This window comes from Lissotriton helveticus, chromosome 7 (genome assembly GCF_964261635.1).
Source record: "Lissotriton helveticus chromosome 7, aLisHel1.1, whole genome shotgun sequence".
NCBI lineage: Eukaryota > Metazoa > Chordata > Amphibia > Caudata > Salamandridae > Lissotriton > Lissotriton helveticus.
This window is the reverse complement of record NC_136068.1, coordinates 1,866,121,217-1,866,265,395: the sequence shown is the minus strand read 5'-3', so window position 1 is coordinate 1,866,265,395 and position 144,179 is coordinate 1,866,121,217.

Here is a 144,179-nt window from a genome sequence, read left to right as displayed (position 1 = left end):
TTTACAGGACCTTTATGGTGCTATTCTATGAGCCTGCTGTTTGGGTCATAGCAGGGTCATTGAATAGTTGCAAACTCTGGAGGGGCCCATCAGGAAGCACTACCTTGAATGTTACTAATGTTAAGTTTGAACTTTTGCACCTGCTCATTGCTTTCATTTTAGCTAAAATCGTTTTTTTTGCAATTTCGCGCGTTTTTTGGGGCGCGAATCCGTGCGAGATCGATTTCGGAAGCCGCGAATACGTGCGAATACAAAATTGTTTTTGTTGCGACGTGTATGTTCGCGTGATCTTGCGCGTGTTCGCGAGGCGCTTCTAGCTATTCGTTTGCCAAGTTACCCTATCGGTCGTACACGGGCGCGGCCATCTTGTTGGCGTGACGTAATTCCGTTTCCGCCCGCTATGTGTAATCTCGCAAAGTGTGCTGCTCGCTAGTACAATTTCGCGCGTACTCGCAAGGAAAATCTCGCGCGAACTTACCCACACGGTCGTGAACGGGCGCGGCCATCTTGTTTCTCATTCATTGCTATGGTTCTGGGCATGCTTTCTGTATCCTCTCTCAATCTCTGCCATCCTTTGCTTGTTTGAAGTTTTTTTGATCTAATTTTACTTATTATCTAACCCTCTATTTTTCTAGCTCTATATTTTTGTGTTTTCTGCAGCTTTTATTTACTTTTAAACTACTTTTTTCAACTCTTTTCTTTTCTTCTTCACTATTCTATTTCTTCTTTATCATTTAAGTTTATTTCTGCCCAGACCATGGTAAAGGGAGCCGGGAAGCACCCTGAGAAGGGGAAGGGTCCCGCACCCCGTGCCCGGCTCCCGTGCGGGCGTTTAAGGGGGGAGCAAGTGGTCCCGAGGGAGATCTTCAGCGCGGAGGAAGTGGCGGCACTGATCTTCCACGTCCAGCGCCGCCTCCCCAAGACGATCCTGGGAGGCGGCAAGATCGCGACCGGCTATGGCATCCGGGAGCGCCGCCAGCGGTGGGAGAAGGTGTGCCGGGCCATATACAAGATCTCTGGGGTCCGGCGCACATATAACCAGGCCACCCACCGCTGGACCGATGTCATGGACCGGGAGCGGGACTTGCTGGACGCGCTCGGCGTAGAGGTCCCCGGGCTTGGTGAGTAGTAGTAGTAGTACATTTACTACTCTGTTTTATCCTGCTCTGTTATTTGCAAATCTTTGTTCTTTACCAAGAGCAATAATGCTGCCGATTACATTGAGGTAAATTATATTTCAAAATCTTCTATGCATTTCATTTTCAGGTGCACTGCTCTCCTTCTCAGTAGCCTTGCTTGCTACTATGCTTCTTTGTTTTGTATGTTGTGTTCAGAAGCATTTCATTGGCCTGAGAAATTATGTATGAGTGTACTGTAAAGAAAAGAACTGCGTAATGCTAGACAGTAAGGGTCATATTTTCAATTACCGGCGCATCCCTGCAAAGTAGCAGGGATGCGGCAGTAATTGTGTGCCATGCCACCACCACCCATTGGCCCAAAACGTCACAGAAGCCTTACGCATCTGTGCCGTAAAGGCAGCGCATTGCTGGAGTTGCGTGCCAACGATGGCGCAGCTCCAGCAATGCTCTGGGGTACCCTATCTCCCCAATGCTGCATCAAGCCGTACGTCGGCTTCAAGCGTGCAGGGTTTGAGTCATGCATCATTGTCCTAAAAATGACTGATTGACATCTTGTAGATTTCCCTCAGCCACTTTTAGGATTCGTTCCTGCGCAGGTACGCCCTCCCTTGCGCCGGAACGCCCCCTGATGGCGCAGGGCTTTACAACGTGATGCATCGCCCATATGCCCATATGTGTTTTTTTTTTTTATATATACGCCGCACCAACACCATGGCGAGTCTTTTGTTCTGCCGCTGCGTCAGAAAAGGCACGCAACAATGGAGGAAAATCAGCCGCAACTTCCGCAAGGGACTTATAAATCAGCCCCAACAGACTGAAGTCCAGTCCTTCCTTTAGACAGTCACATGGCTATCAGAAGAAATAGTGGCGGTGGTGGCGGGTGGATTGATAGTTTGAGTATTCACTGATCTGCAAGCAGGATGGACTTTGTCTGTCACGTGTTGCGCACTGCTGCCTGCAGTGCCAGGCCTAGGCAAACCTCTTTAGTAGTCTGTTTATTGAGTTACATAGGAACTTTCTAAGTCAACGTTCCGCAAATCAGGCAATACGAATAACGTAGTATACCACATGAGATAGATCCCGTGGAATAGTTGTCTATCTATTTGCTATTTTTCCAAAATATGTTGTTATTGTTCTTTTGAAATGTTTGATTTGGTTGAAAAATCTCATCCATGTTTTCTGGTTTTTCTTTCTTTCATGTTGTACATCAGCTCCCCCCAAGGGCAAGAGGACACAGGAGGAGGGTGCTGAGGATGCAGGCCAGGATCGGGCAGGCGAGGGCTCCTTTGCTGGCCCCAGTAAGTTTACATTTTAATAAACAGTACATATTTTTTCCTAGCGTTCCTCATTCGATTTTTTCTAAATCGTCTTTGATCTTCTTGTAGACTGGATATAAATTCTTATCCTGCCTCGAATATGACTCCCTGTGGTATTACTAGACTATTCTTATTAGTCTGTCTGTGTAGCTAACTAAGATTGGACATTTGGCAATTCCATTGGACTCCCATTATATTCAGCAATACCTCTATGCACTGTCTCCTTACTGACTAGATAGTGTGGCAGAGTCATTCAGCTCTCGAAGTCACCGATTATAGATCCCCAATGATCTCTAGATTATCGTACGCAGGACAAGAGAGTAGTACTACGGAGTCACAGCACAGTCAAGAAGTGTCAGAGGCACTCATGCTTGCAAAAATTCCAAAACCTTTAGCTCATCCACTCTAGTCTAGAGGAACAAAAACCACAGAGTCTATTTAAGTGTAAAAGCTTTATTAAAAGTAAACACATTTATTAAAATCTACTTTGTCATAAAACTATTTAACTGTAAACGGAAAAGTGGTTAGTGCTGACGATTAATTGGACACATTTCTTGTGGTCGAGCCGAACTCTCACCTAGTTTGAACTTGATCCTGGTCGTGTTCTTAGGACTCAGGAGTCAAGCTTCTGTCTGTTAGGAGAAAAAGTGGTGCGTGTTAAAAATCAAAAGCAAGCATTCATCAGTTGTGCATAAAAGTGCAGCAAGACAACAGCCTTCCCTGGAAAATGGGACATTTTTACTATGGAGTAGACAGTCACAAATTATTACATTGTATTCTGTTTTTTTAACATTTCTCCTAGACCAAATATTATATAGTAGTGAGTGGTGTATTCTAACATTCTTAAATGTACTTTGTAGGTGTAACATCTGGTGACGGGGCCAGCGCGGAGGTGGCTGTGTTGGACTTGGACTCGGAGGCCTCTGGGGAGGAGGCGGCGTTAGAAGAGCTGGTGGCCGTTCCTGTGGGGGATCAAACGGTGGTGGCGGAAACAGGTAAGCTATATATTCCTTACTTATTGAGATTGAAGACTGCATAGTGTGCTTTCTGCACGGGTGTATTACAATTACAAATCAACCAGGTAGTAGCCTCCTCGAAATGTACTTCGACTTAGCTGTGAAGTTTTTGGTGAGAAGAATCCCAATAAGTTCTTAGACGAACGTGATGGATGGGATGAACGAAAAGCGAAAGAAGGGTGTAAGTAAGTGGGACGCGAACTTGTATGATGGCTGGCAAAGAAGAACGATATGTGTTTGCTTGGACCCAGAGGTGGCTGGGAAGGAAAGAATATGGTATGGTGCATGGCTGGGTCAATGATGAAGCAAGGATGGGTGGAAGGACAGCAGCCTGGGTGGGTGAAACAGAAACTGTATGTGTGCGTATACTTTGACTGAATGGATGCCTGGAGCATGGTATTCTCTGACTCTTACATAGCACATGTGTATCTAGAGAGAGTAGATGGTCGCCAGGTGAAGTAAGTGTTACCTTGAAGAGCATGTACCACCGCACCCGCACGTCCGTCCCAGTGCAGGGAAGGCAAGGAAAAGAAATTGTAAATGTGTCCAATACTACCATGAATAGTAGCAGTACTTTGTATTGCGTTTGCATTCACAGCATATATCTGGTTATTACGGTGGACACTCCGTACCTCTCTTAATAACTTTAGTTTACTTGTAGTACGTCATTCATGTGTGGGTGTATCACTGTTCACTCAATATTAAGCAAAGCACCTAAAGTCATCTCATCTGTCATTAAATACGTCCCATGTGAAGTGATAGATAATCAAATTAGTTAGCTTCTTCAGTTTCCTTTTCTAGTACTCATTTGCACTGTAGGGTGAAAGGTAAATTAATTAAGCAGTAGCCCTTGTAACAGAGTATTCTCAGTGCCACCCGTAATAGAAAAGTAATAGCTTCACCACCTGCATGTACTGGACCGGTACAGTAACGCAAGTCTGTCTCCATCATCATGGTGTGCAACTTTTTTTCTCGGGTGCAACTTCACTGTGCTGTGTCCATGTCATTCTGCCGGCTTGCATAAGATAACGTACCCATTTCCCTAAACAAGAGAGAAGAAGAAGAATAAGACTGGTGTACTGTCATAGTCGACTGTAATGGAAGTCCATAGTGGTCGTAGAATTAGTTCATTAAACTACCACTACTGTTAGAGCAAGGATGCAGAAGTGGGAGGTTACATAGATACTGTCCTCAATAGTTATGTACTGTGCTTTCAATTTGCTACTTGTACTCTGTGACCCAACTTTCGGCTCAATCACTTTGTGTTATTAATAAGGAGCATTGGTTACAGACTATGTCTTTCTTTCTTCATATAGTTGCTCCTTCCAAATCAACAACAAGGAGGGAGCAGGCTAGATTGGCCCGGCAACGGAGGCTGGAGGCCACAGTCGCCGAGTATCGGCGGCTGGTGGCCCTGGAGGAGGAGGAGGACACGCAGTCGAGCGGGGCAACATCTTCGACTGTGACCACTGCATCCTCCTCCGTGACTAAGCCAGCGGGACCGAGCCGGGCTAAGAAAGCCGACCGCCACCGCCAAGCAACCGAAATACCAGCTGCCCCCCACAGGAGCTGCAAGGAACGCCAACGCCGCCTACGAGTCTGCATGTCCAACCTGGAGCAGGAGGTCCTGAGGTATAAGACCTTGGTTAAGGGCCTCCGCTCCGAGCTTGCCACCCTCCGCAAGGAGTATGATGCCCATGCCGCATCATGCACCAGCACCAGCACCCTCCAGTAGTGGAGTGTCCCTTGCCCTTTTTTTATAGACTTTTGGGGGGTGGTATTTGGGAGTTGGGATCGTTTTGGGACGTTTCAGAGACAATCGTTGGGGTTAGGGTGGGTGAGGGAGATTATTTTGTTAGGGATAAATAAATATATTTTTCAACTTTATCTGACCATACCTGTTTTTTACTGCTTTTCAGTCTGGTGGGTGGGGGGCGGGGGTGTAACAGTAACTTTGTTTTCCTGAACAGTCGTAGGACTTTAGTAGTACAACCGTCAATCTCTTGTCTACTCCGAAATAATACTCCATTATACTACCTCCCACCAAACGCTTATCTTACCTGTAATTTGTGTTAGAAATTAGGGCTAGGCCCAGGGCTGGCTCCAGGTGAAATGGGGATTAACGTTGTCATTCCTGGGCGGGTGACATTTCCTCATTGCGGTGGTACTAGTGGTGTGACACAGTGGCAGTTGCATGCCTATGGAAAAAAAGAAAACAAAACCTTGTTTGTACTCCTTACTGTAGCATTACAACGGTTACGGTACGATCGAGAAAATAGCAGGTGACAGTACACTAGAACAGTGCCATAATGTAGCCTAACAAATGGTAAAGTATTGCAAGTATAACTAGTACTTGCGTTGAATTTATTTGACATTGGCTACTACTACTAGAAGATATAGTACTGAAGCTGAGTAAGTCTAGAAGATATCCTCGTATTCCTTCACCAGCCTGTTGCTGCTATCACCTTATCCTCCCCAGCAAGTGTGTGGAATTATTGATGTCATTTTAGTCAGACATCAAGCAAAACAACACAGCCCGGGGGAAGAGGGTTAGGGTTTGTAAAATGGATGGGAATGGGGGTTTCTTTTTGGGTAGGTTTTGTTGAGAGAAGAAAAAAAAAGCAGAGCATGGACAAACAATAATTGAAGATACAGAGTTTACAGACAATCTTTGGTTACAAACTAAAGGTAAGCACATGCAGTCACACTCATAGAATAAAAGACAACAATGGATACTGTATCTGTATTGCGTATGTTGTTGGAGTTGTCCTGTTGAAATTGGTAAGTAAGTTGCATGCAGCAAACAATTCCTCTTATTGGCGGCACTCCTCCATTCCAGCTGACGCTTCGTCCATCAATGTGGTGGTGACCACTGACAGAAGAGACACCCTGTCCACTGCCTGCCTGGCGGATGTTGACTGAAACCCGGCCTGTAATTATTGAACGGAAAACAGGAAGTGCTATTACAATACCACTGATAAATAAATAAAAGGTATGTACGCTGTGTGGTTCAAAAAGTGACACTTTGATTTCCCTAATAGACAGTACAATATTTTTGAAATTGCGTGCTCTGTCTGAGTCACCTTTTTAAGGATCAATAAGTATGGCCAAAATATTATAGCGGATCTTTCCCCTCAAGGTGGGTGTACTACTGTGTTTTAGAACAAAATTTGACCTTCCCAGCAATGCTCCCACCAAGACCCTTACTAAAGCCAGTCGCAAAAATGTAGAAGAACCCAATCATATCTCCAAAAACGATGCCTAGCAGAAAAATGGTTACAAAACGTACTTTGAAAGTAACAGTAGACCCAAATACAGACCGTGGATTGTATTCAAACCACTTGCCTGCAAGCAAAAGTATCCATAGCCAGCATCGCTCCAACAGTGCTCTACAACAACAGAACCGCGTTGCAATAGAACCCCCCTAAACACATGCAATCCTGCTGCTAGGGCTAACCCTAACGAACCCTAACTTACAAAAAGTGCCAAAACTGGTGTTTCCTTATGGATTTTGTCCAACAAACTTCTAGCCGGTATTAGACCTTCCCAGGAATGCCCCAGGCAAGACCCGCCAACCCACCCGCAAAAAAACACCCGACACAACACCACCAAACAGCGAAAAAGCTAAATCTCATACTTACAATGTCTCTCGGCCTTCGGTCCAAACGCGGCGCTGTGCAGCTAGGTCGTCATCATCATCAATCATCATAACTCCTGTTTTCCACCACGGATTTCCTGAAAAGCAAATGCAATCAAGATTAGACTGTCGCAGCAGTGCTTCGACAGAGACCCCGGCCGCAACCCACCCACGAACAGCAGGAAGCCCCCCAAAACGCTACATTGAGCAAGATGTCTGAAGAAATGGCAAAAAAAAGGCTTTTCCTTAAGGATTTTGTCCAAAACACTTCTATCCGGCATTAGACCTTCCCAGGAATGCCCCAGCCAAGACCCGCCAACCCACCCGCAAAAAAACACGCGACAACACCCCCAAACAGCGAAAAAGCTAAATCTCATACTTACAATATCTCTCGGCCTTCGGTCCAAAGTAACGCGCTGTGCAGCTAGGTCATCATCAATCATCATAACTCCTGTTTTCCACCACGGATTTCCTGAAAAGCAAATGCAATCAAGATTAGACTGTCGCAGCAGTGCTTCGACAGAGACCCCGGCCGCAACCCACCCACGAACAGCAGGAAGCCCCCCAAAACGCTACATTGAGCAAGATGTCTGAAGAAATGGCAAAAAAAAGGCTGTTCCTTATGGATTTTGTCCAAAACACTTGTATCCGGTATTAGACCTTCCCAGGAATGCCCCAGGCAAGACCCGCCAACCCACCCGCAAAAAAACACCCGACACAACACCCCCAAACAGCGGAAAAGCTAAATCTCATACTTACAATGTCTCTCGGCCTTCGGTCCAAACGCGGCGCTGTGCAGCTAGGTCGTCATCATCATCAATCATCATAACTCCTGTTTTCCACCACGGATTTCCTGAAAAGCAAATGCAATCAAGATTAGACTGTCGCAGCAGTGCTTCGACAGACACCAAAAATTACACACAAACCCCCGGAACCCTGCCAAAGAGCACCTCAAAGGCAAGCAAGTCAGCAAAAACGGCAAGAAATTTCCACCTCATATTTGGTCCAAAACACTTTTGTCCATTATTAGAGCTTCACAGCAATGGGCCCAAAACCGTCAACTCACCCGCAAAGAAGTACAACACCCCCACAAGTGCTGAGTCTTTCTTCATTGTGCGTAATCCAGCACTCTGCTTGGAGGGAAATCGCAGTCTGGAGGAGGAGGATAGAGGAGCATGTTCTTCAGAACTTGTGAACCTGAGGAATGTAGACTGCGGCACCTTCAAATCAATAAGCAAACAAGTGAAGACAGTTCTGATGATGGTCTTGTTTTTGGGATTAGGTGATTAAAGTTTGAATTAAATTAACTGTGCAAAACAAAGAAAGAGAGACACAAAGCACACAGGAATAAAAGTGAATAAGGACGAAAAAGAAAGTTCTTGATTGATTGTCTCATTTTCAGGGCTCGGTGTCAGGGAATAAGAACAAGATTTCGTCATCATACTCTGCGAATTCAGGCTGGATGAGGTCAGTGGCACCGAACAGAGAAAAAATCCCCTCATCTACGTTGCTGTCCTCCTCGTCTTCATGCGGCGTGCTTTCTCGTACTTTGTAATCTGGTGGTATGAGGTGCTGATTCATCTTGATCATTGTCAGCCGCTCCACATTTTTGGGCGAGAGGCGGCTCCGTTTGGGAGTTACAATGCCACCAGCAGCACTGAAAACACGTTCAGAAGACACACTTGCGAGTGGGCAAGACAAATAGTTTATAGCCAGGTTGTAGAGCTGTGGCCACAATTGTTTTTTGCCATGCCAATACTGCAATGGCTCCTCATTAAGAAAGACCACTGTTGAGTCATTCAGATAGTCCTGCACCATCGACTCAAGGTCATCAACTGTTCCTCCACTTTGCTTACTTTTTGCTGTGCCTGTGACATTTTTTCGAGAACCATACCCCATCAAACTTAGCCAATCCTCCTCCCCAGCCACTGTTAGTGTTGTCATTGTGTGTGGTGCAGATGATCCAGTTGCCGGTGTCTTTAACGGCTGAGAGGTCACTTGTGCCCCAGCCACAGGTGCAGAAGTGGATTCTTGTGACTGCGGATGGCCTGCTGATGCTGATGCTGATGTACTGGCTTCTCCTTCAATAACCTGCCGTTCTTTTTCAAACCTCTTGGCTGACCAGGCTAACCAATGTTTGTACTTTTGAACATCTGCATCAGCGAAAGGAAAGAATGCGTTGTCTGCCAGCGCCTTTTTGTAGCGTGGATCCAGAATAGTAGCACAAATGTAATGCTGATCTGAGTTGATGTTTTGAAGACGTTCATCACCACGTAGGCGATGTAATAATTTCTCAGACAAAATGAAATGGTTTTTTTTTTTTCATCTTTTGCAAACTCAGAAGAAACCGCCATCAGTTGGTGCTCCAGTATGCACAACAATGGGATAGCTTTTCCCAAATTACAGTCCTCCTGGCTGACTGCACGCGTGAAGAACTCAAAAGGACGAAGCATGTCTGTCAGGCTTTTAACTATGTCCCATTGCGCCTTACTCATCCGCAGGTCCTCCTTCTGAGATGTAGCCTCTGTCAAGAAATAGTGATCGAGTACCGTATACTGCTCATGCAGACGCTCAAGCATGTAGAAGGTTGAGTTCCAACGTGTTGCCACCTCCTGGATGAGTGCTTTCACTGGCATTCCACGTTGAAGTAGCAGTCTCCGCAGATGCTTCCGGGCCTTAAAAGAATGGCTGAAATGGTTGCACATTTTGCGGCAGGTGGCCATTACCTCGAACGCTGGACTCTCTTTATCACTCAAGAATTTTTGAACTACCAGGTTGATACAGTGCGCCAAACACGGCACTCTAACATGGTCACCAAGGAACATGGCCTTAACTACATTGGCGCCATTATCCGTGGAAACATAACCAATCTTGCGTTTTAGGGGGGATAGCATTGTCAAGACCTTTTTGTCAAACTCTTCCAAAAGGTTTTCTGCTGTGGGACTTTTCTCCAAGCCAAACATGGCTAGTGTTGCATGTTTCCGAGCAGCTTTGAAAACTTGGTCCGGGTCAACACCTGCGTTTAGCTTTGCTATAACACCTGAAAAAGAGACCCAGTGTGCAGTGATGCACATGTAATCATCGCCTGGGCCACTGGTCCACATGTCTGTTGTCAGATGTATTGTGTGAACAGCACTCTTCTGCAAAGCTGCCCCAATCGCCTGCAGCACATCTTCATGTAGTGCTGGAACCGCAACTCTGGCAAAATAGAACCGGCTCGGAACCTTCCATTTAGGGCAGAGCGTTGCCACTAATTCAAGAAAACCTACCGCTTCTACAAAAGAAAAAGGTAGAAGGTCCACAGCTAGCATTTTAGCCAGCTTAGTGTTATACAGACGCGTCAGTGGGTGGTTGCGTTCATATGGCACGTCTGAAGTAAGCATTGTTCTAATGTTGCCCTGGACCAAGCATTTACGGGCTGATAATGACTTCGTTGACCCAATTTTGCTCGCTGGTGAACTTTTGTGCGTTGGTGTCTCACTCGCTCCAACACTCTTAGTGTGCCTCACATTGGGTGTGCTGCTGACAGGGGTACTGGGTGTAAGGGAAGTGTTTGACACGTCTTCTTCCTGCTCGTCATCATCAGATGAAACATCAACGTTTCCTTGAATTTGGCCTTTCTTGATCGCATCTAGGTGCGCAAACCATTTGACAGTGTGCTGTCTCCTAAGATGACCTCTCTGGCCTCCGGTACCATAGTTGGTACCTGGCTTACCACGACTAACTGCTTGCTTACAAATGGTACAAATGGCAAACTTTGGATTTTTTGGACAAACAGTAAAGAAGTCCCAAACTGGGGACTTGAAGTGTCTGTGGGACATGGAGGAGGCGGCGATACTGGTGGTGGTGGTCATGAAGCTAATGCCAGAAGAAGTGGAGGATGTGGATTGCCCAACTTTTGTACGTTTTGCACTTTCACCGCCACTAATTAAGGTCGAGATTGACGGAGGTCTCTTCTTGCCAGAAAGAAATATGGAAGCGGGACGAGTTGGTGTACTACTTAACTCCAATGATTGTGGTGTTTCCACTGCCTCCTCATCGACAACATCATCATCACGCTCAGCAGCTCTTCGGGCTAGGGTCAAAATGTCTGTTTGCTGCATGCCCGCTGGGGCTGCAGTGACCTTTATGATGACTGGGTCGTCGTTGGCAGAGTCTTCATCAGCAGCAGTATCCGCCACTTCTTGTTGAGACTCATCACACTCCATAACTCTGAGACTTTGGACGAGCTTCCTTTTACGCTTAACTACCTTTGTTTGTTCCCAAGTTTGATCCGTATCATCAGAAGAGGTGTGCTTGAAGAGGATGTAGACACCACCCTTGATCTCTTCCTTGCTAGGGGTGTGGAAGACAATGAAGGATCATCAGGAGGAGTGGCTTCCTCAAATGATACCTCGCCTTGATTGTCGATTTCCTGATGTGCCCCTACTTCGGGAGGAACAACTATTGTGGGCACTTGTTGTGACCCTCCATGCACCTCTGCTTGCGCATCTCCTTGCGCTGCCTCTCCTTCCACATGTACTTGGGCTTGTACTTGCACATGTGATTGTTGTTGCGGCTGTGGTTGTTCAACACTCGTCAGATGAGCTACAACAACCTGTGTTGATTGAGGGACATTGCTGCTGCTTTCTTGCGATGAGCCAACATCACTGGTCGATGGTGATTGAAGAAGTATACTGGCTGCCTCTGCAGCACTCAAGGGCTTGGACTTAAGTTGGCGTGGTGGTGGTGGTGGCACTGAGCCCAATGGAGCGGGGGTGCTGCTGCCAGCTTGGTCCCCAGCAGATCCCGCTGCAGCTGCTGCAGGCATACTTTTTTTTTTACTCCCAAAAAAAGGGGCGGGCGGCACACCAGTGTCCTTGGTAACTTGCTTCTTCTGCTCCTTACTGGCACCTTTCTTGCTAGAGGAGCTACGGGTTACTTTTTTTGGGGCCATCTTCTTCAGAGCAGGTCAGCAGGCAGCAGTTGCACGAGTTGCAGAGGGTTCTGTGTCCAGAGTGACGTGACGTCACGTGACGTTATGCTGCACACACCGCTGCAGGACTTCTTCCTGGCACTGGTGGTTCTATTGAGTCTTCTTGTGCACCTAAAAGCAATGGAAGACAGAGGAACATCAGTTCAGTTATACACCCCAAAAAATCGACAAAACACAGAAAAATGAGCACAATCCCATGCCATCCATGATGTTTACATTGAAGACACCCCACAGAAAGACTAGGGACATGCAAGTATGCAACACTCACTACCCCTGGGCATAAGGGATGAAAAGTAGGCAAAATAAGTGCAGGCCTCAGACACTGCCTCTCCTCAAAATGGCCCCCTTACACCCCAAGCACATGTTGCCTGTACCAGCCAGCACTCAAGATGGCCACCACCACCACCCACATGGCCAGTCCACATCAACAGTACACCCCCTAAAAACAGAAAAACAGCCAGAAATCACCACAATCCAATGCCATCCATGATGTTTACATCAAAGAGAGTGAGACCACACCACAGGCACACTCAGTCCATGCACCACCACCACCCCTGGGCAAGCAAAAGGCCACACCAGCAGCCCCCCAAAAACGACAAAAAACAATAAAATAAGCACAATCCCAGCCCATCCATGGCCTCAATTATGTTTAAATTCAAGAAGACACCCCACAGAAAGACTAGGCCCATGCAACACTCACCACCCCTGGGCAAAGGGCCACACCAGCAGGCCCAAAAAAACGACAAAAACCAATAAAATCTGCACAATCCCAGCCCATCCATGGCCTCAATGGTGTTTAAATTCAAGAAGACACCCCACAGAAAGACTAGGCCCATGCAACACTCACCACCCCTGGGCAAAGGGCCACACCAGCAGGCCCAAAAAAACGACAAAAAACAATAAAATCTGCACAATCCCAGCCCATCCATGGCCTCAATGGTGTTTAAATTCAAGAAGACACCCCTCAGAAACACTAGGCCCATGCAACACTCACTACCCCTGGGCATAAGGGATGAAAAGTAGGCAAAATAAGTGCAGGCCTCAGACACTGCCTCTCCTCAAAATGGCCCCCTTACACCCCAAGCACATGTTGCCTGTACCAGCCAGCACTCAAGATGGCCACCACCACCACCCACATGGCCAGTCCACATCAACAGTACACCCCCAAAAAACAGAAAAACAGCCAGAAATCACCACAATCCAATGCCATCCATGATGTTTACATCAAAGAGAGTGAGACCACACCACAGGCACACTCAGTCCATGCACCACCACCACCCCTGGGCAAGCAAAAGGCCACACCAGCAGCCCCCCAAAAACGACAAAAACAATAAAATAAGCACAATCCCAACCCATCCATGGCCTCAATTATGTTTAAATTCAAGAAGACACCCCACAGAAAGACTAGGCCCATGCAACACTCACCACCCCTGGGCAAAGGGCCACACCAGCAGGCCCAGAAAAACGACTAAAAACAATAAAATCTGCACAATCCCAGCCCATCCATGGCCTCAATGGTGTTTAAATTCAAGAAGACACCCCTCAGAAACACTAGGCCCATGCAACACTCACTACCCCTGGGCATAAGGGATGAAAAGTAGGCAAAATAAGTGCAGGCCTCAGACACTGCCTCTCCTCAAAATGGCCCACTTACACCCCAAGCACATGTTGCCTGTACCAGCCAGCACTCAAGATGGCCACCACCACCACCCACATGGCCAGTCCACATCAACAGTACACCCCCAAAAAACAGAAAAACAGCCAGAAATCACCACAATCCAATGCCATCCATGATGTTTACATCAAAGAGAGTGAGACCACACCACAGGCACACTCAGTCCATGCACCACCACCACCCCTGGGCAAGCAAAAGGCCACACCAGCAGCCCCCCAAAAACGACAAAAAACAATAAAATTAGCACAATCCCAGCCCATCCATGGCCTTAATTATGTTTAAATTCAAGAAGACACCCCACAGAAAGACTAGGCCCATGCAACACTCACCACCCCTGGGCAAAGGGCCACACCAGCAGGCCCAAAAAAACGACAAAAACCAATAAAATCTGCACAATCCCAGCCCATCCATGGCCTCAATGGTGTTTAAATTCAAGAAGACACCCCACAGAAAGACTAGGCCCATGCAACACTCACCACCCCTGGGCAAAGGGCCACACCAGCAGGCCCAAAAAAATGACAAAAAACAATAAAATCTGCACAATCCCAGCCCATCCATGGCCTCAATGGTGTTTAAATTCAAGAAGACACCCCTCAGAAACACTAGGCCCATGCAACACTCACTACCCCTGGGCATAAGGGATGAAAAGTAGGCAAAATAAGTGCAGGCCTCAGACACTGCCTCTCCTCAAAATGGCCCCCTTACACCCCAAGCACATGTTGCCTGTACCAGCCAGCACTCAAGATGGCCACCACCACCACCCACATGGCCAGACCACATCAACAGTACACCCCCAAAAAACAGAAAAACAGCCAGAAATCACCACAATCCAATGCCATCCATGATGTTTACATCAAAGAGAGTGAGACCACACCACAGGCACACTCAGTCCATGCACCACCACCACCCCTGGGCAAGCAAAAGGCCACACCAGCAGCCACCCAAAAACGACAAAAAACAATAAAATAAGCACAATCCCAGCCCATCCATGGCCTCAATTATGTTTAAATTCAAGAAGACACCCCACAGAAAGACTAGGCCCATGCAACACTCACCACCCCTGGGCAAAGGTCCACACCAGCAGGCCCAAAAAAACGACAAAAAACAATAAAATCTGCACAATCCCAGCCCATCCATGGCCTCAATGGTGTTTAAATTCAACAAAACAGTTGTATCATGCACCCATAACCAACCCTGGTCCTACTGGATACTGTGGCTACCCACAATATAATGTATTTAATTTTCTGAAAAAGTTCCAAAATTGTACTTGCAGCAACTGTAATGCCCCAAACAAACTTACTTGTGAAAGTTGATTTCTAATCCAAAAGTGATCCAAAGACAGTCAAAAAGGCCTCAAATCCAAATATCCAGCAGCACCCACAAAAAGTAATCCTTCCAGCTCCAGATCCAAATGAAAGTGACCAGGAGATGGACAAAGCACTGGGAGGAGCCTGCTGGACAGGAACAGGAAGTTGGAGACTGTGGGGCACTTCCTTCCTCCCCCCCCCCAAAATGGACTCCTTGCAAAAAAAAAGGCCATGCAAATGTCAACCTGAGGAGTGATTCTGATAAAAATCATAATTTTCTGAAGGTTTATCCTGTTTGCTGGTGATTTTCTTGTGCGAAATTGCAAAATCTCTATTTCGCAAGTGCGAGATTGTTCCTTTCCGCCGCAACTACGTGTTCGCAATTGCGAACTCTCGCGAGGTGTGCTGTGCAAGGTGGCAAGCCGCGAGTACGTATTCGCGGGCGACAAACTCCCGCGGGAACACGCAGCAAGATCTAAAATGGCGCGTCACTCGCAAAGAAAAACAACTCGGCAAACGCTAAAATGACGGAAAGTGAACGCCGTGCACCACGCCGCGCGCCGCAACCAAGCAAAAAATCCGCCGCGAGCGGATTCACGGATTTTCGACAAATTCGCGAGAGTTCGCGGATTGCGAATTTGCCGAAAATTCGAAAAATCCGCGATCGGAGCGGATTTTACGCCCATGCTTAGACTTAATGAATGGATAAATGCAAGAGCGGTGTCTCTGTGATTCCATGTGTGCATGAATAGTAGCTGTGTAAATGAATGTGTGCATGGATAGTGCCTGAGTGATTGGTATACTGCAAGAATAGTGCCTATGTGATTGCATGAGTGCATGGGTAGTGTCTGGGTGATTGCATGAGTGTAGGGGTAGTGCATGGGTGATTGGATGAGTGCATGTGTAGTGCGTGAGTGAAAGGATGAGTGCAAGGGTAGTACCTGGGTCATTGGATGAGTGCATGAGAAGTGCCTGAGAGAATGGATGAGTGCATGGGCAGTGCATGAGTGAAAGTGTCAGTGCAAGGGTCATTGGATGAATGGTTGAGTACAAGAATAGTGCCTGAGTGATTGCATGAGAGCATGGGTAGTACCTGGGTGATTGTAAGAGTACAGGTGTAGAGCCTAGGTGAAATGGATGAGTGCAAGGGTAGTGTCTGTGTGAAAGGATCAGTGCAAGGGTAAAGTCTGGCTAATTGGATGAGTGCATGGATAGGGTCTAAGAGAAAAGGTGAGTGTATGGGTAGTGCCTGAGTGAATGGTTGAGTGCAAGAGTAGTGTCTAGGTGATTGCGTGATTTCATGGGTAGTGCCTGAGTGATTGCATGAGCGCAGGAGTACTGCCTGGGTATTTGGATAACTGCATGTGTAGTACCTGAGTAAGTTCATGAGTACAACGGTAATGCTTGGGTGCTTAGATGAGTGCATGGGTAGTGCATGAGTGAAAGGGTCAGTACAAGGGTAGTGCCTGGGCCAATGGATGAGTATGTGGGTTGTGCCTAAGAGAAAAGATGAGTGCATGGGTAGTGCCCAGTGAATGGTTGAGTACAAGTGTAGTGCCTGAGTGATTGCATGAATGCATGGGTAGTGTATGGGTGATTGCATGAGTGCAGGAGTGCTGCATGGGTGATTGGATGACTGCATGTGTAGCACTTGAGTGACTTCATGAGTGCAAGGGTAATGCATGGGTAATGCATGAGTGAAAGGATCAGTGCAAGGGTAGGGCACTGGTCATTGGATGAGTGCATGGGTAGTGACTGCGAGAATTTATGAGTGCATGGGTAATATCTATGTGAATGACTGAGTACAAGAATACTGCCTGAATGATTGCTTGAGTGCAGACCTACTGCCTGGGTGATTGGAAGAGTGAATGAGTGCATGGGTAGTGCTTGACTGAAAGGATAGGTTCAAGAGTAATACATGGGTTATTCCTTTAGTGCATGATTTGTGCCTGAGCGAATGGATGAGTGCATGGGTTGTGTCTGGGTGATTGCATGAGTGCAGGGGTACTGCCTTGCTGATTGGATGAGAACATGGGCAGTGCATGAGTAAATGGATGAGTGCATGGCTAGTGGATAGATGAATACATGAGTTCAACAGCACTGTTTGACTGATTCTATGAGTGCATAGATAGTAAAGAATGAGTGTACAGGTAGTGAGTGTGTGATTGCATTAATGCATTCATAGTATCTTTTCATTCAATGAGTGGATGGGTAGTCCCTTGGGTCATTTTATGTAAGCTTTAGTGAAGTCCTTGGATAGGCAGTTCAATACACACCTGTCCTGCATAATGAAGAGTAAATCATTTGCAATTAAAGCACTTTTATTGGTCTATGCATTAAAACTAGCTAGAGCTCACAGCCAGGATTAAAAAGAGTACAAGAACAAGGAAATTGGCCAAATGGGTCCAGATATATGACCATTCAAATATTTTTATGTTTTAACCCATTTGCCGCTGCTGCGATTTCGTGCACACAGCCCTCATCCTATTAGACATCTCAGCTTCATTCGACACTGTCCCCCACCGCACCCTAATCACCAGACTCCAGGACACTGGCATCCACAACAAGGCCCTGGACTGGATGCACTCCTTCCTCACTGGCCGGATCCAGCAAGTCAGACTACCATTGTTTCTCTTAGAACCTATGGAGATTAGCTGTGGAATTCACCATGGTTCCTCCCTGAGCCCCACTCACTTCAACGTCTACATGGCACCCCTTGCTGCCATTGTCAGAAGTCACAGACTCAATATTGTCTCTTACACTGACGACACCCAGCTGATTCTCTCCCTCACCAATGAAACTAAAACCACCAGAACCAAGTTCCACAGTGTAATGAAGGCTAACTCTTCATAGATGAAAGACATCTGCCTCACACTCATCTAGAACAAGACCAAAGTACTCATCCTGGGACACACTCCTTCAGCCTGGGACGACTCCTGGTGGCAAGCCGCTCTGGGACACACCTGACCCCGATGGACCACGCACGTGAACTTGACAATATACTGGACTCTTCACTCATAATGAACACCCAACTCAACGCAGTGCCTTCAGCTTGCTACCACACTCTATGCCTGCTCCAAAAGACATTCAGATAGATCCTCACAGAATCCAGAAACATGTTCACCCATGCACTCATCAAAAGCAGACTCAACTACTGCAACATGCTCTATGCAGGGGCGTAACACAGGCCCCCGCAGCCCACGCGGTGCGGGGAGGCCCCCAGCTGCAAGGGGCCTCCGCGGCACTGAACTCTGGCAGGGAGAGCTCCTGATTGAGGCCGGTGGGGGCCCCCCTATTTACAGTGCAGGGAGGCCCCCTCACTTTTCGTTATGCCAGTGGCTCTATGCCGGCTTGACCCAGGCACATCTCAAGAAACTACAAAACATCCAAAATGCCGCTGCCAGACAAGTCCTTGACATTCCCTGCCACATCCACATCACGCATATATAGAAAAAGGAAAATTGGCAAAAGGAGGAATAGATATGGACACATTTTCACAATAGATGACAATAAATTCACCTATTGGTCCTGTGACTAACGTCCACTGCGGAATTATTCGAATGTTTTCTAATTTCATCACACCCATGGGAGGATAAGATTACACTTTTTATTTTTTGTAATCTGTTCAAATTATACTTTTTTCATTTATTTTATATATATCACAAAACACAAGCACAAAATCCTCTCAAAAATGTATACATTATACGCAACAAATAAGCCTACCTATGTACATACCTATATACAACAAATGTACACAATGGAACAACATGTACACTTTATACAGCAAAAACATATAACAAAAACAATATATGAAAGAAAAGGGGAGGGTCTAATTTGTATATATATCTCTATTAAGTACTTCCTATCTTACACCCTATAGAACAGTTCTACAAAAAGTGTCCTCCTATTGAATCTAGGTGGTACACTGGGAGGTAGTCGAACACACCGGTTCCAAACGAGAACTTTGTGGAACCCCACTCTTCACATGTGTCCAGTGAAGTATCTTTCACAAATAAATTGAGAATAACAGGACTCCTCCAAAGGGAAAGTGTCGACGCGGTCGCCTTCTAAAGAATTAGGCCTCCTCAGGACAGGGCGACAGAAATAGGGGGAAACAAACCTAGAAATACATATAATACAATACATTAACTTGCAGGCAGATGATGAACACTCCGTGTGCCACCACGCCCCGCTCCACAACCGTCACCGTCCTACTTCAACTATGGTCACGTGTCTCTACCAACCAGGGTACATCCAAGTAACAAGCTCAAAAACGGGGAGAAAAGCAGAGGAAAACACCATGGCTAACCTGTGAAACTGTAACATCCCCAAAAGGAAAAGGAGAATAAGGGTCGGGGAAACTGTGCTCTAGGTCCACATAATGCAAAAACCATTGTGGTGGTTAACTAAATTGGTCAGTGCTCAAAGTAAGAAAGGGTGCGTACAATCAGTGATCACCACATGCCTTAGATTATTAGCATGGACTACTGAAGCCGCAGAACTAAACCCGATAACTTACTTGAACTTCACGGTGGCAAGCCACCTACTATGTCGAGAAACGCCAAATATTTCCACAAAAAGAAAGCACACGTAAGTCGGGCACATCCCTTTTGACATAAACGGGCAAAGGTGACAAAACAACTTCAAAGTGCACATACACCCCATACCCTGGTATCCTACCTTACGTTGTCCTATCTTTTATTCAAGGGGGTCCATCGCAGTGTTCTAGAATCACCTGTGTGCACTGCAAAAAACGAAACGGAAATGGAATCACGTTTAATGTGGAGGCCAGCCAGTTCAAGTCCACACCCACGTTGTATCTGAGACCAATTTCCCTCGTCACACGCGCTACGAAACTCACCGGAAAATCCAATGTCGGCAGGCCAAAGTACTGCAGCAACACGTCGCCATGAAGGTCCGATCAAACACTGACTCAGCTATCACGGCATAAATCCACAGGTGCCGTCCTCGCCGTGGCCCCCCACGTGTCCGGGACATTCCGAATGCAAGCAATGGGGATAGAAAGGGGACTACGATGTGTCCCTACTCTGCTCCCTTCTCCCGCCTTACTCGAAGACAAAACTACCCAAGTCGACGTACTGGGGTACATTTAACCATATCAAAAAATATATACAAAGGTGTTACCAAATTAAAAATACCAGATTTTCTATTATAAATACAGAAGCTCCAGGAGAACCGAGATCAAACGCCTGTGGGCTGATTGATCAAAAGACTATTCCTCCTCATCCAAATGAATTAAGGGAGTAGCCTCTCTCCGTGAGGGTTGCAGGTCCTCGTAATTCAACTGCCTAAACACAGGTGCATAACTGTACTAAGGGCAGAAATACCGATGAATTCTAAGGGTGAGGGGAAAGCCTCCGATATTAAGTTCATGTGGTATCTAAATTATAAACTGGGCTCCCCTCATGACGTGACCACAAAAAATAACAACCATTAGTGGTGACCTGCAATGAAATGGGAGAGGCAGGGCGCCAGGTGGTCACGGAGTGAATGGTCATCTCCAAGCCATTACATTGAACTAAGCCTCCTGATATTAAGTACATGGGGCATCTACATTATAAACTAGGCTCCCCTCATGACTTGACCACAATAAGTACCAACTAATAGTGGTGACCTGTGATGAAATGGATGGGGCAGGACGCCAGGTGGTCACAGAGTGAACGGTCATCTCCAAGCAATTACATTAAAGTATATACATAGTGACAATATCACACAGCATTTCAAGCGTTAAAACAATGGAAAAAATGACATTATCATCAACAAAAAACAATACCAACATAATAATATTTTATATACACTATATACACATTAGCCTATAGCCTATATGCGGAACAGCAGGGGTGCTCTAGTTTTCAAAGACACCTCATCATGGACCTAAGATCTTATCAGTGCCCAAATTTCATCACGGTCATTAAGTCCTCCCCGGGCAGTTTCATACTTCTCAATCATCCTTGCCTCCAATTTATTGAGGGTCATTTGTACCTTCATTTTATTCTGCGCCTTCACTCCCACTAGTACAGACGAATTGATATCGTTCTCATCAGGCAACACCTTCGACAACTCTACTGGGTCCCAATCAAGAGAGTCTCTTTCAACTTCCTCAGTCACTCCTAAAAAGCTCTACAGGACCAAGAACCAGCATACTTGCTGCCGTGGAAGCTTTGGGCATAGAAAAATATCTAAACTTCCAGAGATAAGATCTGCATACTTTTGTCTCTGGGTACAGACATTTCGAAGCTGAACTTTGTTGAATTTGAGATAAATGATCATGCTTTACCATGAACATGGGTTTGTTTCAGAGGCGAAAGAGAATCGAGAAACTTCGCCGAATTCGCTGGGGAAAATCAGAACTTTGCACAAACCTACTGTTAAGGAACAGATCATTTGTATTTACTGGTGATGAAACCTTGCCATATCTACCTTCGAGACAGGTTGTTCAACTAATGAAACATTATGCCTTGGGGGAAACAATGGTTAAAACTATAATTAACAAATACATGTTGATGATTTTCTTCCGCCAAGTTTTGAATCCCAGAGTAGTTAAATACCGCTTGTTGTAGTGAACCAGAGCAGGAGGAAGAGGGGACTTAGAGAGAGGTTGCCCTGCTCGAATTTGTCCTACGGTGATGATTCTCGGATGACATATTTTTATTGCCTGCCTCTATGTACGAAGTAATATTTATTCCCTCTCCTCTTCTGGAGCTCACAGCAGTCACTTTCACTTAGACTAGACGTCTACTTTGCACCCGGGTTTACTGTATCTAAATCATGCTTTTCAATTATAGTTTTCAGCCACATATTTTTTGTGAGCAGGCGGTGGGATCTTGTACCTGCCCACAAACAACTTGTGCCATCTTCCCAAAGGTGAGTCGCTCCATCTTAAAATATTTCATATGTGCTTCTCTGGGGTGCTTTGCGTCCAGGTAAATACCAGACTTCCTACTCAAATGATTTCACTGTAATCTTAGCGGATGTATTTACCATTTTAGTGTCCTGACAGGAAATGGAATTATCTCTATTGTAAAGAATTCAACTACTCCACAAGTTAAAGCAGATTCAGTTTACATCATTTTTGCTAAATATATAGGAAGTGGCGCTGCAAAAAATGTGTCTTAGGAATGACACATAATGTGTTGCAGGGACACGATGCACCACAGTGATTTAGCACCGGCAGGGTCTTGTACCTAGAAAGGAATTAGGAACTCTGCTCGTGCTCCATTGTCGATGTGCAAGATGGGGCCAGGCTTGAAATATTGGGGCATATTCTCAAGCCCCTATTGCCACGGGAACGTCACTCTTTTTGGCGTTCCCGTTGCGATAGGGTCAGCGCCTTATTGTCAAGGCAGCGTTAACCCACTTAATGTTACCTTGAGAATAAGGCCCCTTTCATGCTAAATTTAGCATGAAAAGGGGCGTGCAGTGGGGGTTGTGGTGGGTGTTCCACCGCAATACTAATTGTGATCAACGGTGCCACCTAAAATCAAGGGCGGCGATAATAGGTGGCAGCGCCAAACTTAAGACCAGAAAAATCCTGGTCTTAAGGTGGCAAAATTAGGAGAAATGCTTTATTTTTCCTCGTTTTTGCTTTTTCACTGTGTGCTGCCTTGTGCAGCCTACATAGACACAGCAAAATGTCATGGTTTGTTCATGTACAGAAAGGTGTCCCTTCCAGTACATGAACAAACCTTTTCAAAAATGCCAATTTGTAAAATGGGTGTGTGCTGCTTCGTGCAACTCACATGAAAGTTACAACATGGTAGTTTAGGATTGTTTATGTGAAGGAAGGGGCACCTTCCTGTACATAACTACAACCCTCCCCTGCACACAGACACCCTTGCACTCTGGTGCAAGGATGTCTGCGTTGGCGCTAAGTCGTGAAACTTAGCGCCATCACAGGGGGAAATGCCAGGTTGCACCACGTTCTTGAGAATAGGGTGCGGCCTCGCGTTTCCTAAGTGGTGAGAGGTGGGAGGGGTTAAGCAAAGGAGGCTAACGCCTTTCACCGCCATTTCCTTTAGAATATCCCCCATTGTTTTCTCAAACCAGGGAGTCATTTCTACTTTCTACGGAAAGATCAACCAAGACTTTAGATGAAATGAACGAATAAAAATCCGGGGAGACATTTTACTTTTTTTACCCCACGAAAAGTTTTGGGTAGCAGCGTAGTATACAAATAGACTTATCATCATTTTGATCTGCATCATGGAATTTGTCATATCATTTCAAAGTTTAAGAAATTGAAATGCATTTTAGATTTTCAAAAGTCTCAGAAATTATTTCAAAAAGGTACTTATATTAATTAAATGTAGTGAATCTGGTGTCCAAAATATTCACACTTTACCCAGTTCTTGTTTGATTAGAATTAGATCCTTTATTTATTTTTATTTTTTAACAAACAGATACATAGCACATTCATCATTATCCTTTCATCAATACATCAGATCCTTAATATGACCACAAAGTGCAGATGTGCATAAAGGGGATAGCCCGGTATACTTTCAATAAAGTGCAACTGTGTTAGATTATAAGCCACCCGTTCAATACATTAAATCCTTAATATGTCCAGAGGGAATAGTTAATAAAGTGCAACAGTGCAAGATTTAGCAGAGAAACGTTCAAAGCCATTCAAGATACAATTCCTCGAGTTTCAGTCTTGGGCCATCCTGATGGAAAACGGGACCGACCGCCATATGTGCGGCGGCCCCGTGGGTGAGATTAGGATGTGCCCGCCACACTGGTGGGTGCATCACGCATTTTTAAAATTGCGGCTGCCGGTGCATTCAGCAGCACACGCTGCAATGGTAAAAATGCTTGTTGTGCATTTGCATGCGCAAAGTGGCAGGCACCGCCCGGTGCCTGCCACATTGTGCATGCAAATGCAGGGGGACCCCATGTCCACACCCCCCCAACTTTCTGGGGGTCCGCAACGGGCCCCAATTGTCAACTCCGCATGCCTTTCTGTGGCGGCAACACTGCCACGGAAAGGCTGCTCTCCACCAGCATACTAATATGGATGGCGGTGTCTAGCAGACACCGCCACCATTTTAAACCCTTTTCTACCCGGTCGACTCGTCGACCAGGTGGAAAAGCTGCAATGGTCTTTCAAACCACAGGGATCGCCAGCTATACTAATATGGCAGGGAGGAAATGGGTGGCAGGCGGGGTAGGATGTAGGGCGGATCACCACCACCATGCGAGCGGTGGAGATCCGCCTTACATGCTAATGGACCCCTTGGTCTTCTAGAAACTCTATATATAACCCTTCCGCCCCGTGTTTAACCAATGCTTTGAAGAACTCTAAAAAAAAGTGCAACTGTGCTTTCTTTAGCAGCAAGCCATTTCGATTCAAAAGTGCATCTCATCAGCTTTCATTCTTAATATCCTTAAGAGACCATCCTTTTAAAAGTAAACCTTTCAAATATTGATCTAATATGGAGATTTTAATATTTCTGTATACTGTGTTTCTTATTAGCTCATAAAGGATGTCAAATACTGCTGGCTGGAGTCTTACCCTGTTCTTTTTCCATCTCCTCCATGAATTGCCAAGCGGCATGGAAACTTTTGAAACCGCCAAACCTTTTTGCATATGCCTCCTCATACTTCTTATTACAACACATTTTGTGTATACCATTCCTGATAAGTTGGTGCTCCATTTGTCTTCCAATTCTGCAGAATCAACCATCGAGCAACTAAAGAGGCAATAGTAGTAAATACATCAGCTCCTTCAGTGAAGAGTGTGACACCGCCCTCAGGTTCAATCCCCATGTTTAACCCTCTGCTTAAGGCATCAAATATTTGTTCTCAGAGCCGGGCAATCATTGGACAGGTAAAAAGCGTATGTAACCATTCGCCTCCTTCTAGCTGCTTACAGGAAAAGCAGCGATCTTCCAACTCTAAATACACTTTTTGGAGGAATGTATTTATTTTATTTATTTATACGCTTATATAGCGCAGGACTCGTCCCCCGAAGGGGTATCTCTGCGCTTTATTCGCCATTAATACCAGAATCTGAGCCTTTGCGAGGTGCCAACAAAACTATGCTTCTAAAAACAATGTTTTCCTGAAAGAAAGAAGATTGGAGTTTTGCCTCATGCTAATAGGGAGTTTATTCCAGAGGGTGGGCCCTATGTCTAAAAGGGCTCGACCACCCTGCCTGGCCTTCCTAATTGGAGGAGTTTTTTAATAGAAGTTGGCTGCTGGAGCGCAGAAGGCGTTCCGGTTTATGAATCTGAAATTTTTGGGCTAGATAATGCGGACCTGTGACGAAGAGGCTTTTATGTATTATGCAGCAGATCTTGAATTTTATACGCTGGTGGATGGGCAGCCAGTGAAGCTCTTTCAAAAGGGGCCTGGATGGAGTTCTCGATGGGACATCAAGGACTAGTCTGGCCGCTGTATTTTGGGCCACTTGCAGTCGGTTAAGCACGTCTTCATTAGCGGAAATGAGAAGACCATTTCAATATTCTAACCCAGTGTTTCCCAAACTGTGTTATATATATATATATATATATTCCCTGAATAAACCATAGGTTATAGACCATATATAGTTAGGAATTAGCATTTACAAAACCTTGAAAATTCACTGAAAAAACCATAGGTTATAGACCATATATAGTTAGGAATTAGCATTTACAAAACCTTATTTTACTCACACAAAACCATTGAAATTCGCATATATAGTTCGTTGTACTAACTATATATTGCGCACCCGCAATCCACTGCTGATCATGTCACATATTACATCATTCATGACATGGTCAGTGACATCACTGATGACATCACTGATGACATCTCAAATGACATCACTGATGACATCACTGATGACATTACTGAGCACATCACTGATGACATTATTCATGTGATAATACGATGAACCTCTTCAGACTCTAATATAACCTTAGATAAACTCAGTGTAAACAGACACTCACAGACTGTCACTCATCCATGGAGTTACTCACACACCTACTTAGTCATGCAAAGAATCAATCACACCTCCATTTTCTCAACTATACAGTTATACACACCTTACTTATTCAAACATATACTAACACATATTTACTCTCTTATACAATCCCTGATACAAGTTCACAATGACCCATACAGCCACTCACACATTCACTAGCTCTTATGCACAGTTATTTATATATGTCAACTCTCACATGTACTGTGTTTTACATATCTACTTACTTTGACATGTAGCACTGAGATATCCATTCACTCACCAATACACTCATGCACACAGTCAACTGCTCATACAGCTGTTTCCACATGCACTTTTGAACCCATACATCTAGTGAATCAACTGCTCACACATCTATTCACAGAGTCATACACCTCCCAGCCACCCACACACACACTCAGTCTCCCATACAAATACTTGGGCAACCAATCAATAACCCATATAGTTACTCATATAGCTACTGATCAACACATGCAGCAGTTTACAGAACAACAGACATAATGATGCACAAATTAAGACACTTTAGTCACTAACCCATGCACTCAGTGAGACACATTTAATCACTCACTCATACAGTCAGTCATGCACCTACTAAATCCTTCATCCAGACACTTATACATCCACTCATTCTTCAATATGTAAGACATATTTTAACTTTACAGAAATTCACAGTCACTGGATGTTGTCATCAGTGATGTCATCAGTGATGTCATTTGAGATGTCATCGGTGATGTCATCAGTGATGTCACTGACCATGTCATGAATGATGTAATATGTGACAAGATCAGCAGTGGATTGCGGGTGCGCGATATATAGTTAGTACAACTAACTATATATGCAAATTTCAATGGTTTTGTGTGAGTAAAATAAGGTTTTGTAAACGCTAATTCCTAACTATATATGGTCTATAACCTATGGTTTTTTCAGTGAATTTTCAAGGTTTTGTAAATGCTAATTCCTAACTATATATGGTCTATAACCTATGGTTTTTTCAGTGAATTTCAATGGTTTTTTAATAGCAAATATCAAAAGCTTTAAAATGTATTCTTCTTTAATTCGAAAAATATATTTGATATGTTTGTAATACAATTTTTTTATGTATTTTTTTTTTAATTATTTTTTTTTGTTTCGCTCCCGGTCCGCGAGCCGGGTAGCTTCCCGTTAGCTCAATTTGGTGAAGCGACCCGGTCCGCGAACCGGTAAACGTTCCGTTTGCGCAACTGCAGCGTTAGAAAACAACATCGTGACGCGTCGCGTAAGCGCGACGTATGGCGTTCTCGCGTAACGCGTCTTATGACGCGCCGCGTTAGCACACCCGGAAGTGCTCCGGAGCACGAACCGAGGCGCGAAGCGCAGCTCCCCGGAAGCGATCCGGGGCGCGGCGCGCAGCGCGTAACGTAAGCGTAACAGGTCATGTGACTTGTTATTAAAACTTTTCATTGGTTCATTTCACTTTTGGTTTCCTAATGATGTAAGGCTAGGTCATGTGACCTAAAAATAACACTTTTCATTGGTTTAGAACTATTTTTTTTCCAAAATGATGAAAGCCCACACCTTTTTTCTCACTCTGACTTTCAACTTTGTGAGAGGAAGACCTATTTTGCCTACTAAGAAATGGCTTCAGTAGTAGCTGCAGCTGGTGCACCCCCACCACCACCACCACCTCCTAGGAAGAGAGGACCACCTCCTCAGGTTATCCTTCAGCAAGAGGAGGAAGTAGAGGAAGAAGAGGAAGAGGAGCAAGGGGAGAGGCAGTTTTTGCCTGAAGAACCAAGGAGGTCCCATGTAAAAGAAGATTACATCTGGCAATTTTATTCATTTCCCCGGGGCCAAAAGAAAGTAAATGCCCGCAATGTTACTTGTCTCATCTGCAAAAAAGATTTGTCCAGAGTGACTGATAAGAAATACAGCTATGGCAATTTCACCATGCATCGCCACATGGAGAGGTGGCACCCTATTAATTATAGTGCTGCGCAGGTACGTCACCTGCAGGATAACCCCCCTCCTGTGGCCAGAACATCAAATGAAGAGGCAGTGATGGGACCAGAGGCGAGGGAGACAGTCTCAAATATCCAGCTGAAGTTTGGGAGTGTGAAACAAGTGTGCGTTTATTGCGGCCATTTGATTTGCTACAGGGAGAGTAGCATAAATTTAATCAACGTTGCTATTGACAATCATAATTGTCCAAAACGCCCCAGAAAATAAATTATCTTTTTTTTTTTGCTCCTGTTGAGCCCTTTTTAATGAATCATTTTCGTTTCCCCCCCCAAAAAAAACAAAAAAAATATAAAACAGTTAAAAAAAAACTAAAAAAGTAAAAAAAAAATCAGAAAAATAATAAAAAAATATAAAACAACAAAAATAATTTAAAAAAAAGTTATTTTCAGAACTACCTCCCCTTTATAAAAAATTGCTAGAATGTTTAGCACTCTGGCAACCTCTATTTCTTTTGATTCGCTTCCCGGTTCGCGCGCCGGTACGCGAACCGGAAGCAAAACAAAAAATTTTTTTAAAAAAAAGGAAGAGTGAGTACAAGGGAAGGAAACAGAGAGTAATGTTAAAAGAAAGACAGCTACAGGGAGTAACACAGAGATACTGTTTAATACATCTATTTACCAAAGAAAAGATGTAAGAGGGTATAATTGAGAAACACAAAATAGATAAGGAAGTGAAAGAAAAAAAGGAGAGTAGAAGAATAATAAACAAGAGTTTCTTGGAGAATAGGAGTGAATGGTCAAATTAAGAAGAAAAACAGTAAAGGATGTGGAATGAGAGGTAGGGATAGAACCGGACTAAGAGAACAACCCTGAGGGAAAGTGTTAAGAAAAGAGTGAGTGAAAGTAAATAGGAATAAAACAAGATGTATGACAGTGACTAAGGTTAAAACATGTGGAATAACAGAGAGAAAAAACAGAAAGCAGAAAAGCAGAAGTGAGAGAAAAGGAATAATTGAAACAGCAAAGAAATGTAAATAACATAGTGTGCTTGAACTACAGGGAGAAAGCATAATGAACAAGTAGTGAAAGAGTGATCAGTCAGAGACAGTAAGAGTAATAGAGACGGAGTAAGTGAACAGGAGTGAGGAACTATGAGAACAGAGGGACTGAGAAAAGGAGTGGAAGGACTAGAGTAAGAAAGTAATAGAGAAAGGAATGAGGGAAGTAGCAAAGGCAGGAAACTGAGGGTTAAAGAAATGAAGCAGTGGAACTAATAGAAGTTAAATGTGATAGAAATGTAACGAAAAGAGTACAAAACACTTACCTTATAATTGTCGTTAACTTAGTCACTTGTTATTTTTATACTTTCAATCTGTGAAAGAAAGAACAAAAATTTTTAAAATATTAAAACATGTATTTAAAAATTAGAAAAGACAAGGGAAAAGATTGAAAATCATCCAATTTTACAAAGAAATAAAGTTAGAGATAAACATGCAGAAAAAAAGAGAAAGAAACCGTGATAGACAGTCAGAGACAAAAAGAAATTGTAATAGAGTAAATTAGTAAGAGAAAAAAAGGAAGATACTTTCAGTGACAGAAAAGAAGGATAAAAGAGAAAACTAAATTGAAGTTGTGTAAGCTACTAAAAGTGAGTAAGGTAAACTATATAAGGAAAAGGTGAATAAAGAAAAGAGAATGAGGGAGAGAGGAGACAGAGGAAGTGAAGGAAAGGGCGTCAGATACAGACTGAGTGAGGCAACAAAGAAAGATAAATGAGTGAGGGTGAGTTATACTAACTGATTGCACCAAAAAAGGAGAACCCACAAATATTTAATTTAGAAAACAAAGGGAGGAAAGATGGAAAAGACAAGCGAAGCACAATGTCTAAAAGCTGAAAAATGGTGCAAGGGAGAAAAGAAAAAAGCAGAGTTGGATTAGGGAAACAAAGGTTGAAAGATAAGTGGAGTTAGATAGCAAGGGTGAAAGAGAATAAAACAAAAGGCAATGTGAGTATGTAAGGAGGATTGATAGAAGGTAGTAAAAGATGAGTGAGCATGAGATAAGACGAGTACAAATTAAAATTCACTATACAAAGTACAGTATTAATTATACATGTTAAATGGTTTATTTTTGCTGTTCTCAGAATATATCAAATTTCACTAAAAACCATGAGTTGAAGGTATTCATCATATAACAGCGGGGAAAAAAAACACAATCAAAATGATTGTGTTTAAAAACCCATATAACATAACCAATCAGAAATCAGAACTCCTTAAAAGTAACTTACTTTCCATGACGTCGAAGGATGTCCTATGAACAGCTTATACTCTGTTGTGCTGTTAATATTTTCAGCCCGCCACTTTCTGAAAGAAAAGCTCCATCGTTTTGACAAATATGTTACATACAATAAATGACTTCTCGCTCTCTACCACACTTCTCCTCAAGGCCAAATCGTGTAAGAGCCATTTATAACTCTTGGAATTCTTCTAAGCAAATCCCGTCATTTTTTTCCCCGCAACTTTCAGAAAGAAAACGTTGAAGATCACTTTCACAATCCTGTACTAGTAATATCTCACCCTTCTTGCTCACTCATGTTCCACATTTCCTATGACACTGATACTGCTTACTATGAGGCACACTTACACTACCTCTATGACTACTACAATTATTTAATTCTCTACATCACTTTTAATCACAAAGCAACTTAAAACAGTACATACAATTATATCAACTCCTAGAATCATTATAGGCCAGTTACCTACCCAAAATTCTCTGTTCTGAAAACAGAAAGTAAGAATATTTTTAAGTCAAAAGGCAACATTGTTTCACAGTCAAATGTGAATCATTTCCGAAACATCAGCTTTTTTTTACATTTTAAATAAGCTGTGTAATAAGCGGATGTTGTCAAATGACCATTATGTCATATAATAGCTGCAGTTACAAATGTTCTTCCTAAAATCAACGACTGTGCAGCCACAATATTTGTAATTAAAGTTGAAAACTTACTTTCATCAGGTTTATATAGTTGGAATTTTAAAATGACATTATACCCAAAAGTTTGTACAAATAATGTGTACAGCATTGCAGACTTACATTACCTCTACTCCATGTTTTGATTGGCTGCTTGAATTAGCTTATTAAAAGAAACAGTTTTTCTGAACTCATTCAAAGTGCAGTTATTTTTCCATGACGTCAAGTGTTATGGTAAGAACACCGTTTGCTTTGGGAAATACTCTGTTGTCCTTTAACTAATCCGTGCCCACCACTTTCTTTAAGAAAACCTTCTTTTTTTTCAGGAACTACTTAAAACTCAAAAATAACTTTTTACTCTGTACTACACTTATCCTCAAGGCCAAATAGTGTAGGAGCCATTAGAACCTCTTGAAATTCCTCAGAGCAAATCCCGAGATTCTTTCCCTAAAATTTTGGTTGTAAAAACACCAGATAAGAATTTTTAAGGTCAAAAGGCAATTTTTTTTTTAAAGTTAAAACAGAATCATTGCAGAATGACCAGCCGTTTCTAGACTTCAAATAAGCTGTGTAATGTCCTGATGTTGTTGAAGGACCGTCATGATATATAATTGCTGTAGTTACAAAAGTACTTCCTGATATTGACAACTGCGAAGCCACAACATTTTTAATTAAAGTTGTCAATTTTGTTCCATCAGGCCTACATCGTTGGAACATTAAAATGACATACTGGCCATATGTTCGTATAAATAATGTGGACAGCATTGCAGACTTACATTGGCTACACTCCATGTTGTGATCGGCTGCTTTTACTAGCTTACTAAAGGACACTGATTTACTGTCTGGCAAAGTTAAATATATAAATCTTTCTGAGTCTACACTAGTAGTACTTGATACCCTACAGTTCTCACAGTCATGCTGCCATTGATAAGAAAGGCCAAACAGATGATCTACATCTACACCTTCATCTTGCAATACATCAAGAATATACATTAAAAACTCCTGACAATCTTGCTGAATATTTTGAGAGAATTGCGTTTCACCTGAACATTTGTCTAACAAATTTCGAATTTCAGACACACTTTCTATTTTTGTTCTATCAGTGCTACATTTCTCTAACACAGAGTTCAGTAAACAGCAAAAACTTTGATCCGAATTGATCACAATCTGTTCTTTTAAAGTTTCTAGAGAAAAGACAACATTAACCACTACATTAGCATAGCAGTTGACACCAGAACTATTTTCAAATTGAAAACCAACAACATCTTCAACAGAATCCATTTTATTTCTGCTTATAATTTCGGGTTCATCGACTTTTCGTCTTTTTGCTACAACCTCCCTACTATTGGTCACATTTCTTCGTTTCCGGCCTACCACACGTTTCTCAAACAAAGGATATTGAGGCAAATGTGGCGCATACTCTCTTCTTAACCTATTGTATTCCTTAACACAATCTAGATCCGCACAAATGTTTGTGACATCACAGTCAATCAAGTATAATCCTGATAAAGTTCTGACTCGTGACAATGCCACATATGCCATTCCCTCCTTGAACACAGAACTGCCAATATTCACCAATGCACTGTCTACACTTAAACCTTGCGATTTATGGATTGTCACCGCATATGCCAAGCAAACAGGAAACTGCTTACGGCGAACATATAAGTCTTTTACAAGCAAAAATCTAGCAGAGCAACGACCAATTAACTGTACTTCCTCAATGCCGTCAAATTTAATTTAAAAAAATTCAATTCCATCTCTATTTCTGTATTTCTCAAAATCAACAACATTACCCATTGATCCATTTACCAGACCTCTTTCAACATGTAAATTCCTTCTCAAAATGATACGGCAATTTAAGCACACATTCAGAGTCTTTTCAAAACCAGCAGTTTTAGATATAGTCACTCGTTTTCCTGACTGTGTTTCTGCTTCCCCTTTCCGAGGAGCTACCGCGACTGGAGTCGCTTTCACCGCGCTTTGAACGGCTGAGAGGCTGAGACCCTGAGAAGTGCTCGTGGCCGCAGAGGAGGGTGAGGCGCCGGCCCCGGGACTGCGAGGACCAGCATACACCAACTACAGCTGGTCCTCTTCCCGTGTGCAGCCGCGCCCCCTCCCAGTGCCACGCCCCCAGCTGAGCCTGTTAACTTCTCGCGGCACCCGCTGCGCGGGTGCCACTCGTTTTCCTGACTGTGTTTCTGCTTCCCCTTTCCGAGGAGCTACCGCGACTGGAGTCGCTTTCACCGCGCTTTGAACGGCTGAGAGGCTGAGACCCTGAGAAGTGCTCGTGGCCGCAGAGGAGGGTGAGGCGCCGGCCCCGGGACTGCGAGGACCAGCATACACCAACTACAGCTGGTCCTCTTCCCGTGTGCAGCCGCGCCCCCTCCCAGTGCCACGCCCCCAGCTGAGCCTGTTAACTTCTCGCGGCACCCGCTGCGCGGATGCCACTCGTTTTCCTGACTGCGTTTCTGCTTCCCCTTTCCGAGGAGCTACCGTGACTAGAGTCGCTTTCACCGCGCTTTGAACGGCTGAGAGGCTGAGACCCTGAGAAGTGCTCGTGGCCGCAGAGGAGGGTGAGGCGCCGGCCCCGGGACTGCGAGGACCAGCATACACCAACTACAGCTGGTCCTCTTCCCGTGTGCAGCCGCGCCCCCTCCCAGTGCCACGCCCCTCACTCCCAGCCCCACTTCTTAAATCGACCCAGGAACGCGCCTCGCGGAACGCGCCCGGGGCGAAGACCGGGCAAAGAGCGGGCCGTTTGAGGCCGTTCGAGGACTGAGAGACTGGGCTGGGCCACACCCCCTGTAAGTAGCTACCCACATCACCCAAACATTGCTACTCCTGTATTTTAGCATTATTTATTATTCCCGTGATTTTACAAGCGATAAAATGGTAGTTACGAGGGGGAAAAAGACTCTACCCCCAGGGAGTGTTGGAAGCCTAGTGGGCCCCATGGACGATTTTATTACAAAGGCCAATACGTTCATCGACCAAAGCATCTCCCTCATGGAAAATAGAGTCTCACTAGACCTGGAATTTGCCAAACGTTCCTCTCTGGGAAACTTAGCCCAAGCTAGAACCCCTGTGCCAAACATCAACACCAAGGCATCAGGGACTATATGTGAAGGCAGACGTAGCCTGCCAAACAATGTAGATCTCTCAGTATCGGAGCTGGCAGACTCTCCTTTGGGGTCAGAGCTAGAAAAGACACCAGAGCTACCTCCCCAATCACCCACTCAATTACCACCAACGGAGGATACTCACGCTAGAGGTAGGAGAGAAGGAGCAATCAGTAAAAACATTTCAACCAAAACAATTCCCATCATATTGCCAACAGTCCCTATCCCTTTTTCCCTCCCACCAGTTCAGAAACAACTCTGCACTGCAATAGTGCACCATGATCAACAAGAAAGTGTTATTCCCATCTCACTGCTTTCACAAACTCAACCTCCCATAGAGAAGAGCTTAGTTGAGCATGACAATTCTGTTCTTATAAATAAGCTAGTCGAACATTTTAAACAATTCATATTGCCCTTGGAACAAAAACTAGCAAAGATAGAGATCCACATCTCGAAGCTCACCTCTACGCCAGAAGTCAAACAGGGACCTCCCCAGCAAAAGAAAGGGGGTACAAATCCTTTTCATAATACCCTTCCGAACCCTCAGGGCACAAACCTAAAACCCCCCAATCCTCAAACAATTACGCCACAGCCAGTCACACCGACAGTCCCGACTCCTATCTCTTTACCGATAGCCACGCTGACTTCAACCAGTACAAACCCTAATAGCACAGCGTCAACCTCGTCAAAACAAGACAATAGTAATCCGGCCCCCGCAATCGCTGCACCACAATCGGTGACTAGAAAAAACGCCTCTTCTAAGACCCCGGCATCTAACCCCTTCTCGCAAGTGACCCAAAGAAACACGCTAAGAGGAGTTGGCGAAAACAAAACTTATTTTGATCTTCCCCCTGAGGCTGCCCCTTACGTAGCGGTAATGATTGGAGTCCCCGAATTAGCCCCTAACACGGTGGAACCTCCCTGGTCCCTAAAAAACAAAGTACACCACTGGCTACAAACAAATCGCCCTATGCCACCAAATTGCCACGGAAGGATCTCCTCCCTACGTAGGACCCCATGGGTGGGCAAAGGTAACAAACAGCTCTCAGGCGACTGCATTATCATTACCTTTGAAGATCCCTGGGTGGCAGACTACATTAGTTCCTGGGACCAACCCTATGAAATTGGTGGAATCAGAATTAAGCCACTCTCCTTTTTCTATCCTTCCATCCAGAATGTAAATAATAACTTTTTCGAGGACCCAGCCCCCCCTTGGATAGAAAGATCCCAGCGCCAACCCATAGCCTATGAGACCAGACAATACGCTCCCTCTCGTCCTCGAGAGCAGGAGAATTTCTGGCACGCAACAAACTCACGTCATTATGGGCCAAATTGGGGAGAATGGGGACACCAACAGCAGAGGATGCCCCGAAGAGAACCGCCCAGATGGGATTCCTGGTTCAACATCCCGGTAGCAAACAGATATAGCTCACTGGAAATGGTTGATTGACCACCAATAGTTATGGAATACATCGATCCTACCATCCCAGCTACCCCTCTGTCAAGAAACAACATCGCGAAAAGCCCACTAACTTTGGTCCCAAAAGCCAATCTTCCCACAATACCTCTCTTATTTTGGAACGTGGCAGGTCTACGATCTAAGATTGAAGATCCCGCGGCCATGAATTTTCTTGAACAAGGCAAAATCATCTGCCTTCAAGAGACTTGGATAACCTCAGAGGTTCATCTACTGGGGTATAAAACTTATTCCTCCCCAGCTATTAGTAGTACATTGGGTGGACCTAAAGGAGGATTAACAACTTACATTGCTAACACTCTATCCCGCCTAAAAGCGACCAATCTGTTTACCGATCCTAATTGTCAGATAATCTCTCTCTCCTTTGCAAAAGGAGACTCTACCATCATCCTTGTCAACTCATATAACAACCTATCGGAAAATGATTTCCTGATCTTCGTTGAAAACATGCAGGAGAGATTAGGATCCCTACTACAGCGGGAGACTACCTCCAAACCGATTCATCTTCTCTGGGGAGGCGATTTTAATCTACATCCGTGTACAAAGGGAGCCCTCCAACAGTGTGGGTTTGTGGACGAACAGGAAGTCCCATTAGCTCACTTCGCTCACAACAAACCTGGCAAAGCCATGAACAATACTCTGTCAGAGTTTGACTTAGTGATAGCTAATTCTCCAAAAGAGAAAGAACATCAGTTCGACCCAACCTACGTGGGCAGAGGCTACCAGACAACGGTGGACTATATTCTGCTCTCCCAAGGACTTACCACAATGATTACAGATCACAAAGTGTTGCCAAACACACTTAGTGACCATTATGCCTTAAGGATAGAACTTCACCTACCTGAGCACAAATCTAAGACCCCCCATATAGCTGAAGCTCTTGTACAAGAAAGTCTGCAATTGGGAAAACATAATGGCTATTCCATAAAATGGGAGAAGTGAACCAGACATACTCGAATATCATCAAGTGCCTGGACCCAGTGACAAATCATGCAGAGGTCCTCTCAAATTTTGGAGAAATTTTGGCAGCGGCCAAAGAGCTGCTCACGGGGAAACCAATAAATAAACACCACAAAAAAGGATGGTTTGATCACAATTGCACGAGGGCTCTAACTGACCTAAAAACCGCCCTTCACAAAAAGCCAAGAGATGTGGGCCTTATCCAACGTCTGAGAAGGCAATATAAAATCGATCGCAGGGCTAGATTCCTACAAATGAAAGAGAAACTCTGGAAAGACCTAGATAAGAGTGCCTTTTCAAAAAACAGCAAGGATTTCTGGAGAACAGTCAGATCCCCATACCTCCTAGACAACAACTCTCCCAAGATAGAGGTGGCTATTGACGAGGGAACTTGGATAGCCCACTTTGGAAACATATTTAAAACCTATGAAAACACAGACCTTCAACCAATTCATAGTAACGAGGTGCACTACCCAATCTCAATATCCTTCGACATATCGGAAATCTTGATCGCCTTGGAAAGAAGTAACACCGGAAAAGCCCCGGGCCCTGATGGTGTCCCAGTTGACCTTTTCAAGTGCAATCAAGATCTTTGGGCACCTATCTTGACAAGAGTCTGTACAGCCGCAGCCAGTGAAGGCATTCTAGATTCATGGACAAGATCAATCATGGTCCCCATTTTCAAAAAAGGGGATCGCCAGGATCCGAAATGCTACCGCCCCATCTCGCTCCTGGACTCTCTTGGCAAAGTGGTGGGGAGAGTCCTCTTGGAGAGACTCCAACAGTGGAGCGAGGAAAAAGCCATCATCTCGGATCTGCAATTTGGCTTCAGAGAAGGCCTTGGGACAGTCGAGCAGGCACTTAATCTGAGTCTTATCATGGCTAAATACACGCACGCCAAGAAATCCAAGGTCTACATGGTTTATGTAGACCTGTCCGCTGCCTTTGACTGTGTCTCACATTCCAAACTATGGGCGATCCTAAAAGAAATGGGCGTGGAATCCTCCTTGCTGGACCTCCTGAAAGAGCTGTATTCTGGGGCCTCGGCGAGAGTTCGCTTTGGAAAGTGCGGTGAGCTGACGGAGTCGTTTGGGGTAGAGCGGGGAGTTAGGCAGGGCTGCGTCCTGGCCCCCTTTCTCTTCTCACTCTACACAAAAGGCCTTGAGGAAGAGATGCTGAGGGGGGCTCAGGACATCCCAAAGTCGAATCAGAGACTGATCCCAGCGCTCCTCTACGCGGATGACGCGGTCATCCTGGCCCGTACTCCTCGTGAACTCCAGCACTCACTCAATAGATATACCTCATTTATGAGCTCACTGGACCTAAAGGTTAACGTAAACAAAACCTTTGTCATGATCGCGGGGGGGGCAAAGAAAGATATAAAAAACATTTTTCTTGACAACCAACCCCTCCAAATTACTACACAATATCCATATCTCGGGATCATGATAGACCACAAGTTAACATGGAAACCAGCTGTGGAGGCCAGATGCCATCTCTTTAACCGCTCAACAGCAGCCTTGCAGTCTTTTTCACGGAAACTGGGAAGGAGGCGCCCAGTAGAACTCCTGAGGATCTATAAAGCCAAGTGCCAAGCTATCGCGCTATACGGAGCAGGAATCTGGGGCCATACGGATGTTGGTGCCCTTCAGAAAATCGAAAATAAATTTATTAGATTTCTTCTTGCTACTCTGAAGGGCTCATCAACCTACGCCTCCCACATGGAACTTGGTATCCCCTATCTCCAAGACCTTATCAAAATTCAACCCTTGCTATTGTGGAGGCGTATTTGGGTTTCGGACACAAATACATTAACACAACTGATTGTGACCGACACAATGTCACTCGATCATTCCCTCACCCTGAAATGGCTACGCTACATCAGATCTTTTTTCATCGACCTCGGACTTGAAAAATACTACCTTCAACCAGAGGCGATGGCATCCCTCCCAAAAAAAGAGCTCAAGGAACTTGCCCTACGACATCTGGAGACATTAAGACTCTCTGCTGATGCTGCAAAACCATCAGTGATCCAAGCGAACATAGTCCAGCAAACTTTTGGCATTCAACATTATCTCACTCTTCAGACAAAATTATACGAGAGGATGTTACTGACCAGACTTAGACTGAACCTCTTTTTTAGACTGGTCACGTTTCCGACAAACAAGTCCTGGGAACAAACTTTGCCCCCATGTCCTTGCGACGGGACATCAACTCAATCAAATATCCACGTGATTATGTTCTGCAAATTTTATCACCCTCACAGAAAACGTTGGATCCTCCCGATTTGCAGGAAATGGGGCCTTAGACAGTGCCGACCGGCTTTTTATCGTCTGCAATCCTTAGAGTCTGAAGAACTTTGCTACCTAGTTTTAAATTTTTTAAAGTGTATCATGAATCATAGGAAAAACCTTTAGCTACATGTACAAGAATCAACATTTCTTTTGCGAAAAATATTTTTTAACGTCTTCTATATGAACATATGCCTATTTCAATTACAGTATTTCTCTTTTTTGTCTGTGAAATTGTTGTCTTTTATGGTTTTCCCTGTGATTAACCGAATAAAGAAATTTATTATTATTATTATTATTATATAGTCTTCTCTAATGAATCCAATTTTGATTTCAAATTCTCAGACAAAATAATTGTTGCTCCCATATGCCCTATTCTGTCAATAGCTTCCAGTTTCACAATCTCTTGGTTTTCTAAATTCAACATTTTGTTGTTGAAGATGGCACATTCTGCAAGAGTTGGCATCAAACATATTCCAGATTTCTTCTCAGTAATTTTCCGAAAAATATTTTCTGGCACAACGTCCTCTTCTGGATACAAATTTGACAGTAATCGTGCATGTAAAGCTTCTTTCCCATGCTCGGTCACTTTTCCGATTCTAACATCTTGTAGAATATTCTTATAATCTTCATCGTTCGCTTGACGCATATTTTCACGCAGTTCAGCATAATTTAAGTTTAACCATATATTAACGTTGCCAATGCACCCTAGGCACTTCCTGGTATCTTCATGTGTAAGTAGTTTAAACACTGGTTGTCCTTTCACTGGTGTCAGCTGCAGAAGATCACCGAAAACAATGATGTGTTTGCCACCAAATAACACATCATACTCTGTTTTAAGAACTTCTTGCATTCTCAAATGCACAAAGGCAAGCATGACATTGGAAACCATGCTTACTTCGTCAATGATAAGAAGTTTCGTTTTCCTCAAGACTCTTGAAACTTCACAACAAGCATCTCCAGATAACTTGTGGTATTGTAATTTGTTATCATGCTCCACTGGCAGCGTCAGTAGACGATGCAAAGTAATACCTTTAATGTTATGTGCTGCCAGTCCAGTCGGAGCGGTGACAACACAAGACAGCGATGACTCAGTCCTTTTCTGCAAATAACATGAAATTGCTTTAATGAGGAAACTTTTTCCAGTTCCTGCTTCTCCACTCACGTACAGTCGGACAGGCTTCAACGACATACATGAGCACTCTTTCTTCTCATGACTTAATCCATGATCAATTTGGTTGGTAACTTCGTCATATATTTTCCTCTGCTCAACGTTGAGTTGTCTTTCCAAATCTTCTAAGTTAACCGCATGCTCCTGAGCATGTGCCATGGCTCTTTCCACTTCAATCATGGCAGTGGCAGCTTCATTTTCGATAACTGGTCTTCCTAGTGGATCCTGACTCAATGAAACAGAACTCTGACTGTCCTGAGAACTGTCTCTAGCAATCTCGGCTGCAATTGTTGCTTCCTGCTCGATTTCCGCATTCAACATTTCTAGATATTTTGGAAAAACAGGACATTCTATGGTCTCCTTGGCGGCATTGAAAGAGTCTTTGTAACAGAGGAAATCTCCAAGCAGTTCCTCTTCTGCACACCAAGGCTTGAAAAGTTGCAAAAGAGCTAAATAGAAAAACTCTTTTCTTTCAGGAGATTCGCCACTCAATTTTCGATGATTTACCAATTGGCATTTTCTTTGCTTGACCAGACACTCCTTTATCAATATCTTCTTTGATGTTCCTCTTGAATATGTAATTTTGTAGAACCTCATACAGACAAACATTCTCGAGGTGACTGCTTCTATTTGGATAATATGTATCCAACATGTTGGTCTTCAAAATATCTGCACTGTTTGGCTCCTTTTCCGCCAAATACTCAATTTCCCGTACAGGTTTCAGAACTCGATTACGTGTTGCAGCAAGACCAAGACTCGCCCAAATGATACTCATAGATTTGGCATAGAGACTTGCTGAAGATAACCGGTCAGAACATTCTTAAGCTCCGATTTCTCGATGCGACAACATCTTCAGACTGAAACTGTACAACTTCTTACTGAGGCTCTTTTCATGGGAAATGTCCTCCCACATATCCTTCAATTCTGTCTTTTCTTTTTTTGTGATGTAAGATGTCACATACCGAGCCACAGCCATACAGTTATCAGCCACAAACTGTATATCCATGTTAGCATTCCACATGGACAAAATCACTGGGTTTTAGTCGTTGATGTACTTGGACTCTTCGTTTCTTTTCAAATTGTATGTATTTTTGGGTGATTTCCTCGTCACATTATGTCGCAGCGATAACATCAATCTGTTCACTCTTCCTTTAGAAATCACCGGTCGTGGAAAGCAGAAACGACATTTTGTGTAGAACTTTTTCTTGTTTCTGAATTTACGACGACAGTACTTTCCACAACGATGGCTTTGGAAGCGTAAAACTTGTTCTCTTAGGCTTTTGTCTTATTTTGTCTTTGGAACAGCACATGTAGAATACTGTTCTATGAAACTCATCACTAAGTCATCCGGATCTGTTCCAAATTTGGGTGCATCTTTGATCCATAGCAGCATATGTATATGAGGAGCACCTCTTGCTTGGTACTCCTTTCTCCAGAAGAAATCAAACACCTCTCCAAGAGGTGGATTTTTCTTGTTAATGATGAAAGACATCATAGCTTCAAATCTATGATTGAAGTACCTGCATACATTCACTGGATCCAAAGAGCACAGTTCTCCGGGTGTCTTGAATTCGATATTTTCAATGTTTCCATTTGCCTCTCGTAGAAATTCAAGTAAGTCTTCCCAGCCATACTCGGCACAGCTGAGAGTGAGGAACCATGTGGGAGTTCCTAAGTTCCTCAGCATACATTTTAAAGCTCCATGTCGATGGTACCAGTACTCATTAGTACCACGCTGACATGCCATGAGATTAATCAGGTGAGAATCCAAAATACTGTCTTGCACATTGACTTTATCCATAAAGTCCCTTGCTGAGATATTTTGCATCTGTATACCACTTTTCAAGATGTGGTTCACTGCATATGACAGTCCAGACAGATCGCTTTCAAACAGTAGATGAAACAAATAGGGAATGCATTAACGAAACCTAGGATCTTCTGCATACAATCGTAAAGTCCGGTATTCAGAAGCAGGAATTTGATCAGGTCGCTCATCATATCTTCCTCCTTGACCTGTTGGAAATAGTTGTGGGAAACACCGAGCTTCCAAACTTTCCTCCCAAATACTAATGGGACTCCCTTTGGCTTGTTTCATTTGAAACAACTCAATAGCATTCCCCATGACTTCCTTGGAATGCAAAGGATGAACACTATAATGTTCATATATTTCTTCATTTTTAGAGGCTTCTACTTTCTCAATTTGTCCAGCACACAAATCGCTGTCCTCTTCTTCACTTACTTCCTCTTCTGCAACATATACATTCTTGTAGTACTTATTGTTTTTCTTCAAATACAATGTTGCCTTTTTGACTTTCCTAACATCCACTAAATCTTGCCAGATTTTCTTACTCTTTGTTGGAACCCCATTAACTAAGATAACCAGAGGTTCCTCTTCCACTTTCTCTACTCCAATTGTATTAATGTTTTTCTTCAAATCTAGAGGCAAATAAACAACTCTTCCCTTTAATCCTCTCTGTAAATCTGATGGAGGCAATTTCCCTGTCTTTGGCTCCATTCGTACAATAGCCTGAAAGGGATGGACACTTTGAATCAAAATAGATTCATAAGTATTTAAATCCTTCAATTCAGAAGGAATCTCAACCAATTCCAGATTATTATGAACCGCTCTAGTAGGCATCTGGTTTTGATTTAATTTGTTACAACAATAAGTACACACACGCTGATCCGATCCCAAATCAAAACAATTTTCTACCATCAAGTATGTTGCGAAATCCTTCCATTCACTATTATTTTCCCTTTCACTTTTTGCATATAAATCCACTAACTTAGTCTGATTCTTATAATAAGTGCGTCGACAACACACACAAGTGAAATTTGGCCTCTCACTTGATTTCACCTGAAACGTGGCAATTTCCTTCTGAAAATTATCTGTACTTGAAACCTGTACACTCTCTTCCACATTACCTTCTTCTTCTGGGTCAATTTCAACATTCTTCTCTTTACTTGCAAAGTAACAAAACTCAATTTCTTCACAAATATTCTTCACATCTACTTCAGAACCATGCAAAAGAGCAGTGCATAATTGTTTAAGCATAATTGCTGGACTCTTAGCATAATACAACATTCTAACTAATTTCCTCACTTTATTATGATGCACTGCTAGCATCCTGAAATGATAAAAAACACTCTGGCATACTCTCCTGGAAAGACAAGCCAGTGAATGACCATGCAAACCTGTCACTTCTCTCACTCTGCAAGGATCTAATTCTTGCAACAACTTCATTTTCTGTTTTAAAGTTTTCTTATTAAATGTCCGTACAAAAACACAAAGCAAATTGATGGAATCCTGTCGCACACTGCAAATACTACTACACTTCCAGGTGTACACTGGTCCCTTAGGACGTCTTCCTAAAACCTCATTACCTAACACCTCTTCTGCCTCTGTTGACACAAGTTTTTCTTTTTCAACCGGACAACCATCTTTCACCTCATATGCTCGACCACTGGTGTCAACTGCATGCACCTAATCATTATCCTGGAAATAACTCTCCTCATTAAAAAATGCCTCACAACTTGAACTATGCATCCATTCTCCTGAAAAAACTTCACAAAAATTACTACGATTAACTGTTCTCTTTCATCTACTATTTGTTTTGAAATCATAAATTACCTTGTTTAGTTTCCTAATTCTATTGATTATCAAAATAAATAACGTTCGCTTAATTTCGAATGCCTGATCAATAATTTTCTCAATGTTTCTCTTTCTCTTATAAAAAGCCACTTTCTGTTGACGTTTCTTAACATTTTTTAACAAATTGCCAATTATCCTGTTGCGGAACATTCGTCTACGAATGTCCCTAAACTGATTTTTCCTTCTACTACCATCCACAGAGTTATCTCCTGCTCTAGCAGTAACATTTTTGAGTGGCCTTTCCTTTCTGTTTAAATTGGCTCTCTTTTTCTGGACTAAAACATGTTCTGTAGTGATACTTTTTTTTCTGGAAATGTTTCTTAGGAAAGATTTCGTTCTCTTACCCGGACCTTTTTTGGTGACTTGACAAGTTTTTATTGTAGAGGACTGCTGCAAGCATGTAGTAAGCTGCTGTGTTTGACGTTTTGTAGCCTTTCTCCTTCTTTGCTTCGAAGGCATTGTGTAATTTGAAATGATCTGCAGTTGAATCTGTGGTAAAATATAATAAAAAATGTTATTAACCACTATTACCAAACAGTAAATCAATAACAGCCGTCAAAAAATTAACACACTACTTGTCAATTCTACATACAATAATTGTTAGTGCATTGGCAAATTTAAAACTCACAAATAGTAGCAAAGAAATGGAATGCTTCTACATTTGACCTGTGCTCTTTTATATGTGAATCTGAACTAATTTTATTAGCATATTTCACTATTTTATTAAAGACACTTCACACAAGCTGTTTTTGAAGTTGTGTTTAATTTTAAATGAAACGGTTAACATGGTTACTTTTCATTTCCAGTAACTTTTAAAAATAAGTCTTTATAGTTCCATAGGCTCGAGCAGGTCAGCTTCCCACCCTATGTCATACAATTCTGACAAATCGGCATTCTCATCATATTCTTCATAATCCACAGGATTTAAATCATCCAAGGGATCTACTTCCACTGATGTTTCAATGACAAGTTCAATGATAAGATCGAGATCAACAGTTTGCTCATTATCACTCATGCTTGATGTTGTTGTTATGTTTAAAAAAAGAGAACAACAATGAGATGTTGCAGAGTGAGAGACAAATCTCAGAGACTATAATAGTAAAATTGTTTAACAAGAGTAACATTTTGCAGATATTATTTAACCATGTCCAGCGATGCTGAGGAGGTGAGGCCTATGTCCAAGTTTTCAGTGAACAGGACTCATCTCTTCTTAACCTTGGATAAGCCTCACCAACTCTGTGTCCCCTGCTCATACTTAAATGTAAAGGGGCAGATTTATGTTAACTGGCGCATCCCCAGGGATGCAACAGTTAACGTGCGCCGCTGCTCTGCCACCCATGATGTGCCGCATTTACAATGTGGAGCACCATTGAGCAAAAATAGCACAGATGCGTCGCGCATCTGTGCCGCAAAAGTGGCGCATTGCAGGAATCACGTCGTAAGCGCGACATGTCTACTGCAAAGCACAGGGGCAAGCCACACATTGCATGGTGCATCACTCCTTATGCCTGTTTCAAACAGGCATAAGGATTTAATTCAGCAATGCCATAAAGCTGACTCAGTGAAATCTTCTAAATTTCACTGTGTTAGTTTTATAGGGCTTTCATGCAAATGAATGCCCACCCTGCAACAAAACGCCCACATGAAACCTGACGCAGGTTTCATGTGGCACAGGACTTTACACCGTGACACATCTGCCTATATGCATCAAGTTGTAAATATGTCGCAACATAGCGCATCTTTTGCGCCACCGCTGCGTCACAAAAGTGATGCAACAGCGGCGCAAAAGAGGCGCACGGCCATCATAAATTTGCCCCTAACATTTTAAATGATTGGTTCAGGATGCCGATAAGGTGTGGCCTATCCAGGGGTTTGTTTGACGTGAGGCCTACTCAGGGTTGCAGATGAAGTTTAGGCTTGTTGAAGAGTACAGAGGAGATAATACATGTGCAGGCCTACCAATCAAGTGAGTCATGTCCACTGCACTCTTGAACAAAGGCCATACCTCCTCTGTCTCCCTGGACAGACCTAAACCTCATCTGCACAATGTGATTCGTAATGTTAGAAAACACAGGTGATGTAATTGAAAAAAGTGCAAATATTTATGCTCAATTCACAATCACATCACCTGTGTTTCCTCAGCTTAGGTATCTCATTGTGCAGATGTAGCCTAGCATATCCAAGAGTACGCAGAAGATGAGGACTGTATGCAACAGAGCAATGTACATTACTCACAATAAAGCATTTCTTTTTTTAAAAAAACGATTTTCTGGTCATAATTTGAAAACATAACACAGCTCCTATGTAGAAGCACACCCTGTCAGTACTTACATTTGCCAAGCACACATGGGTGCGTATTTACAAGGACCTTGCACCACGGGGAAATGACTTAAATTAAAATGGGGAAAATAACGTCAAAGTCACTCAAAGGCCTTGTAAATATGCCCCAAGCAGCCTATGAAACTCTAGCAGTACATATCAAGAAACCTAATACACTTCAAGAAACGTTTTTAAACACATCAAGTAAACCAATTATTCACCCACATTCATGGGGAAGTGACTTAAAATGCCCTAACACACATGAAAGCGTATTTTTAAGGGCCTTGCACCATTTTTGCGTCACTTTTAACATGGCCATGCAACTCAAAGAAACAAATTCTTAATTTGCCAAGCACACATGGGGGCGTATTTACAAGGACCTTGCACCACGGAGAAATGACTTAAATTAAAATGGGGAAAATAACGACAAAGTGTCTCAAAGGCCTTGTAAATATGCCCCAAGCAGCCTATGAAACTCTAGCAGTACATATCAAGAAACCTAATTTACTTCAAGAAACGTTTTTAAACACATCAAGTAAACCAATTATTCACCCACATTCATGGGGAAGTGACTTAAAATGCCCTAACACACATGAAAGCGTATTTTTAAGGGCCTTGCACCATTTTTGCGTCACTTTTAACATGGCCATGTAACTCAAAGAAACAAAGTCTTAATTTGCCAAGCACACATGGGGGCGTATTTACAAGGACCTTGCACCACGGAGAAATGACTTAAATTAAAATGGGGAAAATAACGTCAAAGTGACTCAAAGGCCTTGTAAATATGCCCCAAGCAGCCTATGAAACTCTAGCAGTACATATCAAGAAACCTAATTTACTTCAAGAAACGTTTTTAAACACATCAAGTAAACCAATGATTCACCCACATTCATGGGGAAGTGACTTAAAATGCCCTAACACACATAAAAGCGTATTTTTAATGGCCTTGCACCATTTTTGCGTCACTTTTAACATGGCCATGTAACTCAAAGAAACAAAATCTAAATTTGCCAAGCACACATGGGGGTGTATTTACAAGCACCTTGCACCACGGAGAAATGACTTAAATTAAAATGGGGAAAATAACATCAAAGTGACTCAAAGGCCTTGTAAATATGCCCCAAGCAGCCTATGAAACTCTAGCAGTACATATCAAGAAACCTAATTGACTTCAAGAAATGTTTTTAAACACATCAAGTAAACCAATTATTCACCCACATTCATGGGGAAGTGACTTAAAATGCCCTAACACACATGAAAGCGTATTTTTAAGGCCCTTGCTCCACTTTTGCGTCACTTTTAACATGGCTATGTAACTCAAAGAAACAAAATCTAAATTTGCCAAGCACACATGGGGGCGTATATACAAGGACCTTGCACCACGGGGAAACGACTTAAATTAAAATGGGGAAAATAACATCAAAATGACTCAAAGGCCTTGTAAATATGCCTCAAGCAGCCTATGAAACTCTAGCAGTACATATCAAGAAACCTAATTGACTTCAAGAAACGTTTTTAAACACATCAAGTAAATCACTTATTTACCCACATTCATTGGGAAGTGACTTAAAATGCCCTAACACACATGAAAGCGTATTTTTAAGGCCCTTCCACCACTTTTGCGTCACTTTTAACATGGCTATGAAACTCAAAGAAACTAAATCTATTTGTAAAACACTTGACACAAAGCAACATTTTAAATACACAACTTTCATCATAAATTTATCCCTAAAGCATACTATTCTCGATCTAAATTAAATGAATCTTTTCTCACCTTAGCAAATACTTTTTGAGTTTCAAAACAGTCTCAGACACACACCAATTTTTCTTTAGCAGAGCAAAGGGTATGCACTCCAGAGGCTGCAACCAACAATGGCACAGAAATGCTGTAATTCATCACACATATCTCTCATGTCACCCAATCAAAACTCTTCCCTCACTTTTTTCAAATCAACACCCTTCCCCCCTCTGCCCTTTCTGCCTTTTTTCCATAGCTACCACCTCCTGAAAGACCTGTCATGTTTACAAGTTCACACAACAATGTTTCAATTGAACTCTGTACTCTCAGTACACCTGCGTATCCAGTGCAATCTTTCATAAAATGATTTTTTTCTTGACCATTCAAATTACATCTTTCAAAGAACTCATCCATGCATGCTAACTTTCTGTTTTCAGCAATCAAAATCCACCAATCACTGCTACTGAATCATTAGCACAGAAACTCCACAGTTTTTTTCATTACATACTATACTGTTTCAACTGCCATTTCATTCCCACACTTCATCTGACTGCAGCAGAACCTCCTCTCACCATGTTTTCTGTCTGGATTGTTGGACATAGTTACATCCACTGGGCTCAAAGGTATGCTGATAACAGAAATTTACACAACCTCAATTTACAAAATGTGGAAATCAACTGGATTGGTCATAGAGGATTAAGATGTCACCAATTGATACCATTGGTGAAAACCTTTTTGCATTTGCCAAACCCTGACCTGTTAATTGTGCACTGTGGAGGAAATGACTTGGGTACTTTGACTGGGGTAGGTCTGGAAATGCTTTTAAAGGACACCTTTGAGCAATTGATGGCACTTTTTCCTCAAACTGCCTTGGTATATTCAAATATATGCCAAAGACAGAAATGGAGGTGGTCCAACCAATTTTGTCCACAAATTGAGAAATCGAGGAAGCATGTAAATAAGTCTGTTTCAGCTTACATGAGAGACCATGGAATGGGCTCCATCTACAACAATAACTTCCGTTACTACATGCAAGATACCTACAGAGGAGATGGAGTTCACTTCTCAGATGAGGGGAACAGAGTTTTCATCCTGAATTTAAGACTATGTATTGGTACCTACTTATAAGTACCTACATCTACCACATACCCAAAAGCTCTTCTCAGAGCTACCCTAACTATGATCACTCTAAACAAATTTTAAATGTAACTTTTTTTTTACTAATTTTCACGATTTACGCTTTCCGGAGCGCTACCCGGTACGCGCACCGGACGCTAACTGCGCGAAAATTTGAAAAAAAAATGTTTTTTTTTGCACATATGGGCCTCCTCAGCCACCCTCAGAAAACCTAGGGGGTCAGGATACGTCTACCGTGCCCCCTTCTACCCATTCTGAACATTATTTGCCCTCCATCTTGTATCTCAATTCTACCGAAACACAAAATGGAGGACTCCCGTAACGCTGCCGGTTCGCGTAACGGGGCGCGCACCGGGAAGCGCTCGCTTAAAAAAGGTGGGAAAGTAATTCACAGAAAAACCACTGGAGACACTTTCACCAAATATAGATTAGCTCATACTACATACCAATCCCTACCATTTTCACAAATTTGATTGGAATTCCATTAAGCCATTTAGCCTGTAGACCTCTCTAAATACCCTGAGGTAAATTACTTCACAAAACACATCTGAAGTGATGGAATTGACAACCAATTAAAATGTTACTTTCATTTTCTACTTTTTTTACCTGACATTTGATTGGTTATGTACCTGAATATAAGAAAGAGAGAGAAACACAGCCATTTTGACTACTACTTCCTGAAGTACATTGCAAGAGCATTTTCACTGACAACTTAAACTTGTTTTTAAAAGGTAAGATGTTATTTTGAAAACTGAAGTATATTGTGCACTTTAAGTTAATATGGAAAACTTTTTCTGATAGTTATATACTATCCCTCTGTAATAGTTATAGATTTAGATAGACTTCTCTGTTATAGTTATGGATGGATTTAGGCTTTTCTTGTATAATTATGAGTTTACTTAGGTTCCGTCACATACACTTTTTTATATTTCTACTTCCAGTCTGATACCATACACTGCCCAAAGATAAATTCACTGTTAAAAACTACCTATCTAAAATTAATCCCAACAGTGCCCTATCTCTACTGATATATATATTTTTTTATGCAAATTTCAGGCAAAATGGAAGGAGAACAAAAAGTGTCATTTGAAATTTTCCTTGCAGAGACCAATCAAGAAAACATTGAACCAAATGACATTGAATTCATGGATGAACCACGGGACCATGAACTACTACAATGTGTACAATCTGTAGATTTCCTCCTTCAAAATGAGGACATTTCAGACACTCAAATGTTGCAAGTTATGTTCACTCAAAATAAGGACATTTCGGACACTCAAATGTTGGAAGTAATATTCACTGAAAATGACGACATTTCGGACAGTCAAATGTTAGACATTCTATTAAATTTTGAAAAAAAATCTCAAAAATAAATTTATATTTAATAATCAAAAATTGTTCGAGACTTTAATCATTTTTATATGTAATTTATAAACTAGTACCAAATTGATTATAATGTAAAGTCAGACTTATAGTATACTGTGCAACTTTTTTATGTTACATAGTAATTTTGCTCATAGTTACTTCCTTTCTCCAACTATATTATCTCCAATGTGTATTTAACATCTCTTTATCATCTCCTGCCTCCTTATTGTTTCTGCTTTCCTGACACACTATGGTATGAATTCCATATTCCACAATACCTTCTGAAACAACATGCAAGATATCTACAAAGGAGACAGTGTATATTAATTTGTTAACTCTGCATTGGTACCTACATATTGCTACTTAAATAAAAAAAACTAAAAAAAAAAAACAATAAAACGAACAATCAATAAACATACAATATTTGAAAAGTCTATCATTCTTTTTTCCTCATAGTACGATCCCCGGACCGCTTCCCGGTGCGCGTACCGGGCGCTCCCCACGCAAAAAAAACAATTTTTTTTGTTTGCCCCGCGGGCCCTTTTAAAGCCTTCACATCAAACCTAAGGGGTCAGGGAGGATCTACTATGCCCCCTCATGGTCATTTCCCCCTTTGTTTTGGCCTCCTCTTGTCTCTCAATCCTACCGAGAGACAAGATGGTGGCCGCTCCGGACTGTTTAGAATGTTGACAGACACCGGAGAGCCAATCAGCTTCGCTTCGCGAAGTTCCGTTACGCGTCAGGTACGCGAACCGGGGCGCTAACCGGAGCGCTGTTACAAATATATATATTTTTTTTAACGTTAATTTATCGAAATACACTGGAGCACATATATTGAGACCTACCAAAGGCACATCCGGCAAACAATATCTACAATTTTGCCAAGTTTCGTGGAAATCCATTCAGCCGTTCGAGCTAAAAGTGAGTCCAACCGCCCTATGGAAAAATGAATGGGAAAAACGCGTTTTGGGACCCCCTTTTTTCTCGGCCCCCCCCTTGATGAAACCCCCCCAAATTTTCAGGGGCTGCTCAGAAATAAAATGTGCCATTTTCCTGAAAATTCCAGCCAATTCCGTCCCCAAACGCCAAAGTTATTCGACATAGAATTTTCAAAAATCCCATAGAGAAAAAATCCTAACTATATATACCTACTGGCGACCGCCAGTAGGTAATATATATCGTAGCAATTCCTGTTACCTCGGCGATTCCACACCAAACAGAAAGAAGGACCCCAAGCAGCAGGTAAGTTCTCAGTGGGAACATTTATTTGCTCTTAAAAAATGGTATTCCAGGCATGACGCGTTTCGGTTAACCAGTAACCTTGATCAAATAGCGACACTGCAGTTTGTTACATTCTTAAATACTCATTTTTTCAAACATTTCAGTCATGTGATGACAAACAGTGAAAAAATACTTCTGTTGACGCTAAGTCTTTATATATCAATAGCGACCAGCTTAAACATTAGATAGATTCTGGTTTATGATGTTGTATACATATTTCTGCATGAATGCATTATATAACTTTTTAATGTGCAACATTGCGCAATAAATAACTAAAAAATATATATATGTATACATAGAGATTTAATTCTCATTTTCATTATCTTTGCATCATAACATATATGCGCAGTATTCCTTTGGAAAAGTGATTGCGTTCACTTCTTGTCCTGATTATCATACCGCATTATTGGTGACCACTCTAAAATAATGCATTTTCAAGAGTTTTTTGAAAAAATGTATAACATTTTTATAAATTTTTATATATATAAATGATAATAACAGCATGAATGCCTAAAATTAGTATGTGCAATATGACGCATAGGTTATGTAAACATCTCATGTTAAAATATATATTCACTAAAAAAAAATAGGTTCACAATCGTTATAGTTAGGAATTAGCATTTAAAAAACCTTTCAAATTCACTGAAAAAACCATAGGTTTCACACCAGTTATAGTTAGCTGAACATTTTACCCATACAAAACCATTGAAATTCCCACGTTATAGTTAGTTGGACTCACTATAACTCGCGTGCCCGCAATCCACTGCTGATGATGTCACATATTACATCATTCATGACATGGTCAGTGACATCACTGATGACATCTCAAATGACATCACTGATGACATCACTGATGACATCATCCAGTGAATGTGTGTTTCTGAAAAGTAAAAATATGTTTTATATATTGAAGAATGAGTGTATGTATGAGTGTCTGGATGAAGGATTTAGTAGGTGCGTGACTGACTGTATGGGTGAGTGATTAAATGTGTCTTGCTGAATGCATTGGTTAATAACTAAACTGTCTGAATGTGTGCATCAGTATGTCTGTTGTTGCGTAAGCTGCTGAATGTGTTGATCAGTAACTCTATGAGTGGTTATATAAGGTATTGATTGGTTGCCCAAATATTTGTATGTGAGCGTGAGTGTGTGTGTGGGTGGCTGGGAGGTGTATGACTCTCTGCATAGATGTGTGAGCAGTTGATTCACTTGGTATATGGGTTCAAGAGTGCATGTGTAAAGAGCTGTATGAGTGGTTGACTGTGTGCATGTGTGTGTTGGTGAGTGAATGGCTATCTCAGTGCTCCATGTCCAAGTAAGTACATATGTAAAACACAGTGCATGTGAGAGTTGGCATATATAAATGACTATACATGAGAGCCTGTGATTGCGTAAGTGACTGTATCAATCAATCAATCAATCAATCATAACACTTGTATAGCGCACTACTCACCTGGAAGGCTCTTGGGGGAAGGGGTCCGCTACTGCTCGAACAGCCAGGTATTGAGTTGTCTCCTGAAGGCGAGGTGGTCCTGGGTCAGTCGAAGGTGGATGGGGAGGGAGTTCCATGTCTTGGCCGCCAGGTCAGAGAAGGATCTGCCTCCGGCAGTGGCTCTTTGGATGCGTGGTACGGCGGCGAGGGCGAGGCTAGTAGACCGTATCTGGCGGGTGGCCGTGTAGAAGGTCAGGCCTTGGGGCCCAGGTCGTAGAGAGACTTGTGTGCGTGGATGAGGAGCCTGAACGTGATCCTCTTGTTGACGGAGAGCCAGTGCAGGTCCTTCAGGTGGCCGGAGGTGTGGCTGCGTCGGGGAATGTCCAGGATGAGTCAGGCGGAGGCGTTCTGGATGCGTTGGAGTCTATTCTGTAGCTTGGCTGTGGTTCCGGCGTAGTGGGTGTTTCCGTAGTCCAGTCGGCTGGTGACGAGGGCCTGGGTGACCGTCTTCCTGGTTTCGGTCAGGATCCATCGGAAGATCTTGCGAAGCATGCGAAGGGTGTGGAAGCATGATGAGGAGACGGCATTGACTTGTCTGGTCATTGAGAGGGAGGGGTCCAGGATGAAGCCCAGGTTGCGTGCGTGGTCTGTTGGCTTGGGGGCTGTGCCCAGGGCTGGGGGCCACCAGGAGTCGTCCCAGGCGGAGGGCGATGGTCCCAGGATGAGGACTTCCGTCTTGTCTGAGTTCAGTTTCAGGCGGCTGTTCTTCATCCATTCGGCGATGTCTCTCATCCCTTCGTGTAGGCTGGTTCTGGCGGTGTCGGGGTCTCTGGTGAGGGAGAGGATCAGCTGGGTGTCGTCGGCGTAGGAGATGATGTTGAGGTTGTGTTGGCGTGCGATGGCAGCAAGAGGTCTCATGTAGACGTTGAAGAGTGTGGGGCTGAGTGATGATCCTTGAGGGACGCCGCAGATGACTTCGGTGGCCTCGGATCGAAACGGGGGGAGGCGGACTCTCTGTGTTCTTCCGGCGAGGAATGAGATGATCCACTCCAGTGCCTTCTCTTGGATGCCGATGTTGCTGAGGCGCTGGACTAGGGTGCGGTGGCAGACGGTGTCGAACGCTGCAGAGAGGTCCAGGAGGATGAGTGCCGCTGTTTCCCCGTTGTCGAGCAGGGCTCGGATGTCGTCAGTGGCTGCGATGAGGGCGGTCTCGGTGCTGTGGTTGGCTCTGAAACCGGACTGAGAGGGGTTGAGGGATCCGTTTGTCTCGAGGAAGGCGGCAAGCTGTCTGTTGACGATCTTCTCGATTTCTTTGGCAGGAAAAGGGAGGAGCGAGATGGGGCGGATGTTTTTGAGGTCGGTGGGGTCCGTTGTTGGTTTATTCAGTAGGGCGCTGAGCTTGGCATGCTTCCAGCTCTCCTGGAAGGTGGCGGTGTTGAAGGAGGTGTTGATGACGTCCCGGAGTTGGGGTGCGATGGTGGAGTCGGCCTTGTTGAAGACGTGGTGGGGGCAGTGGTCGGTTGGAGATCCGGAGTGGATGGTGTTCATTTTGCGGGCTGTGTCTTCGGTGGTCACCGTAGTCCAGGTGCGGAGGGTGGCGGTGGGGTGCGTAGGTTCGACGGTTGGGTGTGTGGATGGAGCGCCGAAACTGTTGTGGATGTCGGCAATCTTGCGGTGGAAGAACGAGGCAAGAGAGTCGCAGAGATCTTGTGAAGGAGTGATGTCGTTGCTGCCGGTGCTGGGGTTGGAGAACTCCTTGATGATGCTGAAGAGTTCCTTGCTGTCGTGGGCGTTGTTGTCCAGTCGCTCCTTCAGTGATTTCTTCTTGGTGGTGCGGATGAGCTGGTGGTGCTTGCGGGTGGCATGTTTGAGAGCGGTCATGTTGTCGGTGGTCTGGTCGAGGAGCCAGGCTTTCTCGAGGGTGCGGCAGGTCTTTTTGGAGTCCTTGAGTTTGTCAGTGAACCAGGGGGCCTTCTTGCTTCTGGGTCTGCAGGGAGGGTTCTTCAGTGGTGCGAGGTCGTCGGCGCAGGCGGTCAGCCACTGCGTGAAGTTGCGGGCTGCTTCGTTGGGGTCCGTTGTGCTGGCCGGTGGGTTCTGGCTGAGGGAGGTGGTTAGCTGGTCGGCGGTGATCTTGCTCCAGCTCCTGTGAGGAACCTGTTGCGGGTGGTGGTGGGTTGTGGTTTTTCTGAAGCTGAAGTGGACGCAGCTGTGGTCGGTCCAGTGGAGTCCGGTGGAGTGGCTGAAGGTGATGTGCTTGCTGGATGAGAAGACGGGATCAAGCGTGTGGCCAGTGTAGTGGGTAGGGGTGTTGACCAGTTGCTTGAGTCTGAGGTTGGTGAGGTTGTCCAGCAGGGCGGCGGTGTTGCGGTCCTTGTTGTTCTCCAGGTGGAAGTTGAGGTCCCCTAGGAGGATGTAGTCTGCGGAGGGGAGGGCATGTGGGCTGATGAAGTCCGTGATGTCTTCGCTGAATTGTGTGCGTGGTCCCGGGGGTCTGAGGGTCGTCTTTGGGTTGGTGTGAATCTGGAAGTGGAGGTGCTCGGCGGCGGCGAAGGTGTCGTTGGAGTCGGTCGTGATGCGGATGGTGTTCTTGTGGACGATGGCGATGCCTCCTCCGGTCTGGTTGACGCGGTCCCTCCTGATGATCTTGTACCCGTCCGGGATGGCGATGGCGATGGTTATGTCGGTGGCTGAGGAGACGTTCATCCAGGTTTCCGTGAGGAAGGCGATGTCTGGTGATTTTGTGTCGAGGAGGTTGCAGAGTTCCATGGCGTGTCTGTGGACGGAGCGGGTGTTGAGCAGGATGCACTTGAGTTTGCTGCTGGTGCTCGGCTTGGCGGGCGCGGTGCCGGTTCGGAGGCAGGTGAACTAGCAGGTTCTGCAGGTGAAGGGTCCGTGAATGTTTTTTGGGGCGGCCCGGCAGCAGGTGGGGTTCCGGCCGGCATTGAGTGCGTTGAGGGCAGCGGCATCGTAGGTCTGTCGGGTCGTCTTGCATCGGTGGGGGCCAGGGGTCCTGGCACGGTGCGTCGTCCAGGCGCGGACAGGCGCAGACGGGCGCAGACGGGCTTGCCTTTGGCGCGCATTCGGCGCACAATCGGCGCACCCGCTGCGCGTACGCGTGCACTCTGCCATAAATGGAGAGTGGCGAGGGGCGTGGCGAGGGAGGAGCAGCTGGGAGGTGGGAGCGGGGTGGCGGGAGGGGGTCAGCGGTGCGGTGCTGCTGGAGGGAGCGTGGGTGGGGGTGCGGGGGAGCCGGGTACAGGCGGAGACACGGGGCACAAAGCGACACACAATAGTACAATCCAAGGGGAATTCACAGAGGGTACAATATTACACAGCACAAGGACGGTGGAAATTTACAAGAGAACAGTATCACAAATCACAGGGACGGCGGAGTACAATACCAGGATCACAAGGACGGCGGTACAAGGCACACAAGGGCGGCGGTACAGGAACAGAGGGCTGGGTCAGAGGGCAGGTTCCACAGTCAGGGACAGAGCTCCGAGGCAGCAGGAGGAGGCCGGGCACACTCGGGGCGGGCCACACGTATGGATCAATGTGTACTTGTATCAGTGATTGTAAAAGAGAGTAAGTATGTGTTAGTATATGTTTGAATAAGTAAGGTTTAGTGTGTAAAACTGTGTAGTTGAGGAAATGGGAGTGTGATTGATTCTTTGCATAACTGACTAGCTGTGTGAGTAACTCTGTGGATCAGTGTCAGCGTGTGAGTGTTTGTATAGGTGTATGAGTGGATATAATAGTGTTCTATTGATTAGTGACTGTATGTATGAGTGATTGTATGGGTGAATGAGTGGATGTGTGTGTAGACCTAGGAATCAGTGAGTGCGTATGTAGTTACGGGTATTGGTGTGTCAATAATTTCAGGAATGGTAGTTCGTATTTTACGCTGGGTGTATCACAGGTTAGATTAGAGTGTGAGGAGGTGCATCGTATTACCACATGGATGATGTCATCAGTGATGTCATTTGAGATGTCATCAGTGATGTCATCAGTGATGTCATTTGAGATGTCATCAGTGATGTCATCAGTGATGTCACTGACCATGTCATGAATGATGTAATATGTGACATCATCAGCAGTGGATTGCGGGTGCGCGATATATAGTTAGTGCAACTAACTATATATGGAATTTCATTGGTTTTATGTCAATAAAATGTCCAGCTAACTATATATGGTCTCTAACCTATGGTTTTTTCAGTGAATTTTCAAGGTTTTGTAAATGCAAATTCCTAACTATATATGGTCTATAACCTATGGTTTTTTCAGTGAATTTCATTGTTTTTTTAAAAGCTAATATCTATATCTGTAAAATATATTCTTTATTACGTGACGTATCACGTAGCCACGTGAGACGCCTCATGACGCGTCGCATAACCGTGACGTATCGGCTCTGCAGCGCAAACAAAACCCGTAACATAAGCGCGCCGGAGCACGCTTACAGATATGTATATTTTTTTAACCTTAATTAGACAAAATCCACACGTGCACATATCTTGAGGCCTTGCAAAGGCACATCAAACAAACAGTCCCTACAATTTTTCAAAGTTTTCTTGATAATCTATTCCTTTATTTTTTTTTTTACTGTTTCTCTTGTTACGCTTACCGGGACGCTACCCGGTACGCGAACCGGACGCTCCAAAAACACAAGATGGCGGACTCCCGTTACGCTGCCAGTTAGCTGCCCGGTTCGCGTACCGGGACGCGCCTCTATGGCGAAAAATCGCAAATTTTTTGTATTTTTTTTTTTGCCCCGCGGGGCACTTTAATATCCCCCTCATCAATCCTAGGGGGTCAGGAGGGGTCTACCTTGCCCCCTTTCCATCATTTCCCCTTTCGTTTTTCACCACATCTTGTCTCTCGATCCTACCGAGAGACAAGATGGCGGCCGCTCCGGACTGTTTAGAATGTTGACAGACACCGGAGAGCCAATCAGCTTCGCTGCGCGAAGTTCCGTTACGCGTCAGGTACGCGAACCGGGGCGCTGCCCGGAGCGCGCTTACAGATATATATATTTTTTTGAACGTTAATTTCTCAAAATCCACTGGAACACATATATTGAGACGTAGCAAAGGCACATCGGGCTACCAGTCCCTACAATTTTGCCAAGTTTTGTGTAAATCCATTCAGCCGTTCGAGCTAAAAGTGAGGCCAACCGCCCTATGGAAAATTGCATGGGAAACACGCGTTTTGGGACCCCCTTTTTTCTCGGCCCCCCCTTGACGAAACCCCCCCAAATTTTCAGGGGCTGCTCAGAAACAAAATGTTCAATTTTCCTGAAAATTTCAGCCAATTCCGTCCTCAAACGCCAAAGTTATTTGTCATAGAATTTTCAAAAATCCCATAGAGAAAAAATCCTAACTATATATACCTACTGGCGACCGCCAGTAGGTAATATATATATATATATATATATATGTATATATATATATATATATATATTACCTACTGGCGGTCGCCAGTAGGTATATATAGTTAGGATTTTTTCTCTATGGGATTTTTGAAAATTCTATGTCTAATAACTTTGGCGTTTGTGGACGGAATTGGCTGAAATTTTCAGGAAAATGGCACATTTTGTTTCTGAGCAGCCCCTGAAAATTTTGGGGGGGTTCGTCAAGGGGGGGCCGAGAAAAAAGGGGGGTCCCAAAACGCGTTTTTCCCATGTTAATTTCCATAGGGCGGTTGGCCTCACTTTTAGCCCGAACGGCTGAATGGATTTGCACGGAACTTGGCAAAATTGTAGGGACTGGTAGCCCGATGTGCCTTTTGTAGGTCTCAATATATGTGCTCCAGTGGATTTTGAGAAATTAACGTTTAAAAAAAGATATATATCTGTAACAGCGGACCGGGCAGCGTCCCAGGACGCGTACTTTTCGCGCAACGGAGCTTTGTGAAGCGAAGCTGATTGGTTCTCCGGCGTCTGTCAACATTCCAAACAGTCCGTAGCGGCCGCCATCTTGTCTCTCGGTAGGATCGAGATACAAGAGGAGGCCAAAGCGAAGGGGCAAATGACCATAAGGGGGAATAGTAGATCCTCGCTGACCCCCTACGTTTGATGTGGAGGTTTTTAAAGGGCCCCGCGGGGCAAAAAAAAATAAAATAATAATAATCGAACGGCTGAATGGATTTGCACGAAACTTGGCAAAATTGTAGGGACTGGTAGCCCGATGTGCCTTTGCTAGGTCTCAATATATGTGCTCTAGTGGATTTTGAGAAATTAACGTTCAAAAAAAGATATATATCTGTAACAGAGCTCCGCTTCGCGTACTTTTCGCGTTACGGAGGTTTGCGAAGCTGATTGGTTTTTCGGCGTCTGTAAACATTCCAAACAGTCCGTAGCGGCCGCCATCTTGTCTCTCGGTAGGATCGAGAGACAAGAGGAGGCCAAAGCGAAGGGGCAAATGACCATAAGGGGACATAGTAGATCGTCCCTGACCCCCTAGGTTTGATGTGGAGGCTTTGAAAGGGTCTCGCAGGGCAAAAAAAAATATACCGTTTTTTTAGTTTTTTTGCGTGGAGTGCGCCCGGTTCGCGAACCGGGAAGCGTTCTGTTGAGCGTACTTTCTTGAAAATTAGTGAAAAAAGTTAGAGTAAAATAATAATTGTGAGTGATCAGATGTAGGGTAGCTCTGAGAAGAGCTTTTGGGTTTATGGTACATTTAGGTACTTATAAGTAGGTACCAATGCACAGTCTTAAATTCAGAGTGAAAACTCTGTTGCCCTCATCTGAGAAGTGAACTCCATCTCCTCTGTAGATATCTTGCATGTAGTAACGCAAGTTATTGTTGTACAGGGAGCCCATTCCATGGTCTCTCATGTAAGCTGAAACAGATTTGTTTACATGCTTCCTCGATTTCTCAATTTGTGGACAAAATTGGTTCGACCACCTCCATTTCTGTCTTTGGCATATATTTGAATATACCAAGGCAGTCTGAGGAAAAAGTGCCATCAATTGCTCAAAGGTGTCCTTTAAAAGCATTTCCAGACCTACCCCAGTCAAAGTGCCCAAATCATTACCTCCACAGTGCACAATTAGCAGGTCAGGTTTTGGCAAATGCATAAAGGTTTTCACCAATGGTATCAATTGGTGACATTTTAATCCTCTGTGGCCAAACCACTTAATTTCCACATCTTGTAAATTGAGGTTAGGTAAATTCCTGTTTTCAGCGTACCTCTGAGCCCAATATATGTAACTATGTCCAACAATCCAGACAGAAAACATGGTGAGAGAAGGTTCTGCTGCAGTCAGATGAAGTGTGGCAATGAAATGGCAGTTGAAAAAATGAGAGTGTAAAATGAAAAAAACTGAGGAGTTTCTGTGTTAATGAAGCAGTAAGAGTGATTGGTGGATTTTGATTGCTGAAAACAGAAAGTTAGTGTACATGGATGAGTTCGTTGAAAGATGTATTTTGAGTGGCAAAGAAAAAATCATTAAAGGAAAGAATGCTCTGGATATGCAGGTGCACTGAGAGTTCAGAGTTCAATTGCAACATTGTTGTGTGAGAGGTCTTGCAAGAGGTGGTTGCTATGCAGAAAAAGCAGAGAGGGGGCAGAGGGGGGAAGGGTTTTGCTTTGAAAAAAAGTGAGGGAAGAGTTTTGATTGGGTGACATGAGAGATATGTGTGAGGAATTACAGCATTTCTGTGCTTTTGATAGCTGCAGACTCTGGAGTGCATACCTTTTGCTCTGCTGAAGACAAATTGGTGTGTTTCTGAGACTGTTTTGAAACTCAAAGTATTTGCTAAGGTGAGAAAAGATTTCTTTAATTTAGATAGAAAATAGTGTGCTTTAAGGAGAAAATTATGAAGAAAGTTGTGTTTTTCAAATGTTGCTTTGTCTCAAGTGTTTCACAAATAGATTTTGTTTCTTTGAGAAATTGTAATTGGAGAAAATGTGAAGTATTAGTACTGACAGGGCTTTTATGTGCATAGGAGCTGTGGAGTGTTTTCAAATTATGACTTGTAAATCGTTTTTGAGAAAAAGCAATGGTTTTAATATTGATGAGAAGGACATAATGGTGTCTGCTTCTTTATAAGGTAATTGAGAGTCTCTGATGTTATTTTTCCCATTTCAATGTAAGAAGTTTGTCTGTGGAGCAAATTGCTTGTAAATATGCTCCCACCTGTGCATGGCAAATTTAGATTTTGAATGTTTCCGTTACATAGGCATGTTAAAGGTGACTGAAACATGCTGCTAAGGCAATCAAAAAATGCTTTTATGTGTCTTAAGGACATTTTAAGTCATTTCCCCATGTGCAGTGTTTTCAAATTATGAGTTGAAAATCGTTTTTGAGGTAAAGGAATGTTTTCAAAATTTATGTGCGCCATATGACCCCAAATTTCTTTTTCAGGGGTGCAGCAGGGTGTTCTTGAGACACCGCTGCACCGTCGGAAAAATTCGTAATTTGCGATGAGGTAATTGCTAATCGCAAATTGCACCTTCATTCCTATGGGCCTCCTGCTGCATGGAAATGAATGGGTAATTTGTAATTAGCAAATAGGTCATCGCAAACTAGGAATGGTAAAGAATCGCTATTTATTCCTTAAAGTTCGCTATTTAGGAAATGCAAAAAACTTTGATGATACATATGGCGGTTTATCTCTAACAAGATAAGAAGCATAGGGATAGATTTATGATGACTGGCGCATCACCAGGGATGTGTTAGTCATTCTGTGCCGCTGTTCCGTCACCTATGGTGTGCTGCATTTACAATGCGGCGCATCATGGGGCAAAAACAGCACAGATGCGTGACGTATTTGTGCCGTAAAGTTGGCGCATTGCTGGAGTTGTATCGCAAGTGTGATGAAGCTCCAGTAAGGTTGAGGGGTGCCCCTGTCGCAGGGTTTCTGTTCTGACACAGAACTGTGGACAGAGGATTGGAACCTCGGCGAATTAGGGTGTCCCAAAACTCACCTTAGTAATCAAAACCCCTTAGCAAGCTAGGTACAGTGTCACATTGGATATAACAAACTCTCAATGTTTAGACAATCCAGAATATGAACTTATAGTACCTCAGGATACGTGGAACTCATGAACAGTCGGTCGTTATATATTTCTTAGAAACGAGAACATGGAGTTAAGAAGAACACATGTGTATTTGAAATGTTTATTTACTAATGCCGTCTTCTCAGGTGTAGTATCTTAGATTATACAAGTACACATATTATCAGTAGCAAAATTACCAGCATAGTCAATAGTACATAAAAAGCGAATGGTGACAGTATGTTAACATGCTGTAAATGAATAAGAGTTAGCAACACTTATAAGCAGCCGCGGGCCGTGGAGGGAGTTACGGTGGGGCAGGGAGGCGGGGAGGGGGAGGGGCAGGGTGGAGAGGGCTCCACCCTGCCCCTCCCCCTCCCCGCATCCCTGCCCCACTGTAACTCCCTCCACGGCCCGCGGCTGCTTATATCTCACTCTCCCTAATACACATAATATATTATTTGCTAAGAAGGTCTCTTTGTGTTGGTTTAGGGCGTGCCGATACTTTAGTGTCTTAGATTTGAAGGAATCACATCAGCATAGAAAAGATAATCCATATGCCGTGCTTAATATCGCCAACGGCATTGTGCCATAATATTCTAGCATGCGATTGCGGAACAGTGTCAGCAGCTGCAGGGCGGGAGCTTGCACAGGAGGGACATCCATATTTAAAAATGTAAAAAAGCACAAGAGCGTCCGCTGGTAATGCAAGTAAAAATGGGAATCCACGAAGCAGAGTGGAAAAAATAGAATGTAAGAAAGCAGGGATGACTCCAAAGATTTTCTCAAATGAAGTCACGAGACCACTGGTAACAACTTTAAAAAAGTGCGCCAGGCCCTTTGTGGAGGACGCGTTAGAGATAGTCCGAACCATCTTGCTGAAATGGAAAGGCGAATCTGTATTTAAAAGGGTCTGCACCTCTGTACGGGTGTTCGCTGTGTGAAGCACGAAAGTTTCACGGGCCGAACTCAAGGCCACCTCTCTCTGAGACAAAATAGCTCTTATTCTTGCCATGCCGTTGAAATGTGCTCCCAAGGTTGGTATTTGTGGCCAGATTGAAAACTCCCTATGTTCATGTGTGGGAGGAAATAGAACATTTCTGCAGCAAATAACCCGTTCATTTACTGTTACGATAAAATGAATACTTTTAATTAACCCAGAACAATCTTCATTATTGAGCATCAAATAACTACCATTTTCCAAGAACTTGAACGTGGGGATGATAGCAGGAACTGGTGTGCCTTGCAACACGCAAGCCATATTTGGTCGGTGTTTGTTGCATGAACCGTGTAACTGTATGTGCCTACACATTAGTGAATGATCTGGCGTCTCAGTGCATTCCTCTCCATTCAGATAAAGTTCTTGATCATCTTTGAAAATCTGTATGTGTATGGAAGCGACCAGACTTCATGAAGAAAACCACTACCTAAAGGTTAATAACGACCTATTGGTATATATTTCATACAATTTGAAAACGTATATAAAGCAAAAGGCAACGTTATTAAACCGTGGATAAGGCACGTTGCCAAAGCAGTCAACCTTTTGGATTTATACTGGAAATGTTAAAGGAAGAATTACGGAGTAGGGCCTGTAAATCTTTAATAGACAACGAGTAAAAGTACTCCAACCATCATATTCCTCTAACTCCGGGATAGTAGGGGTGTTTAATTTTTTAGAAGTAGCCAATCCAAAGCATTTGGTCTGGGAAATTGTTTCATTCACAAACAACATATGTTTTGGGATGAGACATGCACGGTGGAAAGCCTCAGTGCCTTGTACCTGCCAGGTTCGTGAACCCCAAACTGATGTAGATCCTGGATATTTTTACTCTGTATTACGTTAGCATGGTCTCATTACTGGTTTAAACGCCATTTTTCCTTTTTTGTAACTTCTGCACACGACACTTAGTTGTTGCTTTAGCTTTCAGCCTACCTGCGTCAAGATCTATGCCTGCTTCAAGCAGGCGCAGGGTTTTGATGTAGCTTTGTCCTATCTGATTGTAAATGCGGCACACCGTGGGTGGCAGAGCAGCGGTGCACGTTAACAGGTGCATCCCTGGGGATGTGCTAGTTAATATAAATCTGCCCCTTTACATTTAATTATGTGCAGGGGACACAGAGTAGGTGAGGTTTATCCAAGGTTAAGAAGAGATGAGTCCTGTTCAGTGAAAAATTGGAGATAGGCTTCAGTATATTATATACTTAAGTAGTGTGTTAAGTTTTTGATGACTGTTATTAATTTACTGTTGGGTAATAGTGGTTAATAACATTTTTTATTATATTTTACCACAGATTCAACTGCAGATTATTTCAAGATTTTAGGATGCCTAGCAAAGAAAGAGTAAGAAAGGCTGCAAAACGTCAAAGACAGCAGGACCATGGAATAATGCAGCAGTCCTCTAACAAAAAGATTTGTCAAGTCACCAAGAAAGCACCGGGTAAGAGTCGAAAAACAGTCATAAGAAATGTTTCAGTCCAGAAAAGGATAAAGAATTCAAATGGTAAGGAAAGGCCAATGAGAAATGTTACTGCTAGAGTAAGAGATAACTCTATGCATGAAAGTAGAAGGAAACAACAGTTTAGGGATATTCGTAAACGAATGTTCCGCAACAGGATAATTGGGAATTTGTTAAAAAATATTTAGAAAGGTCAGCAGAAAGTGGTTTTTTATAAGAGAAAAAAAATAGTTGAGAAAGTTATTGATCAGGCATTTGAAATTAAACGTAAGTTATTTATTTTGACAATCAATAGAATTAGGAAGCTAAACAAGGTAATTTATGATTTCAAAAGAAATAGTAGATGGAAGAGAATAGTTAATCGTAGTAATTTTTGTGAAGTTTTTTCTGGAGAATGGATGCATAGTTCAAGCTCTGAGGCATTTTTTAATGAGGAGAGTTATTTCCAGGATAATGATTTGGTGCATGCAGTTGACACCAGTGGTCGAGCTTATGAAGTGAAAGATGGTTGTCCAGTTGAAAAAGAAAAACTTGTGAGAACAGAGATAGAAGAGGTGTTAGGTAATGAGGTTTTAGGGAGACGTCCTAAGGGTCCTGTGTACACCTGGAAGTGTAATAGTATTTGCAGTGTACGACAGGATTCGATCAATTTGCTTTGTGATTTTATAAGGTCATTTAGTAAGAAAAGTTTGAAGCAGAAAATGAAGTTGTTGCAAGAATTAGATCCTTGCAGAGTGAGAGAAGTGATAGGTTTGCATGGTCATTCACTGGCTTGTCTTTCCAGGAGAGTATGCCAGAGTGTTTTTCATCATTTCAGGATGCTAGCAGTGCATCATAATAAAGTGAGGAAATTAGTTAGAATGTTGTATTATGCTAAGAGTCCAGCAATTATGCTTAAACAATTATGCGCTGCTCTTTTGCATGGTTCTGAAATAGATGTGAAGAATATATGTGAAGAAATTGAGTTTTGTTACTTTGGAAGTAAAGAGGAGAATGTTGAAATTGACCAAGAAGAAGAGAGTAATGTGGAAGATAGTGTACAGGTTTCCAGTACAGATAATTTCCAGAGGGAAATTGCGACGTTTGAGGTGAAATCAAGTGAGAGGCCAAATTTCACTTTTGTGTGTTGTCGACGCACTTATTATAAGAATCAGACTAAGTTAGTGGATTTATATGGAAAAAGTGAAAGGGAAAATAATAGTAAATGGAAGGATTTTACAACATACTTGATGGTAGAAAATTGTTTTGATTTGGGATTGGATCAACGTGTGTGTACTTATTGTTGTAACAAATTAAATCAAAACCAGATGCCTGCTAGAGCAGTTCATAATAATCTGGAATTGGTTGAGATTCCTTCAGAATTGAAGGATTTAAATACTTATGAATCTATTTTGATTCAAAGTATCCATCCCTTTCAGGCTATTGTAAGAATGGAGCCAAAGACAGGGAAATTGCCTCCATCAGATTTACAGAGAGGATTAAAGGGAAGAGTTGTTTATTTGCCTCTAGATTTGAAGAAAAACATTAACACAATTGGAGTAGAAAAAGTGGAAGAGGAACCTCTTGTTATCTTAGTTAATGGGGTTCCGACAAAGAATAAGAAAATATGGCAAGATTTAGTAGATGTTAGGAAAGTCAAAAGGGCAACATTGTATTTGAAAAAAATATAATAAATGCTATAAAAATGTATATGTTGCAGAAGAGGAAGTAATTGAGGAAGAGGATAGCGATTTGTGTGCTGGTCAAATTGAGAAAGTAGAACCCTGTACTAGTGAAGAAATATATGAACATTATAGTGTTCATCCTTTGCATTCCAAGGAAGTCATGGGGAATGCTATTGAGTTGTTTCAAATGAAACAAGCGAAAGGGAGTCCCATTAGTGTTTGGGAGGAAAGTTTGGAAGCTCGGTGTTTCCCACAGCTTTTTCCAACAGGTCAGGGAGGAAGATATGATGAGCGACCTCATCAAATTCCTGCTTCTGAATACCGGACTTTGCGATTGTATGCAGGAGATCCTAGGTTTCGACAATGCATTCCTTATTTGTTTCATCTCCTGTTTGAAAGCGATCTGTCTGGACTGTCATATGCAGTGAACCACATCTTGAAAAGTGGTATACACATGCAAAACATCTCGGCAAGTGACTTTATGGATAAAGTCAATGTCCAAGACAGTATTTTGGATTCTCACCTGATTAATCTCATGGCGTGTCAGCGTGGTACTAATGAGTACTGGTACCGTCGTCATGGTGATTTAAAATGTATGCTGAGGATCTTAGGAACTCCCACATGGTTCCTCACTTTGAGCTGTGCTGAGTATGGCTGGGAAGACTTACTTGAATTTCTACGAGAGGCAAATGCTAACGTAGAAAACATCGAATTCAAGACACCCGGAGAACTGTGCTCTTTGGATCCAGTCAATGTATGTAGGTACTTCAATCATAGATTTGAAGGTATGATGTCTTTCATCATGAATAAGAAGAATCCACCTCTTGGAGAGGTGTTGGATTTCTTCTGGAGGAAGGAGTACCAAGCAAGAGGTGCTCCTCATATACATATGTTGCTGTGGATCAAGGATGCACCTAAATTTGGAACGGATGCAGAAGACTCAGTGATGAGTTTCATAGAACAGTATTCTACGTGTGCTGTTCCAAACACAAAGGAGAAAAAAAGCCTAAGAGAAAAAGTTCTACGTTTCCAAAGCCATCGATGTGGAAAGTACTGTCGTCGTAAATTCCGGAAGAAAGACAAGTTCTACACCAAATGTCGTTTCGGCTTTCCACGACCGGTGATTTCTAAAGGAAGAGTGAACAGTTTGATGTCTTCGCTGCGACATAATGTGATGAAGAAATCACCTAAAAACACATACAATTTGAAGAGGAACGAAGAGTCTAAGTACATCAACGACTACAACCCGGTGATTTTGTCCATGTGGAATGCTAACATGGATATACAGTTTGTGGCTGATAACTGTATGGCTGTGGCTCGGTATGTGACATCTTACATCACCAAAAAAGAGAAGACAGAATTGAAGGATATGTGGGAGGACATTTCCCATGAAAAGAGCCTCAGCAAGAAGTTGTACAGTTTCAGTCTGAAGATGTTGTCGCATCGAGAAATCGGAGCTTATGAATGTTCTGACCGGTTGTCTTCAGCAAGTCTCTATGCCAAGTCCAGGAGTATCGTTTGGGCGAGTGTTGGTCTTGCTGCAACGCGTAATCGAGTTCTGAAACCTGTGCGGGAAATTGAGTATTTGGCGGAAAAGGAGCCAAACAGTACCGACATTTTGAAGAGCAACATGTTGGATACATATTATCCAAATCGAAGCAGTCACCTCGAGAATGTTTGTCTGTATGAGGTTCTGCAAAATTACATATTCAAGAGGAACATCAAAGAAGATACTGAGAAAGGAGTGTATGCTGTAATAGGAAGTGAGGGATGTCTGGTCAAGCAAAGAAAATGCCACTTGATAAACCATCGAAAATTGAGTGGCGAATCTCCTGAAAAAAAGGAGTTTTTCTATTTAGCACTTTTGCAACTTTTTAAGCCTTGGCGTGCAGAAGAGGAACTGCTTGGAGATTTCCTTTGTTATGAAGACTCATTCAATGCTGCCAAGGAGACCATAGAATGTCCTCCTTTTCCTAAATATGTAGAAATGTTGAATGTGGAAATTGAGCAGGAAGCAACGATTGCAGCCGAGATTGCCAGAGACTGTTCTCAGGACAGTCAGAGTTCTGCTTCATTGAGTCAGGATCCACTAGGAGGACCTCTTATCGAAAATGAAGCTGCCACTGCTATGAATGAAGTGGAAAGAGCCATGGCACATGCTCAGGAGGATGCGGTTAACTTAGAAGAGTTGGAAAGACAACTCAACGTTGAGCAGAGGAAAATATATGACGAACTTACCATGCAAATTGATCATGGATTACGTCATGACAAGAAAGAGTGCTCATGTACGTCGTTGAAGCCTGTCCGATTGTACGTGAGTGGAGAAGCGGGAACTTGAAAAAGTTTCCTTATTAAAGCAATTTCGTGTTATTTGCAGGAAAGGACAGAGTCATCGCCGTCTTGTGTTGTCACCGCTCCAACTGGACTGGCAGCACATAACATTAAAGGGATTACTTTACATCGTTTACTGATGCTGCCAGTGGAGCATGACAACAAATTAGAATATCACAAGCTATCTGGAGATGCTTGTTTTGAAGTTTCAAGAGTCTTGAGGAAAATGAAACTTCTTATCATTGATGAAGTAAGCATGGTTTCCAATGTCATGCTTGCCTTTGTGCATTTGAGAATGCAAGAAGTTCTCAAAACAGAGTATGATGTGTTATTTGGTGGCAAACACATCATTGTTTTCGGAGATCTTCTGCAGCTGACACCAGTGAAAGGCAACCTGTGTTCAAAATGCTCACGCATGAAGATACCAGGAAGTGCTTAGGGAGCATTGGCAACGTCAATATATGGTTAAACTTCAATTATGCTGAACTGCATGAAAATATGCGTCAGGCAAAGGATGAAGTTTACAAGACTATTCTACAAGATGTTAGAATTGGAAAAGTGACCGAGCATGGGAAAGAAGCTTTACATGCACGATTACTGACAAATTTATATCCAGACGAAGATGTTGTGCCTGAGAATATTTTTCAGAAACTTACTGAGAAAAAATCTGGAATATGTTTGATGCCAACTCTTGCAGAATGTGCCAAATTCAACAACAAAATGTTGCATTTAGAAAAGCAAGAGATTGTGAAACTGGAAGCTATTGACAGAGTAGAGCATATGGGATCAACAATTATTTTGTCTGAGAATCTGAAAACAAAATTGGATTCATTAGAGAAGAGTATATCTAAAACTGCGGGTTTTGAAAAGACTCTGAATGTGTGCTTGAACTGCCGTATAATTTTAAGAAGGAATTTACATGTTGAAAGAGGTCTGGTAAATGGATCAATGGGTAATGTTGTTGATTTTGTGAAATACAGAAATAGAGATGGAATTGAATTTTTAAAAATTAAATTTGATGGCATTGAGGAAGTACAGCTAATTGCTCGTTGTTCTGCTAGATTTTTGCTTGTAAAAGACTTATATGTTCGTCGTAAGCAGTTTCCTGTTTGCTTGGCATATGCGGTGACAATCCATAAATCGCAAGGTTTAAGTGTAGACTGTGCATTGGTGAATATTGGCAGTTCTGTGTTCAAGGAGGGTATGGCATATGTGGCATTGTCACGAGTTAGGACTTTATCGGGATTGTACTTGATTGAGTGTGATGTCACAAACATTTGTGCGGATCTAGATTGTGTTAAGGAATACAATAGGTTGAGAAGAGAGTATGCGCCACATTTGCCTCAGTATCCTTTGTTTGAGAAACGTGTGGTAGGCCGGAAACGAAGAAATGTGACCAATACTGGGGAGGTTGTAGCAAAAAGACGAAAAGTCGATGAACCTGAAATTATAAGCAGAAACAAAAAGGATTCTGTTGAAGATGTTGTTGGTTTTCAATTTGAAAACAGTTCTGGTGTCAACTGCTATGCTAATGTAGTGGTTAATGTTTTGTTTTCTCTAGAAAATGTAAAAGAAGAGATTGTGGTCAATTCTGATCAAAGATTTTGCAGTTTGTTAAATTCTGTGTTAGAGAAATGTAGCACTGATAGAACAAACATAGAAAGTGTGTCTGAAATTCGAAATCTGTTAGACAGATGTTCAGGCCAAACACAATTCTCTCAAAATAGTCAGCAAGATTGTCAGGAGTTTTTAATGTATATGCTTGATGTATTGCATGATGAAGGTGTAGATGTAGATCACCTGTTTGGGCTTTCTTATCAATGGCAGCATGACTGCGAGAACTGTAGGGTATCAAGTACTACTAGTGTAGACTCAGAAAGATTTATATATTTAACTTTGCCAGACAGTAAATCAGTCTCTTTTAATAAGCTAGTAAAAGCAGCTGATCACAACATGGAGTGTAGCCAATGTAAATCTGAAATGATGTCCACATTATTTATACGAACATATGGCCAGTATGTCATTTTAATGTTCCAACGATGTAGGCCTGATGGAACAAAATTGACAACTTTAATTAAAAATGTTGTGGCTTCACAGTTGTCAATATCAGGAAGGACTTTTGTAACTGTAGCAATTATATATCATGATGGTCCTTCAATAACATCAGGACATTATACAGCTTATTTAAAGTGTAGAAATGGCTGGTCATTCTGCAAGGATTCTGTTTTAATTTTCAAAAAAAAATTGCCGTATGACCTTAAAAACTCTTACCTGGTGTTTTTAAAACCAAAATTTTAGGGAAAGAATCTCGGGATGTGCTCTGAGGAATTTCAAGAAGTTCTCATGGCTCCGACACGATTTGGCCTTGAGGATAAGTGTAGTACAGAGACATAACTTCTTACCATAACACTGGACGTTATGGAGAAATACGTGCACTTTGAATGAGTTCAGAAAAACTGTTTCTTATTATAAGCTAATTGAAGCAGCCAATCAAAACATGGAGTAGAGGGAATGTAAGTCTGCAATGCTGTCTACTGTTTTACATTGCTTTGTGATTAAAAGTGATGTAGAGAATTAAATAATTGTACTAGTCATAAAGGTAGTGTAAGTCTGCTTCATAGTAAGCAGTATCAGTGTGATAGGAAATGTAGAACATGATTGAGCAAGAAGGGGAAGATATTACTAGTCCAGGATTGTGTAAATGATCTTCAACATTTTAATTCTGAAAGTTGCGGAAATGCGAAAAGACGGGATTGGCTAACAAGAAATCCAAGAGTTATACATGGCTCTGACAAGATTTGGCCTTGGGGAAACTTGTGGTAGAGAGCAAGAAGTCATTTATTGTATGTAACATGTTTTTGAAAACGATGGAGGTTTTCTTTCAGAAAGTGGCGGGTTGAAAGTAATACCAGCACAACAGAGTGTAAGCTGTTCATAGGACATCCTTGGCCGTCATGGAAAGTAAGATAACTTTAAGGAGTTCTGAATTCTGATTTGTAATGTTGTATGGGTTTTTTAAACACAATCATTTTGATTGTGTTTTTTTTTCCCCGCTGTTATATGATGAATACCTTCAAGTCACTGTTTTAGTGAAATTTGATACATTCTGAGAACAGCAAAAATAAACCATTTAACATGTATAATTAATTCTGTTCTGTTTGCATTTATGATGTACATGTAGAACTGTGTAGGAGGCATGGAGAAGGTGAGGCTTCTGTAAGTGTCAAAGTTGTTGCATACAGTGCTCATATTCTACGTAGTCTTTTATATTTCATTACTTTCACTGTTTCTGACTGATCTAAAAAAATTTTTTTTAAAAGAACAGTAAGTATAAGGGAAGGAAACAGACAGTTATGTTAAAAGAAACACAGCTATAGGGAATAAACTAGGGATACTGTTACCCGCAATCCTCTGCTGATGATGTCACTGAGCATGTCATGAATGATGTAATATGTGACATCATCAGCAGTGGATTACGGGTAATAGTATCTCTAGTTTACTCCCCTATAGCTGTCTTTCTTTTAACATAACTGTCTGTTTCCTTCCCTTATACTTACTGTTCTTTTTAAAAAAAAAAAATTTTTGGTTCGCTTCCGGTTCGCGTACCGGGGAGCGAACTGGGAAGCGAACTAAGAGAAATAGAGGTTGGCACAGTTGCAAATATTGTACCAATTTTTTAATAACGGGGAGGTAGTTCTGAAAAGAACTTTTTTTTAAATTGTTTTTGTTGTTTTATATTTTTCTTATTATTTTTCTGAACATTTTTTTACTTATATTTTATTTGTTTTTTTTTCGGAGGGGGCAACGAAAACGATTCATTGTAAAGGGCTCAACAGGAGCAAGAAAACAAAAAAAAAGAATTTATTGTTTGGGGAGTTTCGGACAAACATGAGCATGATTGTCAATAGCTCTGTTGATCAGAGTGATGCTACTTTCTCCGTAGCAAATGAATCCACTGCAATGTACGCAGACTTGTTTTACTTCACAAAATCTCGTTTGTATATTTGGCACCATCTCCCTGCCCTCTGGTCCCGTTACTTCCGGTACAACAGATCTTCTGGCCATAATAGGGAGATTATCTAGGTCGTCCTGTTCCTCTTCTTCCTCTTCTTGCTGAATTATAACTTTAGCAGGTGGTCCACTCTTCCTTGGATGTGGTGGAGGTGGTGGGGAAGCACCAGCTGAAGCTAGTAAAGAAGCCATTGCTCATTGGTAACAAAGGGTCTTTCTCTCACAATGATGAAAGTCAGAGTGAGGAAAGAAGGAGGGATTTTCACCATTTGGGAAAAAAAATAGTTCTCAACCAATGAAAAGTGTTCATTTTAGATCATATGACCTAGTCTTACATCATTAGGAAACCGAAAGTGAAATGAACCAATGAAAAGTGTTATTACCAAGTCACATGACCTGCTGTGTTTACGTTACGCGCTTTGCAGGGCCTCCCGGTTTGCTTCCAGAAACCTGTGCTTTGGGACTCGGTAAGCGTACGAGTTCGCTAACGTAGCACGTCATATGACGTATCACGCAACAACGCGAAACGTCATGCGGACGGGAGGCGTCACAATGTTGTTTTCTAACGCGGCAGTTGCGGTAAAGAAACGTTTACCGGCTCGCGGTCTATTTCGCGGCATCAAGGTCAGCTAACGGGAAGCTTCCCGATTCGCGAAGCGGGAACGAAGAAAAAAAAATATAAAAAAAAAAAGTTATTAATGAACATATAAAATATATTTTTGGATTTAAAGAAGAATACATTTTACAGCTACAGATATTAGCTGTTAAAAAACCAATGAAATTCACTGAAAAAACCATAGGTTATAGACCATATATAGTTAGGAATTAGCATTTATGATGTAAGACTAGGTCATATAATCTAAAATGAACACTTTTCATTGGTTAAGAACTCTTGTTTTTCCCAAATGATGAAAATCCCTCCTTCTTTCCTCACTCTGACTTTCATCATTGTGAGAGAAAGACCCTTTGTGATAACTGAGCAATGGCTTCTTTAGTAGCTTCAGCTGGTGCTTCCCCACCACCTCCACCACCTCCAAGGAAGAGAGGACCACCTGCTGAAGTTATAATTCAACAAGAAGAAGAAGAACAAGACCAGGAGGAAGAGCACGAAGAGAGGCAGTTTTTGCCTGAGCAGCCCAGGACGTCTCGCCGGAAAGAAAACTTCATTTGGCAATTCTTTAAAATTCCCAAAGGTCAGAAAAAGGTAAATGCAAGATACGTATTTTGCCTTATATGTCAAGATAGACTGTCCAGAGGAACCGACAAAAAATACAGCTTCGGAAACTACACAATGCATCGCCATATGACTAGGTGGCATCCTAACAACTACAGTGCTGCACAGTTTCGGAACGACCTAGATAATCTCCCTATTATGGCCAGAAGATCTGTTGTACCGGAAGTAACGGGACCAGAGGGCAGGGAGATGGTGCCAAATATACAAATGAGATTTGGTGATGTAAAACACATCTGCGCATTTTGCGATGGATTCATTTCCTACGGAGAAAAAAGCATCACTCTGATCAACAGAGCTATTGACTATCATATGCAAGTTTGTCCGAAACGCCCAAAATAATAAATACTTCTTTTTTTTGTTTTGTTGCTCCTGTTGAGCCCTTTACAATGAATCGTTTTCATTGCCCCCTCCAAGAAAAACCCAAAAAAATATAAAACTGTTCCGAAAAATTCAAAAACAGTAAAAAAATGTTCAGAAAAATAAAAAAAAAAGTTCTTTTCAGAACTACCTCCCCGTTATTAAAAAATTGGTACAATATTTGGAACTGTGCCAACCTCTATTTCTCTTAGTTCGCTTCCCAGTTCGCTCGCCGGTACGCGAACCGGAAGCGAACCAACAACAGTAAGTATAAGGGAAGGAAACAGACACTTATGTTAAAAGAAAGACAGCTATAAGGGAGTAAACTAGAGATACCATTACCCGTAATCCACTGCTGATGATGTCACATATTACATCATTCATGACATGCTCAGTGACATCATCAGCAGAGGATTGCGGGTTTTTTGGCAACATGCCTTATCCACGGTTTAATAACGCTGCCTTTTGCTTTATATAAGTTTTCAAATTGTATGAAATATATACCAATAGGTCGTTATGAACCTTTAGGTAGTGCTTTTCTTCATGAGGTCTGGTCGCTTCCATACACATACAGATGTTTCAAAGATGATCAAGAAGTTTATCTGAATGGAGAGGAATGCACTGAGACGCCAGATCATTCACTAATGTGTAGGCACATACAGTTACACGGTTCATGCAACAAACACCGACCAAATATGGCTTGCGTGTTGCAAGGCACGCCAGTTCCTGCTATCATCCCCACGTTCAAGTTGTTGGAAAATGGTAGTTATTTGATGCTCAATAATGAAGATTGTTCTGAGTTAATTAAAAGTATTCCTTTTATCGTAACAGTAAGTGAACGGGTTATTTGCTGCAGAAATGTTCTATTTCCTCCCACACATGAACATAGGGAGTTTTCAATCTGGCCACAAATACCAACCTTGAGACACGTTTCAACGGCATGGCAAGAATAAGAGCTCTTTTGTCTCAGAGAGAGGTGGCCTTGAGGTCGGCCCGTGAAACTTTCGTACTTCACATAGCGAACACCCATACAGAGGTGCAAAACCTTTTTCAATTAACATTTGCCTTTCAATTTCAGCAACATGTTTCCGACTATCTTTAACGCATCCTCCACAAAGTCCCTGGCGCACTTTTTTAAAGTTGTTACCAGTGGTCTCGTGACTTCATTTGAGAAAATCTTTGGAGTCATCCCTGCTTCCTTTCATTCTATTTTCTGCACTCTGGTTCGTGGATTGGCATTTTTACTTGCATTACCAGCGGACGCTCTTGTGCTTTTTTACATTTTTAAATATGGATGTCCCTCCTATGCAACCTCCCACCCTGCAGCTGCTGACACTGTTCCGCAATCGCATGCTAGAATATTATGGCACAATGCCGTTGGCGATATTAAGCACGGCATATGGATTATCTTTTCGATTCTCCTACTTCACCTGTGTCCAGCCTGTATTTCACTGCCTGACCTGTGATTTCGATTGGGCCATTGATTTGTGTCTCTGCGGACCGGTTTCTCCTGACGTCGACTTTAATCAGCTGATGACTCCTATCATTACTCACGAGTTGGTTTGTCCTGGCGAAAGGATTATGGCTGTGGCATTGATGCATGGACTACTTGGTCCCTGGAATTTACTGGCGGCAGCACAGTCTTTCTTGGAACAGAGCTTTCTTGAAAACCCACCGAGCTGTCCTCTGATGGTGATAGAGGATCCGGTGCTGGGAGAGCACGTATGTTCTTTTCCGCTTTTAAATTGGATGGCTGAACTGTTTTCGGATGAAGACGGTGACTTCCTATTGGAGGCTGTTGCAGCTTATTTTGCATACACAGTTATGTCATAGACCTTTTTCATGTTTGATATGCTGAGTACTAGCATTTCATTGACAATTCATTGACTTATTTGTCAAGTTTTTATTATTTACCTTGCCTATTGGCTTAAGACTCGATAAAGTACTTGGCTGTTTTATTTTTCTTTAGCATTACATTTTCCTAGTTTTTAATGCTTTACCTTGCGGACCGTCCACATATAAACTTGCAATCTGCTCTCATGAGATGGCACTTCTATTATCTTATTCAGTTCGTTTCCGGATCATGAGGAGGTGTCATCTAGGTCCTGGATATCTTTACACCGTGTTAAGTTAGCATGGGCTCATTACCGGTTTAAACGCCATTTTTTACTTTTTTGCAACTTCTGCACACGACACTTAGTTGTTGCTTTAGCTTTCCACCTAGTAGTTCATCGTGGTTTACATGAGAATAATATGTTATTGGTCTACTATCTGCTTTACTTGTTAAACTATATCTGTACAGCGAGTGCTAAAGTTTCAAGAACAACACGATACAGAATTGTTATGAGGTCTGATCTCCACGACTTCATACTCATAACATAAGTGCAACTTCTGCCAATTCTGGGCATGAGGCGGGTTTTATATTGCTTTGCTGAACACACATACACAACAGTTGATGCGGTTCACATGAAGAGAGAGCTGGTGTATGCTGATGTGATTCCTTCAAATCTAAGACACTAAAGTATGGGCACGCCCTAAACCAACACAAAGAGACCTTCTTAGCAAATAATATAATATGTGTATTAGGGAGGGTGAGATATAAGCAGCCGCGGGCCGTGGAGGGAGTTACGATGGGGCAGGGAGGCGGGGAGGGGGAGAAGCAGGGTGGAGCCCTCTCTACCTTGCCCCTCCCCCTCCCCGCCTCCCTGCCCCACCGTAACTCCCTCCACGGCCCGCGGCTGCTTATAAGTGTTGCTAACTCTTATTCATTTACAGCATGTTAACATACTGTCACCATTCGCTTTTTATGTACTAGTAACTATGCTGGTAATTTTGCTACTGATAATATGTGTACTTTTATTATCTAAGGTACTACGCCTGAGAAGACGGCATTAGTAAATAAACATTTCAAATACACATCTGTTCTTCTTAACTCCATGTTCTGGTTTCTAAGAAATCTATAACGACAGACTGTTCATGAGTTCCACGTATCCTGAGGTACTATAAGTTCATATTCTGGATTGTCTAAACATTGAGAGTTTGTTATATCCAATGTGACACTGTACCTAGCTTGCTAAGGAGTTTTTGATTACTAACGTGAGTTTTGGGACACCCTAATTCGCCGAGGTTCCAATCCTCTGTCCACAGTTCTGTGTGAGAACAGAAACCCTGCGACAGGGGCACCCCCGACCCTTGCTGGAGCTTCATCACACTTGCGATACAACTCCAGCAATGCATTCGCCGAGGTTCCAATCCTCTGTCCACAGTTCTGTGTGAGAACAGAAACCCTGCGACAGGGGCACACCCGACCCTTGCTGGAGCTTCATCACACTTGCGATACAACTCCAGCAATGCGCCACCTTTACGGCACAGATACATCACGCATCTGTGCTGTTTTTGCCCCATGATGCGCCGCATTGTAAATGCAGCACACCATAGGTGACGGAACAGCGGCACAGAATGACTAACACATCCCTGGTGATGCGCCAGTCATCATAAATGTATCCCTATGCTTCTTATCTTGTTAGAGATGAACCGCCATATGTATCATCAAAGTTTTTTGCATTTCCTAAATAGCGAACTTTAAGGAATAAATAGCGATTCTTTACCATTCCTAGTTTGCGATGAGCTATTTGCTAATTAGCCGAATGTAGCCCAATGAAGCCCAATGTAGCCCAATGTAGCCCAAAGATGGCCGCCAGACACACAAAAAAACAAATGTAGCCCAAATATCAGCCAGATGTAGCCCAACTATAGCCCAGTGACAGAATGACCAATCAGCTTCGCAAACCTCCGTTACGCGAAGCGGAGCGCTGTTACAGATATATATCTTTTTTTGAACGTTAATTTCTCAAAATCCACTGGAGCACATATATTGAGACCTAGCAAAGGCACATCGGGCTACCAGTCCCTAATATTTTGCCAAGTTTCGTGCAAATCCATTCAGCCGTTCGATTATTATTATTATTTTATTTTTTTGCCCCGCGGGGCCCTTTTAAAACCTCCACATCAACCCTAGGGGGTCAGCGAGGATCTACTATGCCCCCTTATAGTTATTTCCCCCTTTGTTTTGACCTCCTCTTGTCTCTCGATCCTACCGAGAGACAAGATGGCGGCCGCTACGGACTGTTTGGAATGTTGACAGACGCCGGAGAACCAATCAGCTTCGCTTCACAAAGCTCCGTTGCGCGAAAAGTCCGCGAACCAGAGCGCTGCCCGGTCCGCTGTTACAGATATATATCTTTTTTTAAACGTTAATTTCTCAAAATCCACTGGAGCACATATATTGAGACCTACAAAAGGCACATCGGGCTACCAGTCCCTACAATTTTGCCAAGTTTCGTGCAAATCCATTCAGCCGTTCGGGCTAAAAGTGAGGCCAACCGCCCTATGGAAATTAACATGGGAAAAACGCGTTTTGGGACCCCCCTTTTTTCTCGGCCCCCCCTTGACGAACCCCCCCAAAATTTTCAAGGGCTGCTCAGAAACAAAATGTGCCATTTTCCTGAAAATTTCAGCCAATTCCGTCCACAAACGCCAAAGTTATTAGACATAGAATTTTCAAAAAACCCATAGAGAAAAAATCCTAACTATATATACCTACTGGCCTAGTGCCTAGTGCCTTTTGTAGGTCTCAATATATGCGCTCCGGTTCGCGGACTTTACGCGGTACGGAGCTTTGTGAAGCGAAGCCGATTGGTTCTCCGGCGTCTGTAAACATTCCAAACAGTCCGTAGCGGCCGCCATCTTGTCTCTCGGTAGGATCGAGAGACAAGCGGAGGCCAAACCGAAGGGGCAAATGACCATAAGGGGGCATAGTAGATCCTCCCTGACCCTCTAGGTTTGATGTGGAGGTTTTAAAAGGGCCCCGCGGGGCAAAAAAAAAAATAATAATAATAATGGAACGGCTGAATGGATTTGCACGAAATTGGCAAAATTGTAGGGACTGGTAGCCCGATGTGCCTTTGCTAGGTCTCAATATATGTGCTCCAGTGGATTTTGAGAAATTAATGTTCAAAAAAAGATATATATCTGTAACAGCGCTCCGCTTCGCGTACTTTTCGCGTTACGGAGCTTTGCGAAGCTGATTGGTTCTTCGGCGTCTGTAAACATTCCAAACAGTCCGTAGCGGCCGCCATCTTGTCTCTCGGTAGGATCGAGAGACAAGAAGAGGCCAAAGCGAAGGGGAAAATGACCATAAGGGGGCATAGTAGATCCTCCCTGACCCCCTAGGTTTGATGTGGAGGCTTTAAAAGGGTCTCGCAGGGCAAAAAAAAAAAATATCGTTTTTTTAGTTTTTTTGCGTGGAGTGCGCCCGGTTCGCGAACCGGGAAGCGTTCTGGGGAGCGTACTTTCTTGAAAATTAGTGAAAAAAGTTAGAGTAAAATAATAATTGTGAGTGATCAGATGTAGGGTAGCTCTGAGAAGAGCTTTTGGGTTTATGGTACATTTAGGTACTTATAAGTAGGTACCAATGCACAGTCTTAAATTCAGAGTGAAAATTCTGTTGCCCTCATCTGAGAAGTGAACTCCATCTCCTCTGTAGATATCTTGCATGTAGTAACGCAAGTTATTGTTGTACAGGGAGCCCATTCCATGGTCTCTCATGTAAGCTGAAACAGATTTGTTTACATGCTTCCTCGATTTCTCAATTTGTGGACAAAATTGGTTCGACCACCTCCATTTTTGTCTTTGGCATATATTTGAATATACCAAGGCAGTCTGAGGAAAAAGTGCCATCAATTGCTCAAAGGTGTCCTTTAAAAGCATTTCCAGACCTACCCCAGTCAAAGTGCCCAAATCATTACCTCCACAGTGCACAATTAACAGGTCAGGTTTTGGCAAATGCATAAAGGTTTTCACCAATGGTATCAATTGGTGACATTTTAATCCTCTGTGGCCAAACCACTTAATTTCCACATCTTGTAAATTGAGGTTAGGTAAATTCCTGTTTTCAGCGTACCTCTGAGCCCAATAGATGTAACTATGTCCAACAATCCAGACAGAAAACATGGCGAGAGAAGGTTCTCCTGCAGTCAGATGAAGTGTGGCAATGAAATGGCAGTTGAAAAAATGAGAGTGTAAAATGAAAAAAACTGAGGAGTTTCTGTGTTAATGAAGCAGTAAGAGTGATTGGTGGATTTTGATTGCTGAAAACAGAAAGTTAGGGTGCATGGATGAGTTCGTTGAAAGATGTATTTTGAGTGGCGAAGAAAAAATCATTAAATGAAAGTATGCACTGGATATGCAGGTGCACTGAGAGTTCAGAGTTCAATTGCAACATTGTTGTGTGAACTTGGAAACACCAGAGGTCTTGCAAGAGGTGGTTGCTATGCAGAAAAAGCAGAGAGGCGGCAGAGGGGGGAAGGGTTTTGATTTGAAAAAAAGTGAGGGAAGAGTTTTGATTGGGTGACATGAGAGATATGTGTGAAGAATTACAGCATTTCTGTGCTTTTGATAGCTGCAGACTCTGAAGTGCATACCTTTTGCTCTGCTGAAGACAAATTGGTGTGTTTCTGAGACTGTTTTGAAACTCAAAGTATTTGCTAAGGTGAGAAAAGATTTCTTTAATTTAGATAGAAAATAGTGTGCTTTAAGGAGAAAATCATGAAGAAAGTTGTGTTTTTCAAATGTTGGTTTGTCTCAAGTGTTTTACAAATAGATTTTGTTTCTTTGAGAAATTATAATTGGAGAAAATGTGAAGTATTAGTACTGACAGGGTTTTTATGTGCATAGGAGCTGTGGAGTGTTTTCAAATTATGACTTGTAAATCGTTTTTGAGGAAAAGCAATGGTTTTAATATTTATGACAAGGACATAATGGTGTATGCTTCTTTATAAGGTAATTGAGAGTCTCTGATGTTATTTTTCCCATTTCAATGTAAGAAGTTTCTCTGTGGAGCAAATTGCTTGTAAATATGCTCCCACCTGTGCATGGCAAATTTAGATTTTGAATGTTTGCGTTACATAGGCATGTTAAAGGTGACCGAAACATGCTGCAAAGGCAATCAAAAAACGCATTCATGTGTCTTAAGGACATTTTAAGTCATTTCCCCATGTGGAGTGTTTTTAAATTATGACTTGAAAATCGTTTTTGGGAAAATGAAGGCTTTTAAAATTTATGACAAGGACATAATGGTGTATGGTTCTTTATAAGGCATTTCAGTGTCTCTGATGTTATTTTTCCAATATTAAATTAAAAGACCTTTCCCCGTGGAGCAAATTCCTTGTAAATATGCTCCCACCTGTGCATGGTAAATTTAGATTTTGACTGTTTGAGTTACATAGTCATGTTAAAAGTGACCCAAAAAAGTTGCAAAGGCTTTAAAAAAACACTTTCATGTGTCTTGAGGACATTTTAAGTCATTTCCCCGTGGGCAGTGTTTTCAAATTATGAGTTGAAAATCGTTTTTGAGGTAAAGGAATGTTTTCAAAATTTATGTGCGCCATATGCCCCCAAATTTCTTTTTCAGGGGTGCAGCAGGGTGTTCTTGAGACACCCCTGCACCCTCGGAAAAATTCGTAATTTGCGATGAGGTAATTGCTAATCGCAAATTGCACCTTCATTCCTATGGGCCTCCTGCTCCATGGAAATGAATGGGTAATTTGTAATTAGCAAATAGCTCATCGCAAACTAGGAATGGTAAAGAATCGCTATTTATTCCTTAAAGTTCGCTATTTAGGAAATGCAAAAAACTTTGATGATACATATGGCGGTTCATCTTTAACAAGATAAGAAGCATAGGGATAGATTTATGATGACTGGCGCATCACCAGGGATGTGTTAGTCATCCTGTGCCGCTGTTCCGCCACCTATGGTGTGCTGCATTTACAATGCGGCGCATCATGGGGCAAAAACAGCACAGATGCGTGACGTATCTGTGCCGTAAAGGTGGCGCATTGCTGGAGTTGTATCGCAAGTGTGATGAAGCTCCAGCAAGGCTCAGGGGTGCCCCTGTCGCAGGGTTTCTGTTCTCACACAGAACTGTGGACAGAGGATTGGAACCTCGGCGAATTAGGGTGCCCCAAAACTCACCTTAGTAATCAAAAACCCCTTAGCAAGCTAGGTACAGTGTCACATTGGATATAACAAACTCTCAATGTTTAGACAATCCAGAATATGAACTTATAGTACCTCAGGATACGTGGAACTCATGAACACTCGGTCATTATATATTTATTAGAAACCAGAACATGGAGTTAAGAAGAACACATGTGTATTTGAAATGTTTATTTACTAATGCCGTCTTCTCAGGCGTAGTATCTTAGATAAGTACACATATTATCAGTAGCAAAATTACCAGCATAGTTACTAGTACATAAAAAGCGAATGGTGACAGTATGTTAACATGCTGTAAATGAATAAGAGTTAGCAACACTGATAAGCAGCCGCGGGCCGTGGAGGGAGTTACGGTGGGGCAGGGAGGCGGGGAGGGGGAGGGGCAGGGTGGAGAGGGCTCCACCCTGCCCCTCCCCCTCCCCGCCTCCCTGCCCCACCGTAACTCCCTCCACGGCCCGCGGCTGCTTATATCCCACCCTCCCTAATACACATATTATATTATTTGCTAAGAAGGTCTCTTTGTGTTGGTTTAGGGCGTGCCCATACTTTAGTGTCTTAGATTTGAAGGAATCACATCAGCATACACCAGCTCTCTCTTCATGTGAACCGCATCAAGTGTTGTGTATGTGTGTTCGGCAAAGCAATATAAAACCCGCCTCATGCCCAGAATTGGCAGAAGCTGCACTTATGTTATGAGTATGAAGTCGTGGAGATCAGACCTCATAACAATTCTGTATCGTGTTGTTCTTGAAACTTCAGCACTCGCTGTACAGATATAGTTTAACAAGCAAAGCAGATAGTAGAGCAATAACATATTATTCTCATGTAAACCACGATGAACTACTAGGTTGAAAGCTAAAGCAACAACTAAGTGTCGTGTGCAGAAGTTGCAAAAAAGGAAAAATGGCGTTTAACCCCTTCGACGCTCATGACGAGCTGGGCTCGTCATGAGGTAGCCTCCTCGCACGCTCATGACGAGCCCAGCTCGTCATGAATAAAGGGGTTTACAAATTCTCAGCGTGCCAGCGGAATTCCGCCCGCACGCATGCGGTTAAACCGGTAATGAGCCCATGCTAACTTAACACGGTGTAAAGATATCCAGGATCTAGATGACACCTCCCCATGATCCGGAAACGAACTGAATAAGATAATAGAAGTGCCATCTCATGAGAGCAGATTGCAACTTTATATGTGGACGGTCCGCAAGGTAAAAGATTAAAAACTAGGAAAATTTAATGCTAAAGAAAAATAAAACAGCCAACTACTTTATCGAGGCTTAAGCCAATAGGCAAGCTAAATAATAAAAACTTGACAAATAAGTCAATGAATTGTCAATGAAATGCTAGTACTCAGCATATCAAACATGAAAAAGGTCTATGACATAACTGTGCATGCAAAATAAGCTGCAACAGCCTCCAATAGGAAGTCACCGTCTTCATCCGAAAAGAGTTCAGCCATCCAATTTAAAAGCGGAAAAGAACATACGTGCTCTCCCAGCACCGGATCCTCTATCACCATCAGAGGACAGCTCGGTGGGTTTTCAAGAAAGCTCTGTTCCAAGAAAGACTGTGTTGCCGCCAGTAAATTCCAGGGACCAATTAGTCCATGCATCAATGCCACAGCCATAATCCTTTCGCCAGGACAAACCAACTCGTGAGTAATGATAGGACTCATCAGCTGATTAAAGTCGACGTCAGGAGAAACCGGTACGCAGAGACACAAATCAATGGCCCAATCGAAATCACAGGTCAGGCAGTGAAATACAGGCTGGACACAGGTGAAGTAGGAGAATCGAAAAGATAATCCATATGCCGTGCTTAATATCGCCAACGGCATTGTGCCATAATATTCAAGCATGCGATTGCGGAACAGCGTCAGTAGCTGCAGGGTGGGAGCTTGCACAGGAGGGACATCCATATTTAAAAATGTAAAAAAGCACAAGAGCGTCCGCTGGTAATGCAAGTAAAAATGGGAATCCACCAAGCACAGTGGAAAAAATAGAATGAAAGAAAGCAGGGATGACTCCAAAGATTTTCTCAAATGAAGTCACGAGACCACTGGTAACAACTTTAAAAAAGTGCGCCAGGCCCTTTGTGGAGGACGCGTTAAAGATAGTCCGAACCATCTTGCTGAAATGGAAAGGCGAATCAGTATTTAAAAGGGTCTGCACCTCTGTACGGGTGTTCGCTATGTGAAGCACGAAAGTTTCACGGGCCGAACTCAAGGCCACCTCGCTCTGAGACAAAAGAGCTCTTATTCTTGCCATGCCGTTGAAATCTGCTCCCAAGGTTGGTATTTGTGGCCAGATTGAAAACTCCCTATGTTCATGTGTGGGAGGAAATAGAACATTTTTGCAGCAAATAACCCGTTCACTTACTGTTACGATAAAAGGAATACTTTTAATTAACCCAGAACAATCTTCATTATTGAGCATCAAATAACTACCATTTTCCAACAACTTGAACGTGAGGATGATAGCAGGAACTGGCGTGCCTTGCAACACGCAAGCCATATTTGGTCGGTGTTTGTTGCATGAACCGTGTAACTGTATGTGCCTACACATTAGTGAATGATCTGGCGTCTCAGTGCATTCCTCTCCATTCAGATAAACTTCTTGATCATCTTTGAAAATCTGTATGTGTATGGAAGCGACCAGACCTCATGAAGAAAACCACTACCTAAAGGTTCATAACGACCTATTGGTATATATTTCATACAATTTGAAAACTTATATAAAGCAAAAGGCAGCGTTATTAAACCGTGGATAAGGCACGTTGCCAAAGCAGCCAAACTTTTGGATTTATACTGGAAATGTTAAAGGAAGAATTACGGAGTAGGGCCTGTAAATCATTAATGGACAACCGAGTAAAATTACTCCAACCATCATATTCCTCTAACTCCGGGATAGTAGGGGTGTTTAATTTTTTAGAAGTAGCCAATCCAAAGCATTTGGTCTGGGAAATTGTTTCATTCACAAACAACATATGATTTGGGATGAGACATGCACGGTGCAAAGCCTCAGTGCCTTGTACCTGCCAGGTTCGTGAACCCCAAACTGATGTAGATCCTGGATATCTTTACACTGTGTTAAGTTAGCATGGGCTCATTACTGGTTTAAACGCCATTTTTCCTTTTTTGCAACTTCTGCACACGACACTTAGTTGTTGCTTTAGCTTTCAGCCTACCTGCGTCAAGATCTATGCCTGCTTCAAGCAGGCGCAGGGTTTTGATGCAGCTTTGTCTTATCTGATTGTAAATGCGGCACACCGTGGGTGGCAGAGCAGCGGTGCACGTTAACTGGTGCATCCCTGGGGATGTGCTAGTTAATATAAATCTGCCCCTTTACATTTAATTATGTGAAGGGGACACAGAGTCGGTGAGGTTTATCCAAGGTTAAGAAGAGATGAGTCCTGTTCAGTGAAAAATTGGAGATAGGCTTCACCTCCTCACAGCCGCGGGCCGTGGAGGGAGTTACGGTGGGGCAGGGAGGCGGGGAGGGGGAGGGGCAGGGTGAAGGGACCTAAAAACTGGCATATGGATAATTGCAGGTAAGTACACAATTTAATTATTTAAACGAAATTCGTAGCGCGCACAGCATCGCATTTTGCGATGCTGTGCGCGCTACGAAATTCGTTTGAATAATTAAATTGTGTACTTACCTGCAATTATTCATATGCCAGTTTTTAGGTCCCTCCACCCTGCCCCTCCCCCTACCCGCCTCCCTGCTCCACCGTAACTCCCTCCACGGCCCGCGGCTGCCTCCTCAGCATCGTTGGACATGGTTAAATAATAGCTGCAAAATGTTACTCTTGTTAAACAATTTTACTATTATAATCTCTGAGATTTGTCTCTTACTCTGCAACATCTCATTGTTGTTATCTTTCTTTAAAGATAAAGACAACATCAACATGAGCGACAATCAGCAATCAGTTGATTTCGACCTCATCATTGAACTCGTAATTGAAACATCAGTGGATGTTGATCCCTTGGATGCTTTCAATCCTGAGGATGAAGAAGAACGTGATGAGGATGCAGATTTGTCAGAATTGTATGACATAGGATGGGAAGCTGACGTGCTTGAGCCTATGGAACTATAAACATTTATTTTTATAAATTTATAATAAATAAAAAGTAAATATTTAAACCGTTTAATTTAAAAATAAAGACACCTTCAAAAACAGGTTATGTGTAGTGTCTTCATTAAAATATTAAAATATGGTCATACAATTAGATCAGATTCATATATAAAACAGCACAGGTAAAATGAATATAAATTCCATTTCTTTTCTGCTAATTCTGTATTCTAAATTTGCCATGTACAAAAAAATGTTCTATGTAAAAATGTTAAGTAATGTGTTAAGTTTTTGATGACTGTTATTAATTTACTGTTGGGTAATAGTGGATAATAACATTTTTTATTATATTTTACCACAGATTCAACTGCAGATCATTTCAAGATTTCAGCATGCCAACCAAAGAAAGAGTGAGAAAGGCTGCAAAACGTCAAAGACAGCAGGTGAATGAAAAAAAGAAGCAGTCCTCTAACAAAAAGATGAGTCAAGTCACCAAGAAAGCACCGGGTAAGAGTAGAAAAACATTCATAAGAAATATCTGTAGTAAAAAAAATATTACTACAGAAAATGTTTCAGTCCAGAAAAGGAGAAGCAATTCAAACGGTAAGGAAAGGCCAATGAAAAATGTTACTGCTAGAGTAAGAGATAACTCTATGCATGAAAGTAGAAGGAAACAACAGTTTAGGGACATTCGTAAACGAATGTTCCGCAACAGGATAATTGGCAATTTGTTAAAAAATATTAAGAAAGGTCAACAGAAAGTGGTTTTTTATAAGAGAAAAAAAATAGTTGAGAAAGTTATTGATCAGGCATTTGAAATTAAACGTAAGTTATTTATTTTGACAATCAATAGAATTAGGAAGCTAAACAAGGCAATTTATGATTTCAAAAGAAATAGTAGATGGAAGAGAATAGTTAATCGTAGTAATTTTTGTGAAGTTTTTTCTGGAGAATGGATGCATAGTTCAAGCTCTGAGGCATTTTTTAATGAGGAGAGTTATTTCCAGGATAATGATTTGGTGCATGCAGTTGACACCAGTGGTCGAGCTTATGAAGTGAAAGATGGTTGTCCAGTTGAAAAAGAAAAACTTGTGACAACAGAGATAGAAGAGGTGTTAGGTAATGAGGTTTTAGGGAGACGTCCTAAGGGTCCTGTGTACACCTGGAAGTGTAGTAGTATTTGCAGTGTACGACAGGATTCCATCAATTTGCTTTGTGATTTTATACGGTCATTTAATAAGAAAAGTTTGAAGCAGAAAATGAAGTTGTTGCAAGAATTAGATACTTGCAGAGTGAGAGAAGTGATAGGTTTGCATGGTCATTCACTGGCTTGTCTTTCCAGGAGAGTATGCCAGGGTGTTTTTCATCATTTCAGGATGCTAGCAGTGCATCATAATAAAGTGAGGAAATTAGTTAGAATGTTGTATTATGCTTAGAGTCCAGCAATTATGCTTAAATAATTATGCGCTGCTCTTTTGCATGGTTCTGAAATAGATGTGAAGAATATATGTGAAGAAATTGAGTTTTGTTACTTTGGAAGTAAAGAGGAGAATGTTGAAATTGACCAAGAAGAAGAGAGTAATGTGGAAGATAGTGTACAGGTTTCCAGTACAGATAATTTCCAGAGGGAAATTGCGACGTTTGAGGTGAAATCAAGTGAGAGGCCAAATTTCACTTGTGTGTGTTGTCGACGAACTTATTATAAGAATCAGACTAAGTTAGTGGATTTATATGGAAAAAGTGAAAGGGAAAATAATAGTGAATGGAAGGATTTTACAACATACTTGATGGTAGAAAATTGTTTTGATTTGGGATTGGATCAACGTGTGTGTACTTATTGTTGTAACAAAATAAATCAAAACCAGATGCCTGCTAGAGCAGTTCATAATAATCTGGAATTGGTTGAGATTCCTTCTGAATTGAAGGATTTAAATACTTATGAATCTATTTTGATTCAAAGTATCCATCCCTTTCAGGCTATTGTAAGAATGGAGCCAAAGACAGGGAAATTGCCTCCATCAGATTTACAGAGAGGATTAAAGGGAAGAGTTGTTTATTTGCCTCTAGATTTGAAGAAAAAACATTAACACAATTGGAGTAGAAAAAGTGGAAGAGGAACCTCTTGTTATCTTAGTTAATGGGGTTCCGACAAAGAATAAGAAAATATGGCAAGATTTAGTAGATGTTAGGAAAGTCAAAAGGGCAACATTGTATTTGAAAAAATATAATAAATACTATAAAAATGTATATGTTGCAGAAGAGGAAGTAAGAGAGGAAGAGGATAGCGATTTGTGTGCTGGTCAAATTGAGAAAGTAGAACCCTGTACTAGTGAAGAAATATATGAACATTATAGTGTTCATCCTTTGCATTCCAAGGAAGTCATGGGGAATGCTATTGAGTTGTTTCAAATGAAAAAAGCGAAAGGGAGTCCCATTAGTGTTTGGGAGGAAAGTTTGGAAGCTCGGTGTTTCCCACAGCTTTTTCCAACAGGTCAGGGAGGAAGATATGATGAGCGACCTCATCAAATTCCTGCTTCTGAATACCGGACTTTGCGATTGTATGCAGGAGATCCTAGGTTTCGACAATGCATTCCTTATTTGTTTCATCTCCTGTTTGAAAGCGATCTGTCTGGACTGTCATATGCAGTGAACCACATCTTGAAAAGTGGTATACACATGCAAAACATCTCGGCAAGTGACTTTATGGATAAAGTCAATGTCCAAGACAGTATTTTGGATTCTCACCTGATTAATCTCATGGCGTGTCAGCGTGGTACTAATGAGTACTGGTACCGTCGTCATGGTGATTTAAAATGTATGCTGAGGAACTTAGGAACTCCCACATGGTTCCTCACTTTGAGCTGTGCTGAGTATGGCTGGGAAGGCTTACTTGAATTTCTACGAGAGGCAAATGCTAACGTAGAAAACATCGAATTCAAGACACCCGGAGAACTGTGCTCTTTGGATCCAGTCAATGTATGTAGGTACTTCAATCATAGATTTGAAGGTATGATGTCTTTCATCATGAATAAGAAGAATCCACCTCTTGGAGAGGTGTTGGATTTCTTCTGGAGGAAGGAGTACCAAGCAAGAGGTGCTCCTCATATACATATGTTGCTGTGGATCAAGGATGCACCTAAATTTGGAACGGATGCAGAAGACTCAGTGATGAGTTTCATAGAACAGTATTCTACGTGTGCTGTTCCAAACGCAAAGGAGAAAAAAAGCCTAAGAGAAAAAGTTCTACGTTTCCAAAGCCATCGATGTGGAAAGTACTGTCGTCGTAAATTCCGGAACAAAGACAAGTTCTACACCAAATGTCGTTTCGGCTTTCCACGACCGGTGATTTCTAAAGGAAGAGTGAACAGTTTGATGTCTTCGCTGCGACATAATGTGATGAAGCAATCACCTAAAAACACATACAATTTGAAGAGGAACGAAGAGTCTAAGTACATCAACGACTACAACCCGGTGATTTTGTCCATGTGGAATGCTAACATGGATATACAGTTTGTGGCTGATAACTGTATGGCTGTGGCTCGGTATGTGACATCTTACATCACCGAAAAAGAGAACACAGAATTGAAGGATATGTGGGAGGACATTTCCCATGAAAAGAGCCTCAGCAAGAAGTTGTACAGTTTCAGTCTGATGATGTTGTCGCATCGAGAAATCGGAGCTTACGAATGTTCTGACCGGTTGTCTTCAGCAAGTCTCTATGCCAAGTCCAGGAGTATCGTTTGGGCCAGTGTTGGTCTTGCTGCAACGCGTAATCGAGTTCTCAAACCTGTGCGGGAAATTGAGTATTTGGCGGAAAAGGAGCCAAACAGTACCGACATTTTGAAGACCAACATGTTGGATACATATTATCCAAATCGAAGCAGTCACCTCGAGAATGTTTGTCTGTATGAGGTTCTGCAAAATTACATATTCAAGAGGAACATCAAAGAAGATACTGAGAAAGGAGTGTATGCTGTAATAGGAAGTGAGGGATGTCTGGTCAAGCAAAGAAAATGCCACTTGATAAACCATCGAAAATTGAGTGGCGAATCTCCTGAAAAAAAGGAGTTTTTCTATTTAGCACTTTTGCAACTTTTTAAGCCTTGGCGTGCAGAAGAGGAACTGCTTGGAGATTTCCTTTGTTACGAAGACTCATTCAATGCTGCCAAGGAGACCATAGAATGTCTTGCTTTTCCCAAATATGTAGAAATGTTGAATGTGGAAATTGAGCAGGAAGCAACGATTGCAGCCGAGATTGCCAGAGACAGTACTCAGGACAGTCAGAGTTCTGCTTCATTGAGTCAGGATCCACTAGGAGGACCTCTTATCGAAAATGAAGCTGCCACTGCTATGAATGAAGTGGAAAGAGCCATGGCACATGCTCAGGAGGATGCGGTTAACTTAGAAGAGTTGGAAAGACAACTCAACGTTGAGCAGAGGAAAATATATGACGAACTTACCATGCAAATTGATCATGGATTAAGTCATGACAAGAAAGAGTGCTCATGTACGTCGTTGAAGCCTGTCCGACTGTACGTGAGTGGAGAAGCGGGAACTGGAAAAAGTTTCCTTATTAAAGCAATTTCATGTTATTTGCAGGAAAGGACAGAGTCATCGCTGTCTTGTGTTGTCACCGCTCCAACTGGACTGGCAGCACATAACATTAAAGGGATTACTTTACATCGTTTACTGATGCTGCCAGTGGAGCATGACAACAAATTAGAATATCACAAGCTATCTGGAGATGCTTGTTTTGAAGTTTCAAGAGTCTTGAGGAAAATGAAACTTCTTATCATTGACGAAGTAAGCATGGTTTCCAATGTCATGCTTGCCTTTGTGCATTTGAGAATGCAAGAAGTTCTCAAAACAGAGTATGATGTGTTATTTGGTGGCAAACACATCATTGTTTTCGGAGATCTTCTGCAGCTGACACCAGTGAAAGGGCAACCTGTGTTCAAAATGCTCACGCATGAAGATACCAGGAAGTGCTTAGGGAGCATTGGCAACGTCAATATATGGTTAAACTTCAATTATGCTGAACTGCATGAAAATATGCGTCAGGCAAAGGATGAAGTTTACAAGACTATTCTACAAGATGTTAGAATTGGAAAAGTGACCTAGCATGGGAAAGAAGCTTTACATGCACGATTACTGACAAATTTATATCCAGACGAAGATGTTGTGCCTGAGAATATTTTTCAGAAAATTACTGAGAAAAAATCTGGAATATGTTTGATGCCAACTCTTGCAGAATGTGCCAAATTCAACAACAAAATGTTGCATTTAGAAAAGCAAGAGATTGTGAAACTGGAAGCTATTGACAGAGTAGAGCATATGGGATCAACAATTATTTTGTCTGAGAATCTGAAAACAAAATTGGATTCATTAGAGAAGAGTATATCTAAAACTGCAGGTTTTGAAAAGACTCTGAATGTGTGCTTGAACTGCCGTATAATTTTAAGAAGGAATTTACATGTTGAAAGAGGTCTGGTAAATGGATCAATGGGTAATGTTGTTGATTTTGTGAAATACAGAAATAGAGATGGAATTGAATTTTAAAAAATTTAATTTGATGACATTGAGGAAGTACAGCTAATTGGTCGTTGTTCTGCTAGATTTTTGCTTGTAAAAGACTTATATGTTTGTCGTAAGCAGTTTCCTGTTTGCTTGGCATATGCGGTGACAATCCATAAATCGCAAGGTTTAAGAGTAGACTGTGCATTGGTGAATATTGGCAGTTCTGTGTTCAAGGAGGGTATGGCATATGTGGCATTGTCACGAGTTAGAACTTTATCGGGATTGTACTTGATTGAGTGTGATGTCACAAACATTTGTGCGGATCTAGATTGTGTTAAGGAATACAATAGGTTAAGAAGAGAGTATGCGCCACATTTGCCTCAGTATCCTTTGTTTGAGAAACGTGTGGTAGGCCGGAAACGAAGAAATGTGACCAATACTGGGGAGGTTGTAGCAAAAAGACGAAAAGTCGATGAACCTGAAATTATAAGCAGAAACAAAAAGGATTCTGTTGAAGATGTTGTTGGTTTTCAATTTGAAAACAGTTCTGGTGTCAACTGCTATGCTAATGTAGTGGTTAATGTTTTGTTTTCTCTAGAAAATGTAAAAGAAGAGATTGTGGTCAATTCTGATCAAAGATTTTGCAGTTTGTTAAATTCTGTGTTAGAGAAATGTAGCACTGATAGAACAAACATAGAAAGTGTGTCTGAAATTCGAAATCTGTTAGACAGATGTTCAGGCCAAACACAATTCTCTCAAAATAGTCAGCAAGATTGTCAGGAGTTTTTAATGTATATGCTTGATGTATTGCATGATGAAGGTGTAGATGTAGATCACCTGTTTGGGCTTTCTTATCAATGGCAGCATGACTGCGAGAACTGTAGGGTATCAAGTACTACTAGTGTAGACTCAGAAAGATTTATATATTTAACTTTGCCAGACAGTAAATCAGTCTCTTTTAATAAGCTAGTAAAAGCAGCTGATCACAACATGGAGTGTAGCCAATGTAAATCTGAAATGATGTCCACATTATTTATACGAACATATGGCCAGTATGTCATTTTAATGTTCCAACGATGTAGGCCTGATGGAACAAAATCGACAACTTTAATTAACAATTTTGTGGCTTCACAGTTGTCAATATCAGGAAGGACTTTTGTAACTGTAGCAATTATATATCATGATGGTCCTTCAATAACATCAGGACATTACACAGCTTATTTAAAGTGTAGAAATGGCTGGTCATTCTGCAATGATTCTGTTTTAATTTTCACAAAAAAATTGCCGTATGACCTTAAAAACTCTTACCTGGTGTTTTTAAAACCAAAATTTTAGGGAAAGAATCTCGGGATGTGCTCTGAGGAATTTCAAGAAGTTCTAATGGCTCCTACACGATTTGGCCTTGAGGATAAGTGTAGTACAGAGACATAACTTCTTACCATAACACTGGACGTCATGGAGAAATACGTGCACTTTGAATGAGTTCAGAAAAACTGTTTCTTTTTATAAGCTAATTGAAGCAGCCAATCAAAACATGGAGTAGAGGGAATGTAAGTCTGCAATGCTGTCTACTGTTTTACATTGCTTTGTGATTAAAAGTGATGTAGAGAATTAAATAATTGTACTAGTCATAAAGGTAATGTAAGTCTGCTTCATAGTAAGCAGTATCAGTGTGATAGGAAATGTAGAACATGATTGAGCAAGAAGGGGAAGATATTACTAGTCCAGGATTGTGAAAATGATCTTCAACATTTTAATTGTGAAAGTTGCGGAAATACAACATGACGGGATTGGCTTAAAAGAATTCTAAGAGTTATAAATGGCTCAGACACGATTTGGCCTTGTGGAAACGTGTGGTGGAGAGCGAGAAGTCATTTATTGTATGTAACATGTTTTTGAAAACGATGGAGGTTTTCTTTCAGAAAGTGGCGGGTTGAAAGTAATAACAGCACAACAGAGTGTAAGCTGTTCATAGGACATCCTTGGCCGTCATGGAAAGTAAGTTAACTTTAAGGAGTTCTGAATTCTGATTTGTTATGTTGTATGGGTTTTTTAAACACAATCATTTTGATTGTGTTTTTTTTTCCCCGCTGTTATATGATGAATACCTTCAAGTCACTGTTTTAGTGAAATTTGATACATTCTGAGAACAGCAAAAATAAACCATTTAACATGTATAATTAATTCTGTTCTGTTTGCATTCATGATGTACATGTAGAACTGTGTAGGAGGCATGGAGAAGGTGAGGCTTCTGTAAGTGTCAAAGTTGTTGCATACAGTGCTCATATTCTACGTAGTCTTTTATATTTCATTACTTTCACTGTTTCTGACTGATCTACATTTTTTTTTTTTAAAAGAACAGTAAGTATAAGGGAAGGAAACAGACAGTTATGTTAAAAGAAAGACAGCTATAGGGAATAAACTAGGGATACTGTTACCCGCAATCCTCTGCTGATGATGTCACTGAGCATGTCATGAATGATGTAATATGTGACATCATCAGCAGTGGATTACGGGTAATAGTATCTCTAGTTTACTCCCCTATAGCTGTCTTTCTTTTAACATAACTGTCTGTTTCCTTCCCCTATACTTACTGTTCTTTTTAAAAAAAAAAAATTTTGGGTTCGCTTCCGGTTCGCGTACCGGCGAGCGAACTGGGAAGCGAACTAAGAGAAATAGAGGTTGGCACAGTTCCAAATATTGTACCAATTTTTTAATAACGGGGAGGTAGTTCTGAAAAGAACTTTTTTTTTATTGTTTTTGTTGTTTTATATTTTTTTTATTATTTTTCTGAATTTTTTTTACTTTTTTTGAATTTTTCTGAACAGTTTTATATTTTTTTTGTTTTTTTTCGGAGGGGGCAACGAAAACGATTCATTGTAATGGGCTCAACAGGAGCAACAAAAAAAAAAAAAGAATGTATTATTTGGGGCGTTTCGTACAAACTTGCATATGATAGTCAATAGCTCTGTTGATCAGAGTGATGCTACTTTCTCTGTAGCGAATGAATCCACTGCAATGTACGCAGACTTGTTTTACTTCACCAAATCTCATTTGTATATTTGGCACCATCTCCCTGCCCTCTGGTCCCGTTACTTCCGGTACAACAGATCTTCTGGCCATAATAGGGAGATTATCTAGGTCGTTACGAAACTGTGCAGCACTGTAGTTGTTAGGATGCCACCTAGTCATATGGCGATGCATTGTGTAGTTTCCGAAACTGTATTTTTTGTCGGTCCCTCTGGACAGTCTATCTTGACATATAAGGCAAGTTACGTATCTTGCATTTACTTTTTTCTGACCTTTGTGAATTTTAAAAAATTGCCAAATAAAGTTTTCTTTCCGGTGAGACGTCCTGGGCTCCTCAGGCAAAAACTGCCTCTCTTCGTGCTCTTCCTCCTGTTCCTCTTCTTCCTCTTCTTGCTGAATTATAACTTCATTTACAACAAGGGGTGGTGATGGACAGAGTCTCTGAATTAAGCAGAGTACTCTCACCCAGTCAAGAGATCAGGGCTAGATCCAACACCGTTTTTTAGCTCATTGCACCATCCCAGTTTCAGAACCTGGCTGTGTGCAAATTAGTCTGTCCCTGGCCCAGTGCATCATGGGAACAGGGCAGACCAGACTACAAAAGCCAATTCTTACACTGGGAAGGAAACAAGCTTCCGGGGACCGGTTTCTGCCATTTCAGGCGCCTTCGGCCCGGCTTGCTTGAATCCTGATGGTGCAATGAGCAAGGGACTCACATCTGAGTATACCCTTCCACGCTTAGGGTGGACAAAATTATTTACAACAAGGGGTGGTGATGGACAGAGTCTCTGAATTAAGCAGAGTACTCTCACCCAGTCAAGAGATCAGGGCTAGATCCAACACCGTTTTTTAGCTCATTGCACCATCCCAGTTTCAGAACCTGGCTGTGTGCAAATTAGTCTGTCCCTGGCCCAGTGCATCATGGGAACAGGGCAGACCAGACTACAAAAGCCAATTCTTACACTGGGAAGGAAACAAGCTTCCGGGGACCGGTTTCTGCCATTTCAGGCGTCTTCGGCCCGGCTTGCTTGAATCCTGATGGTGCAATGAGCAAGGGACTCACATCTGAGTATACCCTTCCACGCTTATGGTGGACAAAATGATTCAGAAAAGGGGAAACTCAGATCAGCAGAATTAGGATCACTAAATAACCTATGTTGGCTAGAAATCAAAAAACAATATGATCAACAAGAACCCAATTCTTGGGGTGGCGATTTGCGCACATCCTTAGAAACCCTCAAAATAGAGGAGATCTGGAACAGCCAACTGGAAGAAGCATCTTTTAAAAAGATTTGCAAACTAAATGCAAAATCTCTATCGCTGATAGAAGATAAAAAGACTCTGGCCAAACATCGACACGCATGGACTGTATTAAATTCGTATAAACAATTAAAACCGCAACCTTACCTCGTGGCACACTTTCGGCTATCTTTAAAAATGAAATTTATGGCTTTCAGACTGGGCGACCATTTTTCCAAAGACTTGATTCCGTCATGGAAAGATACACACCAGGGACCAAGACGTAGACTATGCGGGTACCATATGGAAACATTGTGTCACCTACTGTGTGAGCTAAAAAACGGTGTTGGATCTAGCCCTGATCTCTTGACAGGGTGAGAGTATTCTGCTTAATTCAGAGACTCTGTCCCTCACCACCCCTTGTTGTAAATATTTTTGTCCACCCTAAGCGTGGAAGGGTATACTCAGACATGAGTCCCTTGCTCATTGCACCATCAGGATTCAAGCAAGCCGGGCCGAAGACGGCTGTAATGCCAGAAACCGGTCCCCGGAAGCTTGTTTCCTTCCCAGTGTAAGAATTGGCTTTTGTAGTTTGGTTTGCCCTGTTCCCATCATGCACTGGGACAGGAACAGACTAATTTGCATACAGCCAGGTTCTGAAACTGGGATGGTGCAGTGAGCTAAAAAACGGTGTTGGATCTAGCCCTGATCTCTTGACAGGGTGAGAGTATTCTGCTTAATTCAGAGACTCTGTCCCTCACCACCCCTTGTTGTAAATATTTTTGTCCACCCTAAGCGTGGAAGGGTATACTCAGACATGAGTCCCTTGCTCATTGCACCATCAGGATTCAAGCAAGCCGGGCCGAAGACGGCTGTAATGCCAGAAACCGGTCCCCGGAAGCTTGTTTCCTTCCCAGTGTAAGAATTGGCTTTTGTAGTTTGGTTTGCCCTGTTCCCCTCATGCACTGGGACAGGAACAGACTAATTTGCATACAGCCAGGTTCTGAAACTGGGATGGTGCAGTGAGCTAAAAAACGGTGTTGGATCTAGCCCTGAACTCTTGACAGGGTGAGAGTATTCTGCTTAATTCAGAGACTCTGTCCCTCACCACCCCTTGTTGTAAATATTTTTGTCCACCCTAAGCGTGGAAGGGTATACTCAGACATGAGTCCCTTGCTCATTGCACCATCAGGATTCAAGCAAGCCGGGCCGAAGACGGCTGTAATGCCAGAAACCGGTCCCCGGAAGCTTGTTTCCTTCCCAGTGTAAGAATTGGCTTTTGTAGTTTGGTTTGCCCTGTTCCCATCATGCACTGGGACAGGAACAGACTAATTTGCATACAGCCAGGTTCTGAAACTGGGATGGTGCAGTGAGCTAAAAAACGGTGTTGGATCTAGCCCTGATCTCTTGACAGGGTGAGAGTATTCTGCTTAATTCAGAGACTCTGTCCCTCACCACCCCTTGTTGTAAATATTTTTGTCCACCCTAAGCGTGGAAGGGTATACTCAGACATGAGTCCCTTGCTCATTGCACCATCAGGATTCAAGCAAGCCGGGCCGAAGACAGCTGTAATGCCAGAAACCGGTCCCCGGAAGCTTGTTTCCTTCCCAGTGTAAGAATTGGCTTTTGTAGTTTGGTTTGCCCTGTTCCCATCATGCACTGGGACAGGAACAGACTAATTTGCATACAGCCAGGTTCTGAAACTGGGATGGTGCAGTGAGCTAAAAAACGGTGTTGGATCTAGCCCTGATCTCTTGACAGGGTGAGAGTATTCTGCTTAATTCAGAGACTCTGTCCCTCACCACCCCTTGTTGTAAATATTTTTGTCCACCCTAAGCGTGGAAGGGTATACTCAGACATGAGTCCCTTGCTCATTGCACCATCAGGATTCAAGCAAGCCGGGCTGAAGACGGCTGTAATGCCAGAAACCGGTCCCCGGAAGCTTGTTTCCTTCCCAGTGTAAGAATTGGCTTTTGTAGTTTGGTTTGCCCTGTTCCCATCATGCACTGGGACAGGAACAGACTAATTTGCATACAGCCAGGTTCTGAAACTGGGATGGTGCAGTGAGCTAAAAAACGGTGTTGGATCTAGCCCTGATCTCTTGACAGGGTGAGAGTATTCTGCTTAATTCAGAGACTCTGTCCCTCACCACCCCTTGTTGTAAATATTTTTGTCCACCCTAAGCGTGGAAGGGTATACTCAGACATGAGTCCCTTGCTCATTGCACCATCAGGATTCAAGCAAGCCGGGCCGAAGACGGCTGTAATGCCAGAAACCGGTCCCCGGAAGCTTGTTTCCTTCCCAGTGTAAGAATTGGCTTTTGTAGTTTGGTTTGCCCTGTTCCCATCATGCACTGGGACAGGAACAGACTAATTTGCATACAGCCAGGTTCTGAAACTGGGATGGTGCAGTGAGCTAAAAAACGGTGTTGGATCTAGCCCTGATCTCTTGACAGGGTGAGAGTATTCTGCTTAATTCAGAGACTCTGTCCCTCACCACCCCTTGTTGTAAATATTTTTGTCCACCCTAAGCGTGGAAGGGTATACTCAGACATGAGTCCCTTGCTCATTGCACCATCAGGATTCAAGCAAGCCGGGCCGAAGACGGCTGTAATGCCAGAAACCGGTCCCCGGAAGCTTGTTTCCTTCCCAGTGTAAGAATTGGCTTTTGTAGTTTTGTTTGCCCTGTTCCCATCATGCACTGGGACAGGAACAGACTAATTTGCATACAGCCAGGTTCTGAAACTGGGATGGTGCAGTGAGCTAAAAAACGGTGTTGGATCTAGCCCTGATCTCTTGACAGGGTGAGAGTATTCTGCTTAATTCAGAGACTCTGTCCCTCACCACCCCTTGTTGTAAATAGAATTATAACTTCAGCAGGTGGTCCACTCTTCCTTGGATGTGGTGGAGGTGGTGGGGAAGCACCAGCTGAAGCTACTAAAGAAGCCATTGCTCACTGGTAACAAAGGCTCTTTCTCTCACAATGATGAAAGTCAGAGTGAGGAAAGAAGGAGGGATTTTCATCATTTGGGAAAAACAATAGTTCTCAACCAATGAAAAGTGTTCATTTTAGATTATATGACCTAGTCTTACATCATTAGGAAACCAAAAGTGAAATGAACCAATGAAAAGTGTTATTACCAAGTCACATGACCTGCTGTGTTTACGTTACGCGCTTTGCACCGCCTCCCGGTTTGCTTCCAGAAACCTGCGCTTTGCACCTCGGTAAGCGTACCAGTTCGCTAACGTAGCACGTCATATGACGTATCACGCGACAACGCGAAACTTCATGCGGACGGGAGGCGTCACGATGTTGTTTTCTAACGCGGCAGTTGCGGTAAAGGAACGTTTACCGGCTCGCGGTCTATTTCGGGGCATGAAGGTCAGCTAACGGGAAGCTTCCCGATTCGCGAAGCGGGAACAAAGAAAAAAAAATATTTAAAAAAATTATTAATAAACATATAAAATATATTTTTGGATTTAAAGAAGAATACATTTTACAGCTACAGATATTAGCTGTTAAAAAACCAATGAAATTCACTGAAAAAACCATAGGTTATAGACCATATATAGTTAGGAATTAGCATTTATAAAACCTTGAAAATTCACTGAAAAAAACATAGGTTATAGACCATATATAGTTAGAAATTAGCATTTAGAAAACCTTATTTTACTCACACAAAACCATTGAAATTCCATATATAGTTAGTTGCACTAACTATATATCGCGCACCCGCAATCCACTGCTGATGATGTCACATATTACATCATTCATGACATGGTCAGTGACATCACTGATGACATCACTGATGACATCTCAAATGACATCACTGATGACATCACTGATGACATCTCAAATGACATCACTGATGACATCATGACACACCAATACCAGTTACTACATACGCACTCACTGATTCCTACGTCTACACACACATTCACTCATTCACCCATACAATCACTCATACATACAGTCACTCATTATTACAACACTATCATATGCACTCATACACCTATGCAGACAGTCACACACTGCCACTCATCCATGGAGTTACTCACACACCAAGTCAGTCCTGTAAAGAATCAATCACACTTCCATTTCCTCATCTATACAGTTAAACACAGAACACCATACTTCAGTGACATCACTGATGACATCACTAATGACATCTCAAATGACATCACTGATGACATCTCAAATGACATCACTGATGACATCATGACACACCAATACCAGTTACTACATACGCACTCACTGATTCCTACGTCTACACACACATTCACTCATTCACCCATACAATCACTCATACATACAGTCACTCATTATTACAACACTATCATATGCACTCATACACCTAGTCAGTCCTGTGAAGAATCAATCACACTTCGATTACCTCATCTATAGTTAAACACAGAACACCATACTTTTCACACATATACTAACACATACTTACTCTCTTATACAATCACTGATACAAGTACACATTGATATGCACAGTCACACACCTCCCAGCCAGCCACACACACACTCAGTCTTCCATACATCCACTCATTCTTCAATATGTAAAACGTATTTAAACTTTACAAAAACACACAGACACTAGATGATGTCATCAGTGATGTCATTTGAGATGTCATCAGTGATGTCATCAGTGATGTCACTGACCATGTCATGAATGATGTAATATGTGACATCATCAGCAGTGGATTGCGGGTGCGCGATATATAGTTAGTGCAACTAACTATATATGGAATTTCAATGGTTTTGTGTGAGTAAAATAAGGTTTTCTAAATGCTAATTCCTAACTATATATGGTCTATAACCTATGGTTTTTTCAGTGAATTTTCAAGGTTTTGTAAATGCTAATTCCTAACTATATATGGTCTATAACCTATGGTTTTTTCAGTGAATATATATATATATATATAACTGAACTGTCCAGACTTCTATAGACACTGTGATTCAGAAAAGGGGGTGGTGATGAACAGAGTGCCTGAATTAAGCAGACCACTCTTACCCAGTCCAAAGATCAGGGCTTGATCCATCACCGTTTTTTAGCTCACTGCACCATCCCAGCTCAGAACTTGGCTATATGCAAATTAGTCTGTTCCTGTCCCAGTGCATGATGGGAACAGGGCAAACCAAACTACCAAGCCAATTCTTGTACTGGGAAGGAAACAAGCTTCCGGGGACCGGTTTCTGCCATTTCAGGCGTCGTCGGACCGGCTTGCTTGAATCCTGATGGTGCAATGAGCAAGGGACTGCCGAAGAGGCTGAAATGCCAGAAACCGGTCCCCGGTAGCTTGTCTCCTTTCTGGTGAAGAATTGGCTTGGTAGTTTGGTCTGCCCTGTTCCCATGATGCACTGGGCCAGGGACAGACTAATTTGCATATAGCCAGGTTCTGAGCTGGGATGGGGCAGTGAGATAAATAACGGTGATGGATCAAGCCCTGATCTTTGGACTGGGTAAGAGTGGTCTGCTTAATTCAGACACTCTGTTCATCACCACCCCCTTTTCTGTATCGTTCTATAGACACTGTGACATTGGTGCGGTGAGGAAAGCCCAAACTGACTTTTATTCCTTGTTGATGGGATGGCGGTCATTTGGACTCCCCATCATGCCAGTTCTATACCTGATCCCAAAAGTTCATAAAAACCTGGCTAAGCCCCCAGGAAGACCCATCATTGCAGCATGTGGGGGGTTACTGGAGAACACAACTATCTATGTCGATTCATTTTTGCAAGAACATGTGCAAAATTTACAAACCTTTGTTCAGGATTCGAATGATTTCCTTTGAAAAATCAATGACATAGATTGGGATCCAAGTTGGTGGCCAATCACACTTGATGTTACATCTTTATACACCAGCATCATTCACTTAGATGGTATCAGAGCTGTTGATTTTTATTTGGGTCAGAGACCATTGATGATGGTTGAGCATAATCGTATGATTTTGTCTATGATCACCTTCTGCCTGAATCACAACTTATTTATGTTTAACAACAGGTATTACCAGCAGGTCAGGGGTGTTGCCATGGGGGCCTGTTTTTCTCCCAGTTATGCCTGTTTGCATATGGGCTACTGGGAGAGACAGGTCCTCTATGGTGAACACTTTGACATTGCGGCAAGGTCGATTGTTCGTTGGTATCGTTATATTGACGATGTGTTTTTAATTTGGGGTGGCACTCGTTCAGAGGCTGAGCAATTTATCGACACGCTCAATTGCAATAATTTCAATCTGGCGTTCACATCAGATATCAGCCAAGACCAGGTACATTTTCTAGACATTACTATTGAGTCTTGTCAGGGGAAATTACAGACTAAACTTTTCAGGAAGCCTACGGCAGGAAACACCCACCCTGCCCATCTCATTCGCAGCATACCTTATGGGGAGATGCTGCGGATGAGGAGGTTATGTAGCACTGATGTCCAATGCAACCTAGCACAGGAGGCCAGTAAGATCAGGTTCCTAGCTAGGGGCTACAAGAGAACTGAGGTTGACAGGGCGATGTGTAAGGCCAATGCTTTCCCCCGCAATCAGATATTGGAACGGAAGCAAAAATCCACCTCTACAGAAATTAAAGGACAACCAGTGAGACGTATCTGGGCTTACAACAGGCAACATGGCGTACTTAGGAAAATTGTCACTAAGTACTGGGATCTCATTAAATGCGACCCCATTATTGGAGGCAAAATGCCGGCAAAGCCCTCAATCACCTTCAGAAAAGCATATTCTATGCAGGACGCTTTGATTAAGGCAAGTCCTGAGGTGGTTACTCGAAAAAACTGGCTGGACAAAAGCAAGGGCTTCAGAAAATGCTCCAGCTGCAAGGCCTGCCTCCATGGTGTCAACAAAACGGAATACCCTGTCCCCTTTTCTACTACCACACGCAAGATCAATAAACAACTGACTTGCAAAACTGACTACGTGGTTTATGTGCTGGAGTGTCCTTGTGGACTGCGGTATGTTGGTAGTACCAAGCTGCAGGTACACAAGAGGATACTCCAGCACATACGTGCTATCAACACCAATGATTCTGCGTATCCAGTAGCACGTCCTTTCAAAGAGTGTCATAATAACAACAGTGCACTTCTGAAATATTACGCCATCGACTCGGTTGGTCCTTTGAGAAGAGGAGGAGATAGAGAGGGGTTATTAAGAAAGTTGGAAACCAGGTATATCTTGGAAATGGATAGTAAAGCCCCAGGAGGTCTTAATTCCACGGAGGATTTTTATACATGCCTCTGAAATCTACTCTCCCTCCTAACTGTCTGGGTACTAAGTATTATTTGCTCCTTACCCATGTTCTGTATTCCCAGTGTTTCTACTCTCAATATAAATTGTACCGGTAGAACTTTCAAACTGGTTAAATATCGATGGTTCTACATCTGATTAGCAAAGCTGATGATACAGTCAAATATCATAGTCTAGGATTAGGCTATGGTGTGTAAAGACAAAAAGAGGAAAAGAAAAGTAATAAAAAAACAATGATATGTTATTAATCACTATCTCACTGTCACTTTTGGTTGCACTATCACATGTTTGGTGTGTAGGCTTGTTAGGTGACTCACTTATTATCCCTTATCTAATCTTGGAGGCTGCGATAATGTATTTGGCTAGCTATTATCTCCTCCAAGACCAAAATCAAAATTAGAATCTCATGTACAATTTATACTCTTATTCAGGTATATCAAGGTGTTTCTCTTATCATTGGTTCAATCGCATTTATGCATTTTAATTTTTGTATGGCCATTTTATCTAGCTTGTATATATTTGAGAAATTCATTAAGTATATATTTATTGCGGATTTATTGTGATGTACTTGTCAGAATGCACTTTATTCACAGAACAAAATCTATTCTGTGTAAACTGTTACTAGTGACTGACTGTACATTCATACATAGAAAACACAATGTAGAGATACCATTATTTGCACATGTACAGGTTGGTTTTAATACGGAGGTTTCTGGTGATAGGGATTATCCCGTTATGCACTTTTCAGCCTAACGATATGTCATCTATGTCTATCATTATATAATAAAAACATGTGATATTGGTAACCAATCACGGCTTTAAGTTACTTGCACTTGCACTTTAAATTCTGCCTTCCCTCCCCCCTGCATCATGTGATCAAGGCCTCTGTGCAGGCCGAAACGTTATGTCGAGGTGGGCCTTCCACGCCATTGAATCAAAACCAATGCTCACCTGCACTCTGGGTCTTCCTCTCTTCTTCTGCGCCGTTGGTATCCAGAGATTGGGCTCCTGGCAAGAGATTCTGAGATTGTGTTTATATATATATATATATATATATATTACCTACTGGCGGTCGCCAGTAGGTATATATAGTTAGGATTTTTTCCCTATGGGATTTTTGAAAATTCTATGTCTAATAACTTTGGCGTTTGTGGACGGAATTGGCTGAAATTTTCTGGAAAATGGAACATTTTGTTTCTGAGCAGCCACTGGAAATTTGGGGGGAGTTGGTCCAGGGGGGGGCCGAGAAAAAAGGGGGGTCCCAAAACGTGTTTTTAACATTGAGTTTTCCATAGGGCGGTTAGCCTCACTTTTAGCCCGAACGGCTGAATGGATTTGCACGAAACTTGGCAAAATTGTAGGGACTGGTAGCCCGATGTGCCTTTTGTAGGTCTTAATATATGTGCTGCAGTGGATTTTGAGAAAATAACGTTCAAAAAAAGATATATATCTGTAAGCGCGGACCAGGCAGCGCCCCGGTACGCGTACTTGACGCGTAACGGAACTTCGCGTAGCGAAGTTGATTGGCTCTCCGGTGTCTGTCAACATTCTAAACAGTCCGGAGCGGCCGCCATCTTGTCTCTCGGTAGGATCGAGAGACAAGAGGAGGTCAAAAGCGAAGGGGCAAATGACCTTAAGGGGGCATAGTAGATACTCCCTGACCCCCTAGGTTTGATGTGGAGGCTTTAAAGGGGCCCCGCTAAGCAAAAAAAAAAAAAAAAATGTTTTGTTTTTTTTCGTGGTTAGCGCCCGGTACGCGAACCGGGAAGCGTACTGGGGAGCGTATCACAATAAAAAATTAATGATAGACTTTTCAAATGCTGTATGTTAATTGATTGTTGGTTTTGTTGATTATTATTTTTTTTTTAAAACTTTTTTTATTGTGTTTCATAATTTATTAAACTTTCTAACATTTCATTGTCAGAAATTTCATAATCATGGAATATAGATTGTAGTCTCTGAGGTTGTAAAATGTCCTCATTTGCAAGGAGGTTATCTACTGCTTGCACACATTGCAGTAGTTCTTGGTCCCATGTTTCATCCATAAATTCAATCTCATTTGGATCAATGATTTCTGTGTTGGACTCTGGAAGGACAATTTCAAATGAAATGTTTTGTTCACTTTCCATTTTTCCTGAAATTTGCATAAAAAAAATATATATTAGTAGAGGTAGGGCACTGTTGGGATTAATTTTAGATAGGCAGTTTTTATCAGAGAATTTATCTTTGGGCAGTGTATAGTATCAGAGTGGAAGTAGGAATATAAAAAAGTGTATCTAAATTTATAAGTACTACAGAGGGATAGTATATAACTAACAGAAAAAGTTTGCCATATTAACTTAAAGTGCACAATATACTTCAGTTTTAAAAATAACAACTTACCTTTAAAAAGAAGTTGAAGTTATTAATGAAAATCCAAATGAAATGTACACCAGGAAGTAGTAGTCAAAATGGCTGTGTTTCCTTCTCTTCCTTTATATATATTCGGGTACATAACCAATCAAATATCATGTAAAAAAAGTAGAAAATGAAAGTAACATTTTAATTGGTTGTCAATTCCAACACTTCAGATGTGTTTTGTGAAGTAATTTACCTCACGGTATTTAGAGAGGACTACAGGCTAAATGGCTAAATGGAATTCCAATCAAATTTGTGAAAATGGTAGGGATTGGTATGTAGTATGAGCTATTCTATATTTGGTGAAATTGTCTCCAGTGGCTTTTCTGTTAACTACTTTCCCACCTTTTTTGATGGTGCGCTTCCCAGGAAGCGACCCGGTACGCGGACCGGTGAGCGCCCTGGTACGCGAACCTTAAGCGTAACGGGAGTCCACCATTTTGTGTTTCGGTCGAATTATGATACAAGATGGAGGGCAAATAATGTTCAGAATAGGTAGAAGGGGGCATGGTAGACTTATCTTGACCCCCTAGGTTTTGTGAGGGTGGCTGAGGAGGCCCATATGTGCGAAAAAAAAACATTTTTTTTTTAAATTTCGCGAGGTTAGCTCCCGGTACGCGTACCGGGTAGCGCCCCAGGGAGCGTACTTTGTTGAAAATTAGTAAAAAAAGTTAGAGTAAAATAATAATTGTGAGTGATTAGATGTAGGGTAGCTCTGAGAAGAGCTTTTGGGTTTATGGTACATTTTGGTACTTATAAGTAGGTACCAATGCACATTTTTAAATTCAGAGTGAAAACTCTGTTGCCCTCATCTGAGAAGTGAACTCCATCTCCTCTGTAGATATCTTGCATGTAGTAACGCAAGTTATTGTTGTACAGGGAGCCCATTCCATGGTCTCTCATGTAAGCTGAAACAGATTTGTTTACATGCTTCCTCGACTTCTCAATTTGTGGACAAAATTGGTTTGACCACCTCCATTTCTGTCTTTGGCATATATTTGAATATACCAAGGCAGTCTGAGGAAAAAGTGCCATTAATTGCTCAAAGGTGTCCTTTAAAAGCATTTCCAGACCTACACCAGTCAAAGTGCCCAAGTCATTACCTCCACAGTGCACAATTAACAGGTCAGGTTTGGGCAAATGCATAAAGGTTTTCACCAATGGTATCAATTGGTGACATTTTAATCCTCTGTGGCCAAACCACTTAATTTCCACATCTTGTAAATTGAGGTTAGGTAAATTCCTGCTTTCAACGTACCTTTGAGCCCAGTGAATATAACTATGACCAACAATCCAGACAGAAAACATGGTGAGAGAAGGTTCTCCTGCAGTCAGATGAAGTGTGGCAATGAAATGGCAGTTGAAAAAATGTGAGTTTGAAATGAAAAAAACTGTGGAGTTTCTGTGTTCATGAAGTAGTAGCAGTGATTGGTGGATTTTGATTGATGAAAACAGAAAGTTAGGGTGTAGAGATGTGTTCTTTGAAAGATGTATTTTGAGTGGTCAATAAAAAATCATTAAATGAAAGAAAGCACTGGATATGCAGGTGCACTGAGAGTTCAGAGTTCAATTGCAACATTGTTGTGTGAATTTGCAAACACCAGAGTTTCTCCAAGAGGTGGTTGCTATGGAAAATAGGCAGAAAGGGCAGAGGGGGAAGGGTTTTCATTTGAAAAAAAGTGAGGGAAGAGTTTTGATTGGGTGACATGAGAAATATGTGTGAAGAATTACACCATTTCTGTGCTTTTCATAGCTGCAGACTCTGGAGTGCATACCTTTTGCTCTGCTGAAGACAAATTGGTGTGTTTCTGAGACTGTTTTCAAACTCAAAGTATTTGCTAAGGTGAGAAAATATTTCTTTACTTTAGATAGAGAATAGTGTGCTTTAAGGAGAAAATTATGATTTATGTGGCGCAAATTGCTTGTAAATATGCTCTCACATGTGCATGGAAAATTTAGATTTTGAATGTTTGTGTTAAATAGCTATGTTAAAAGTGACCAAACCATGCTGGGAAGGCAATCAAAAAACGCTTTCATGTGTTTTAATGACATTTTAAGTCATTTTCTGATGTGCAGTGTTTAGAAATTATGATTTTAAAATCGTTTTTGGGGAAAAGGAATTGTTTATAAAATCATGACAAGGACATAATGGTGTATGGTTCTTTATAAGGCAATTGACTGTTCCTGATGTTATTTTTCTCATTTTAGTGTAAGACCTTTCTCTGTGGCGCAAATTGCTTGTAAATATGCTCTTACATGTGCATGAAAATTTTAATTATCAATGTTTGTGTTACATAGCCATGATAAAAATGAATCAACAATGCAGGAAAACCAATCAAAAAATGCTTTAATGTGTTTCAATGACATTTTAAGTCATTTTCTCATGTGCAGTTTTTTGAAATTATGTTTTGAAAATCGTTTTTGGGAAAAAGGAATTGTTTTTAAATGCATGAGAAGGACATAATGGTGTATGGTTTTTTATAAGGCAATTGACTGTCCCTGATGTTATTTTTGCCATTTTAATGTCAGACCTTTCTTTGTGGCGCAAATTGCTTGTAAATATGCTCCCACCTGTACATGGAAAATTTTGATTTTGAATGTTTATGTTACATAGCCATGTTAAAAGTGACCCTACCATGCAGGAAAGCCAATCAAAAAACGCTTTTATGTGTCTTAAGGACAATTTAAGTAAGGTTATGGATACATTTATGATGACTGGTGCAATGAAGTAGAAATCACTTACTTCATTGGTAGGCATTTACAATAAAATGTTCTCCTCTGTTTTGTTCATCAAGCGTAACTTTAATCTGCAATCCTGAGTAGGCCTCACCTTAAACAAACCTCTGGATAGGCCACATATTATTGTCATCCTGATTTAATCATTTATAATGCTAGGGATAGATTTATGATAGGTGTATACCTCTTTTGTGCCACTTAGAAAACATTCTCCATGGGGAAATGACTTAAAATGTCATTAAGACACATGAATGTTTTTTTTTTTAAACGTTTGCAAATTTTTTGGGTCACTTTCAACATGGCTATGTGTCTGCAACAGTCAAAATCTAAATTTGCAATGTACAGGTGGGAGCATATTTACAAGGAATGTGCTTCATGGGGAAACGTTTGCAATTTTTTTGGGTCACTTTCAACATGGCTATGTGTCTGAAACAGTGAAAATCTAAATTTGCAATGCACAGGTGGGAGCATATTTACAAGGAATGTGCTTCATGGGGAAAGGTCTTATAATGTAATATGGGAAAAATGACATTAGAGATACTGAAATGCTTTATAGAGAAGCATACACCATTATGTAATTGTCATAATTTTGCAAACCATTACTTTTCCCCAAAAACGATTTTCAAATTATATTTTGAAAACACTGCACATGTGGAAATTACTTAAAATGTCATGTACATATGGTGGTTCATCTGTAACAAGATAAGAAGCTTAGGGATACATTTATGATGACTGGTGCAATAAAGTGGACATTACTTACTTCATTGGTAGGCCTTTACATGTATTATCTCCTCTGTATTCTTCATCAAGCGTAACTTTGATCTGCAACCCTGAGTAGGCCTCACCTTAAACAAAGCTCTGCATAGGCCACACCTTATCGTCATCCTGAATTAATCATTTAAAATGCTAGGGACAGATTTATGATAGGTGTATGCATCTTTTGCGCCACTGTGCGTCACTTTTGTGACGCAGTGGCGGTGCAAAAGATTTGCTATGAGGCGAGAAAATTACAAATTGATGCATTTAGGCAGATGTGTCATGGTGTAAAAAAAACGTGCCACATGAAACCGATGCAGCAGTGGATGTGCCAGTCATTTTGCGCCGCTGTTCCGCCACCCATGGTGTGCTGTATTTACAATGCGGCGCAGCATGGGGCAAAAATGGCACAGATGCGTGACGTATCTGTGCTGTAAAGGTGGCGCATTGCTGGAGTTGTATCGTAAGTGCGATGCAGCTCCAGCAAGGCTCAGGGGTGCCCCATCTATACAATGCTGCGTCAAGACCTATGCAAGCTTCAAGCAGGCGCAGGGTTTTGAAGCAGCTTTCTCCTATCTGATTGTAAATGCGGCACACCATGGGTGGTAAAACAGTGGTGCACATTAACTGGTGCATGCCTGGGGATCTGCCATTTAATATAAATCTGCACTTTAACATTTGAGTATGTGCAGGGGACACAGAGTCGTTGAGGCTTATCCAAGGTTAAGAACAGATGAGTCCTGTTCAGTGAAAAATTAGACATAGGCTTCACCTGCTCAGCATCGCTGGACATGGTTAAATAATAGCTGCAAAATGTTACTCTTGTTAAATAATTTTACTATTATAATCTGTGAGATTTGTCTCTTACTCTGCAACATCTCATTGTTGTTATCTTTCTTTAAAGATAAAGACAACCTCAACATGAGCGACAATCTGCAATCAGTTGATTTTGACCTCATCATTGAACTTGTAATTGAAACATCAGTGGATGTTGATCCATTGGATGATTTAAATCCTGAGGATGAAGAAGAGCGTGATGAGGATGCAGATTTGTCTGAATTATATGATATCGGATGGGAAGCTGACTTGCTTCAGCCTTTGGAATTATAAACATTTATTTTTAAAATTTATAATCAATAAAAAGTAAAAAGGTAAACCGTTTAATTTAAAAATAAAAACACCTTCAAAAACAGGTTATGTGTAGTGTTTTCAATAAAATATTAAAATATGCTCATAAAATTAGATCAGATTCACATATAAAATAGCATAGGTAACATAAATATAAATGTCATTTCTTTTCTGGTATTTCTGTATTGTAAAAATGGCAATGACTAAAAAATCTTCAAAATAAAATGTCAAGTAGTGTGTTATATTTTTGATCACTATTAATGATTTACTGTTTGATAATAATGTTTAATGACATTTTTTATTATCTTTTTCCTCAGATTCAACTGCAGATCATTTCAAGATGCCTACAAAAATAAGAGAGATGAAGGCTGCAAAACGTCAAAGACAGCAGGAGAAAAAAAAAATGCAGCAGTCCTCTAACAAAAAGATTTCTCAAGCCATGAAGAAAGCACCGGGTAAGAGCTCTAAATATTTCATAAGAAATATTTGTAATAAAAAAAATATTAGTACAGAAAATGTTTCAATCCATAAAATGACAAGTAAATCAAATGGAAAGAAAAGGACAAATGAAAATGTTACTGCTAGAGCAAGAGATAAATCTGTGCATGATAGTAGAAGGAAACAACAGTTTACGGAGATTCGTAAACGAATGTTCCGTAACAGGATAATTGGCAATTTGTTAAAAAATATTAAGAAAGGTCAACAGAAATTAGTTTTTTATAGGAGAAAAAAAAAAGTTGAGAAAGTTATTGATCAGGCTTTTGAAATTAAACGTAAGTTATTTATTTTGATAATCAATAGAATTAGGAAGCTAAACAAGGCAATTTTTGATTTCAAAAGAAATAGTAGATGGAAGAGAATAGTTAATCGTAGTAATTTTTGTGAAGTTTTTTCTGGAGAATGGATACATAGTTCAAGCTGTGAGGCATTTTTTAATGAAGAGAGTTATTTCCAGGATAATGATTTGGTGCATGCAGTTGACATCAGTGGTCGTGCTTATGAAGTGAAAGATGGTTGTCCAGTTGAAAAAGAAAAACTTGTGACAACAGAGGCAGAAGAGTTGTTAGGTAATGAGGTTTTAGGAAGACGTGCTAAGGGTCCTGTGTACACCTGGAAGTGTAGTAGTATTTGCAGTGTGCGACAGGATTCCATCAATTTGCTTTGTGATTTTGTACGGACATTTAACAAGAAAAGTTTGAAGCAGAAAATAAGGTTGTTGCAAGAATTAGATCCTTGCAGAGTGAGAGAAGTGACAGGTTTGCATGGTCATTCACTGGCTTGTCTTTCCAGGAGAGTATGCCAGAGTGTTTTTCATCATTTCAGGATGCTAGCAGTGCATCATAACAAAGTGAGGAAGTTAGTTAGACTGTTGTATTATGCTAAGAGTCCAGCAATTATGCTGAAACAATTATGCGCTGCTCTTTTGCATGGTTCTGAAATAGATGTGAAGAATATATGTGAAGAAATTGAGTTTTGTTACTTTGGAAGTAAAGAGGAGAATGTTGAAATTGAGCAAGAAGTAGAGGGTCATTTGGAAGATAGTGTACAGGTTTCCAGTACAGATAATTTCCAGAGGGAAATTGCGACGTTTGACATGAAATCAAGTGAGAGGCCTAATTTCACTTGTGTGTGTTGTAGACGCACTTATTATAAGAATCAGACTAAGTTAGTGGATTTATATGCAAAAAGTGAAAGGGAAAATAATAGTGAATGGAAGGATTTTGCAACATACTTGATGGTAGAAAATTGTTTTGATTTGGGATTGGATCAACGTGTGTGTACTTATTGTTGTAACAAATTAAAACAAAACCAGATGCCTGCTAGAGCAGTTCATAATAATCTGGAATTGGTTGAGATTCCTTCTGAATTGAAGGATTTAAATACTTATGAATCTATTTTGATTCAAAGTATCCATCCCTTTCAGGCTATTGTAAGAATGGAGCCAAAGACAGGGAAATTGCCTCCATCAGATTTACAGAGAGGATTAAAGGGAAGAGTTGTTTATTTGCCTCTAGATTTGAAGAAAAACATTAACACAATTGGAGTAGAAAAAGTGGAAGAGGAACCTCTGGTTATCTTAGTTAATGGGGTTCCGACAAAGAATAAGAAAATATGGCAAGATTTAGTAGATGTTAGGAAAGTTAAAAAGGCAACATTGTATTTGAAAAAAAATAATAAATACTATAAGAATGTATATGTTGAAGAAGAGGAAGTAAGTGAGGAAGAGGATAGCGATTTGTGTGCTGGTCAAATTGAGAAAGTAGAACCCTCTACTAGTGAGGAAATATATGAACATTATAGTGTTCATCCTTTGCATTCAAAGGAAGTCATGGGGAATGCTATTGAGTTGTTTCAAATGAAACAAGCCAAAGGGAGTCCCATTAGTGTTTGGGAGGAAAGTTTGGAAGCTCGGTGTTTCCCACAGCTTTTTCCAACAGGTCAGGGAGGAAGATATGATGAGCGACCTCATCAAATTCCTGCTTCTGAATACCGGACTTTGCGATTGTATGCAGGAGATGCTAGGTTTCGACAATGCATTCCTTATTTGTTTCATCTCCTGTTTGAAAGCGATCTGTCTGGACTGTCATATGCAGTGAACCACATCTTGAAAAGTGGTATACACATGCAAAACATCTCGGCAAGTGATTTTATGGATAAAGTGAATGTCCAAGATAGTATTTTGGATTCTCACCTGATTAATCTCATGGCGTGTCAGCGTGGTACTAATGAGTACTGGTACCGTCGTCATGGTGATTTAAAATGTATGCTGAGGAACTTAGGTACTCCCACATGGTTCCTCACTCTGAGCTGTGCCGAGTATGGCTGGGAAGACTTACTTGAATTTCTACGAGAGGCAAATGCTAACGTAGAAAACATCGAATTCAAGACACCCGGAGAACTGTGCTCTTTGGATCCAGTCAATGTATGTAGGTACTTCAATCATAGATTTGAAGCTATGATGTCTTTCATCATGAATAAGAAGAATCCACCTCTTGGAGAGGTGTTGGATTTCTTCTGGAGAAAGGAGTACCAAGCAAGAGGTGCTCCTCATATACATATGTTGCTGTGGATCAAGGATGCACCTAAATTTGGAACGGATCCAGATGACTCAGTGATGAGTTTCATCCAACAGTATTCTACGTGTGCTGTTCCAAACGCAAAGGAGAAGAAAAGCCTAAGAGAAAAAGTTCTGCGTTTCCAAAGCCATCGATGTGGAAAGTACTGCCGTCGTAAATTCCGAAACAAGGACAAGTTCTACACTAAATGTCGTTTCGGCTTTCCACGACCGGTGATTTCTAAAGGAAGAGTAAACAGTTTGATGTCTTCGCTGCGACACAATGTCATGAAGAAATCACCTAAAAACACTTACAATTTGAAGAGGAACGAAGAGTCCAAGTACATCAACGACTACAACCCGGTGATTTTGTCCATGTGGAATGCTAACATGGATATACAGTTTGTGGCTGATAACTGTATGGCTGTGGCTCGGTATGTGACGTCTTACATCACCAAAAAAGAGAAGACAGAATTGAAGGATATGTGGGAGGACATTTCCCATGAAAAGAGCCTCAGCAAGAAGTTGTACAGTTTCAGTCTGAAGATGTTGTCGCATCGAGAAATCGGAGCGTACGAATGTTCTGACCGGTTGTCTTCAGCAAGTCTCTATGCCAAGTCCAGGAGTATCGTTTGGGCGAGTCTTGGTCTTGCTGCAACGCGTAATCGAGTTCTCAAACCTGTGCGGGAAATTGAGTATTTGGCGGAAAAGGAGCCAAACAGTACCGACATTTTGAAGACAAACATGTTGGATACATATTATCCAAATCGAAGCAGTCACCTAGAGAATGTTTGTCTGTATGAGGTTCTGCAAAATTACATGTTCAAGAGGAACATCAAAGAAGATACTGAGAAAGGAGTGTATGCTGTAATAGGAAGTGAGGGATGTCTGGTGAAGCAAAGAAAATGCCACTTGATAAACCATCGAAAATTGAGTGGCGAATCTCCTGAAAAAAAGGAGTTTTTCTATTTAGCACTTTTGCAACTTTTCAAGCCTTGGCGTGCAGAAGAGGAACTGCTTGGAGATTTCCTCTGTTATGAAGACTCTTTCAATGCCGCCAAGGAGACCATAGAATGTCCTGCTTTTCCCAAATATGTAGAAATGTTGAATGCGGAAATTGAGCAGGAAGCAACGATTGCAGCCGAGATTGCCAGAGACAGTTCTCAGGACAGTCAGAGTTCTGCTTCATTGAGTCAGGATCCACTAGGAGGACCTCTTATTGAAAATGAAGCTGCCACTGCTATGAATGAGGTGGAAAGAGCCATGGCACATGCTCAAGAGGATGCGGTTAACTTAGAAGAGTTGGAAAGGCAACTCAACGTTGAGCAGAGGAAAATATATGACGAAGTTACCATGCAAATTGATCATGGATTAAGTCATGATAAGAAAGAGTGCTCATGTACGTCGTTGAAGCCTGTCCGACTGTACGTGAGTGGAGAAGCGGGAACTGGAAAAAGTTTCCTCATTAAAGCAATTTCATGCTATTTGCAGGAAAGGACAGAGTCATCGCTGTCTTGTGTTGTCACTGCTCCAACTGGACTGGCAGCACATAATATTAAAGGGATTACTTTACATCGTTTACTGATGCTGCCAGTGGAGCATGACAACAAATTAGAATATCACAAGCTATCTGGAGATGCTTGTTTTGAAGTTTCAAGAATCTTGAGGAAAATGAAACTTCTTATCATTGACGAAGTAAGCATGGTTTCCAATGTCATGCTTGCCTTTGTGCATTTGAGGATGCAAGAAGTTCTCAAAACAGAGTATGATGTGTTATTTGGTGGCAAACACATCATTGTTTTCGGAGATCTTCTGCAGCTGACACCAGTGAAAGGGCAACCTGTGTTCAAAATGCTCACGCATGAAGATACCAGGAAGTGCCTAGGCAGCATTGGCAACGTCAATATATGGTTAAACTTCAATTATGCTGAACTGCATGAAAATATGCGTCAGGCAAAGGATGAAGTTTACAAGACTATTCTACAAGATGTTAGAATTGGAAAAGTGACCGAGCATGGGAAAGAAGCTTTACATGCACGATTACTGTCAAATTTATATCCAGAACAAGATGTTGTGCCTGAGAATATTTTTCAGAAAATTACTGATAAGAAATCTGGAATATGTTTGATGCCAACTCTTGCAGAATGTGCCAAATTTAACAACAAAATGTTGCATTTAGAAAAGCAAGAGATTGTGAAAGTGGAAGCTATTGATAGAGTAGAGCATATGGGATCAACAATTATTTTGTCTGAGAATCTGAAATCAAAATTGGATTCATTAGAGAAGACTATATCTAAAACTGCAGGTTTTGAAAAGACTCTGAATGTGTGCTTGAACTGCCGTATAATTTTAAGAAGGAATTTACATGTTGAAAGAGGTCTGGTAAATGGATCAATGGGTAATGTTGTTGATTTTGTGAAATACAGAAATAGAGATGGAATTGAATTTTTAAAAATTAAATTTGATGGCATTGAGGAAGTACAGCTAATTGCTCGTTGTTCTGCTAGATTTTTGCTTGTAAAAGACTTATATGTTCGCCGTAAGCAGTTCCCTGTTTGCTTGGCATATGCGGTGACAATTCATAAATCGCAAGGTTTAAGTGTAGACACTGCATTGGTGAATATTGGCAGTTCTGTGTTCAAGGAGGGTATGGCATATGTGGCATTGTCACGAGTTAGAACTTTATCGGGATTGTACTTGATTGAGTGTGATGTCAGAAACATTTGTGCAGATCTAGATTGTGTTAAGGAATACAATAGGTTAAGAAGAGAGTATGCGCCACATTTGCCTCAGTTTCCTTTGTTTGAGAAACGTCTGGTAGGCCGGAAACGAAGAAATGAGAACAATACTGGGGAGGTTGTAGCAAAAAGACAAAAAGTGAATGAACCTAAAATTACAAGCAGAAACAAAGAGGATTCTGTTGAAGATGTTGTTGGTTTTCAGTTTGAAAACAGTTCTGGTGTCAACTGCTATGCTAATGTAGTAATGAATGTTTTGTTTTCTCTAAAAAATGTAAAAGAAGAGATTGTGGTCAATTCTGATCAAAGATTTTGCAGTTTGTTGAATTCTGTGTTAGAGAAATGTAGCACAGATAGAACAAAAATAGAAAGTGTGTCTGAAATTCGAAACCTGTTAGACAGATGTTCAGGGCAAACACAATTCTCTCAAAATATTCAGCAAGATTGTCAGGAGTTTTTAATGTATATGCTTGATGTATTACATGCTGAAGGTGTAGATGTAGATCAGCTGTTTGGGCTTTCTTATCAATGGCAGCATGACTGCGAGAACTGTATGGTATCAAGTACTACTAGTGTAGACTCAGAAAGATTTATATATTTAACTTTGCCAGACAGTAAATCAGTCTCCTTTAATAAGCTAGTAAAAGCTGCTAATCACAGCATGGAGTGTAGCCAATGTAAATCTGAAATGATGTCCACATTATTTATACGAACATATGGCCAGTACGTCATTTTAATGTTCCAACGATGTAGGCCTGATGGAACAAAATTGACAACTTTAATAAAAAATTTTGTAGCTTCGCAGTTGTCAATATCAGGAAGGACTTTTGTAACTACAGCAATTATATATCATGACGGCCCTTCAATATCATCAGGACATTACACAGCTTATTTAAAGTCTAGAAATGGCTGGTCATTCTGCAATGATTCTGTTTTAATTTTCAAAAAAAAATTGCCGTATGACCTTAAAAACTCTTACCTGGTGTTTTTAAAACCAAAATTTTAGGAAAATAATCTCGGGATATGATCTGTGGAATTTCAAGAAGTTCTAATGGCTCCTACACAATTTGGCCTTGAGGATAAGTGTAGTTCAGAGACATAACTTCTAATCAAAGGATTGGACATCATGGAGATGTATGTGCACTTTAAATGAGTTCAGAAAAACTGTTTCTTTTCATAAGCTAATTGAAGCAGCCAATCAAAACATGGAGTAGAGGGAATGTAAGTCTGCAATGCTGTCTACTGTTTTACATTGCTTTGTGATTAAAAGTGATGTAGAGAATTAAATAATTGTAGTACTCATAGAGGTAGTGTAAGTCTGCTTCATATTAAGCAGTATCAGTGTCATAGGAAATGTAGAACATGACTGACCAAGAAGGGGAAGATATTACTATTCCAGGATTGTGAAAATGATCTTCAACATTTTAATTCTGAAAGTTGCGGAAATGCCAAATGATGGGATTGGCTTACAAGAAATCCAAGAGTTATAAATATCTCTGACTAGATTTGGCCTTGTGGAAAATAGTGGTAGAGAGCAAGAAGTCATTTATTGCATGTAACGTGTTTTTAAAAACGATGGAGGTTTTCTTTCAGAAAGTGGCGGGCTGAAAGTAATAACAGCACAAAAGAGTGTAAGCTGTTCATAGGACATCCTTGGACGTCATGGAAAGTAAGTTAACTTTAAGGAGTTCTGAATTTTATTTTCTGATGTTGTATGGGTTTTTTAAACACAATCATTTTGATTGTGTTTTTTTTTCCCCGCTGTTACATGATGAATACCTTCAAGTCACTGTTTTTAGTGAATTTTGATACATTCTGAGAACAGCAAAAATAAACCATTTAACATGTATAATTAATTCTGTACTGTTTGCATTTATGATGTATATGTAGAACTGTGTAGGAGGCATGGAGAAGGTGAGTTTTCTGTAAGTGTTAAATTTATTGTATGCAGTGCTGCACTTCTACGTATTCTTTCATATGCTGGACTACATCTGCACAATGAGATACCTAAGCAAAGGAAACACAAGTGATGTGATTGTGAAATGAGCAAAATAAATTGCACATATTTCAATTACATCACTTGAGTTTCCTATCATTACGAATCACATTGTGCAGATCAAGTTTAGGTCTGTCCAGGGAAACATAGGAGGTTTCTACTTTGTTGAAGAGTGCAGTGGACATGACTCACTTCATTAGTAGACTTTCACAGATATTATCTCCTCTGTACACTTCAACAAGTGTAAATCTCATCTTGAACTCTGAGTAGGCCTTACCTCAAACAAATCTCTGGATAGGAGACATGTTATTGGCATACTGAAGCGACACTTTTCTGAAACAAGAGCAATGCAAAAGATGCACCATGTTTTAAGATAGGCCTCACTTCATCTGCATCAAGATACTGTTAGTTTAAAATGTATATCTTTAGCATTGTGTAGAGGACCTGGAGAAGCAGAAGCTTCTGTCAGTGTCAAAGTTGTTGAAAAACTATTTGTCCTTCAATATTTTCCCTTGTCTTTTGTAATTTTTAAATACATATTTTAATTTTTTTTCAAATGTTGGTTCTCTCTTTCACAGATTGAAAGTATAGAAATAAAATGTGATTAATTTAACGGCAATTACAAGGTAAATAGTTGTACTCTTTTCGTTACATTTCTATCACATTCACCTACTATTAGATCCACTGCTTCACTTCTTTAATCCTCAGTTTCCTGCCTTTGCTACTTTCCTCATTCCTTTCTCTATTACCTATTTACTCAACTCCTTCCACTCTTTTTCTCAGTCCCTCTGTTCTCATAGTTCCTCAGTCTTGTTCACTCACTCCATCTCTATTACTCTTAGTGTCTGTGAATTACTTTCCCAACTTTTTTTTTTTTGGGACCGCTTCCTGGGAAGTTGCCCGGTTCGCAAACCAGCAGCGTTATGGCAGTCCACCATTTTGTGTTTCGTTCGAATCAAGATACAAGATGGAGGGCAAATAATGTTCAGAATAGGTAGAAGGGGGCACGGTAGATGTATCTTGACCCCCTTGGTTTTCTGAGGGTGGCTTTGGAGGACCATAGTTCTTCACTCTTGTTCACTCTCTCTGTTTCTATTAATGTCACTGTTTATGACTGATCAAAAAAATGTTTTTTAAAAAAGAACAGTAACTATAAGGGAAGGAAATAGACAGTTATGTTAAAAGAAAGACAGCTATAGGGAGTAAACTAACGATACTGTTACCTACAATCCACTGCTGTTGATGTTACTGACCATGTCATGAATGATGTAATATGTGAAATCATCAACAGTGGATTGTAGGTAACAGTATCCTTAGTTTACTCCCTAGAGCTGTCTTTCTTTTAACATAACTGTGTATTTCCTTCTCTTATAGTTACTGTTCTTTTTTAAAAAATATTTTTTTGGTTAGCTTCCGGTACGCGTACCGGGTAGCGCTCCGGGAGCGAACTAAGAGAAATACAGGTTGGCAGAGTTCCAAATATTCTACCAATTTTTTTATAATGGGGAGTTAGTTCTGAAAAGAACTTTTTTTTTTATGTTTTTGTTGTTTTATATTTTTTTTAGTATTTTTTGAACATTTTTTTACTTTTTTTGTATTTTCTGAACGTTTTTAAAAAATTTTTGGTTTTTTTGGGGGGGGGGGGAAACAAAAACGATCCATTATAAAGGGCTCAACAGGAGCAAAAAAAAAAAAAGAATTTATTTTTTGGTGCGTTTTGTGCAAACATTAATATGATTTTGAATTGCTCGCAAAATCAAAGTGATGCTACTTTCTCTGTAGCAGATGAAAGCGCCACATTCCACGCACACTTGTTTTACGTGCCCAAACAACATTTGGATGTTTGCAATCACCTCCCTCGCCTCTGGTCCCGACACCTCTGGAACCACCGATCTTCTTGCCATTTGGAGGGGATTTTGTTGTTGGTCACGTAGCTGGGCAGCACTATAGTTATTTGGGTGCCACCTACTCATATGCCGATGCATAGTATGATTCCCATAACTATATTTTTTATCAGTGCCCCTTGACAATCTGTCACCGCATATGCGGCAAAACACGTAACGAGCATTCACTTTCTTTTGCCCCTCAGGAATTCTGTAGAATTGCCAGATATAATTCTCCTGTCGATTGTACCTCCTGGGCTCCTCTGGCAAAAACTCATGCTCTTCCTCCTCTTCCTCCTCTTCCTGTTCTTCCTCTTCTTGCAGAATTACTTCTGCAGGTGGTCCTCTCTTTCTTGGATTTGGTGGAGGTGGTGGGCTAGCACCAGCTGAAGCTACTAATGAAGCCATCACAAAGTCTCAATAAAGGGTCTTTCTCTCACCAAGATGAAAGTCAGAGTGATGAAAGAAGGAGGGGTTTTCATCATTTGGGAAAAACAAAAGTTCTAAACCAATGAAAAGTGTCCATTTTAGATCACATGACCTTGTATTACATCATTAGGAAACCAAAAGTGAAATGAACCAATGAAAAGTGTTATTATCGAGTCACATGACCTGCTATGTTTACATTACGCGGTCGGCGCCGCGCCGCGGATCGCTTCCGGTTCGCGTACCGCTGCGCTTCCGGGTACGCGAACGTAGCACGTAATATGACGTATTACGCGAGAACGCGAAACGTCATGCTGACGCGAAGCGTCGCGATGTTGTTTTGTAACGCGAGAGGTGCGCTAAAGGAACGTTTACCAGTTCGCGTACCGGGTCGCGCCTCCGGATTGAGCTAACGGGAAGCTAACCGGTACGCGTACTGGGAGCGAAACAAAAAAAAATAAAAAAAAAATTGTATAAAAAACATGTAAAAAATATTTTTCTTTTTAAAGAATAATACATTGTAAAGGTTTTGATATTAGCTATTAAAAAACCAATGAAATTCACTGAAAAAACCATAGGTTATAGACCATATATAGTTAGGAATTAGCATTTACAAAACCTTAAAAATTCACTGAAAAAACCATAGGTTATAGACCATATATAGTTAGGGATTAGCATTTAAAAAACCTTATTTTACTCACACAAAACCATTGAAATTCCATATATAGTTAGTTGTACTAACTATATATCACGCACCCGCAATCCACTGCTGATGATGTCACATATTACATCATTCATGACATGGTCAGTGACATCACTGATGACATCACTGATGACATCTCAAATGACATCACTGATGACATCACTGATGACATCTCAAATGACATCACTGATGACATCACTGATGACATCTCAAATGACATTACTGATGACATCACTGTTGTGATAATACGATGAACCTCTTCAGACTCTAATATAACCTTAGATACACTCAGTGTAAACACAGACTCACAGATTGTCACTCATCCATGAAGTTACACACACACCTAGACAGTCATGCAAACAATCAATCACACCTCCATTTCCTTAACTATACAGTTAAACACACCTTACTTACTTATTCAAACAAATACTAAAACATATTTACTCACTTATACAATCCTGGATACAAGTTCACAATGATCCATACAGCCACTCACACATTCACTGGCTCTTATGCACAGTTATTTATATATGTCAACTCTCACATGTACTGTATTTTACATATGTACTTAATTTGACATGTAGCACTGAGATATCTATTCACTCACCAATACAGTCATGCACACAGTCAACTGCCCATACAGCTGTTTCCAACATGCACTTTTGAACCCATACATCTATGCACAGAGTCATACACTTCCCAGCCACTCACACACACACTCAGTCTCCTATACAAATGCTTGGGCAACCAATCAATAACCTATATAGTTACTCATATAGCTACTGATCAACACATGCAGCAGTTTACAGAACAACAGACATAATGATGCACAAATTAAGACAGTTTAGTCACTAACCCATGCACTCAGTGAGACACATTTAATCACTCACTCATACAGTCAGTCACGCACCTACTAAATCCTTCATCCAGACACTTCTACATCCACTCATTCTTCAATATGTAAAACATATTTAAACTTTACAGAAACACACAGTCACTGGATGATGTCATCAGTGATGTCATCAGTGATGTCATTTGAGATGTCATCAGTGATGTCATCAGTGATGTCACTGACCATGTCATGAATGATGTAATATGTGACATCATCAGCAGTGGATTGCGGGTGCGTGATATATAGTTAGTACAACTAACTATATATGGAATTTCAATGGTTTTGTGTGAGTAAAATAAGGTTTTTTAAATGCTAATCCCTAACTATATATGGTCTATAACCTATGGTTTTTTCAGTGAATTTTTAAGGTTTTGTAAATGCTAATTCCTAACTATATATGGTCTATAACCTATGGTTTTTTCAGTGAATATATATATATATATATATATATATATATATATATATATATTTCAACAGTAGCAGCTCCCAATGCAGGAAAGAACCAGTGGAGACCCTTTGATAGGCAGCAGAAGATTTATTGAGCAGCAGCCTGCTCGCCGAGGCTCAGGGACAAGGAAAATATTCACCATCTGTTCCAGCCAGACGCGTTTCGAGTAATGAAACTCTTCCTCAGTGGCTTGTGGCAAGTTCAAGGATAAGCGTCTTGTGTGCACCAAACTATATTACTAATCTTCCCGCCCCAAAGTGGGTGTGGCCCTCGGGCATCTTGGGAGATGTAGTTCGTGCGTGCGCTCCACCCTGATCGATGTGTCCAAATCTATCGGTGTCCTGTCACCAAGTCTCTGCTGTGCTTTATGGATACTGCTCCCACTGTGCGCAAACACCTATGCTGCTTAAGGTGAGTGCTCAGTCTCCCACCGCTCTCGCGCAGTGTCAGTGACATTACAGCGGCCCCGCTCTTCCGCAGTCGGTTCTTCCTACGACCTAGGCAGGCCGTTATTAATTCCAACAGTAGAAGCTCCCAATGCAGGAAAGAACCAGTGGAGACCCTTTGATAGGCAGCAGAAGATTTATTGAGCAGCAGCCTGCTCGCCGAGGCTCAGGGACAAGGAAAATATTCACCATCTGTTCCAGCCAGACGCGTTTCGAGTAATGAAACTCTTCCTCAGTGGCTTGTGGCAAGTTCAAGGATAAGCGTCTTGTGTGCACCAAACTATATTACTAATCTTCCCGCCCCAAAGTGGGTGTGGCCCTCGGGCATCTTGGGAGATGTAGTTCGTGCGTGCGCTCCACCCTGATCGATGTGTCCAAATCTATCGGTGTCCTGTCACCAAGTCTCTGCTGTGCTTTATGGATACTGCTCCCACTGTGCGCAAACACCTATGCTGCTTAAGGTGAGTGCTCAGTCTCCCACCGCTCTCGCGCAGTGTCAGTGACATTACAGCGGCCCCGCTCTTCCGCAGTCGGTTCTTCCTACGACCTAGGCAGGCCGTTATTAATTCCAACAGTAGCAGCTCCCAATGCAGGAAAGAACCAGTGGAGACCCTTTGATAGGCAGCAGAAGATTTATTGAGCAGCAGCCTGCTCGCCGAGGCTCAGGGACAAGGAAAATATTCACCATCTGTTCCAGCCAGACGCGTTTCGAGTAATGAAACTCTTCCTCAGTGGCTTGTGGCAAGTTCAAGGATAAGCGTCTTGTGTGCACCAAACTATATTACTAATCTTCCCGCCCCAAAGTGGGTGTGGCCCTCGGGCATCTTGGGAGATGTAGTTCGTGCGTGCGCTCCACCCTGATCGATGTGTCCAAATCTATCGGTGTCCTGTCACCAAGTCTCTGCTGTGCTTTATGGATACTGCTCCCACTGTGCGCAAACACCTATGCTGCTTAAGGTGAGTGCTCAGTCTCCCACCGCTCTCGCGCAGTGTCAGTGACATTACAGCGGCCCCGCTCTTCCGCAGTCGGTTCTTCCTACGACCTAGGCAGGCCGTTATTAATTCCAACAGTAGCAGCTCCCAATGCAGGAAAGAACCAGTGGAGACCCTTTGATAGGCAGCAGAAGATTTATTGAGCAGCAGCCTGCTCGCCGAGGCTCAGGGACAAGGAAAATATTCACCATCTGTTCCAGCCAGACGCGTTTCGAGTAATGAAACTCTTCCTCAGTGGCTTGTGGCAAGTTCAAGGATAAGCGTCTTGTGTGCACCAAACTATATTACTAATCTTCCCGCCCCAGGTCGTAGGAAGAACCGACTGCGGAAGAGCGGGGCCGCTGTAATGCCACTGACACTGCGCGAGAGCGGTGGGAGACTGAGCACTCACCTTAAGCAGCATAGGTGTTTGCGCACAGTGGGAGCAGTATCCATAAAGCACAGCAGAGACTTGGTGACAGGACACCGATAGATTTGGACACATCGATCAGGGTGGAGCGCACGCACGAACTACATCTCCCAAGATGCCCGAGGGCCACACCCACTTTGGGGCGGGAAGATTAGTAATATAGTTTGGTGCACACAAGACGCTTATCCTTGAACTTGCCACAAGCCACTGAGGAAGAGTTTCATTACTCGAAACGCGTCTGGCTGGAACAGATGGTGAATATTTTCCTTGTCCCTGAGCCTCGGCGAGCAGGCTGCTGCTCAATAAATCTTCTGCTGCCTATCAAAGGGTCTCCACTGGTTCTTTCCTGCATTGGGAGCTGCTACTGTTGGATTTAATAACGGCCTGCCTAGGTCGTAGGAAGAACCGACTGCGGAAGAGCGGGGCCGCTGTAATGTCACTGACACTGCGCGAGAGCGGTGGGAGACTGAGCACTCACCTTAAGCAGCATAGGTGTTTGCGCACAGTGGGAGCAGTATCCATAAAGCACAGCAGAGACTTGGTGACAGGACACCGATAGATTTGGACACATCGATCAGGGTGGAGCGCACGCACGAACTACATCTCCCAAGATGCCCGAGGGCCACACCCACTTTGGGGCGGGAAGATTAGTAATATAGTTTGGTGCACACAAGACGCTTATCCTTGAACTTGCCACAAGCCACTGAGGAAGAGTTTCATTACTCGAAACGCGTCTGGCTGGAACAGATGGTGAATATTTTCCTTGTCCCTGAGCCTCGGCGAGCAGGCTGCTGCTCAATAAATCTTCTGCTGCCTATCAAAGGGTCTCCACTGGTTCTTTCCTGCATTGGGAGCTGCTACTGTTGGATTTAATAACGGCCTGCCTAGGTCGTAGGAAGAACCGACTGCGGAAGAGCGGGGCCGCTGTAATGTCACTGACACTGCGCGAGAGCGGTGGGAGACTGAGCACTCACCTTAAGCAGCATAGGTGTTTGCGCACAGTGGGAGCAGTATCCATAAAGCACAGCAGAGACTTGGTGACAGGACACCGATAGATTTGGACACATCGATCAGGGTGGAGCGCACGCACGAACTACATCTCCCAAGATGCCCGAGGGCCACACCCACTTTGGGGCGGGAAGATTAGTAATATAGTTTGGTGCACACAAGACGCTTATCCTTGAACTTGCCACAAGCCACTGAGGAAGAGTTTCATTACTCGAAACGCGTCTGGCTGGAACAGATGGTGAATATTTTCCTTGTCCCTGAGCCTCGGCGAGCAGGCTGCTGCTCAATAAATCTTCTGCTGCCTATCAAAGGGTCTCCACTGGTTCTTTCCTGCATTGGGAGCTGCTACTGTTGGAATTAATAACGGCCTGCCTAGGTCGTAGGAAGAACCGACTGCGGAAGAGCGGGGCCGCTGTAATGTCACTGACACTGCGCGAGAGCGGTGGGAGACTGAGCACTCACCTTAAGCAGCATAGGTGTTTGCGCACAGTGGGAGCAGTATCCATAAAGCACAGCAGAGACTTGGTGACAGGACACCGATAGATTTGGACACATCGATCAGGGTGGAGCGCACGCACGAACTACATCTCCCAAGATGCCCGAGGGCCACACCCACTTTGGGACGGGAAGATTAGTAATATAGTTTGGTGCACACAAGACGCTTATCCTTGAACTTGCCACAAGCCACTGAGGAAGAGTTTCATTACTCGAAACGCGTCTGGCTGGAACAGATGGTGAATATTTTCCTTGTCCCTGAGCCTCGGCGAGCAGGCTGCTGCTCAATAAATCTTCTGCTGCCTATCAAAGGGTCTCCACTGGTTCTTTCCTGCATTGGGAGCTGCTACTGTTGGAATTAATAACGGCCTGCCTAGGTCGTAGGAAGAACCGACTGCGGAAGAGCGGGGCCGCTGTAATGTCACTGACACTGCGCGAGAGCGGTGGGAGACTGAGCACTCACCTTAAGCAGCATAGGTGTTTGCGCACAGTGGGAGCAGTATCCATAAAGCACAGCAGAGACTTGGTGACAGGACACCGATAGATTTGGACACATCGATCAGGGTGGAGCGCACGCACGAACTACATCTCCCAAGATGCCCGAGGGCCACACCCACTTTGGGGCGGGAAGATTAGTAATATAGTTTGGTGCACACAAGACGCTTATCCTTGAACTTGCCACAAGCCACTGAGGAAGAGTTTCATTACTCGAAACGCGTCTGGCTGGAACAGATGGTGAATATTTTCCTTGTCCCTGAGCCTCGGCGAGCAGGCTGCTGCTCAATAAATCTTCTGCTGCCTATCAAAGGGTCTCCACTGGTTCTTTCCTGCATTGGGAGCTGCTACTGTTGGAAATATATATATATATATATATATATATTACCTACTGGCGGTCGCCAGTAGGTATATATAGTTAGGATTTTTTCTCTATGGGTTTTTTGAAAATTCTATGTCTAATAACTTTGGCGTTTGTGGACGGAATCGGCTGAAATTTTCAGGAAAATGGCACATTTTGTTTCTGAGCAGCCCTTGAAAATTTGGGGGGGGTTCGTCCAGTGGGGGCCGAGAAAAAAGGGGGGTCCCAAAACGTGTTTTTAACATTGAGTTTTCCATAGGGCGGTTGGCCTCACTTTTAGCCCGAACGGCTGAATGGATTTGCACGAAACTTGGCAAAATTGTAGGGACTGGTAGCCCGATGTGCCTTTTGTAGGTCTCAATATATGTGCTCCAGTGGATTTTGAGAAATTAACGTTTAAAAAAAGATATATATCTGTAACAGCGGACCGGTTAGCGCTCTGGTTCGCGGACTTTTCGCGCAACGGAGCTTTGTGAAGCGAAGCTGATTGGTTCTCCGGCGTCTGTCAACATTCCAAACAGTCCGTAGCGGCCGCCATCTTGTCTCTCGGTAGGATCGAGAGACAAGAGGAGGTCAAAACAAAGGGGGAAATAACTATAAGGGGGCATAGTAGATCCTCGCTGACCCCCTAGGTTTGATGTGGAGGTTTTAAAAGGGCCCCGCGGGGCAAAAAAAACCCAAAATAATAATAATCGAACGGCTGAATGGATTTGCACGAAACTTGGCAAAATATTAGGGACTGGTAGCCCGATGTGCCTTTGCTAGGTCTCAATATATGTGCTCCAGTGGATTTTGAGAAATTAACGTTGAAAAAAAGATATATATCTGTAACAGCGCTCCGCTTCGCGTACTTTTCGCGTTACGGAGCTTTGCGAAGCTGATTGGTTCTCCGGCATCTGTCAACATTCCAAACAGTCCGTAGCGGCCGCCATCTTGTCCCTCGGTAGGATTGAGAGACAAGAGGAGGCCAAAGCGAAGGGGGAAATGACCATAAGGGGGCATAGTAGATCCTTCCTGACCTCTTAGGTTTGATGTACCATTTTGCCAAGTTTGGTGTAATTCCGTTCAGCCATTCAGGCTGTAGACGTATGTAAATGTCCTATGGAAAATTGCATGGGGAAAACACATTTGAAAGTGTTGAAATTTAGAACCAATTAAAATGTTACTTTGGTTTTGTATTTGTGTGTGATGAAAGTTAATTGGTTATGTATATATGTCAAATGAGAGGAAACCACAGCCATTTTGTGATACTACTGTCTGAGGTACATTTGTGAGGAATTTTTGGTGGTGAATTTCTGGTGTTTGATTTACACAGTACTAACACTTCTGCTACTTTTAAAAAGGTGAGTTGTTAATTTGTAAGGGGAACTATGTTGTACACTTGAAGATAATTTGAAAAATGTTTTCTGTTATTTATTTGCTGTCCTTCTGTTATACTAAATACTTGATGAAGTTAGTTTTATATTATGTATTACTAAAAACGATAAATGAAAGTGATTATTTTTTTCTGCAATTTACAGCAAGCAATTTCAAAATAAAATGGCTCACAATGAAGAGACCGTGGCAATTTCTTTTGAATTGTCCACTACATTGATTGAAATTGAGAGCACCAATAATGAAATATTGTCACAAGGAGGACATGACTTGTATGATTCCATTAGATTGATTGAAATGGACAGCACCAATAATGAAATATTGTCACAAGGAGGAGATGACTTGAATGATTCCACTACATTGATTGAAATTGAGAGCACCAATAATGAAATATTGTCACAAGGAGGAGATGGCTTGTATGATTCCATTAGATTGATTGAAATGGACAGCACCAATAATGAAATATTGTCACAAGGAGGAGATGACTTGAATGATTCCACTACATTGATTGAAATTGAGAGCACCAATAATGAAATATTGTCACGAGGAGATGACTTGAATGATTCCACTACATTGATTGAAATTGACAGCACCAATAATGAAATATTGTCAGAAGGAGGAGATGACTTGAATGATTTTTTTGATCAATCTCTTGATGGCGAATTTATCGAGTGTTTGGAGACCATAGAGTTACAAGAATCATCATTGCAGACTTTTAATGAGGAGATTCCAGATGAGATGATTGAAGAGGAAATTACTGATGAGGACATGTTACTAGTTGTTTCAAATTTAGAAAATTCTGAAGAATAAATTTATATTTAGAAATCAAAAATAGTTTGAGACATTATTTATTTTTATTTTTAATTTATGAGGTTGTAGCGAAGTGATTGTAGTATAAAATGAGACTTATAGTATAGAGTGCAACATTTTTATGTTACATGGTAAGTTTACTCATATTTACTTCCCTTCTGCCACTATATTATCTCCAATGTGTATTTGACATGTCTTCTTCATCTCCGGCCTCCTTTCTCTCACTGTGTGTCTCCGATGCATCTTATCGCTGGTATTTTGTGTAATTACAGAAGAGAGTAAAATAAAATAGTTCGGAACGTGAAAAGGGGGCAAAGTAGAGTACTCCTCACCCCCTAGGCCTTTTTAGGCGGTCCCAAAAGGATCAGTTTCTGCTTTCCTGAGAGATTATGGTATGAGTTCCATATACCACAATAACTTGCATTACAACATGCAAGATATCTATCTCCTATTACCAACTTTTGGAGATATTCGCGCTAAGCGCGAATATCTCCAAAAAGTAACACCTGCCCTGAGCAGTTCTTAGCCATGTTATCCAATGGGAGGTGGATAACATGGCTAAGAGTATTAGCTCGGTAATGCATGAATATCGCTGAGTTTTTAGCGATATTCATGCATTGCGGCCGTTTATTATCGCATTTGCGATAAACCTTGATAATAGTAAGGTTTATCTTCGATAATTTCTGACGATGCTTAGTGGTAAAAAATTGGTTGGTAAGCATCGTTAGCGATAAATATCGCTTAACTTTGGTAATATGCCCCAACGTCTGTTAACGTTCGATTCGAAGGAAATGAGGAAGTGTTGAAAAACATTGTCTGCGCCATCTTGCCTTTTTTGAAATGCCACACTTTTGTCGTGCACGGCAGCCATTTTAGATGTCTTGACCAGACCCACTCTCTGCACGCTGTCGATTCGTAGCATGGCTCCTCACCCTCGTAAGCATCTCCCCCAGGCACTGGTCACCACCGCTCTCTGTCTTATGCATGGGCAATAAACCTTCCCCCATCTGCGCTGCTCTTCCCTGAGAATCACACTCTGTGCCCGCCCGACACCTCCCTTTCGCCCTATTCACTACCGCACCCTCTGACACTCCTCTTCCTCTGTGTCCGAATGTCCAGGCCGGTCCTAGGCTATCAGCTAGCCCTGCAGATGTAGTTTATGGCCCCAGCTGTAAAGAATCACCCCTCTTCAAAGGAGTTATAGTAGATCAAGGCCCACACCCGATGTGATCCGTCACAGCACACGCGTTCCTACTATCTGAAAACCATCCTGTATTGTGATTGGGGAGAGGACCGAGCCTGAAGCGGAAGATTCCAGGAATGACTCTTTGTACATCAAAGTTTTTACAATTATGTGTCACATTAAAAATATATAGCACTCCAACAAAGTAGTAGGAATATAAAACTTTAATAACATATAAATATATACAACAAAACAAAAACAGTAAAAACATTTAAACAACGAAGAGACCGTGGCAATTTCTTTTTAATTATCCAATAGATTTATTGAAATTGACAGCACCAATAATGAAATATTCTTGTCAGTAGCGGTCTGTTGTGCGAATAGTTCCAAGGCAGCAGAACGCGCTGAAATCTAGATGGCACGAAAGTGATGTCTAGTAAGTTGCCGCCCAGCAAAAAACAGCGTGGGGCGCCACGGGGGTGAGTGAGTCCAGTAGGCACCACAGCTATTCTTACCGGCATTGCAGAATTACTGCTGGGGACAATGCCTGTGCTGTAGCAGGGTCACAGCAGAAACAAAAAGGATTCTGTTGAAGATGTTGTTGGTTTTCAATTTGAAAACAGTTCTGGTGTCAACTGCTATGCTAATGTAGTGGTTAATGTTTTGTTTTCTCTAGAAAATGTAAAAGAGGGGGAGGCAGTCCAAAGTTCCGTTAAAAGGGCAAAGGAAAGGATCGGTGGTTTGAACTATCAGTCAAAAAGGGGAGGGGGTGCAATAATTTTTCCTACCGGGTCACACTGTGCTTTCACCGGAAGTGAGGTCTGCAGGATTGTAGTAATTCAAAGTGAGGCTGGCGCCAGCATGGGAGCGCCGACGTCCCGCGGATACAGTTTCGTCACTCCACGGGCGATCATGGCAGTCATTCCCCATCGGGGGTCGGAGACTCCCGCGGCTCCTCTAGAATCTTCAAGGTCGTGGAGGACTACGGTGGTGGAGTCAACCAGTGACCGGGCCATTTCTTTATGTTGGGCCCGCTCTTGCCAGGTCGACCGCCATTTTGAGAGTTCGGCAGCTACCGGCGATCGCGGGGTCACATGAGCGGACGGGCTCCACCCTGCCGGGCGAGACGTTGCAGCATGGCCACAGTGGAAGAACCGTTATCTAGGTCGTTCCGAAACTGTGCAGCAATGTAGTTGTTAGGATGCCACCGCCTGGAGCGCTGAGGGTGCAGCTGGGAAGCCTCCACCTGGGGAGGCGGGAGAGGCCTGTTCGCACCGTCTCTCCCTCCCAGTGCACCCCACGGCGTCTCGCTTGAGATTTGTTATGGCCGGACCAGGCGATGAGGACGAGGGGGGGTCGGAGGCATGTGCAAGACATCCCCCTCCAGTGTTGTCGCAGCCATTATAAAAGAAAGAAGTGTCCCGTCCGTCTTCGGGCCGGGCTTCCGGTGGATGTCGGCCGGACGCCCCTGGCTCTGGCCCCATGAACGGGTTTCTTGGTTTATCGGCTGCAGCCGGATCCCGTCGGCCTCGGCCCCCCGACCGTTGGTGGTCGGACCGGAAGAGCATGTGGCGGGACTACCTGCAACTCTCAAGGGCCACCGCGGCCGGACTGGGAGAGAGAGGGGAGGGTCGAGGAGACATTCCCCCCCCCTGCAACTGTTCAGCGTTGTAAAGGCAATCCCCTGGCCGGGTCCCGCTGGTCTCGGCCTCTCCTCCGGCTACACCCTACGTTAGGATCTCCTGGCCGAGGCGTGGCAGCAGAACCTGCCTTATATGGGCTGCTCCCGGCTGGGCGTAGCCGGAACCCTGCCCCACCTTGGAAGTTTCCAGAGTGGGGGTGGATGTTCTACTGACTTGCATTTTCCCTAGTCTATCGATTTTTTTGGCGTGGCAGGCGGTGGGACAGCGAGGGGTGATTTGGTTTCTCTTACTGTTTTTCTGGTCTCTCACCACTGGCATATTTTAACGTTTTCTTGTTTCTAGGACATTAATAGGTTTTATCATTACGTTATGTTATCGTTTCTTTGTTCGTTGTTTAATAAAAGTTCATGTTCATCAGTGGCCTACTGATTTTCGTTTTCCTATTTTTTTCTTTCCAGGTTGTTTCATGGTAAAGTTTCTGTTAACAGGATACAGTGATCACTTCGTTATTATTGCATATGTCCTTTTCACTAGGGGTGCTCTCTGGTCGGGCCAGATGACGTATCTCTAGTAAATGGTCCGGGTGAAAAAGGTGCATCAATCAGTGGGGAGTAGATAGGCATGACAGATTACAACGGGGGAGAACGGTCCGCATTACGTACCCTTTCACTACTTGCAAAGATTTTCCTACGTTTATTTGCAAACAGGGAATACCTCCAAAAAGAACTAATTCCCAAACAGTCAATGTTCGGACAATCAATCAATCAATGAGGAATGAAATAGGTACGACGTGTTAAAGGCTTGCGTTACCTACCCTTCACTATCTGCAAAGGGAGATAGAATATTCCTATTCTTCCTCGTTTGCAGGTAGAGAAGATCGTTAAGAGAATTAACTTCGAACAATTCAATGCTCGATTGAAACAATCAACAAGGGGTACTGTGAACACAAATGAACGCCGCTTATATACATACGCATTGCTATTTTCAACAGGTTGTTCCTAATGTTTCTATTTTAGCGAGGTCAAAAGAGATCCCATTAGTGGCCTACTGATTTTGCTCGATTCCTTTTGTTTTTTTACACGATTTTTCGCTATCTGCAAAGACTAAACAGAGTATTGCGACTCTGTGCTTGTTTGTAAATAGAGAATGAACCAAAGAGAACAATCAATCAAATGGAGAGAGAAGCAGGCACGACGGATTACAAAGGGGGAAAGGGCTGCATTAACTACCCTTCACTATCTGCAAAGAGAGAGTACTCCTAATAGAAATGAGGGGTGGGGGGCAGCAATCAAAGCAGATCAGTGTGCATAAACACGAAAAAAAAAATTCTTACCACGTACTTGACATTCGACAGCTTATGATATTTGCTATTAAAAAACCATTGAAATTCACTGAAAAAACCATAGGTTATAGACCATATATAGTTAGGAATTAGCATTTACAAAACCTTGAAAATTCACTGAAAAAACCATAGGTTATAGACCATATATAGTTAGGAATTAGCATTTAAAAAACCTTATTTTACTCACACAAAACCATTGAAATTCCATATATAGTTAGTTGCACTAACTATATATTGCGCACCCGCAATCCACTGCTGATGATGTCACATATTACATCATTCATGACATGGTCAGTGACATCACTGATGACATCACTGATGACATCTCAAATGACATCACTGATGACATCACTGATGACATCTCATTTGACATCAATGACCACATCACTGATGATATCATTCATGTGACAATACAATGCATCTCCTCACATTTTAATATAACCTCTGTTTCATCCAGTGTTAAAAACAGAGTATAATTTTTGAAACCATTGACACACCAATACTAGTTACTACATACGTACTCACTGATTCCTACGTCTACACACACATTCACTCATTCACCCATACAATCATTCATACATACAATCACTCATGTTTACAACACAATCATATGCACTCATACACCTATACAGACACTCACACTCTGCCACTCATCCATGGAGTTACTCACACACCTAGTCAGTCCTGTAAAGAATCAATCACACTTCCATTTTCTACTCTATACAGTTAAACATAGAGCACCTTACGTTTTCAACCATATACTAACACATACTTACTCTCTTATACAATCATTGATACAAGTACACATTGATCTGTACAGAGTCACACACCTCCCATCCAGCCACACACACACTCAGTCTCCCATGCAAATACTTGGGCAATCAATCAATAACCCATATAGTTACTCATATAGCTACTGATCAACACATGCAGCAGTTTACAGAACAACAGACATAATGATGCACAAATTAAGACAGTTTAGTCACTAACCCATGCACTCAGTGAGACACATTTAATCACTCACTCATACATTCAGTCATGCACCTACTAAATCCTTCGTCCAGACACTTATACATCCACTCATTCTTCAATATGTAAGACATATTTTAACTTTACAGAAACATAGTCACTGGATGTTGTCATCAGTGATGTCATCAGTGATGTCATTTGAGATGTCATCAGTGATGTCATCAGTGATGTCACTGACCATGTCATGAATGATGTAATATGTGACATCATCAGCAGTGGATTGCGGGTGCGCAATATATAGTTAGTGCAACTAACTATATATGGAATTTCAATGGTTTTGTGTGAGTAAAATAAGGTTTTTTAAATGCTAATTCCTAACTATATATGGTCTATAACCTATGGTTTTTTCAGTGAATTTTCAAGGTTTTGTAAATGCTAATTCCTAACTATATATGGTCTATAACCTATGGTTTTTTCAGTGAATATATATATATATATATATATATATATATATATATTCACTGAAAAAACCATAGGTTATAGACCATATATAGTTAGGAAATAGCATTTAGAAAACCTTATTTTACTCACACAAAACCATTGAAATTCCATATATAGTTAGTTGCACTAACTATATATCGCGCACCTGCAATCCACTGCTGATGATGTCACATATTACATCATTCATGACATGGTCAGTGACATCACTGATGACATCACTGATGACATCTCAAATGACATCACTGATGACATCACTGATGACATCTCATTTGACATTACTGATCACATCACTGATGACATCATTCATGTGATGATACAATGAACCTCTTCAGACTCTAATATAACCTTAGATACACTCAGTGTAAACAGACACTCACAGACTGTCACTCATCCATGGAGTTACTCACACACCTAGTCAGTCTTGCAAAGAATCAATCACACCTCGATTTCCTCAACTATATAGTTATACACACCTTACTTATTGGAACATATAATAACACATATTTACTCTGTTATACAATCCCTGATACAAGTTCACAATAATCCATACAGCCACTCACACATTCACTGGCTCTTATGCACAGTTATTTATATATGTCAACTATCACATGTACTGTGTTTTACATATGTACTTACTTTGACATGTAGCACTGAGATATCCATTCACTCACCAATACACTCATGCACACAGTCAACCGCCCATACAGATGTTTCCACATGCACTTTTGAACCCATACATCTAGTGAATCAACTGCTCACACATCTATGCACAGAGTCATACACCTCCCAGACACCCACACACACACTCAGTCTCCCATACAAATACTTGGGCAACTAATCAATAACCCATATAGTTAGTCATATAGCTAATGATCAACACATGCATCAGATTACAAAACAACAGACACAATGATGCACAATTTAAAACAGTTTAGTCACTAACCCATGCACTCAGTGAGACACATTTAATCACTCACTTATACAGTCAGTCATGCACCTACTAAATCCTTCATCCAGACACTTATACATCCACTCATTCTTCAATATGTAAGACATATTTTAACTTTACAGAAGCATACAGTCACTGGATGTTGTCATCAGTGATGTCATCAGTGATGTCATTTGAGATGTCATCAGTGATGTCATCAGTGATGTCACTGACCATGTCATGAATGATGTAATATGTGACATCATCAGCAGTGGATTGCAGGTGCGCGATATATAGTTAGTGCAACTAACTATATATGGAATTTCAATGGTTTTGTGTGAGTAAAATAAGGTTTTCTAAATGCTATTTCCTAACTATATATGGTCTATAACCTATGGTTTTTTCAGTGAATTTTCAAGGTTTTGTAAATGCTAATTCCTAACTATATATGGTCTATAACCTATGGTTTTTTCTGTGAATTTCATTGGTTTTTTAACAGCTAATATCTGTAGCTGTAAAATGTATTCTTCTTTAAATCCAAAAATATATTTTATATGTTTATGAATAATTTTTTTTTAAAATATTTTTTTTTCTTCGTTCCCGCTTCGCGAATCGGGAAGCTTCCCGTTAGCTGACCTTGATGCCGCGAAATAGACCGCGAGCCGGTAAACGTTTCTTTACCGCAAGTGCCGCGTTAGAAAACAACATCGTGACGCCTCCCGTCCGCATGACGTTCCACGTTGTCGCTTGATACGTCATATGACGTGCTACGTTAGCAAACTGGTACGCGAAGCGAGTGCCAAAGCGCAGGTTTCTGGAAGCAAACCGGGAGGCCCTGCAAAGCGCTTAACGTAAACACAGCAAGTCATGTGACTTGGTAATAACACTTTTCATTGGTTCATTTCACTTTTGGTTTCCTAATGATGTAAGACTAGGTCATATAATCTAAAATGAACACTTTTGATTGGTTGAGAACTCTTGTTTTTCCCAAATGATGAAAATCCCTCCTTCTTTCCTCACTCTGACTTTCATCATTGTGAGAGAAAGACCCTTTGTGATCACTGAGCAATGGCTTCTTTAGTAGCTTCAGCTGGTGCTTCCCCACCACCTCCACCACATCCAAGGAAGAGTGGACCACCTGCTCAAGTTGTAATTCAACAAGAAGAAGAAGAAGAGGAACAGGAGGACGAGCACGAAGAGAGGCAGTTTTTGCCTGAGCAGCCCAAGACGTCTCACCGGAAAGAAAACTTCATTTGGCAATTTTTTAAAATTCCCAAAGGTCAGAAAAAAGTAAATGCAAGATACGTAACTTGCCTTATATGTCAAGATAGACTGTCCAGAGGGACCGACAAAAAATACAGTTTCGGAAACTACACAATGCATCGCCATATGACTAGGTGGCATCCTAACAACTACAGTGCTGCACAGTTTCGGAACGACCTAGATAATCTCCCTATTATGGCCAGAAGATCTGTTGTACCGGAAGTAACGGGACCAGAGGGCAGGGAGATGGTGCCAAATATACAAATGAGATTTGGTGAAGTAAAACACACCTGCGTATTTTGCGATGGATTCATTTCCTACGGAGAAAGAAGCATCACTCTGATCAACAGAGCTATTGACTATCATATGCAAGTTTGTCCGAAACGCCCAAAATAATAAATACTTCTTTTTTTTGTTTTGTTGCTCCTGTTGAGCCCTTTACAATGAATCGTTTTCATTGCCCCCTCCAAGAAAAACCCAAAAAAATATAAAACTGTTCCGAAAAATTCAAAAACAGTAAAAAAATGTTCAGAAAAATAAAAAAAAAAGTTCTTTTCAGAACTACCTCCCCGTTATTAAAAAATTGGTACAATATTTGGAACTGTGCCAACCTCTATTTCTCTTAGTTCGCTTCCTAGTTCGCTCGCTGGTACGCGAACTGGAAGCGAACCAAAAACAGTAAGTATAAGGGAAGGAAACACACACTTATGTTAAAAGAAAGACAGCTATAGGGGAGTAAACTAGAGATACTATTACCCATAATCCACTACTGATGATGTCACATATTACATCATTCATGACATGCTCAGTGACATCATCAGCAGAGGATTGCGGGTTTTTTGGCAACATGCCTTATCCACGGTTTAATAACGCTGCCTTTTGCTTTATATAAGTTTTCAAATTGTATGAAATATATACCAATAGGTCTTTATGAACCTTTAGGTAGTGCTTTTGTTCATGAGGTCTGGTCGCTTCCATACACATACAGATGTTTCAAAGATGATCAAGAAGTTTATCTGAATGGAGAGGAATGCACTGAGACGCCAGATCATTCACTAATGTGTAGGCACATACAGTTACACGATTCATGCAACAAACACCGACCAAATATGGCTTGCGTGTTGCAAGGCACGCCAGTTCCTGCTATCATCCCCACGTTCAAGTTGTTGGAAAATGGTAGTTATTTGATGCTCAATAATGAAGATTGTTCTGAGTTAATTAAAAAGTATTCCTTTTATCGTAACAGTAAGTGAACGGGTTATTTGCTGCAGAAATGTTCTATTTCCTCCCACACATGAACATAGGGAGTTTTCAATCTGGCCACAAATACCAACCTTGGGACACGTTTCAACGGCATGACAAGAATAAGAGCTCTTTTGTCTCAGAGAGAGGTGGCCTTGAGTTCGGCCCGTGAAACTTTCGTACTTCACATAGCGAACACCCGTACACAGGTTTGCCTTTCAATTTCAGCAACATGTTTCCGACTATCTTTAACGCATCCTCCACAAAATCCCTGGCACACTTTTTTAAAGTTGTTACCAGTGGTCTCGTGACTTCATTTGAGAAAATCTTTGGAGTCATCCCTGCTCCCTTTCATTCCATTTTCTCCACTCTGGTTCGTGGATTGCATTTTTACTTGCATTACCAGCGGACGCTCTTGTGCTTTTTTACATTTTTAAATATGGATGTCCCTCCTATGCAACCTCCGACCCTGCAGCTGCTGACACTGTTCCGCAATCGCATGCTAGAATATTATGGCACAATGCCGTTGGCGATATTAAGCACGGCATATGGATTATCTTTTCGGTTCTCCTACTTCACCTGTGTCCAGCCTGTATTTCACTGCCTGACCTGTGATTTCGATTGGGCCATTGATTTGTGTCTCTGCGGACCGGTTTCTCCTGACGTCGACTTTAATCAGCTGATGACTCCTATCATTACTCACGAGTTGATTTGTCCTGGCGAAAGGATTATGGCTGTGGCATTGATGCATGGACTACTTGGTCCCTGGAATTTACTGGCGGCAGCACAGTCTTTCTTGGAACACAGCTTTCTTGAAAACCCACCGAGCTGTCCTCTGATGGTGATAGAGGATCCGGTGCTGGGAGAGCACGTATGTTCTTTTCCGCTTTTAAATTGGATGGCTGAACTGTTTTCGGATGAAGACGGTGACTTCCTATTGGAGGCTGTTGCAGCTTATTTTGCATACACAGTTATGTCATAGACCTTTTTCATGTTTGATATGCTGAGTACTAGCATTTCATTGACAATTCATTGACTTATTTGTCAAGTTTTTATTATTTACCTTGCCTATTGGCTTAAGACTCGATAAAGTACTTGGCTGTTTTATTTTTCTTTAGCATTGAATTTTCCTAGTTTTTAATGCTTTACCTTGCGGACCGTCCACATATAAACTTGCAATCTGCTCTCATGAGATGGCACTTCTATTATCTTATTCAGTTCGTTTCCGGATCATGAGGAGGTGTCATCTAGGTCCTGGATATCTTTACACCGTGTTAAGTTAGCATGGGCTCATTACCGGTTTAAACGCCATTTTTCCTTTTTTGCAACTTCTGCACACGACACTTAGTTGTTGCTTTAGCTTTCCACCTAGTAGTTCATCGTGGTTTACATGAGAATAATATGTTATTGGTCTACTATCTGCTTTACTTGTTAAACTATATCTGTACAGCGAGTGCTAAAGTTTCAAGAACAACACGATACAGAATTGTTATGAGGTCTGATCTCCACGACTTCATACTCATAACATAAGTGCAACTTCTGCCAATTCTGGGCATGAGGCGGGTTTTATATTGCTTTGCCGAACACACATACACAACAGTTGATGCGGTTCACATGAAGAGAGAGCTGGTGTATGCTGATGTGATTCCTTCAAATCTAAGACACTAAAGTATGGACACGCCCTAAACCAACACAAAGAGACCTTCTTAGCAAATAATATAATATGTGTATTAGGGAGGGTGAGATATAAGCAGCCGCGGGCCGTGGAGGGAGTTACGATGGGGCAGGGAGGCGGGGAGGGGGAGAAGCAGGGTGGAGCCCTCTCTACCTTGCCCCTCCCCCTCCCCGCCTCCCTGCCCCACCGTAACTCCCTCCACGGCCCGCGGCTGCTTATAAGTGTTGCTAACTCTTATTCATTTACAGCATGTTAACATACTGTCACCATTCGCTTTTTATGTACTAGTAACTATGCTGGTAATTTTGCTACTGATAATATGTGTACTTGTATTCTCCACCCTGCTTCTCCCCCTCCCCGCCTCCCTGCCCCACCGTAACTCCCTCCACGGCCCGCGGCTGCTTATAAGTGTTGCTAACTCTTATTCATTTACAGCATGTTAACATACTATCACCATTCACTTTTTATGTACTAGTAACTATGCTGGTAATTTTGCTACTGATAATATGTGTACTTTTATTATCTAAGGTACTACGCCTGAGAAGACGGCATTAGTAAATAAACATTTCAAATACACATGTGTTCTTCTTAACTCCATGTTCTGGTTTCTAAGAAATATATAACGACCGACTGTTCATGAGTTCCACGTATCCTGAGGTACTATAAGTTCATATTCTGGATTGTCTAAACATTGAGAGTTTGTTATATCCAATGTGACACTGTACCTAGCTTGCTAAATAGTTTTTGATTACTAACGTGAGTTTTGGGACACCCTAATTCGCCGAGGTTCCAATCCTCTGTCCACAGTTCTGTGTGAGAACAGAAACCCTGCGACAGGGGCACCCCCGACCCTTGCTGGAGCTTCATCACACTTGCGATACAACTCCAGCAATGCGCCTCCTTTACGGCACAGATACATCACGCATCTGTGCTGTTTTTGCCCCATGATGCGCCGCATTGTAAATGCAGCACACCATAGGTGACGGAACAGCGGCACAGAATGACTAACACATCCCTGGTGATGCGCCAGTCATCATAAATCTATCCCTATGCTTCTTATCTTGTTAGAGATGAACCGCCATATGTATCATAAAAGTTATTTGCATTTCCTAAATAGCGAACTTTAAGGAATAAATAGCGATTCTTTACCATTCCTAGTTTGCGATGAGCTATTTGCTAATTAGCCGAATGTAGCCCAATGAAGCCCAATGTAGCCCAATGTAGCCCAAAGATGGCCGCCAGACACACAAAAAAACAAATGTAGCCCAAATATCAGCCAGATGTAGCCCAACTATAGCCCAGTGACAGAATGACCAATCAGCTTCGCAAACCTCCGTTACGCGAAGCGGAGCGCTGTTACAGATATATATCTTTTTTTGAACGTTAATTTCTCAAAATCCACTGGAGCACATATATTGAGACCTAGCAAAGGCACATCGGGCTACCAGTCCCTAATATTTTGCCAAGTTTCGTGCAAATCCATTCAGCCGTTCAATTATTATTTTTATTATTTTTTTTTGCCCCGCGGGGCCCTTTTAAAACCTCCACATCAAACCTAGGGGGTCAGCGAGGATCTACTATGCCCCCTTATTGTTATTTCCCCCTTTGTTTTGACCTCCTCTTGTCTCTCGATCCTACCGAGAGACAAGATGGCGGCCGCTACGGACTGTTTGGAATGTTGACAGACGCCGGAGAACCAATCAGCTTCGCTTCACAAAGCTCCGTTGCGCGAAAAGTCCGCGAACCAGAGCGCTAACCGGTCCGCTGTTACAGATATATATCTTTTTTTAAACGTTAATTTCTCAAAATCCACTGGAGCACATATATTGAGACCTACAAAAGGCACATCGGGCTACCAGTCCCTACAATTTTGCCAAGTTTCGTGCAAATCCATTCAGCCGTTCGGGCTAAAAGTGAGGCCAACCGTCCTATGGAAAACTCAATGTTAAAAACACGTTTTGGGACCCCCCTTTTTTCTCGGCCCCCACTGGACGAACCCCCCCCAAATTTTCAAGGGCTGCTCAGAAACAAAATGTGCCATTTTCCTGAAAATTTCAGCCGATTCCGTCCACAAACGCCAAAGTTATTAGACATAGAATTTTCAAAAAACCCATAGAGAAAAAATCCTAACTATATATACCTACTGGCGACCGCCAGTAGGTAATATATATATATATATATATATATCCAACCAAACTTTTGCCACGCTACGGGAATGACCACATATATGTATATATATATATATTCACTGAAAAAACCATAGGTTATAGACCATATATAGTTAGGAATTAGCATTTACAAAACCTTGAAAATTCACTGAAAAAACCATAGGTTATAGACCATATATAGTTAGGAATTAGCATTTAAAAAACCTTATTTTACTCACACAAAACCATTGAAATTCCATATATAGTTAGTTGCACAAACTATATATTGCGCACCCGCAATCCACTGCTGATCATGTCACATATTACATCATTCATGACATGGTCAGTGACATCACTGATGACATCACTGATGACAACATCCTGTGATTATGTGTTTCTGTAAAGTTTAAATATGTTTTACATATTGAAGAATGAGTGGATGTATAAGTGTCTGAATGAAGGTTTTAGTAGGTGCGTGATTGACTGTATGAGTGAGTGATTAAATGCGTCTTACTGAATGCACGGGTTAGTGACTAAACTGTCTGAAAGTGTGCATCAGTATGTCTGTTGTTGTGCAAGCTGCTTCATGTGTTGATCAGTAGCTATATAAGTAGCTATATGGGTTATTGATTGGTTGCACAAGTATTTGTATGGGAGACTGAGTGTGTGTATGGCTGGCTGGGAGGTGTGTGACTCTGTGCAGATCAATGTGTACTTGTATCAGTGATTCTATAAGAGAGTAAGTATGTGTTAGTATATGTTTAAAAAATGTAAGGTGTTCTGTGTTTAACTGTATAGATGAGAAAATGGAAGTGTGATTGATTCTTTTCAGGACTGACTAGGTGTGTGAGTAACTCCATGGATGAGTGGCAGAGTGTGAGTGTCTGTATAGGTGTATGAGTGCATATGATAGTGTTGTCAAGATGAGTGATTGTATGTATGAATGATTGTATGAGTGAATGTGTGTGTAGACATAGGAATCAGTGAGTGCGTATGTAGTAACTAGTATTGGTGTGTCAATGGTTTCAAAAATTATACTCTGTATTTAACACTGGGTGTAACGGAGGTTATATTAGAGTGTGAGGAGATGCATTGTATTATCACATGAATGATATCATCAGTGATGTGATCATTGATGTCAAGTGAGATGTCATCAGTGATGTCATTTGAGATGTCATCAGTGATGTCATCAGTGATGTCACTGACCATGTCATGAATGATGTAATATGTGACATGATCAGCAGTGGATTGCGGGTGCGCAATATATAGTTAGTGCAACTAACTATATATGGAATTTCAATGGTTTTGTGTGAGTAAAATAAGGTTTTTTAAATGCTAATTCCTAACTATATATGGTCTATAACCTATGGTTTTTTCAGTGAATTTTCAAGGTTTTGTAAATGCTAATTCCTAACTATATATGGTCTATAACCTATGGTTTTTTCAGTGAATTTCAATGGTTTTTTAATAGCAAATATCATAAGCTGTCGAATGTCAAGTACGTGGTAAGTGAAAACATTTTCGTGTTTATGCACACTGATCTGCTTTGAATGGTGCCCCCCCCCCTCATTTCTATTAGGAGTACTCTCTCTTTGCAGATAGTGAAAGGTAGTTAACGCAGGCCTTTGCCCCCGTTGTAATCCGTCGTGCCTGCTTCTCTCTCCATTTGATTGATTGTTATCCAAGTATTTACTGTTTTAGAATTAGTTCTCTTTGGTTCATTCTCTATTTACAAACAAACACAGAGTCGCAATACTCTGTTTAGTCTTTGCAGATAACGAAAAATCGTGTAAAAAAAAAGAAAAGGAATCGAGCAAAATCAGTAGGCCACTAATGGGATCTCTTTTTGACCTCGCTAAAATAGAAACATTAGGAACAACCCCTCATGACAAATACAAAACTAGTGAGATGAACTGAACTCCACACAATGATGGCTGCAAAACAGCTCGGCTCCGCCACCCACCCCGCCCAAAATAACGATAAAGAGCGGCTGCCATGATTGGTTGCGGAATGGCCACGACGGAGCTACGAAATGATGCTGCTCTCATGCTAACCCCAGCTTCAGTCTGAAACATCCAGAAACACTGTAGACTACCAATTCGATCAGTTCCGGTAGCGCCCCAATGTAACCCGGTAGAGAAGAACTAGCCCTCCCCTCTTTCACTGATGGTTCTTGTTGCCTGTCCCTTCTGTTCTCATTTAACAGAACTGTTTAGCCTGCTGAAAGGGGTTGTGTTCCGACCGCTGGTTGGTGGAGACATTTTGACTATATTCTGGACCTGCGTTGTCGCGTAATGCGTCATATGACGCGCCGCGTTAGCGCATCCGGAAGTCATCCGGGGCGCGCAGCGCGTAACGTAAGCATAACAAGTCATGTGACTTGTTAATAAAACTTTTCATTGGTTCATTTTACTTTTCTTATTGTAATGATGAAAGGCTTGGTCATATGACCTAAAAATTACGCTTTTCATTACTTCCGAACATTATTTTTTCTTAAATATATGTTATAATGTTCCAGGCTAATGTACTTTCCCGGAAATTTTACAACTGTCCTGCAAGTAAAATATATTATTTTTTCGAGAAAAAGAGCGTTTCTTCGTCCCATGATGGAGCCGTTGA